The 144,179-nt window shown below is 34.9% G+C and overlaps 1 long non-coding RNA gene across 2 annotated transcripts; it reads left to right on the forward strand.

Annotated features, from left to right (window-relative positions):
• Positions 1–3,402: 3,402 nt before the first annotated feature.
• On the forward strand, positions 3,403–118,749 carry LOC118701959 (uncharacterized). 2 transcript variants are annotated; one of them, XR_008508587.1, is made up of 4 exons: positions 3,403–3,490; positions 13,133–13,250; positions 18,114–18,200; positions 118,572–118,749. It is a non-coding gene; the product is annotated as an uncharacterized LOC118701959 (long non-coding RNA). The 2 variants fall into 2 exon arrangements; XR_004982611.1 differs by lacking the exon at positions 118,572–118,749 and adding an exon at positions 18,961–19,289.
• The last annotated feature ends 25,430 nt before the right edge of the window (positions 118,750–144,179 follow it).

Raw genomic sequence — 144,179 nt, forward strand, 5'->3', positions numbered from 1 at the left:
CTGAGAGGTTTGAATACACTCTTCTCCATTTCAGAATAACCAGGGGACACAGAGGCATGATAGTTACTTATTTTGAACTTGCTACTTCTGTAGGAGTGCAAAGACACCTAAAAATTGCTTTTCACATTATAGGTAAATATTTTCTCTCTAAATTTATCTAATGCATGCCTAGTTTATGATATTTTTGTAATGCAGAGGCTGTAATCTCGTGTATAGTATTTAGCTGGTCTCTTTTTTCTCAAAAAAAAACAAAATAAAAAGTTTATTTTTATTTGAGTATTCATTCTTGCCCATATCATATGACCTGGAACCTTGTTGTAAGTCACGGCAAAGAAGAAACATCCCAGAAAAGATTTTACAAATTTTTACACCTGCTTGGTGTTAATGTATGACTGCAGAACCCTGGAGGTCAATGGAGGCATGATGCTTCTCAGGACATTCCTCACATCTCATCCACTGTGAATTCAGCTGTTTATCTTGGTATAATAGCAGGGCCCCATGTGTTCAGGAAACTGGAAAATTCAATGAGTAGGGTTACAGTCTGCAGCACACCAATGTGTTTATGACATATTTGTATTTCAAATTTTCTTTGATATCGTGAAATTACTCCTGATCCACCTATGAAAGCAGCATGACTTTTAAATAAGAAGGAATTAATTATTTCTTCTGGACATAGTTTCTACACAATTTTTCATTCACTTCCTTGGCTGCTAAGAGCCCAATTGTAGATCAAAGAGCATTTATTTGGGGGGGAAGTCAGACATGTCTTCTCTTTTTCCAGTCATTTGTAATTAACAGGTAAAATTGATAACTTTATTTCTAAGTCTCCCAGTGTCCCCCGCTAACAACATGATTTCAAAACTAAATGTTGTGATTGGTAGATCTTAATTTTTCCAGACCACTTGATTTTCCTTTAAACAACAGTCATATGATGAGAATCTCTTTTTGCATCAAACATTTTTCTTCAGTTTAAAAATCATAAAATAATTTATGCACTAATCTCTGCTTTTTCTGTTTATGTCAGCTTCTAAATCATTCTACTAGCTACAGCACTTTTATTTAATCTCAATGAGTCTATGAATATTTAGAATGCAGGGTGAGCTAAGATTCATTTGAAAAAGATAGGTAACTATTTTCTCTAAGTACAAAACCTGAATTTGCAAGTAAAATATTAGCACTGCACAAAGAACTGAAAGTTTATACTAAAATATAAACGCTGGTTGTGATGTGCTGTGGCTACCCTAACGTAAGGAAGACTTGCAAAAATTGAATGCTTTAAGTTACCAAATAAATGCCTTAGAGGATCTAGAAATGCACTGAGGAAAACTGTTGCAGTGTGATTTTCTGTTTCACCCATCCCAACCCCCCTCTGTGTGCCAACCTTCCCCCTCCCCCTTTTGCCCTCCTGCTGAGAGCTGTCCATCAATCTTAACATTCCAGCAAGGCGTCGTGTGTTTGGCAGAAATTCAAAAGATGCCCCTCAGGTCTGGGTTCATTGGCCCATCCTAGCGTCTATCTCCCTTCACCCTTCCCCTCCTCACACCTGGTTGGCCATTACCTGTTCCGTCCCCTACCCCTGTCCCCGGGGCTTAAAAGGGGATGAGACCATGCAGTCCCATCATCTATCGGTGAGCTGTTACCACATTCAGAGGTCTACCATGCTGCAATAAAATGCTGGATTAAGACTCTACGATAGAACCCGCTCTTTTCTCTTCACCGTCACCTGAACCTTTTCCACCAAAGGTAAACTGAGTTCCTGCTATGCCTGGATTTGTTCTGAGTGCCCAGCTGCAGCATCCAGCCGGCCAAAGGCATCTCTGGGGTGAAAAACGCCACAGCTGTAGCCTTTGGTCCAGCAGTGAGAGCTAGATGAAGCCAGGAACCCCACACCTGGAAACATCAGGATTATTATTCAATAGAAAACACTGAGAAGTTCTGCATGGGCAACAATGCAATGTAGATAGAAGATTTGGCCTTAAATGTCTATAAGGAAAATGTAAACTCTATTTATTATTAAAAAAAGGGAGATTAAAAAAAATAGACCAGAGGAACGGGTTGTGTTGCAGGAGGTTTTTTTTCCATTTTGTTAGATACCAGTATTTGGGTGTGAATTCTATTCTCTGCAAGATAATAGCTGCATTATTATATACTCACCATAATGTTTCATTCCAGTTAGTGACTGTGCTCTTCATGAACTTTATTTTGCTTTCCTAAGGAAGAAAGTCTATTTGCTTAAAGCAGCATATAAGTAATATTTAATTTTATTCTGATAAAGAAATAGAAGATATATAACTATTCAAAATACTGAAAAATTACTTGCCCTAATTTGGATATTAGGAAAGTATTGTGTCAAGGGTCTTTGGAGCAGAATTTCTTAGTCGCTCTAATATCATGAAGTGCCTAGGACTCTTTTACATGCAGGTAGAACAAAGCTTCATCTCACAGTGCTGTCTGAGAAACCATAGAAATTTGATTCTATGTTTAAATTAAACTTCTTCATCAGTTATTGGGCTTGACTGTAGACTCAGCGAAGTGTTAGGTGAAGTCATTACCTTAAAAATGTCTTCTTTCGTTAAGTTCTTTTGGCTGTATTTTTTAAGCTCCTGCCAATGTACTGACATAGATCCTGACTGAACAAGAGTTTAAGTCTTTGCTTAAGTCTGAGCACATAATTTTATCTAATTAAAATTCTACATGGTTGTGGCAGACTTCCAGCCCTCAGTCTTAATACAGTTGGAACTCACAATTGGATCAGAAGGAATTATGCTTTCAGGAAAAAAACATCAGTCCTGAGGGATGGAGGTTTGATGTTATCTTACAAAGGAAAGGAAAGCTTTGTCCACACCATAAAAATACTTTTACTCCTGCAGAAAAGCCTTTATTTGCTATGATAAAGTCCAATCAGTAATGCATTCTGAAATCCCATCTATATTGCATGCAGTAACAATTTGATGACTGGAGTGAAAAAAGGATATCATTCTTTTTGTAATAAGAATTTGTTGCAGAAGGATTTATACTACAAAATACATAACCCCCAAAGTTTCATGAAGGTAGTATAAATGTATGCCTATCATTCCCTCTTACATAAATATTTTCAAAAATCAAAGAGAAATTTCTCAGAAGTTTCTTTGTTTCCTAATGATTTCTATATATAATTTTAACTTTTATTTGTAGAATATAAATGTTATTTTTTATGCTGAATTCTGTTGAATTTATGGTTGACTGAGAGAGATAATGCATATTCTGATCTATTATAATCACCAATAAAAGTGGAAATAATATTTTTAGGTGACTTACTATTTAGGTTACCCCTACATGCTAGATCAGCTGTCCTTAACACACCATCTGAAATGAGATTCTGTCATGATGTCATGAAAAAGTGCTGAATAGCAAAGCAGATTTCAAGACTTTCTCAGTTCTATTCTGCACTGATACTGGCATCCATTTAAGCCTGGATAATATATCTGCACAGTCTTCCTTCCTGTAAAAGGTAAGAGGCAACATCATTAAAAAGGGCTGGGATATGACTTTTTTTTACAAAATACTACAGAAGGAGAAGTGTCTGTTTCAAGTTTAGTACTCCAAAGGATTGTGTATGCAAAACTGTAAATAAGAGTTGAGATGGTGATGTATAGGTTTGTCCTACATTCCTATAAGTATGCCACAACTGGGTACATGTGTTTTAGTTCTGTTATAAGAATTATTAAAAGAGGCTTTTGATCAATACCCAGTAAAGCAGCAGTGCCATCCATCAGATAGAGTTCTTTACAATAAATATATTGCAACTTTCTCTGTCCTTTTAATGACACTCACCTAGTAAAGATAATATCAGGTATTGGTAGTTATTTGGTAAAAGAAATATCCCAGAAAGTATTTACTGGAGGAAGTAAAAGCCTAGTATAAACATCAATGAACTAATGGGACCTGTTTAGAAGGCTGGATCATCATTACAGTTCTAAGAAAATATTGTCTTCTCTGGAATAGTAGCATTTTGGATCCTCAATGTTGGACAGCCAGCAGCTCCTAAATTTAATTTAATTTTTAAAGGTTTTATCAAGTTTCAATGTGATTTTAGGATGAATAATTTCAAGCCTGCATGGCCATAAATATAATATTGTTTTTTAATGTTTGATAGAGGAGAATTTTTTCTTGTGAGCAGAAAAAGTGTTATCATGATGTAAAGTAAATAAACTGTCTGATCTGTTCAAACTAATCTTCGTACAAATAACACCATTTTATCTCAAGTCAGAATATTTACTCTATTTCTGTATCTTTTTTATGAGATTATCTAACACTGACTAAACTGTTTTATTTATAAATTGTTATTGGAATCTGGCATTTAGAGGTGGGCTTTCTTAAATGGTTGTAATTTTAATGCTTTACATTTCAAGTTCTTATTTTTCTTTTAAGTTTTCTTATTTGAATTATTTGAAAAACAATTGATGCCTAGCACCAAATTTAGGTCTACCTAATCAAGTAGAGACATATAGACATATAATCTTAACTAGAAGATAAAAACACTTACCAGCTGAAATTAAAAAAAAAAAAAAAAGGAGTTGAAATGAAATAATGGCCAAAGATTTAAAGTCACTGCCTGGAACTGGAAAGGAACAGAGAATCCCATACGGTGTTGCCAGTCTATAAATAAGCAATTAAATTTATTGTCTATATCAGAAGAACTTACATGTTCACTCATGTGAATACAGGCTGCACAGTCTGGCCTTGAATGAGTACTTCTGAATAAAAAATCCAGGAACATAAAGCAGTATTGATGTGCAAGCTAAAAAGAGGTAAACCTTGAATGAATTTCAGGGCCTTTTTTCCCTCCCAACAGTGCCTATTTTGTACCAGTTATGCATCTAGGAAAAAAATGCAAATATTTTTCGTGATGAAGATCATTAAGGAGAGAAAACTTTTCTTTTATAAAGCATTATTTTTAACAGTTATTTTAAAATCCACCTCCTCCTTGTCCCATGCAATCTCTGACCTTGTCAATTTTAATAGGTTTTAACTTTTATTCAGCTGTCATATTCTTGTTCTCATTTTCCTTACTAAAAAACTTACCATCTGTCTGAACTAGCAATATTTTCATTGTTAAGGCATCTTCTCCCACAACATATGTCTTCAATTTCTAATGTGAATCAGAATACTTGAAGAGTGTTGTCACTGATCATGCCACCAATCTGATTGAATTTGCCTTGACATATTGCCAATTAAACTGTGCACTTTAAAGAGAAGTATAAGTAGCAGTTGCTTTATTGAAAGTTTCAGTATGGCTTACTAGGATAATGAAACATAGTTTCCTATATTTTGGGGGAGAGTAATGAAATTACAGGAATTTCAGTTTTGTGGTCCACTTAATAAATTACATTTGTAGAAATTTACTTACTAGAAGGATTTTTAAATATTAGATTTTTTTTTTAAATATCTAAATTATCAAATGGATTAATCTAATAAAACATGCACTTGCATAATTCTGGAAGCATGACATGGTATAAAAGTTGTCTCTTTCTTGCTCTCCAATGCCTGATTCAAAATATAGTCTTTTATATTATGTATTCACAGATGCATTAATCTGACATCTTTTTCTTGGTAGCAGAATTTCCAAAATATATTTTGCCATTAAAAAACAAAAACTTCTAAGGATATGAAAGGAAGGGCAAGAGAACAGAAAATACAAATGTTGACAGAGAAAGTCTTCAATGTGATTTTCTTTTGAGAGTGTGTGAACAGGAAAACAGGATTCAGCTGGTAGAAATTAGGAGCACTTGGAGATTCCAATATTACTTCCTATAAACAGCATATTCTGCACTGGCTTTTTTTCATAGACCTTTGAACAGCTTAGTCCTGCAAGATGCTGAATATCTTGTCTCCTTCCTAGTCAAAGGTTTCCAATAAGGCTAGTCAAACTTTTTTCAGTGGAGCTACTCTGCATTATAAAATTATGCTTTGACCACACAGATTTCTTCCTAAGTCTTCTTTTCTGAATGTTTATTTGGGACTTTTGTTCTTAAAATCTAGATGGTTGGACTTTGATAAATATCAAATGTGAAAGAAAAGGTAAAATATGATTGCTTAATAATTTTTTATTTAAGTTACCATGTATAGATATGTCTTATGCAACTATACACATATGATGTATGTGTCACATTACATATAAATGCAACACATGTAGATATCATATTGTCTGTATATACGTATAACACAATGTCAGATTCAATGGGGTCACTTCAGTATGCAGAAAGAAATATAAAAAGACCTTACCCACACTAAACCCCTTAATTTCTGCATGTGGAAGTGTTAATTGATGGCAGACACTAATGCAATTTTCTCAGTTCAGAATGGGAAAGAGCCATTGCTCTAGGCAGCTGATAGCTTCTCTGCAAGGCCTTCCACCAGCCAAACAGCAAATCTGGGACAACTGACTTGATGAAGTTTTTTTTCTTCTTTAAAACATAACTCTGTTCTCCTTCTAGTTTTTAATTGGCTCTGTAGAATTCTGTTACCTATCCTCTGTATTTCAAGAAGGAATATGTGGAGCCACTGTTTGCATTTAAGAAAAGCTATTTACCTCCAAAAAGAGCAAATATCTTTGACCGTACAGAAAAGTTCCTATGTACACTACCTGGGAATGAACTTGTATCTTGCAAAATGTGTACATATGCATATTTGCAGTGGGAAAGCCTTGAATAAGGCCATGGGAAAACAACACAAAGTTATTTTATTTGCATTTAAAAAATGCAGTTGTGTTACTGAGTCATAGCTCCTTTCATGAGATGGAGCAGTAGGCCTGACCTACCTATCACACAAAGCCTCGGTTTGTCCCTAAGCTGTAATTTTCTTACATGACTAAAAGGCTTGTACAATGCCCCGGTCATAGATGTGCCATGGTTTTGCTAATAACAGAAGGATGATTGCAGTACTTCTGCATATACAAAAAGAGGTTTTCAATAAATGTAAACAGGTAAAACAAAAAAGAAAAAGCAAAGAAAGTACAGATATGCAGAGAAAAAGAAGTCATAGCTTTCATCATATTTAATGTAGAGCAGACAATGAAAGAGAATATAATTTATTTCCATTTGACTGGGAGAGTTTGGCCTTTGATTTCTGTAGCTGGAACACACAGTATTGGTATGGAGGAGAAAACAAAAGCTTGTGTCCAAGACCAATGTAATGAGTATTTTTTGAAGCTTTAAATTTTCAAAATATGAATCTCATTTATTTTAAGATTTTAAATTTAAGGAAAACTGTCAAGCAAGGACACATGGTTTCACAGAACATTTTTAAAACTGAACAGCAGTTTATGTGAGGAAACCTTTATTTCTTGTGCCAGTATTTGCCCAAATTGAGATTATCACGAATCTTTATTATGTTCTTCCTTGCAATTTAAGACAGATACTAAAAAAGAAAAAAAGTACAGCAGATAAGATACTTTATCCCATGGTGAGAATAACAAACAAGATGAGACTTATGTAGAAGGAAATTTGCATTCCAGTCAGTGTTCGTGTATATAATCAAGTACTGTGTGCAGTTAAATGAGTCTGTTGTCTTGCTATAATGAGTATCTACATCCATCCTAACAGTTAATGAGGAATAAATGACTTATTATCAATGAATGGCAGTATCTAAATAGCCTTGCAACAAAAACAGAATATTAATATGTGTAGCTAAAATAGATCTTAAATGATAATGAACTTGCTCAGACTATTAATTATTTTAAAAGCCTCTAGTAAGGTTTAATGCTTCTGGATGGAATAGGAGCTTCACTGGTTCAAGTGCCTTATATGTTTGCAGACAGTTAATAAATGACCCTTTAAAACTATCTTATAGAACTGAATGGAAAAGCGTTTTTCTGAAATACCAGGGCCACCATAAAAAATCAGACCAAAGATCTCTCTAGTTCAGGATTTTATTCCCACTAGAAATTAGGCCTGCTCACTTCAGTGGAAACAACAAGGATAGTCTCTATAGATGATGGTGCATTAACTGACTCACTTCCTAATCACCAGCTGAGGGTGAGCCTGTGCCCTGAGGCACAAAGGCTATGCCTTTTGCTCTCTCTTTTTCTTTTCTTTAAAAAATAGATTTTCCAGTACAGCGGAAAGATCTCTTTGCCACATGAATGTCAAATTCATTTCTCTAATTTCTAAAATCTTGGTCTCATTCATATCATGTTCAGACCATGAAACTGCAATTATGGCAGAAATTTGGCTTAAGTTTTCCTGGCAGTGAGTAGATAAAGTGACCTCTTATCTAAATAGAGTAACAAATTCTGGATGAAGAATTAATTGTGGCCTTTCTTTTAATTCTTCTTAACTTTAGCCAAGCTCTCAGCTATTATTTTAATAGGATGCTATTTCCAGAGCTTTGTTTGATTCAGAAAAATTGTGTATCTCAGATAGCCTGAAGTAAAACAGTAGAATACCAAGAAAGTTTTGATCACACCACCTGATGCCACAAAGTTCATGAAAAACTGCTTTGATTTCATGATTTCCAGGACACAGAACTAGACATTTTTATTTTCAGATTCTTCCACTAAGCTTAGGAAGATAATATGGCTTAAAGCAAAAAAAAAATGTGGTGAGAGTCATTATTATAGTTATTTTAATGGAATTTCCCTTTTCTCTTAAATATTTCACAGGCAATATGTATTTAAACTGTTCTGGAAGAAAAGAAACTCCACTCTTATGCTCTAAGTGAATTATTTAGAACACAACACACAAAAAAAAATGGTTAACCTTGCTGCAAATTCTTATGATTACACAGGTCAAGAAGTCTAATATAATATATTATATAATAAACATCACTCTTTGCAATCTGATATAAACACACAACAATATATATATTTATACAGGTAATTAATGAGTGCTACACTGGACTTGAAAGAATCTATATTTGAATTTCAGATAATGAATGTTTCCTAACTAGCTAGTTGCTATGAGTGACATTTAGAAATTTCCAGAATAATTTTTTGCTATGCTTCTTTTCCTGATTCAGGGAAATTCTCAAAAAAAAAAGTGAGCATGGTAAAAGAAACACATAGAAAAGAATTAGAAATATATTTCTTCCCACTATTTATTCTTTCATGCTTTCTTTTCAGCTGAAATTCAATAATCTTAGTACTATGTTGTTGTTTGACAGGTCAAAAAGACTGACCTCAAGTCTAAACCAGGTTCATCTAAATCTGTGAATATTAACTAGAGTTTTAACTCAACTCAGTCTTCATTTTGGGGTCTGCTATAACAAAAAATATGTTTCTGATTTTCTATCATTCCTTCAAAGAGATACACCCCAGCCTTCCTGTACCTAAAGAGGGCCTGCAAGGAAAGCTGGAGAGGGACATTTTGCAATTGAATGTAGTGACTGGAAAATGGTTTATGTCTTTAAGCTGAAAGAGGGTAGATTTAGACTAATTATTAGAAAGACTAATTCACTGTGAGGTGTTGAGGCACTGGAATTGGTCATCCAGCGAAGTTAGGAATGTCCCATCCCTGGAAGTGTTCAAGGCCAGGTTGGATGGTGCTTTGAGCAATCTGATCTAGTAGAAGGTGTTCCTGCATGGCTGGAATTAGATGATCTTTATGGTCCCTTCCAGCCCAAAAGATTTTGTGATTCTATGATTCTGAAGTTCTGTTACCCATTTTGGTAGCTAGTTTCCTCCTTAACTGAGCTAAAACAAACTGGTATTTCTACTTCAAAGTACTTGATGACCTAAATACAATTAACAAAACAGTAAGGTGTATTAAGAGACATATAGACATCTGATATCGAGGTATTTGAGCAGTTTTTGTTACACCCAAAATCTCCTTATAATTATACCAGATATAAAGCTGGTAGTCTGTTAGTGTAATTGAAGTATTAAGCGTCTAGTTGAAGATTTATTAATAGAAATAGAAAGATTAAATAACAATTGATTGCCCCAGGATACTTATGCATCAAATATTTTATAGGAAACTTCAGTGACTTATGCTTCATTTTTTTCTTATTCAGCCATTTGTAAAGTTAGAAATTAAACCTGAATTACAGACACAATTGACAAATAATTCGAGTTTATGCAGTAAATCAGTAAAATACTACACAAGTTCTAATTCAAAAGATACAGCCAGTTCAGTAGGAAAGCCATTTCCTTGGATATGTCACTCCTGTGCTGGTACTCTTTCAAGGTTTTCTTTTAAATACCAAGGATTAAAGCATTTGTTGTAATAGAAAATGAGAATCCATTTTCATGAGGAGATCATGCAATCTCAAGGTCTAAAGATTTTCTGAGAGGAAGGCTTAAGCTGTTAAGGAAGTATTCTGTAACCAAGAAAATTTCACCTTAAATAAAGTCTCTATATAAATGTGAGCACTTAGCAAAGTAAAAGCATTATTGTCTTCAACCAAGTATTTGAATTGATCTCTGGAGAGTGTGTGGGAACAAAGAGAATAGGTGAACTGAAATAGTTTAAATCCCAAGTCTTTTCTTAATAAAAGTATTATAAGATACCATCAAAAATGTGCAGTAAAACATTTAAAGTCACAAAGTCAAAGTTTGTTCCATTGCATGCACCAGACATTGAATGCTTTCTGAAAATTATGTGCTACTTTTTAAATAAGAATTTGACAAAATTGCTTCAAACATACCAAAATGGCTTCTATTTTGGCTTGTACAAAGAAAAATACAAGAATTTTCAAGATGCAAAGAGCAGTGGAAGTCTTAATGTTTATGATTTATTCTAAGAAACAAACAACGGGCAGATATGTGTGTGTATATATATATATATATATATATTAGGTCGATATGCTAAGAAATAAATTTTATAAATACTAATAAATAAACAAACAAAAAAGAGGGTAGATACTAAAATAGTGAGAGTAGCCTCTAATATAAGAAGCATTGGCTATGCTACAGTGAATAAGACTCCAATTTTAGAATGTATTGGTTTAATGTTAGGAGTAAACAAACCAAAAATATTTGCTATCAAAGTTTTCCAAATTTCACAGATCATAAATTCTCTTTACACCTGCTGTTTATGAGACTATAAAGGTGTCTTATCATGCTAGCCACAGAAAATATCATGGTCAAAAACCAGCAGTGCTGTTCCTACAACCTGAAAGCAATTTTCAAGAGGAATGTTAAAGAATATTACATTAAAAATTGGTTTAAGAGTAAAGATGTGCTTTTATGTTCATTTAAGTCAGAAAAATAATACGCAGCTGGTTTTGTTACATAAAGTGTTCAAGATTCTGTGTCCATTTTTTAGTTGTAGATAAAATATTATGCTAGATTTTCCTGGATAAAGTCACCTGGATACTGATGAAATATAAGGGAGAAAATGCTTCGTACAATAATAGCTTTGCTCATTCATGTCTTTGCTATGTAAGATTAATAAACTTGTTTTATTTATGACTTATAGTAGCACTAGGGAGTCTAACTGTTTTTCTTAAGTAAAGGTGCAGATCTCTTTTTTTCCCCCTTTTTCTTTTCCTTTTTTTTTTTTTTTGGTTTTTTTTTTGGGGTTTTTTTTTGTTATTTTTATTATTTAATCAGTTTTAATGTTTCATTTTAGTATCTGGTTGGCAGTTACTATCCAGTATTCTTTTATACTTTATTATTAAAAGGTTTTCCCTTGTACACTCTATGTCATAGCTTTTTCAAAGAAATCACATGAAAAGTGTGAAAGCATTCAATGAGCCATACATGGCTACATAAACTTAATATATTTTTATCTCCATTGCATATTTATTTTATGCAGTATGTCACTTGATTTGCCATGAGTTGGAAACTTGAGTGTTGCTTTACATGCAAAGTCACCCATTAAAATTATTATCTGCTAGCTAGAAGTATTCTTCTGTGATTGAAGCTTTCTCCAGGCCCTTTAATTTTTAATGTTTCTACTGTGGCAAGTAGTCTTCATGTATAATGTGTAAATACAGACCAATGGGTTCAGCATCGATACAGTTACTCATACCTTCTGTAGCAAACCAGAACCCATAATTAATTAATTTCTGTTTCATTGATAGAACACATTCATTTTCTAAGTTGTTGCAGGGCTGTGTAATACCAGTAGGACTATCAACTGACGCCTTAATTGTACAAAACTCTGAAGTCATGAAGATGGCTTATGAGCAGGGTTTTGGTGAGCTGGTGTATATTTGTTCACAGAAATGAAGTGAGTTCTGTGGTTTATGGGCAGGTGAATAGGAAACTTGCTCAAATGCTCTCTACCATGATGAAGACAAAAATAGCTCACAATACATGGCTTAAGCCTTACTGAATTATGCTATGTAATTTTGTAGTAGCTTTAGAGAGCATATTGACTTTGCTGGAGGGGAAGGAAATATGAGGGACACATTAACAATGGGAATGGAGAAAACTTTAAAAAACATTTAACTTTAAAAAAACTTTAATAGGTTTCACATTTTAAAGGAAAACAGGAGTTATACTCCTAACGGTAAATTTTTTAGAGGACTTGATTGGAGTAGAATATAAACTAATGATTACCAGTGAAGAAAACTTTGGGGCAAGTCAAATGCTTTCAAAAACTGGATTTACATATATTTGAAAAAATGTTCCTGTGTTTAAATTTTTGGACTCTGACTAATGACAAAAACCCATCTGAAATAAAATAAGTAGTCTGCTTCTGAAATCTGTAAGAAGAAAAAAATATTAGCAGTGTGCATGGAATCCTGCACAATCTTTTTGCCTGTTTTCCTTGTAACTAGGGCACAAAAAGTGAGTAAAATGAGTAATGCTTGTTTCAGAAATCCTTTGATTCTGGCAATCTGGAAAATTATGAAAATCTGATGCATAACCAGGCATTTCAGAATCTATTGTTTCTGACCTATGATTTTTCAAGAGAAACCCAGCCTTAGCAAAATTAAATGAGCTAGTTCCAAGTAGCCACATCCTTATATAAAAGCATGAATACTTCTTACAGCTGAGACACTGAGTTGCAAGTTCAGTAGCCTAAAATCAAAAACTCAGCATTTGGCAGCAGACAGCTGATCAAGCTCAGACAAAAGATCAGTTTTGCTTCATTTTTTTGATATGTGTAAATATAGTCTTGAACACTTTCTTTGAAGTGAATAAAGAAGCAGTTCATTTGGATGAATGTTAAATATTTTGATTTTCAAATTTTCTTCTTTTCAGCAAAGTTTGACACAATGTCAGAGGATCAGTTGCATTTCTACAAAAATAACTATTCCAAACCCTTCCAACTGCATTTTATTTTTATTTAAACTGAGGGAGTTCATCAAAACTTGATGAGGTAAGCCCACATCTATAAAACTCTAAGTCCAGAAAGCATGTCCAAGTGTTTTTTTTTTTTTAAATCTATTTTTGAATTGGAAAAAAAGTGTAAAGTGCACCTCTGATAAGACCTTGAGTCAGCCAGAGCTTCTAGGCAAGTCTGACACTGCTTAAAGCAAGTATAACAGACGCCACATGAAAAGCTTACAAACTAAAGATAAGCTTTAACAAAAGTCAGAATCATAACTAAAGCTTTTTTTAAGTGGAACAGACCTGCTAAGGTGGATGATAAAAATGTATGCAAAAAAGCAACCTCCCAGACCTTTCTGTCATTAAAGGACTGTCTCTCCTCCAGCCTGACTCTTGGTTTAGAATTTAGGGTCTATGACAGATATCTTTCTCACCAACACCCTTGAGTCCTGCCTACGTGTCTGCTTGCTTGTCACCAGAGGGATCATAGGAGTTTTTGTCACTTGTTTGGGTTTCTTACTTTCTTAGTATCCCCCATGCTGTTTATCCAGCAGGAGCTACTCACAACAGACACTATGAATCATCTTTTGGCACTAAATATACAAATATATATTGAAATTGATTTTCTTTTTTAGAATTGATTATTTTAAAAATTAAACTTAACATTGTCTATACTACACAAGGAAGAAAATAAATGATGGTTAAAGTAACCAATGATGTTCAACTTCATCAGCCTCACAGATCTTCCATGACAGAATAATCTGAGTATGTAGTTAAGCTTGATTTATTAACTCCCTATTTACAGTATTACCCTTTATCCATGACACTATTAGATCTATTTCCTACATAAAATGACCTGGTATGACATGGTCCATTGTATTGGCAAACATATACATTTCCACATCTTCTGCTCAGTTACTAGGTAGTAATATGGTAAATACTGATACCTAATTTCACCAGTTGTTGGAGCCATTATAAATGTATAAAATATCCTTTTGGCATCTGCAAGCATTTGTTGACATTTTCATTAAATTCTGTTGACATTTTCATTAAAAAACAAAACACACAGAAAAAACCCCAACCACTAAACAAGTCAACATTAAAATCAAGTTGGTTGTAAGACTTTTTTATAAGTACATCAAAATAAAATAACTTAATATGTAAGACAGATGTAAGCATTACCATTAGAAGACCTGTAATACTGGCTGCTTGTGTTATTTGCCAAGAAATTATAGTTCTTTCTCATAAAAAATACAAGAGCAATGACCTGGATGATTGTAGTCTATGCTATAGATATTTCAAAACTGGCCAGTTATGGAAATATATAATCATTTGGGAATGAAAATCATGTCTAAATAAAGAATTAAAGTGAAGCTAAATTAATCTGAAGGATATTTTAGAGGATGTTCCTCTTATGACCACACGATGCAGAGTGAATCTTCTTTCTCTCTGTTTCACAGAAATTTTTAATTCTCAAAGTTTCCAGGAAAATTTTTGAATATTTTGCATCCTAATTATTGTCTACATAACTCAAAAACTATTAGAAATTAAGTTTAAGTGAAAAATGCATAATGAAGATGCACACAATTTTTTGGGTCTCAGTCATATCTCCTAAATATTCAGGATGTCAGTATTGCTTATCTGCCTTGTTAACTGTTAAAAAGGAACATAAATTGTAAAGAAATACCAGATATTACCTTTGCACATAGAAAGTCAGTCAAGGTGCCTCTGGTCATCAAGTCACATGACTTCTTTCTATGCTCTGCTGGATCAGATTTACAGATGGCAAAAGGTATCTGTCTTCTCACATGTGGTAATCAATCCCTTCTTGTCATAAAATAAAGATTTTGAGGAAAAAGCCTTTTTTTTCCCCAAACTGTTTACAGAAATATTAAATGGCTGGTAAATACACTATTACAAATAATTTAAACTGTTTGTTCAATATGGTAAAACATTATTAATAGTTACATCATATGATTTGGTTTTTTTTCCTTTTTATCACTTAGATACAGTCTATGGCCATGTTATAACCAAAACAGATGAAAAGGATGTCTAAAGGAAAAGTATTTGCAGTGTAAATCTGAACTTACCTTTCATGCTATTGGGAAATTCATGTACATGTTGTGAGCAACTTGGTACAGTTCCATTTATTTAGGCTTGTAGTCTTTATAAATTCTACTGAAGCTCTTTCTGTAAATTCCATCTCATTATTTTATGTTTCAGCATGGTTAATTTTGAGGTACTTTGCCTGAAAGATGCTTTTTAGAAATAAATTGGTTTCACTTTTTCATGTAAGAGTGGCAGAATACTTACTTTTCAACTGACTTGGGTGTGACAGTGTTCACAGGGGTTTTCAGGTGAGGGAAGAGACGAGAATGTTGACTCCATGTTCAGAAGGCTTGATTTATTATTTTATGATATATATTACATTAAGACTATACTAAAAAGAATAGAAGGAAAAGTTTCATCTCAGAAGGCTAGCCAAGCTAAGAATAGAAAGGAATGAATAATAAAGGTTTGTGTCTCGGACAGAGAGTCCAAGCTAACTGGGCTGTGGTTGGCCATTAATTGTAAACATCCAAGATGGGCCAATCACAGATCCACCTGTTGCATTCCACAGCAGCAGATAACCATTGTTTACATTTTGTTCCTGAATCCTCTCAGCTTCTCACGAAGAAAAAATCCTAAGAAAGGATTTTCATGAAAAGATGTCTGCAACACTTGGATTTTTCCCATTAAAGTGTTATCGCAGTGGGTTTTCAATGTTCTGATGTTCCCATGAATATACTGCAAAAAAAAAAAAAAACGGAAACAGAAATTGTAAACAAAATTTATGTTTCTTCCATTGTTTTTTCTTTATTTCTACCCACCATTTTCCAGATGGTATTTGTGCATGAAGTCTATATTTAATGTACATTTGTTGCAAAGGAATTAATAACTAATATTAGAGAAACCTTTTAAGATGGATGGAGTGTTAACCAAACTTGTATACGGTGCACAAGTTCTTTATAATTTTTCAAATTTAAGAGCTGTATATCAAACAATATCTTAAATTTACTGGCTTTGTCTGTCAAGATTCTGTTGTGTTTTTGTGACTTTGAATATTTTTTGGTGGAAAAGGAATGGTTTTGTTGTGCAAGAATCTTGAGCTAATAGTTTTCAGCTATGAATTGTACTTTGGTACCTTCCAGCTAATCATTAATCCTTAAGCAGTGACCTGATATTCATTGCTAAAAAAAGGTCACAAGGAATGTTAATGAAATCTAAAATATCTAGGTTACGCACAGAAATCATAGCTCCTGGAATAAATAGGAAATAGTCTACAGTAATTCATATCTAAAAACGAAAAAGAGTGAAGGAGTCTGCCTTCATGATTCCTGACTGGCAATGCCATCCAAAACCTGTGAGAAAATATTTATTTCTGTACTACCACCTGATTTAAATATTACAAGGGAGAAAAAAGAACACTTTTAAGCAGTATCTGGGTGTGAAAAACTTATTAGAAAAAGGTTCAGATGTGCAAAGGTGAGGCAATCGAATTTGTCACATTGATGTCAGAAATATAGGACTGGGCTAATTCCTTCAGATAGTTAAATATGTTACCGACACCGTAGCACTGAAAAATCTTCTTAGGCCAGTGTTTGCTCCCTGCTGCATGACATCTGCCTCTAAATTTTCAAAGCAGTACACAGAAATGTAGCTTTCTAGCTCTCACTACAGTCAAAATAAATTGCTTGGGATCTGGAACCCAGTATTTCACAAAAAATTATCTAGACACCCTTATACCTTTTGCAAGCGCTATACAGCAGAATTAAGAACAGATTGATAATAAACCAATAATTTTGTGTGACACATATTGTGTATTTTCTTCTATTACACAACAAAATTGAGAGAACAGATATTTTGGCCTGTTTCAGTTACATGTCCAGGCTGTGGCTCACAGGGAGAAATGTTTGCCTTGGATAATAATGAATGTTTCCATTGAGAAGTGACTTCCAGAATAGCAATACAGTGTACACATTACTTTGTATACCACAGAATAGTCACTGCATTTAGCTTTTCTGTTTGGTTGGAAGGTATCCATTGATTTCTGATCTTAGCACCAAACAAAGCAATTCTCTGCAGCCTATTTTAGTGTCAACATTATCAGCTGCTGCAAATTAAAGACAGGAAAGAACTAACATACCTGCTTACACTTCTTACACCTCTGACTTATTGGCACATGGAGATAGAAACAGACAGGAAGGAAAATTTTGCAAGTGACTACAAGCCTCTCTGGAAGAATGGGAGCATCCTGGAGTTGGCATGTACATGCAAGCTTTTTTTCTGGCTGGATAATTTAAACTAGTCTTGAGATAGGTTTGGAAGCGTTTAATTGCCTAAGCATAAGACGGATCCATGCTTAGATCCATTTACTTAACTCTAGACACTTACCTGAGCTCTCCTCTTAATGCTCCAGGAGCAATCACTTCTTGTTGGGAAAAGAACCTTATCCAGGTCATGACTTGGGACAGCTCAATATGCAGGTGCTGCTATTTATTTCCATTATGATACATTCAGTTACCTGACTATTTGAAACTTACTTGCTTCAGCAAGGTGGAATTAATCAGGACTCATCTTTAGACATGTGAAAATAATTGAAAAGCCAGTCTTCCTAACTTAGGCTACAGTCACCTTCCCTAAGTCATTGGTACATACCTATATCTGCAATAAAATTAATGGGCTTTGAATGCCACAGATGGTCATTGCTATCAAACTCTACATTTAAAAATGACTGGAAGTATAAAGCAAAAGCAAGGCTTAGCCACTCTTAATATAATCATCTTTAGGAAGCCTTCTGCAGCATACAAAGTGGTTTTTGATAAATGGCAATGTAATGTCCTATATTTTCCCTTGTTCTTCTTCTGTCCAGCCTCTTTTCTTCAGGGTGACTTGGTTCTGCTGAAAAGGATTTTCCAAATAACACTACCACATTTGTATTTGCCTTTGAAAAAAGAAGGTAAGAGTGATGAAGAGAAGGGGGTGATGAACTTTCAATTAATTTTATTTTCATTCCAAAAGTTCATAATTCTGACTGTAAATAAATAGCATAATTTAAAATTAAGTTGCATTTCTATCACTTTCTGTTATGTTGTTCTGGTCTGAGGCAACATGATGTGATCGAAATAAACATGAATTAATTAGACATGTACATTTGCCTTTTTTAATCTGACAGAGATACTCTAATGATATATTGGGAGAAAAGCTAAAGAGGCACGAAAAATTTAAGCCACTTGATAGATCTTTTAAAATTCTGAATCATTATTTTAAAGTTTTATAAACTGAGTTTGAAATATTATTTTATGAAGTCAAGGCTGTTTCTTGGTCATGCCTGTGCATATTTTCTCAGGAAAAGTAATGGGAAAATGGACTAATTGCATTCACTGTCACATAAATTTTGAAATCAGAAGAGGATTAACAGCAACATTTTCTCCTCTTGATATTCTGCACTTGAAAGAAATAAAAGCAGGATTCATAGACTGAAAGAAAGGCATTTAGTTCTTCAGCAATTAATACTTTAAAATAGTAGCTACATGTTCATTCTTCCAAGAAATGCTCACTTTAAATCACACAATAAGGCAAAGATATATAATGGTAGCTTTTAATATTGTAAAAATTATGTGATTGCTGAGAGAACCTGAGAGTTATGTTTGTCTACTCAAATATAGATTTAGCAACACTAATCACATTTCTGCTTTCTTTTACATTTCTTTCATCAGCAAGAATGTATCCATTGGAAATATTCTTAGCTCATGTTTTATACAAAGAAGAAAGCAGGATACTCTGACAGAGTGAAAGCGAGACAAATCGGTCTGGGGCCATTGCCTCCACAATGAATATGTTGTGCCTTAACTAACAGAGCATGAGCACATATTGCTTTCTCATGCCCTGCACTTCTCAAGATCAAGGAGTCTTGCCTATTGCAATTCAAACTAACATATTTGTTTGAAGGTTAAGATATTATATTGATCTTGTGCCTTTTCTGTTTGTGAAGCACTCTATGACATATGTGTATATATATATGTATGTATGTACAACCATAAATAAAATAAACATGCACACATGTATATGTGTGTTTCTTCTCTGTGCTTTTAAATAAGTGTAAGAACAGCAGCACATTTCAATATGTACTGACTAAAAACAAATCAAAGGATAGAATTGACACATTATTTAAATAAATCACAACATTCCTTTCTTAGTGAGCAAAGCGCCAAAGTACAATGTGGGTCTTGAAACAGCCAATTCCCTTGAACAAAAAATGAGGATCCAATGACAATATAGAGAGGCTGCTGCTTTTATAAGTGAACTGGAATTAATATGGTTGGCTCAGTTATAGACTACATCTGTGGAATAAGCATCTTGCCATTCATATATCTGTGGTTTCAGTATTTCTGTGAGAGTGAATAATTCCAAAACTCCAAGTACTGAACCTAAGTCTTTCTTCTTTTCTCTCTAGAGTATTCATCCATAATTCTGCCAACTTGAACTGCGGGGAGAAACAAGTAATTACAAATTACACTACAATTTAGCTTATATATGGGAAATATAGATCTGAAAGTAAATTTTCTAATCAAAGCATTACATTCTGAGCCAGCAGCAAATTAGTTTGATTAGTTATTGTGCAAACTGTTGGCCTAAGAAGTCATCTGTAAATAAAGACAATTGGAAAAAATATTGGAGATTATAAACAGCCATAATGTTAACTTGTTTTTGCATTTTCTCACCATGTAATGCCAATGTGACATTGTAGAATCTGCACAGTAACAGTGTATTATGAATATGTAAATATGCCAAATATGCTGTAAGCTCCAGTCTGGCATGTTGATAAAACACAAAGTTACTGTATGCTCTGAAACTGAGCATTAGCTCTCCACATTTGCTAACATTAATCCAAGCTACTTCATGTACTGCAGCTTGAAAGATGTTCAATTAAAACTCATTCTGCCTGGTATAAATTACTATTATTATGTTGTGAAAGAAAACCTGGAAATATCTGCTAACTTGTTATATGTGTACTGCCCTTACTCTCACCTCACCTCCCAGACAGCCATTTCAGAAAATTGCCTTTAGTTATTTAAAATTCTGTCATGAGCTGGTTTAAACAAAACAATGAAGAACTGAATACATGCATAATTTTTTGAGAATTTCATACTTTAGGCAACTGGATAATAACTGTTGGCAATGGCTGTATTTTGAAAAATTATTTTTATTTCCAGGGTATTTACTCACACACAGGCAGACACACACATACTTTATTAGACTGATGTTAATTGCTAAACTCCATTGATTTGTCTCAAAGTATTTTAAGAATAATCAAATATGGAGTCACTTTCAGCTCTCAAGTCTCAGAAAAATTATTCATTCATCTATTTCTTTGATGAGAAAAAATATGCAATGTTACAGTAATTCTGTCTCAGTTTTTAACACTCAGTAAGGTGAACTGTGCAGATGAGCTATCCAAATACAAGTTCTGTTATTCTCAGACAAAAATGGACACATGTAAATATCTAAATGATAGTCTCATCAACAGACTGGTTATTTGATTGCTAAAAATGTCATATTAATCATATAGAAGGCTTAGCTTTTATAATAGCAGAGTTAAGGTATGTTTCAAAGCACTAAATCACAAAAATTCTTGTAAATACATATAAAACCAGAGAAATGTCACTATATTTTATGTCCATAAAAATTATTCTAAGCCCCCTGAATTTCCAAATTAGAAAGGTCCTTAAACACATGTCTAACAGATATATAGGTAATTTTACTAGCATCCACTTGTGCTTAATGGCAAGCATATGCCAGCCAACATTTTCTAAATTATGACTGACTCCTGGGAGTTTTGCATAGCTGAAGACTGAGCTGGGGAATGAACACAATTAAAAACTTGGCAGTATTTTCAATGCCTTCACTCTCCAAACTCCCAATGATGGCTATAAAATCAGGCAGATTTTGCAAAAGCATACAAGGACAGCAGTCTTGTATGGTGGATAAGATCTTTCATATATTTGAGTAGTATTTGACAGGGTCTCTAAGGCTTTCAGGGACATCCAGCATCTCTGTCTGTTCCTTGGCTGTACTTGTAGGTTTTCTAGTACAGCTTGAAAAATATCTGCTAATGGAAGCCTGAGAAAAGGCTCTCTAGGCCACAGAAACCTGTGCAACTGCATAAAAAAAATTGGTTGTGGGTTTACTAGGATCTCAAGGGTGTTGCTGCAAGAGAACTGTACCTCAGATCTCATTGTGGTTTTGCTGTGAATCTCCTGATCACTTCTTCGTCAGAAGAGGCAGCCTAGGATCATGGTTCCTGCACTCAGCTTGCTGGAGTGAGGCTGCAGGAGTCCCGTTGATTCATACTTTACCTCATCCCAGTCCTCCCAAGACCTTAAATGCCAACCACTCCACCCTACACATCCACTCATTTTGTGCAACTATACTGTCTCATGCAGGCATAGCCTAAAATTGTCTAATTATTTTAGGGCATTTAAAGTTGTAGGCGGGCATCCTGATAGTTGTTTTTGTATTAATTTGTATGTGTCCTTTTAATTTTTAAAGGTAAGTAATTCTCTATAGTTATTCTCTAATCTCTTTTCAACTTGGCAAAAATTTTTTACACTTTGGTAGACTAACTTCAGACTAATTCAAGTGTGAATCACATAATCCATGAAATTACCAAATGGAAAATTATGTATATAATAATTTTGACGCAGAAGTTGATATATTTGGACTCTATTTGAATGAACTCATGGAGTTTATTTCCCTAAGTGACTTCTATCACCTTGATGTGTTTAGTGCCATCCCTGCTGATCACAAAACTTATTCTGTCCAGAAGAGCTGACTGATAAATGTTCTTAAAAATCACATCTCTAAAGACAATAAACCTCCCACTTACCTTGTAGTCATCTGGTTTTCCCCATAAGAGATAGTACTCTCAATTTACATTTTAATTACTTTTAAGTCATTTAGCAATTTGCAAATATCATACTAGATGACTAAGAGAGAAAAGTAGAAAACATTATATCACATTTTGCAAAATGCCAAGCTAGCAGACAGATCTAACCTTAAAAATCTGGGCCTTGCTGTCAATTGGCATTACCCAAATCACAAGATGTTTGGAACATTAAAGAAAATCTTCACTACAACAATTTTCTTTTCTTCAACAAATGTACTCATTCATCACCTAAGAGTCAGACAGAGGAGATAGGCTGTGAAACATATTAATGACTCGTTCTTTTTCCAGTATGATTCAATCACAAAAGAGGAAAAGATAACAACATAACCAAAATCTTTGCAAATACAAAAAAAAAAAAAATCATTAGGCCATTCATCACAAACTTGCAATATTCTCCAATATTCTCCCCCTTTTAAATGCAGTATCATGTCCATTAATCTTTACCAATTAAAATAGTGTCAGACAAAGGTCCCTTCCAACTCAAAATATTTTGTGATTCTGTGAAATATGCTTAGTATATGACAGATCCCTTCTAATTTAATTACAGTGTGTAACATTTTGAAATATGACTGAGTTGCTTATGAACCATTTGAATCATGCCCTGTACTTTTAAGACATTGGCAAATTTCATCCTTTTATATAAACTCATTTTTTAAATGAAGGACAAAATGTCTGCATTCTTTCACACAAAAAAAATCACTAGCATCTCATGCATTATGATCATCTTTTACTACCAAAGGAGAAAAGAATTGGAAATCAATGGACCAAAACAAATCCATAAAGAAGGAAGCCTAAATGAGGGATAAAATAATGACAAGAGGCAAATACTTAATCTGTTTAGGTTCCTTGAAAGATTGATGCAAAGAAAAAATAAAATATTTGGGATAACTGAAGTGGAAAGGAAAACTGAACCACTCTGACGATTACTTTCTCATCTTCTGCAACATCAGCATCTCATCTGGCAACACTGATTGGTTCATGAAGTGAGAAGACCCAGCCATAGAGGGGAATACAGCTTGTATTGTCACCTTCAGTAGTGGGTTCTATCTGGATGTAATACTTATGCTTTGCTGGCTTTTTCTTGGGTTTATTTTGTATTCTTTTTTATTACAACCTAGTTTGATAAGTAGTTCTCAAAGTGTGCACAAAATTTTACCACGCATGTGTCCATTAATTGAGCAGGATTTTTTTCAGTAACTGTTACCTTAACTGTTAAATCCACCCCTCCTCCTTGTACTTAGCTCACCACACTGCTTTATATAACAAAGATAGCATTTGCAACTTAAATTATAAGTAATTGTCTTGATTATGACAGAATTAAACAGACTGCTCAACAAGAAAGCTTTGTCTTGTCTGGGGCATTGGAGGAGTTAGGCATCATTATTTTATTATCTTGTGCACAGTGGAAGAAAAAGAAGTACTTGCTATTGTTACTGAGCACCAGCATCAGTAAAACAAAATCTCTAAGTTTAGTAGGTGGTAGCTGACAGGAAATCTCACACTTTCTTGGAAAAGGAGGACAAATACATGAAGGTTTTTTCACTGCATATTTGCTTATATAATATATAAATTTATATAAATTTTATACTATCCAATATCTCATTGGATCCTTTGGTTCAAGATATTAGAGCATGAAATACAGAAGAGGAAGAAATGCTAAAGAGAAGAACTAACTAAATCCAATATCCAAAAAGCAGCGCAAAACAAAGAAACTCATGAAAACTGTGTACCCATATCTGAGAGCTTTCTGTAGTGACTTTTCAGAGAAAACCTGTTATTTAAACAAAATCACAAGGCAATTCATTGATTTATTAATAATATTTTTAGCCAGCAGTGAGTGAATTACACATCAGGATCTGGATCAGTAATGCGAGAGATAAACCATCATGTTAACCACTTAGAAAGTTCAAGAAACAGCCAACAGTCTAATCCCTCTCCTCATTCACAGAGAGAGTTATGGGCACAGGTCCCCCAGTGACCAGATGTGTCAGTAGTTGAACCCCTCACACACAAGTGCAGGTACCCTGACTGCATTTTCTGTGGGGGATGAACATACTTCAGCCTCATCTGCAAGCCTCCCACTTCCTACAGTGCACTAACCCTCATACTGCACCTCCCAAGTGCAGCTCCCTCCACCATGAAGTCATTTGTTGTCAGGTCTTTCTTACAGAGATAGAGAAGGAGCACCACACCATCCCCATCTCAATCTAGTGCAAGCCAGCATTTTACCTAGGGAGCATAAAAGTTGAGTTGCATCTTTTTTAAGCTCTTCTTTCGTTCATTTCTTGCACCAGAGATAAAAAATAGGGATGAAAAATATTTTTTAGTCTCCCATAAAAAGTCCTAGAAATATCTCTCCATATTTCTAAACCCATTTCAAGAGCAAGTAGGTTAGGGTTAAATTGTGTAAATAATTGTGGTAGGTTCATCTTGGCTGGCAGCCAAAACCCATCCTGAGTCATGGTCTCTTCCCTCTTCTGTAAAATAGGGAGAAATGAGAAGGAAGAGGAGAAGGGTTGTGGATTGAAAAAAAAAAGGTCAGGGAAAGAAAAAGCTGTTCATGCAAGCAGAGCAAAAATCAGTCACTATAGATATCCAGGCACCTCCTGGGAAGCAGGGCCTCTACCATTGCTTGGGAAGACAAATGCTGTAACTCCAAATGTCCCCCCTTACTCCTTCTTTCCTTGATTTTTATTGTTCAGCTGTATATAACATGGTATGGAATAGGCCTTTGGTCAGATTGGGCCAGCTGTCCTGCTTCCTCCCAGCTGTTCTGTCCCCTCACAAACACTTGCTCATCCCATTCCTACTGTCCAGTAGTAGGGGAAACAGGGAGGAGGCCATGATGGTATGCAAACACTGTTCAGCAATAGCCAAAATTTTGACTGGTGTGTCAAAATTTTTGCAACACTGTTTTAGCCACAAATGTAAATCAAGCACCACATGGGCTGTTATGAAGAAAGTTATCCTCATTCCAGCCTGACCCAGTACAGCAACTGAGTGTGGGATTTTTTCCTGATTTATTGATAAATATCATGTTCACAGTAAAATGCAAGCATTTTTAATACTGAAACTGAAAAAGAATCACACTGAATTATACTCTATTGAAAGAATATTTACTTTCATTAATTTGGTGGAAATTATATATACCAAAGAAACACATGGCTCAAAACTAACCCCACCAGCCAACAAACGAACCAACCCACCAACCAACCAACTAACCAACCAAAAAAACAGATTTAGCACTGATCTATGGTATGATTGCACTGCATAAAACCAGTATTTATCAAGTGAGAATGATCAAGCCAGGCCTGATGGGAGGAATTCAACTAAAAGCAGAGAAAGCTTTATGTCTATGAAAAGTGAAGTGAAAACCAATGTACTTCAGGGATGCTTAGAAAGCAGGAAGACTTTCAAACTGCTTACCATCCAACCAAAATTAGTATGAGGGGGAAAATAACATTATATAAAGTAATCATGCAGTGAGCAAAACTGCAGAGTAGAATGGAAGAGATGGAGTTTCTTTCACATTTTCCTGGCTGCAAGCTTCTTGGGGCCAGTTTGTAGATTTGACCCTGGATAATGTTAGAAAAAAATGACCTGTCTTTAATTCTTTCTGTCACTGATATTGCATGTGATCATGGCAAATTCAAAAAATGGAGCTGCTGGTTGTCTCATTTTGTATTGGGATATCAGCAGAAAAGCAGTGAAGGAAGATGAAGATGCAACAGATACTTCTAGAAGCAATGGCAGTGAAAAGAACTCAAGAAAATGACCTTACTACATAGTCACATAGGTAAGAAATAGAAGGACACTCCAAAGTGTAGTAAAAATATTTTATATTTTGTAGTCTCTGAAAGCAGAGGCAAAAAAAAAAAAAAGATGACTTCCACAAATCAGCAGCATCACTGCTTCCCTTTGTATTTGTTTTTAATGGTTTTCAATATACAAGTGCTAAAATGACTATTCTTTTTTTACAAAGCTGTTATTCAAATGCACCAATAAAGAGTAGACCAAAAAAGGAATCCCATATTATAAAAACACAATTTCATAGAATAATTTAATTACAAGGTAAAATAACATTTTTGGATGCAAACATTCATCTAAGAACTAAACTAAGAAGTAGAGGTAGGAAGGAAGCCATATCCAGATAACAAAATTCCATGACTATAAGGCACAAAAATTCTTCTAGTAGGAGCAGAATACATAATCAGAAAATGATTGAAGCATTTTTATGTCTGCCAGAAAGAGGACTAAGTATGTTGCACTCAACTGGACAAGGCTTAATAAAGATGGAATATGAGCCAAGGAATCAGGAGTCAATACCAGAAGATCAGAAAAAAGAGAATGAGACAGGGAACAATGAAAACACAACTGACAGTAACAAGTATGTTGATAAACACATGTGACAAGGGACAAAGAAGGACAATGTGTCTCAGTTACAGCTTTATAAATTACAAGCTTCTGTAAACCACTTCTGTGATTGCAGAAGCGTAATCAAGATCAGTCCCTAGCCTAGCACAAGCATGGTCAGATTTGAAAATGTCAAAACATTTCATCATATAATAAAATTTAGTTGGATTCCCTCATCACAGAAACAAGTGGCTATGATGAATGAAATTGTGAATTTCCAAAAATTGATAAAATTATATTAGTTACATTATCTTTCTTTAAATAATATGTGGGTCAGTGCAAAGTGATGACAAAAGAAAAGCTGCTGTTCTAAATCTGCACAGAAGAACAATCATTTTTCTGCAAATAAAAGTCAAAGTCAAAGGTCAATTTCCACATTGCCTGCAACCTGTTTTCTTTAGGTAAATTATCACAGATCCTACAAAGTCTTTCTCCCTTCTGATTAAATCCAGGTTAAAAGGGTTTTAACAGGCCCACTTTCCTGTCCAAAGAACAATGAAAATTAATAATTCCTAAAAGGTAATTTACTGTTGATTTTTGTAATAAAATGGCCTACTTGTAATCTATGGCCACTGCAAAACTACCTACATCTGTTGCACATATAACTTTTTTCATTTTTTAATTCCTTTTTTTTATTTAAAAGTCAGGAATACAAAATAGAAAACTTGGAAAAATACTATTAATATTATATCTCTGTCATTTCTTATCCATCTGAAAAAAGATACCATCTTTTACTTTGGTGAAATAAGGGGGATTTTTCCACTTTAAAGTCTCTAGAGAAAAGCAAAATTAAAGAACTCTGTCCAGCGTACCACTAGGGACAGACAAAATAACTGCTAGTAGAACTTATCTTCCTTACAGCTAAAAGTGCTTGTTCTCCCAAAAAAAAAACTTTAAAGGCCTTGTAGAAAAATCTCTTAGGATCAAGGTAGATAAAAAACTGCATTGCAAAACTTATATTCTCACATTATTTCAAACCCATATCAGTGACAGTCAAGAAGCAAGATCAACTAAACAGAAAACTGTTCTGGTATGAATTCATTTCATATGTCTATTTACTTTTTGTAGAATCTAGAACATTCTCTGAGATCTGAATTTTTTTTCATTTACATTTTGTTGCAGTTTCTTGACAAAAATATGACATCCAGATGGCAGGAAATTTTTATAATAAAGTGCAGTTCTTCCTTGCTATTACACATAAAGCAAAATTTAAGTGACAATGTAAATGAAATTTAATAGAATGTATATATTTCATATTTTGTACCTTTTTAATGTTTACGTGTGTAGTGCATTGAATACAGTCTATTATAAATGGTTATATTTCTCCCTTTTCTAGAATTTATTTTATTTTTTCTTTCTCCTAAAAAGACCAGCAGCATTTCTTACACTTGAACAGTTTTTTTAGAGAAACTAATAACTTTCGTGAAGAAAGGGAATGAAAGAAAAAAACAAGTGTCAACAAAAAAAACCCCAAATAAACAAAACCAAAATTTCATCTTCTTGATGAGCCCTAGAGACCACCTTTCTTCACTTTTATCAATGCCTCTTTATGTCCATGATTATAGTTCTTTCTGCTTCTCCTTTCTCCATAGCAGATTAATATTTTACTAATATACTAGTACAGTACTAGCTTTATACTGTACTGGGACGCAAAAAAAGACACTGAGTGATGCAACTTTTATTCTGTTGCATATGTCAGGGTTTTTGCCTCAAAATTCATTTGTCACCTAAAATTTTGTCCATCTCATACTCAAAACAGCCAGCTTTTGGGCAGAACATTGGTCCTACGTGAGACCATTTGGCAGTCACTAGTTAAATGTCATTGTTCAGAAAATCCCAGAACCGCTCTCTGGGACAATGCACCCCTATTATCTGTGGCTGCCTGTTTTTTCCATGTACGAATTCCCTTTTTACTTCCTCAAACAATCTGGGCCTAGTAATTTGCCTTCTCTAACTACACCAAGCACTTTACATCACTTGCTATGGGGAAGGCATATCCTATCGTGATTTTATAGGAGAAATAGTTTGGGAGTACATGGTTCCACCTTTTTCATAAGGATCTAGCAAGTGGAGTGCTTCAAGATGAGGAGGCAGTTTCTTCCATTCAAAGTGTGATGGAAGGAATCCTAAAACAACAGTACCCAGGGAAGTGAGTCTGCATTGGATGTCCTTGGCAGGAATACAGACAAGAATTTAAACTTAATGATAGCAAAATAAAAATAAGCGGAAGGAATATTCCTTTGTGAATTATGAAGGGCAGAGAACTCACTGCAAAGCTATGACACCTTGGTTTCTGATTTCCATTCCCTTGGCATTATTGAGAATTCTGTGAGGAAGTAATGGACTGAAAATAGAAGGAAGGGATAGAAAACTTTCTCTTTACATTTGACATTGTTGAGTGACAGAAAAGAGCAGTCTCTCCATCATGATGCCTGCTGGAAATAAAGTGTTTTCACACTCTGCCTCCAGGTCTCTCCAGGTAATAATATAGTATTTTCCAATGAAAGCCTTTCTGAAGTAATGATTTTTCTTTACTTTATAACTTCAAGTTTGGAAAAGTGGGTTCAAAATTTTTGAGATGCCAGATCTTAAGATTCCTAGGAAATCTCTTAATAACTAGTGTGTCCAGAAAAGAAAATAGTGGACAATTGTGAACTTATAACAAAGCTTCTGTGAAAAACAAACTATTCATAAACTTGACATCTATTTATAATGCGCTGTATTTAATTAATCTAAACATCTCTGTATAACTTTAATTACGATATGAAGATTAACTTTGTTGGCACAATATGTTATAGTAACTCTAGAGACATTTTCTGGAGGGGAAAGTGACTTGCAAATGAGTACAATCCACATGCAACAATTGAAATGCTTTCACATACAGAATTTAAAAGCACACAAAGGCCTATACTTTCATTTGTACTGATGATATTGTCATGCCTTCAGAGAAAAGTGCATCCTATAATCAAGAGGAGTTGTGCACATAAATGATGACATATAGATCTCAATGTTTTTTAAAACTTCCCAATATTATAGCTAATAGTTGCAACAAATTTTATTAGCATATGCGTTTTCATACTCAGTGAGTCATAATTATTGGTGAAAATAAGAGGAGAGGTAGGGAGATGTCCATTTTAGTACAATTTATGATTCCCAAAAATAAATTGAATGTATAATCAAGTTAAATACGCAGTAAAGAACAGAAATTTATGCCAATACATGCCTAATTTTTCTTTTGCTTTTTTTTTGCTTTGTTTTTTCTTCAATATTTAATTATTTTTTTACCTTTTTTTTCTTTCCTTGTCCCATGACTTCTTATGCTAACATTTGACTTTAAAAGATAACACTGAACTGACACTGAATTAAAACTGAATGCTGTCAACAAATTGTCTTTGTCAAGTAGTTGTCAGAATAACTATGTAAAAATCTCAACTACCTCTTTGATGAGTACTGCATGTAAATAATTCAACATAGCCCTAATCCTTGAAACTGTAAAGAGACACAAGAAAGAGAAAACATAGTCTGGTTCAAAAACAAGCTAAGGGCAATATTATTGCATTCCTAAAGGGATACTATGACGTTGATGAACCTTAAACATGCTAGCAAGTGGTGAAAGTCTCTATATAATTTAGAGAGCCCTTATAGGACTGTTTTATTTTCTTTGAAATAAATAAATATGTTTCTGCTATTCTGACACCACGTAGGTATGTCAAGGACATTGAAGAATCATCAAGTATTGCAAATAAAAAAAATTCAGTACAGAAGTGCATTCTGAAATACATCAACACAGGAAAAGTGTTGAGAGATTGCTTTTTTGTCCAACATATACAAAATCATATTGAAAGGATACCCAGGAACTGCCTAATTGAATAAAGACTAAATACACAGGAGGAAGAGGAATCAAATGTTAGTCACATTTATTTTCATGTAATTCATAGAGGTCATTCAGATCACTCCCATAGGACACACCAAATTATATGAAGTCCTAGAATTCGCCTGAAGGAAGAGAGAGAAGTAGATTCTGCTAGTGTCTCTAGTGATAATCATTTCACTTTTTTAGAAAAAAACACTATTTTATTATATAATTAAAAGTGCCTGTTGTTATATTATATTCTTTTAAAATCACAGAAACCACTGATGAAATAAAACAGAAGGGAGAATGGCCCTTTTCCACATGCCTTTAAAAGATAATGATTTGTGAAAACAAATATTTTTTGTTGCTTAGTTCTATCCCTGGCCCTTTTTTATCAGCTTTAACATGCAAAAATGCCTTAATCTATTATCTTTCTCCCGATCTTCATCATGTTTGCAGTGCTCCCCTGTCATCTCACAGGAGGGAAAGTTATACCTTACATGATCTTAATATAATTCTACTTTTGCATTACTGACAGCCAGATGAATTTTCACAGTATGTAGTTCAATAGCCCTGCAGTGCCATTTGAAGATGTTTTGCAAGTTTAATGGACCTGGAACAGAGCTGAAAAGAAGAAGTGTTCAATAAAAGTACCTCAATATCCCTTCTTTGTCTAGAGTTAATACTACATGTTTAAGAGCATAAGAAAAGAGCCACCCTTTTCCTCTTAAATATGCAATCACAGAATCATGGAAATTATCAGGTGGGGAAGAACCTCAGTGGGTCATCTGGTACAAGCTCTCTGCTCAAGCAGGACAGTCCCAGACCACGTGGCACAGGATTGCATCCAGGTGGTTCTTGAGTATCTCCAGTGAGGGAGACTCCACAACCTCTCTGGGTAATCTGCTCCAGGGCGCAGTCACCTCAGTGAAGAAGTTCTTCCTCACATTCAGATGGAACTTCCTGTGCATCAGTTTCTGCACATTGCCTCATGTCTTATTGCTTGTCATCACAAGCAATGGCTTGTCATCTGGCTCCATGCTCCTGGCACTGTTCCTTCAGATACTTATAGACATTAATGAGGTCCCCTGTCATCTCTTCTAAAGGCTGACCAGGCCCAACTTGAACAGGATTTGTGCAGATTAACTAACATTCAGCTAACCTACAGTCTTGCACACACAGACCAATAATGAACCAATGTTGAGCAAACCTGGCTTTACATATAAATATCTCTTCATAAGGTTAATCTTTGTTATGAAGAAGGATGAAGTAAAAAATAAACCCAAACAGTAAACCCAGTTTAACTGTTTAAAAGGTACAACATCATACATATCTCACAGACTCAGAGTAGTCAAGGTTGGAAGAGACCTTCTAGATCACCAAGTTCAACTGTCAACCCAGCACTGACACTGTAACCCCTAAACCACTATAATATATCACCCAGCACCAGATCTAGACACCTCTTAAACACCTCCAGGGATGGTGAGATGGAGACCCCACCACCTCACTGGGCAACCAATTCCAATGCCTGACCAGTCAAATTGAGATTTTTTTTTTTTTTTTTTAATATCTAATCAGAATCTCCTCTGTCTCAGCTTAAGGACAATTCCTCTGGTCCTCTCACTGCAGACAAGGTAGAAGATATCAACACCCACCTCATTTCAACCTTCTTGCAGGTACTTGTGTAGAGTGATGAGATTCCCCTTGAGCCTCCTTTTCTTGAGACTGAACAAACCCACCTCTCAGCTGCTCCTCCTAAGATAAGTTTTACAGAGCTTTCATGAACCTTGTTGCCCTTTGTTGGACACACTCCAATGCCTCAATGTCCTTTGTAGAGTGAAGGAGCCAGGATCAACCACTGTACATGAGATGCAGCCTCACCAATGCCAAGTACAGGGGAATGATCACTTCCCTAGTCCTCCTGACTACGCTATTCTTGATACAGGCCAAGATGCCACTGACCTTTTTTGGCCACCTGGTGTCACGATCAGCTAGGGCAATCAGGTCATAATGGTTCATGTCCAGATCCCAAAAGTGAAAAAGACAAAGAGCAGGGGACTGTCAGTTTAATCACAACAAATGCACCTTTATTGAGGGTCAACAGCAAATGCAATGGAGGGATCAGAAAATAAAACATATGACAGAAAGAAAAAGAGTGGAAAGGGAATATAGCTATCAACGAGACAGAATCCTCATGGTCCAGCCACATAGATTCACCGTTGTCCATGGGGGTTCACCAAAGTTGTCTCAAAAGTTACAGTTTATATAGTCTTAATCCAAAGAGAGTGGCATCTGGCCAAAAGGTGGGGAAGGTTCATGGGCCATAGTGTTGAGACACCTTGGTCTGTGAGGCAGGTGCGAGCATGCAAGGACAAGCCACCGCTTGTCAGAACATGTTCAAAGAAGTGTTCTGTGAAAGTACAGCAAGCACACCTGTAAACAATCACTTGGCATAACATTCAAAAAACATCCACCTCAGCCAAGCCAGAGCTCCTGTCAGGGGTCTTCAAGGTCCTTGTGACAATCATGAGGCAAATGAAGGGAACTTCAGACAGTCTCTTGCACCTGGCCACAGTGCTGGCTTATATTGAGCTTTCAACCAGCATCCCCAAGGCCCTTTCTGCTGAGCAACTCTCAACCCGCTCCTCCCCCAGCCTGTAGCATTTCATGGAGTTGCTGTGGCCCAAGTGTGGGACCCGGCACTTTGCCTTATTGAACCTCCTGTATCTGCCAATTGTCCTTAGCCCATTGATTGAGTTTGACCAAGTCTCTCTGCAGAGCCCTCCTACCCTCAAGCAGACCAACACCCTAACCCAACTTATTGTCTGCAAATTTACTGAGTCTGCTCTTGATCCCCATGTCCAGATCATCAATAGAGACAAAAACATGACCAGCCCCAAAGCAGCCCTGGGGAGCACCGCTAGTGGCCAGTGATCAACTAGATTTAGCTCCATTCTCCACAACTCTCTGGGCCTGGCCATCCAGCCAGTTTTTTCAAGCATCAAAAAGTTCACACATGCAGATTTTCTAATGGGGAGATGATGTCAAATGCTTTACTGAAGCCCAGGTAGACCACCTCCACAACCTTTCCCTCATCTACCAAGTGGATCACCTTGTCATTGTCAGGTTGGTCAAGCAGGACCTGCCCTTCATAAATCCATGTTGGCAGGGCTTGATCCCCTGGTGGTCCTGCATGTGCCGCATAATGGCACTCAGGATGATCTCTTGCCAGGGACCAAGGTTCGGGCTGTAGTTCCCTGGATCATTCTTCCAACTGATCTTCTTGCAGATGGTCATTATATATGCCAGTTTCCAGTCAGCTGGAACTTCTTCAGTTAACCAGGGGTGCTGGTAGATGATCTCTTGCAAATGTCTTTTTATTTACATTGAAGATAGCTCTTTGTTATTTCAAATATCACTAATAACTTATTTCATAGACTCTAAGCCCCATTATACTTATTTCTGTGAACCTGTTAGAGAGAAAAATGGTAAATACAGACATAAAATAAATATACAAATACAAAAGTTGTAGTGATTTTACTCAGATGTGTCACAGAAAATTTTTTGTTTGTTTTTCTGAAATGAAATGAGCTGATATTTTCTTGTAATGACCCTGCATTTTGACTTTTAATTAATATTTGTTATGTTATATGATAAATGTCGTAGAAAAAACATTTGCTTTTCAGTTCAACTTAGTTTTCTGGAAAATTCTGAAATTTTCAAGGTGCGTTCCAAAACAATTAAATGAAAATATCAGATGTCAAACCTAAATCGATCTTGCACTCTACTTTTATATGATAAATTAAAAGGAGCAAAACCAGCAAAGACTGAAGATCTACTAATGAAAATGCAGTGTTCAGTACAATCAAAGAATGCTTTCATCAGGTTTTCTGTGAATAGGTGGTTTTAAATAGCATAGATATTAAATTTTAATTGCACCTGAAAGTCACGAACAACATATTTATTTTAGTGAAGAAAAATGTGTGATCAAATGCATAATTCACTCATTTAATTGCCTATATTTCCATTTAGACATATATTTATTTTAAATATTTCCACTGTCGCAGTGAATATATCACCAAACCTATGCTTATTGCCTTCCAGTATGATATACAGTTTTTGGTATAGTCTCCTGAGGGGACAAGAAAGATGGCTTTGATGTCAGTTTCAGTGATTCCTCAGTATCAAAGGCAAGGAAAATTAATGATAACAGTGAAAGAAACTGCAAAAAACAGTCAAAAGACCTGAATTTCACATTCTCTAAGCATATGCCTTACAGGATTGCCTTTCTGAATATCACTGCTAGTTAAAAAGTAACTTGATAGTTTACTTCTTTTATGTAGCAAGAAATATACCCTTTTATGCTGGCTCTGTTGCTAATGGGTAGCCTTTGAGCAACTGAGAAGATATTCACAGTTTGTGATTTCCAATTTAGCTTGATGAAATGCTTAGAAGAAGAGTGCTAGGAATTAAAGATTTAGGGGAAAAAAATTACCTAGTAAGTTATCATCTTTTTTGAGTTGCAAACTGTTTCAGCTTTTGCCCCAAAGAATTTATGCAAGTGGATGGAGTGAATGGGTTTCAAAGTGAACAAAAAAAACATTACGGAGCTCCTTTCTGGTATAAGCATAGCATGGTTTTACAGCAGACATGAAAAAAACACCCAAAAGACCAAATAAACCAAAACCACAAAAAAACCAAAAAAAAACTAGCAAAGAACAAAAGACCACAAACAAACGAACAAACAAAAAACAAAACCCCACATTAAATTATGTTAACCAAGTGGAAAAAAAAAAAAAACAAAAAAACCAAACCAAAACGTAAAAAACCCCAACAAACCAAAATTAATTTGTTCATAGAAAAGGACAACTGAAGACACTTTCAAACAGATCAAAAGTTCTGGAAAGTTTCAATCAATATCTGTATTCTGGGGAAAAAACAAGAAATATGTCAGATGTTGTTAAAATTGTAGTTGTTAACACAAGAAAAACTAAGTGCTGTGTGTTTTTGTATCTTTTGGAGTTCTCTTATATGAATGAGAGATTTTGTCTTGTGGAAAATAGCCTAGCATGTGATACACTGTTTGGAAGGAAGTTGTTTCACCTGATAGACAGGATGTCATCCAGAGGGATCTGAACAACCTCAATAAACCCAGAAAACCAACTAAATCCTGGGTTGCATCAAAAGCAGTGTGATCAGCACAGGCTGGGGAAAGTGATTATGCCCCTCTGCTCTGCTCTGGTGAGACCCACCTGCAGGGCTACATCCAGCTCTGGGGCCCTCAGCAAAGGAAGGCCATCAACCTTTTGGAGCAAGTCCAGAGAAGGCCACCAACATGGTCAGAGTGATGGAGCACTGCTCCTCCAAAAAGCCTGAGTTGTTCATCCTGTAAAAAACGAAGCACTGGGGTCACCTTCCAGTGCCTGAAAGGAGCCTACAAGAATGATGGAAAGGAATTTTTAAAACGAGCTGGTAGTAACAGAACAAGAGGGAATTGCTTCAAAGTGGAAGAGAGTAGGTTTAGATTAGAAGTTAGGAAAAATTCTTTACTGTGAGGTTGGTCATGCACTGGAACAGTTTGCCCAGAGAAGCTGTGAACACCCCATCCCTGAAGGTGTTCAAGTCCAGGATGGAGCTCTGAATAACTTGGTCTAGTGAAAAATGTCCCTGGACAAGGCAAGGGGAATGGAATTAGATGATCTTTATGGTACCTTCCAACCCAGGTCACTGTATGATTCTGCATGATGCTGTGATTCTGTGAAGTTGCTTACATAGACTGTAGTTTAGAATATTTAGCACATATAAACACAGCTCCAACCAATGGGACAGTTTAAAACACCACCAACATTTGAAAATTAATCATAGTGCTTTGCTGCTTGGCTGGGTTCCTGACTTTCACAGTCAAACAAAATCTGGGTACACTTTTCAGCCCACGCTGACGTCTTATACACCTGTGATGGAGTTCTTCTTGGTCTTTGTTTGCTTCCAGCAGAAACTATTATCAAGAGTTAATTTCAGCTGCTAGCTATCAGCAGTTGGCAGTGCTTTAATTGTTTGACATACAGACACATGGGACAATGACATTGCTAATTTAATGGCTTTTTGCCTGCTCTCTGAAAGAACTCTCCAAGTCTTACTGAACACATTAATATTAAGGCAGCATGTTTGGCATTTATCTTGCTTGATGATGAATAACAGGGAAGAGCACTCTCTGTTTTGTTTTGTTTTTTTATATAAAATCCTACCAAGTGGAATTTGAAAAGTAATTCTGTTGAAGAGGTTTCAAAGAGAAGTAAGCAAAATATGAAGAAAGACTCGGAAACTACCTTTGGAAGTCTTTGAAGATAAGTACTATTATTGTCCTATAAAGTCTAAGAAAGAACATAGAAGCTTTTATAATCTCATTTAATTATAAATTCATCAAGACAGTAATGTAGAATGCTGCCTGTAATCTCTTAATTCATTTAACTCAGAGTCACACCTACTACAAATATATTAAAAAAATAGATATGTTAACAACACTGCGACAGCAAATGGTAGACAATATTATTCTAATCATAGAACTGTAGACACAAGGCTGTTCTTGCATAGCAAAAATGTGGTGTCAGATAGTACACAGAATGTCAGGAACACAGAATAACTCATGCTGGAAAAGACCTCCAGAGGTCAACCAGTCCAATTACTCCCTTGCAAAGTGATAACAAAAATAATCTGATCAGAAGACTCAGAAACAGATCCAGGATTCTTGAACACTTACAAGGACAGAAACTACATTGTTTCTTTTAGCACCTGTTGCAGTGTTTATCCCTCATCATTGCAGAGTGAAACTTTGCTTCTATCTTATCTGGATTTCATGTGTTCAAGTTTGTTATACTTGTTGGGTTCTGTCCACCCACTCTGTGTATTTCAAACTGACTGTGTATCCTCTGACCAGGTATTTACAGACAACAGTAAGATTTCCTGTTCCCCTTCTCTTCCTCTGTTGAGCAGAACATTTGCCTCAGCCATTCTACTTCCATCCTGTGCTCAGACCCCAGCCATTCAAGTAGCTCCAATATATCTTTCTTTCTTTTTTTTTTTTTTTTTGTGGTGGGTAGCCACAACACCCCATATTTAACTGCACAACTGCCAAATAGAGGAGAAGGATAATTTCTCTGGACTTTCTGCACATAAACCCTTGGTAATAATCTCAGGATGTGATTGGCTATATATTTGAAAACCTGTGTAATATGACCTTAAGCAAGTAACAAACAGCATTAATTGAAAAAATATAAAATTCCTAAGAAGGTATGATGGCCATTCTTCCTGTTATTGATGTAAAACTGATTCTCTGGATACTAGAAACATAAATGAGATCTAAGAATTCAATAGAGAAACACTACAGAATTATATGAAAAGTACAGTTAAACGTAAAGGAATAATTTTTGCAGCTTGTCCAGTAGTATTAACAAAATAATAATTTTTGTACCCAGGGAGAAAGAGTGCTCTAAACTTCTTTAAGGTTGAGAATCTTCCTGTGTATTTCAGTGGAAAGAGTTCTGTACACACAACTGGAGCTCAGTTCCCCACTGAAGATGAATCCCACGGACACAGATCAACTATACATTGTGTAGTTTCTAAACAGATGTGATGCACAAAAATGTTAAAATGTTAATCTTTATCACTTCATGCACTGTCTCTTTTACATTAACACAAAAGACATCAGCATTTTATGAGTTCTTTAGGCAGCTATAGTTATTCTCTTTTCAAAACAAACCAAGTACTTACTTAAACTGGTTTACAGTCAATACTGTTAGAAGCCTTTTTGTGTTAAATGGAGAATATTGAAAAAAGATTAGGACTTTTCTCTGAAGCTAAGCTGATCCAGAGAGACAGTATTAATGTAGTAAATAATGACTTTTTTGCAAAGGTATTTGGGCTCCACCATGTGAATGTTTTGATCCAGCCTTTCTAAAAACGTCCTGCTGCTCTGTGTATTTCTAGGGAATAACCATATAGAGTTAACTTGTTGAATAAATAACAGGTTTGTGTGTTCTCTTGGCAAAATTATTGTTTATTCTAAATAAGGGGAAAGAATAAAAATAGGAACAAAATTTTTCACTTCCAAATGTATGGATCATCCATATCTTATCAGAGTGGTTTAACCATGTGTTTTTCTACCTTAAAGTAAAACTGTTACTACTGTATCATAGGCTTTCAGCTGAAAAAAAAAGTAAAGGGAAACATTTTCCTGTAGTCTTAGGTCTTTCTGGTGTTTTATTTGTTTCATCTCATTTTTTTTATATCCTAAGTCACTATGTAAAGTCTTTACAAGGTTTTGAGAGCATCAGCAGTCCCAGCCTAGATATTAAGCAGCATTTTGCTATAGGCTTGGTAACAGAACAAAATTCAGGTTTTTGATTGTGTTCAAAGCCTTTCAACTTAAATGCAGATAAAGAGTGAAAACAAATAAAAAATACATAACTTGTAATCAGTAGACATCAATCTGACAGACTTTAAAAGTAAAGACAGTTTAAGTATGAGGTAAAAGGAACACAGAGCCATTGCAGTAAGTAAACAGAAGTCACTTGATGAAAGAGGTAGGATTGGAAAATTCTTATTTGCTGCAGGACACAAGTAGGAAAAACTTGCATTTGACATGATCAAAGTAAAAGATGTTAAAATGTGACAGAACATTTTTGATAAACTTGTGAAGGGTTAGGAAAGGCTTTGCCTTTGTTACCTTATGAAGAAACACCTCCAAGACTTTGGTGAGGACTAGCATTTCACATGGAGAACAAGCTTGGTTTTCAGGCTTTCTTAACAAACTGTACTGACCTGTTAGAAGAAGTTGTTGGGAAAAAAAGTTGGTAACATGTAAAGCATGGAAAAATAACAGAAGTTTTCCTTCATTCACTTTGAGTATGATCTCTTGGATAGATACTCTGGAGTTGTCACAGAACAGGCTGGAGATGCCCTGCAGAGAGAGGATAGGTTAGGGACAACAGCATAGACCAGCAAAATAACATATGTTCCTTTAGTCTGACTTTTATCTTCTATTTTGCTGTTTACTGATGCTACTCACTTGAACTTGTCACTTGAGGCAAATTTTCATTATACAAGAAGTTCTTTTAAGGTCTTAAAACTTCCCTTGTCTTCCATTTCCCTACTGCAACAAGATTCTATATATTGAAACCACGATACTAGATATCCTTAACATATTGAAGTCGTGAGTAATGTTATTAGAAAGTAAATTACCTACAGTAAAAAGTACGATTCCCAGTATAACTTCTGTTGTGTGCTTCAAGATTTTTCCCCATCCCTAATGTAATATTAATTTAAATACATTTAAAATGTGTTGTGTTATACTGAATTTAAGAAAATAGGGTTTAGATAAGAATGTTTATGGCATGTACTAAGATTTTAAAAAGTCATGTATTTATGACAGAAGGGATAATAACAATGTCAATGCTGAGGACTTCTCATAACAAGTTCTGGCAGCCATCTCTATTATCAAAGGTAAAAGAATCCCAGTCGAGGACTAGTAAGTAATTTATGACTGCAATTCAGCTCTATTCTAAGAAAAAAGAAAGCCCTTGACATGAACTTCTCATTTATATATTATCTAAAAAAAAATTAATATTTCATATAAAATATAAATTTGTTCAACTCAAAAATAAATCTTCCAGTATATAATGTTTTTATTATTTCATGCCTTTATTTATGCATTTGGAATTTTACAATGAAACAAAAAGTCTGCACCTGAAAACTACAATATTTACTCATGTAAGAATGCTACAGGTAACATACTAATACAAAAGAATGTCCTGTCCTTGATAGCAGGCTACAATCTTGTCCAATATTCTTTGTTTGTTCAGTTAGAGAATTTTAAAAATTATTTTTTAGGAGAAGATATACTGAGAAATATCTGGAAAACAAGATGTTTTGCACAAGTTTCTCCACGAGAAATCTTAAGGACAACTAGATGACTATGAATAAAGGGGTAAAAGAGTATACAAAAATTAATGCTTACATTTTGTCTTATTCACAAGAGGTGACAGGAGCATATTATGCTACTAGGTGAAGTTTCATATTTTTATTGTGTAATTTGATTGCGCAGAGATCCACATAAGCAAATTGAAATAATAAGTGACAGAATTTTTTTCTTACTGTTTCTTCTGCATACACAGATCAAAGAAAGCCAGATAGATATTTTTTGTATTTGTCATCTTATTAAAAACTCTGAATATTTACATTATTTAATCAACTTCTGAGTTCTGCTAGTATTTATACCACCAAAATTAGCAATTTATATCTCCAGGTAAATGAAGACTATAACTGAAAATTAAATAGAAAAATATAGACATGGCACAAATAAATAGATGAATATATTAGAGAGCAATGTCAGTTAATTCGCTTCAGTTTATGTTTTGTCAGCATGCCTATTTTCAGAGGCATATGACATAGTAATAAAATTCTATCAGAAAGCTTTCAGACCAGTCAGATAAGGAACACCTGTATTTTGCTTTTCTGGCAATTAAAAGTATTGAACTGTAAAAGGTTTCCATTTATCAAAACAAAGTTATACAGAGAAATATTTCATGTACAGCAGTAAAATTCAGTATTATTCTTTTTAAGAAACCAACTGAAGTCAAAGAAGGATACTTTTGGTGTTTACTTTCAATGTTTTTGTTATGCTAATGTGAAATAATAATATGTTGAGGAAAAGACAGCTCAATAAACAAGAATGCAAAATCACTGTCAGTTTCTTTCTATTTTTCAGAAGCCATAACTTTTCAGAGTTTTCAGACAGAAAAAAAGTTGGGATTCCTGACCAAGAGAATTTTGAATAATTTTTAAACCTTTAAATAGGAATCATTGATCAGAGAAAAGACTGGAAGAAAAAGTTTGATAAAAGTGAAATGTTGAGTTAACCATGATGGCATGGGCACATCTATTCATTATTTTGTGTTTGCTTGTTTTTATTTTATCTTCTATTCCAGAGTGAGTGTTAGGGCAATTGTCATTTTTATTAAGAAAATACCCCTGAGGAAGTTTATTTGAAATTTCTCTCATCAAATATGGGTTTATGCTTTGAAGTTTTTATCACAGTTTTCAGTCTTGTAAAGTTCAGGTCTCTAAGAATTTTAAAAAGATTCATAGGCAGCAACTGGATTCTCTAAGTATTTATGCAGATCTTTGTAGTCCTTCAGGTAGGCAACTAAATATCCCATTGGATTACTTTGCAAACTTAGTGTTGTGGGATGGAAAGTAACAGAAAGAAAACCTTTACTTGAAAATTATTTGGTGAGTTTTTAGGACAAGAGATTATTTTTTTACCAATTATAAAATTTATAAATTCAAACAATAAACATGAACAGAATCTTTGCTCCAATATAATCTCAAAGTAGACTTTTATATCATTTTCTGCCGAATTCATTATTCCTTCACGTGAAGTCAATGCAATTTGCAATTTTATCAACAGTAAAACTTCCTGAGTTTGAATCTGGGGGGCTGGTATCACTAGCATTGGCAGGGGATTTAGCCACAACTCCTTCAGTGATGGACACTGTTGTCTTCTTTACTCACCCTTTGTTCTGTTAATAAAAGGCACCATGTGACATATCGTCAGCTCTTCTCTTTTAGCATGTAATGTCAAATAAACTATTTAACTCAGGTCAGTAATAAACTATTTAACTCAGGAGCTGAAATGTTGGTCTTAGTAAGGGTATCGCTTTTTTCATTTTAAGAAGTTACAGAAATTTAACTTCATTTAAATGCAGATAATATGTGATTCATACTCTTCTAAACAAATGATATTTTCATTAATTGGAAAGACAGAACCAGGGGAGTGCGGAAATTTTCAACAGATTGCACCACTTCTTGAGTGTTTAAGCAGTGCATATTCAATTCTTTGTCAGTCTGGAAGTATTAGAGAGCATAAATGCCTTAGAACAGCAATTTGGCAAAATCTTCTTAGAATTTCTGATTCTATTACTCTAATGCAGTTATTTTTAATTATTAAGTATTAAAATTTCTTAATTTAGACGTGGGATTATAGCCACTGATTGTAGCAGGGGGAAAAGACAAAAAATACTAAGGAACAATCTTTGCCGAGTGAGAAATTTTCCTTTGTGGTCAGCACCTTACCTATTCATTTAAACATCAAATTTTCTGTTTTTTGAAACTGGAAACATTCATACTGATCTGTGATGACTTTGATTAATTCAATAAAGAACAACACACTTAAGTAAATAGACATGAGGAAGCAAAACTTAAAAAAATGCAGGAAATTATATGTGCAATCTTGAAGACGAATGAAAAGCTTCATTCCAGCAGAAAATTCATCAATTAACAAACTAACATAACAATGATAGAATGAGCAAAATAAAAGTGTTGAGGAATAAAAATTATTTATTCCTTTTCTTTCTTTTTTTTTCCCCAGACACTAATGAATTTCTGTCTAGCAAGAAAATACAGTTTCACCTGTGCTTTTCATTTACAGATTAGAGAAGAGATTTGGGGTTAAATCAACTTCTTCATTTTGGTAAAAATCACATTTTCTCTGTGTGCATTTAACATGTGAGGAAGAAAAAACTAATAGTTTTTGTCCCCTCAAGTTCAGTGAAGATTCTCTTCAAGTTATCCTTTGAAATACATTATTTTTGGAATATAATACTGAAGGGTACCACATATTTTTTCTAAGAAGTCTGAGTCTCTGACTGAAGTACTAAATGTTTTACCTTGGGAGGAGTATGGATTGTCTTGACATTTGACTATATTATGTTCTTCTATAGATGAATGAACTATTATAGCATCTTCCACCTAGTAATTGACAAGTTGACATTTTCTTTTAGATAAGTGCAAACATGTATTTTATAATAACTATTTAGGTATGGAACTGTTTGTTTTTCAAGTCTTGTTTTTTTGAAATTACCATGTTAGTTCACTTAGAAAGAATTAACTTTTGCGAATTACTCCTCCTGGAACTAGTAAGAGTAAAGCAAAGTCCAGTAAAGTTTTTGCTCATTTGAGTCCTGATAAAGAAGTAGGCAAGGCAGTAAATAGAAAGAAATTATTTGTTTACTTAACATATTTAGACATATAGTGAGAGGTATTCCTGCACATTCAGAGGAAGCTTAAAAGTCTTCAGTGTTTTTTTCTTTCCCTTTTAAAATATTTCTTGTCTTTTAAATTTCCAGCCAAGGTTTCTGTTAAAGCTTCATCTACATAAAATCAGCTGTCAGCAAGAAACTTGCTTAAATCTTTGATTCTGCCCCTAAATTCCACGCATAAGATGTTTCCAAATGTTGCAGTATGGCAGACACATACTATTATCAGTCACTATTCATAGTTTCTCAGTATCTGGGCACAGCAAACTTAAACAAAGATGAAGATATAACATTAATTCTGACTGGGATACCTCACTGTCTAAAGGTCAAACCTTAGGTCTTTTGAAAAATAGTTGTATTTCAACAGCTTCTATTACTGGGTTTCTGGAGCAGAACATCAAAAATCAATTACCACCAAAAAGTCACATAGATAGCATTGTATCACTGAACTTTATATTTTTTGACATATCCAGTTGCAGGAACAAGACAAATATAATCTGATTGCATCTGGACACTTGAGAGCATCCAAGAATACACTGATACTGATTGCCTATTCTGGTTTGTCTTCCTATGCTCCATGCTTTCTCCATGTTCCTCTCACACCTCCTTTCCCTCAGCCATTGCTGTTATGTCTTTTAGTCATACTCTTATTGATCTCATTTACATGAGAATGTAAATTTACATCATACCAGCCATTTTGTTCTTCCTTGCTGTCCTGTTTCAGGCCAGAACAGGATTAATTTTTGCAGTATCAAGGAAGGGGCACGGCTAGGATGCTGAGGTTATTCCATACCACTTCACATCATTTCCAGGCTGTGGGAGGAAAGGGACTATATCCCAGGGAGAAGGAGCACCTTTGTGTTGAGAAAACATGGTAGAGGGATCTGTCCAGTATTGTCTATAGTCCAGGGGTTCCTGTACCCTCTGTTATTAATATTGTTGCTGTTACTGTTCATTCTCGTATTTCATAGCTGTTTCCAGCAAATTATTCTTGTCTCAACTTGTGATCTTTGCCTTTTGTGCCTCCAGTACTCCTCTTAAGCCCCCAGCATGGGGGATGGAGGGGGATAACAAGGGAGTGAGGGAGCAACTCATGGTTTGGACAAGGTATGTGGGGTACGGAATTGAGGAGTACCATTTCTAAACCACAACACTAGACAAATCACAGAATAGAAACCTTAACACCTTTATAGAAAAAGAGGAAGAGAAGAGCAATACCTGTAAGTTGCAATTCAAGGATTGTCAGCTAGGAAATATATCAAAAACTGAGCAGTTACAATCATCATAAGTATAATACGTAGCCAAAATTATCACTGGTAAACCTAAAGAGGTTCTATGAATTTATCATCTTATTACTGGGAGGTAAATATAGCCCTTGTTCCTTTATTCTTTTACCTCATTATATAGGTTTTTTTATGTCAGAAAATCCTAATAAAGTCTGGGCTTCAATCAATAAAATTCAGTTTCATTTAAAGAAAAGTACATTTCCAAACAAATATGACTTATAGATCCCTGAAAACCCCCATTTACTTTCATTTAGCATGATATTTCATGGTCTTTTCTGTAAATCAAATTGTAATTGTGACACTTTAACCCTGCAAGTATCATGAAGTGAAAGTATTTTCTTGAAAAGAATACAAATTTGCACCATATATATAGATATAATGCTTTTCTTTTGTAAAATTTTAAAAGAAAATGATTTTTAGATTGGTATGTTAATTTATAAGAAGAAAAGTGTTAAAATTCCTCTTTAATTATTAAAAAAATGTAAAAAAAAACACAAAAAGAAGAGAGAAAAACTACTTTATTTGATACATTATTATGCATAGAAATTTACTAAGAAGAGAAAAATTTTAAAGATATAAAACCTGAAAGCTGAGGATGGACATTTTCCTAATGTTACTTCTTTTAATATTTTTGCTTTCCCTCAGATTCTTGGCCATGGGAATAATACATGAGTATTGGAAAGCTGCATTTTACAACATAAGAAGAACACATGTGGAATGTTATATGTCTGAAACTAGTAGACTCAGATAGTTTTTTATATCCTAAATAAATTGTTCATATCTCATAATTCATGTGGAATTGGTACTAGCATTCTGCAGGTGTTTGGTTTGTTGTTCTTTGGGGTGTTTTTTAAATTCATTGTTTGGGTTTGTTTTTTTTTTTTGGTTTCTGTGTTTTGCCTTCCCCTTTTGCTTTGGACTGAAGGATGAGGGAGCCGAAACTATTTTACAAATTCACAGACTCCTCTCTTTAGTGTTCAGCATGAAATTGAAACATATTAAACCAAAGGCCATATTTCCTCCTGTATGAAAATCTTTGGCATTCAAACTATTGAAATCAAATGCAAGCTCATGGTATGTAAAAATTAAGCTCTGGATTTCATATACAAAATCCTTCAGGAGTACAAGACTTTGGGAGAACGGGTGTTTGATATTTTCTCTTTTATCTTTGATTGTAGATACAGTAATTCTGTCCATATGAGGTCTGCTTTTAATTGAGGCTTTGTATGAATTTCTGCATCCTTTGATGCCAGATTTCAAAGACACAATGTAAGGTTTGGAGGTGACCAAAAAGGGTCATAAGAAACCTCTAGAGTAAGATCAATGTCTTGGACAGCAATGTAAGAACATACCTAATTCTCCAGCTGAGAGTCTGGTAAAAAAAAGGCACTGAGACGGCAGAAACATAAAATTGTAGCTGTGATTGAAGGTGGTGACAAAATCCCCTTTGCTTATAATGAGACCAGGGATCAAGCCTGTGATAAAGTAGTTTCGCTTCATGTTATGTTGGAGCCTTTTATTTGGTGATCAAAGTGATTGGTTTCATCAGGTTTTGTGTTTGGGATTTATTTTATTTTATTTTGTTTTGTAATTAATTTCCTCCTCACTTTTGGTACACACTTGGCATTCTACTATATTGCAGAATTTATTTCCTGTACTGATCATGGACTATTTCTTGCTTATAACTCAATCTTATCTCAATATTTCATTCATACCAATCTCATTTCTAGCTCCTAGGCAGGATACTGCAGATAAACCAGGCTTTCAAATTTCTTGCCATAAGGGCTAAAATATAAATAAAAAATTTAATTATTTAAACTGAGACAGTGAAAATTTAGTGGTTTGGGCATCACATAATAAATTAAAGACAAAATGGGACTGTAGGAGACAGTGTATACGAGTTCTCCTACTTTAGTAGAACACAGAAGCCATCTGTTTCTCCACACAAGCACACTGCTCATCAGCTTGTAACATGGGCAAGGAAATCTCACCTCTGCCTGTGCACTGACACTTATCCAGGACAATATTCACTCTATTGTGTTTCATTGTCCTGAATTGCTCAATAGCTTTTCTGTGTTTACAATAAAAAGGTTTCAATCAGCCTCTTTGAAAGCAATGTAAGAGAAGCACAATTATAGAGATTCAAGTATTACTTGCCAAAGTGAGTTACACAAGACTTGTACAGTTCATGGGAACTGAAGAATAAATTTTAACCATCTCTCTGAATCCATGTTTTTCTGATGGTGTACAAGGGGCTTTGAACTGCAATGGCTGACAATTCAGACTTCAGACAGGTTTGAAGGTTCAGAGGTAAACATCACAGAGTCTGCTGCTTCAGCTGAGACCATAAAATAAACCCTTTTTTTCCCTGGAAAAATCACACAAATGTGATTGTACCTCCGTTGGCCTCAGTGGTGGGTCACTTAATGAGAGTGGCCATGTAAGTGACAAATCATGAAAACCAGGCTGTCAAATAAGACTTTGTGGAACCTCTGTGTGTATGCACATACAGAATCATAGTATTGTTCAGATTGGAAAAGACCTTTCAGATCACTGAGTCCAAATGTTACCCCACCCCTGACAGTTCCACCCCTAAACCATGGCACTCTGTGCCATATCTTTACATCTTTCAAATACCTCAGGGATGATGAATCCACCACTGCCCTGGGCAGATGCTTCCAGTGTTTGCAATCCTTTTGCTGAAGTTTTTCCTAATATCCAGTCTAAAATTCTGCTGGTATGCCTTGAGGCCATTTACTCTTGTCTTATCACTTTTCAGTTGAGAGAAGTAACTGACCCCCACCTCACTACAGCCTTCTTTCAGGTAGTTGTAGGGAGCAATAGGGTTCCCCCCTCAGACTGCTTTTCTCTAAGCTAAACAGCCCCAACTCCCTCAGCTGCTCCTCTTGAGCCTTTTATAAAAGTTGTGGTCAATGACTCTGTGTCCAGGCAGAGTCCAGGGACAAGTGATGTCCCTTAGGGTGTCCATCTTGTAACTGGTACTCTATATTATGGCTATCAATGACACAGACAATAGGATGGGGTGCACCCTTGTGAGAGAGTGAGATGATAATGGTTAATTACTCAATTGATCATTTTCAAAAACAGCAAGTGCTTTACTGACAGTGTGCAAGGCAACAGCCCAGGTGCAGAGAGGGTGATCACCAGAAGATAACCATGACAAACCAACCTTTGTTTAGCAACAAAATGGGTTTTGAACCAGACAAGGAAAGAGACCAATAAGAAGCAGTGGAGGAGATCTGTGGATAGTCATTCCATGTCATTCCACTCTAATCCACCCCAAGGAGCCTATTAACAAGAACCTGAGTTGGCCTTGTCTTTAGAGGCAGGTTGTAGCAACCCTCAACAAGTTTGCAGATGACACAAAACTGAGAGGTGCAGTTTACACAACAAGACAGGATGCTCTCCAGAGGAACCTGGACCAGAGCTAGGCCCATGAGATCATAAGGAAGTTCCACAAGTCCAAATGCAAGGTGGGTAAGGGTACTCAAGACATGAGTATAGACTGAGAGAAGGATTAATTGAGAAAAGCCCTGTGAAAAAGAGGTTTTCATGCATAAAAAACTGGATGTGATCTAGCAATGTTTACTTGCAACCCAGAAAATTATCCATGCCCTGGCCTGTTTCAAAAGAACCATGACCAGCAGGTTGAGGGGCTGATTCTGTCCCTCAATTCCACTCTTCTGAGATCCCATTTGGAGTACTGTGTCTTCATCTGGAATCGTCAGTACAGGAAAGACACATTGGACCTGTTGGAGTGGGTACAGAGGAGAGCTACAAAATTAATCAGAGTGGTGGAGCACCTCTCCGTTGAAAGTAATCCTGAAGAGAAGGGTCTGGTGAGACCTTGTTGCAGCCTTTCAGTACTTAAAAAAGTCTTATAAAAAAGAGGGAGAATGAATTTTTACACAGGCAGACAGTGATAGGAGAAGAGGGATGACTTTAGGAGGAGGGATTTAGATTATATGTGAGGAAGAAACTCATTGCTCACAGAGTAGTAAGGTGCTGGAACAGGGTGTGCAAGGAGGTTGTGGATGTCCAATCCCTGGAAGTGTCCACAACCAAGTTGGATAGGGCTCTGAACAACCTAGTCTACTGGAAGGTGTCCCTGCCCATGGCGGGAGGGTTGGAATTAGATGATCTTTAAAGTTTCTTTCAAACTAAGCCATTCTATGCATGATTCTCTGATGATAGTTCTTTACATTCTTCACTAGGTCTACTGTCTTCTGGACACACTCCAGCCACTTCAATGTCTTTCTTGTAGTGAGAGACCAAAAACTGAGCACAATATTTGAGGTGCAGCCTCACCAGTCCTGAACACAGGGGAACAATATATACATACAATGAGGAAACTCTCTCCTTCTGGCCTCCCACAAGGATGTATGGAAGATACACAAGTCTGTCTTTGGCTATTTTTTGAAGATGAACATAAGGTTAGAACAAAAATACAAGGAAGAGGGACCAGAAAAAAACTCAAGCAACAGCAATTATTTTGTATTTTTAGAAATATGTTCACCCTGAAAGATTCTGCAGTATACCAGTCATTTTAAATGGTAGACAATTGATTACTCAGTTTAATGCAACAGCACTTTGTGCAGTAAGAAAAGTCTCATTTTGTTGGTTCATCTGTTTCCATTGTGAAAGAACACATTCACCTGTTATCAAATGCATTGACATTGCATGATGCCATTCTCAGAGCCATGGCTTTCTATAATTCTTGGATATACTTTGATCCATTCATTTTCACCATTCCCTCCAGTAATTGATTTTGAATATTATACTGGGATAGATGCAGACCCTAGAACCAAAGTGCAGTGCAAAGATGACAGAATGAGAAAGCCAGAAAAACCTATCAATATATATATAAACAACTGCAGAATAACATCTTTCTACTGCTTTCACATTAATCATGGCAACATCTGAGTCAGAGAACTACTTAAAATAACTTTTTAAAAAAAGAATTTATGCAGCGTATCTATCTACATGATGGAGCATTAGTTCTAGAGCTGCACATGGCCATACAACGAACATATTAATGATGCTTTAAAACAAATAGGTAAACAAATAAATAAGTAGATGCATAGGCAATTCTAGCATTCTGAAGGGGGGCCCAGTCCCTGTGTGTCCCAGTGAGGGTCAGGGTCAGGACCAGTCCTTCTGAGGACAATGGGCAGGTGAGGTTGTGGTGACTGGGTAGTTGAGGCAGAAGATTGGGGTTCACAAGGCATATGGCCAGGCATAGCTGCCACACAACTTAGGCAGATACCAGGATTATAACCTCAGATCAAATTTAATCCAAGAAATGCATTTGAATTAAATGATAAAGGAAGACTGCAGCTCTACACACTGTAACTTTTATTCTCTTATAAATGAAAGACAGTGCAAAGTCTGTTAGGACAAACTGTTTTCATACTGGCCTACAACACAGCCAGCAAAATCATCTACCTGGCCCTGAATTTCATGTTGGGATTTGTGTCACTCAGAGCATGCCAATTCTTTGTAATAATTGCATAAAGACCTGCTGAAGTGCACAATTATTGCTTATAGGATGCCAACATGTTTCATGATTTTTAACACAGAAGGGGCTGGAGTTCATGACTCTTTTTTATTTTTCTTTTTTTTTTATTCCCTTTGTCCCCCCTTAATAAATCTATAATAGTGTTTTGCCAGTAAGCTGAAAGCACAGCTTTCAATCACTTTTTGTGGCAGAGTGGTCAATGATCCAAAAATGAAAACATAGGCCTATTGCCAGAAAAATGAGTTTATTTCAGCATCCTTCAAAATCCAGTCATGCAAGAACTCAAAGAAAAATTTAAAATTTAGTTCCAGGCTACTGAAAATGCTCAATCAGAAAAGTTCTGAGGTAAGTCTCAGAAGATAAAGATTCAGTTTCCAGATCTGACCAAATCTGCAACGTGGCTTTTGTCAAGATGTGATGGAAAAAACCTACATGGTCACTTGGTCTTCCCCTTCTATCGATAGCTTGCAAACAGATACAAGGCCATTTTTAGAGGTATTACACTCTTCTTAAAATTATTTTGTTTTTTGAGGGAGGAGAAGAACTCTCATTCTGAGGTTTTACAATCATTCGGTAGAAAATAAGTGTCATTGCCTGAATTGTATCAATGTAGATAAAAAGGCTCCACTTTACTGATAGAACTATTGTCTTCTTTAGAAAACCGGATTGTTTTCTTCTGAGAGAAAAGCTTTTACTTCCAGTTCTAAAAAAAACAACCAAACACACAAAAAACACCTCCTAACTTTCTTTGAGGTTTCTCATTTTACAGGTCAGAACTGCAAGGTTTTATTTCTTTCTTTCCAAAAGAAAGGTCATGTAAAGTGATGACCACAGGTATGTTTTATATCTGATGGCCGAAGGTCATGCCAAGTCCCCACTTTATTCTTTTCCCTAAGAGTTTCAGAGCTCAGATTTGGGTGACATCTCAGATGCCTAGGTAAAAAATTGGTAACAGTGTGCAAGTTGACATTTTCTGCTCATAATGTATCTATATGATGGTTAATTTTCAAACAATGTGATGTGATAAATGGTCACACTTTGTACTGCTATTTTACTCCCTCTTCCAAAAATTATATCCCCCAGAGGCTTTCTCAATACTTTTGAGTCATAGCAGGAAAGGGCTGAATGAACAAATTTGTCAACATTGATCAAAGCTGACATTCATGTTACCTTACAGAGGCCTTCTATGTCGGTTTTCTTCACCCTGCTGTTTTAAAGGCTTCTCATGTATTTTCATGATTGGTGATAAGATGTTTTGATGTGCATTTTAGATTTATCATTTAATTCACTAAGTATGGGAATTTCCAGATCTGAACCTTGACAAATTAATTTTTCAGATTAATTTTCAGCAATAGGCAATTTCCAACTCAAGTGCAACATTAATAACTCTGCCTCTGATTATTTTGACAACATTGCCTATATACTACTCCATCTTCAAATTTTTATGCTAATCAATTAATAATGATGAAAATATTTTTCTTTTAGAAAGCTTTAAGATAATTTGCAAATAAATAGAAGGAACTCTTTTTGAAGATCTGTAACTAGACAACAAAGATGTGAATAACATTTGGTAAATTCTTTGGTCTTGACAAATGAGGATCTATATGTCAAATGGCATGACATAGAATTTTTAAAGTTCTTTCAGTCATATTTTTACAGTTTTATATATATTGCATGGAGTAAGCATTTCAAGAAAACACATTAAAATAGAACCTATAATTAAAAAATGCCTGGCCATAACCTTTATATTCATGTTATTAAAGAAGAAAGACATCAAGAAATATTTATGCTTCCGGCATGCAGACATTTCAGATCAGTGACTAAAGCCCATTAACCAAAAAAATTCTATTGGCAACATGTAGCTTAGAACTACTGTAAATAAGATAAAATTAGTGTTGTACAGGCAGAATTAATTTTTTTATTTTACACAATTAAAATAACCATAATGTATGTTTTTATGGGGAGAAATTTCAAAGCAATCTTTCATACAAAGAAATTATTCAAAAAGTTTGTAAGTTAAAAGACCGGAAATATTAAAAACAAATTCCTAACCGTGAAAACTTAAAACTTCCATCAGCTGAATCTCTTAGCATCCACTTACAAGGTTAATTACAGCAATAAATAAATAATTATATCTTTTATATAATTTATATCAGTTATATAAAATATATATTTATATACATTTATATAAATTTATATAAAGTATATCTTCCAATACCTATTCTTACTCTCCTTCATCCAAGATGAGAGGGGATTGTTCTTGCTGCAATAAAATCAGCAAATATACAATAAACACAGTTCATGATCAATTCAAATATTGGAGAGTATTTTTTCTTAAGCAAGAACAATACACATTTTATAATGAAAAAGCAGTTGACAACTAATTGCATATCGTATGTGATTCGTCCTCTGCGAGCAAATAGCCTGGCAATAAGATGACTTCTCTCCTGTTTTCCCTAAAGGTCTGAGCATCAACATCTCCCAGTGCTTTTGTCTTGCATCTTTCTTTATTCAGGACTCCAAAAAATAAAGCCCAGAGATCATTTAATAAAACAGCTGGACAGTTGCTCCACAGCAATTAATTTGTCATGAAAAAGAGCCAAAGAAATGGTCACACCAAATGTAAAAATATGTTAAAAGATTCTTAGGCAATTAAGCAATAAGACTAAACCAAAAGAAAAAAAACCCTTAATCTTAGAAATCTTCTTTACCTTTCCATAAATTTGTGTGAACTGTTGGATTTGAGATACAGAAAAGCTAGAAACCATCTATGCATTCTTTAGGTTAAACATTTATATTGGTACTATCTTTTGTTTCTGAAGACTCTGAAGGTCCTTACTTCTTTCTTAACATCTAATATGAACGCAGCCATATTTGGTTTCTGACCTGGTCTAAAGATGAAAAATTCTAGACCCATAGTGCAACCAGATTAGGGACTGGGGAAAAGCCATTGCTTCCCAGTACTCATGATATTCTGAATTTAAGTGAATTGCTGAGCGTGATCTTGGCTCACTGAAGCTTAATTTGCTCAAGTCATGTTTCTGTACATGTAACATAAAAAAATAGATGGTCTGTGGGACTCAGTGTAGGTATTTAAGAAAATATGCAATGGATTTGCAGGGTAGATGAACACTTCGTAGTGAAATGTCAATGAGGTGGAAAATGTGGTTTTGGGACATGGTAACATAATTACAATGCTAATCAAGGACAATGCAAAACTCTCCAGTAAAGTTGACAAGCTTGAGAGTTAATCCAGGATTAAGAATTTCAAGATTACTGGTGTCCCAGTGAGGAAAAGCCTAAGAATTTAGTAATCTTTATGGCAGCACTTTAGAAAGATGAAGTAAAATATTTATTTTCAGAATGATTTTGGGCTGCTTCACCATAATAATTTGTGTCCAGACACATCTTCATAGGTTCTCTCAAAATTGGTCCAATTTTCACAAAAAACTTTCTTCAGAAGCACCACAATATGCAAAGGAAAATCTACATTGTTTGTACACATGCATATACTGATATATCCTCACTTCTCTCGTACATGATTTTAAAAACCCTCCTCTGTTCAACTGTATGTAAATATAACTATCCATACTTGTTTGAGTCTGTAGACCAATAATCAGACCCTGTAAACAGAGCAACTGCAGAGATTAAGACTCCCTTATCACCTATGTAGTGCTGTCCATTAGATTGGTTATCAGATTTTGAAAATAAAATCACAAGTGATTAGTGTTATCACTCATGCATAACTGCCACAGAAAAGCTAATTACACCTTTTATTCACCATTATCATTCCACTTTTAAAATCCAGCTAAATGATAACAATTATAAATATAAAACATGCTTACAATTAAAATTTTACTCTTCACATAAAAGCCAGTTCAGCATAATTATTTTTCTCCCCACTGAAAAGCATGAATTGATGGCAACATTCCCAGATGAACATAACTTTTTATTGCCTCAAACTTTTTTTGTGATGCATCATTTTATCATTTCATCTTGTCACATGTTACATGGAAATTGAGGTTGAGAATTGCACAAGTCTCAAAAAATGGAAGGCTGTATTTCTGGCCTTTTATGCTAGCCCCCACAATAGATAGCATCTGCATCACATGGAGACTGAAAAGATATTTTATCATTTTCAGCTAGGAAGAGTATAGTTAATTTATACTTCAATGATGAATGTTACTGGGAAATTATATGATTGCATTCTACTGGAAAGGCATAAGTTTTTGCTTTTTTAATGCTATAAAGGCCTAAATTGGCATGACATTTGAGCTTGATGAAAAGTCTGTCAGATCAGACTGATGTATGTATGTATGTCTTTTGCTTACCCAGAACAGACAAACATCAACTACAGTAACTGTTTAGTAGCCATAAAGTAGGTTTTATCATGGGGAAAAAAGGGGAAGAGGAACAAAAAGTGTAAAGTTTACATTTAATTTCCAAAATCCTGGTATAAGTCAAAATAGAAGACAGCACCTCATGATTAGATTAATTTATTTGTTTTCTATTGGAGGTATTTTTTACTAATGTCAAAAAAATGAGTTGAATATTAGTATTGCAGTAAAGATGGGATAGGAGGTGAGGCAGTGGACATGAAAAGGCCTGTGGATAAATAAGAAGAGAAGTGTGGGTAGTTATCACACTTCAGAGTCTGTGGTCAGTATAAACAAATGCCCCTAACTTCTTTAGGCCACCAGCTGCTAACTGAGAGGATACTTTGGATTTTCAGGAAGATAAATGACTTTAATATGTAACTCATACTCTGAGAAAGAATTTATCCATGTCAGTAACCTATTTTTTGTCAGAAAATTCTGTCAAAGTCTCTAGAATGATATATTATTATTTATTAATCCAGCACCAGAATCCAAGTACTCATTCTGGTATTAGACACTACGATGCATTTCAGGATACTTTAAATTTTCAAAAGCCAGACATACTAGAATCTCAACATTCTAAAAAGAAGAAAGGGGAAAAAGTGTGTTTAACTGGTTCTGATGAAAACTATCCCTTTAGCAATCAAGTACAGAGAATGAGCTGTACTACGAAAACCAGCACAGCTATGTACTACTATATTAGTAGATGAAGTAGAATTATGGATATCCAGGATGGGGGGAATTATGCAAGGAGTACACCTGAGTCACAACAACTCATTTACCTACCCATTATTGGCTTTAAAGCTAAAAATAGGTATATAAGGGACTTGAAGAAATATAATGTCATCATTTTGAAGATATGAGAGGTCAGAATGAAAAGAATATACTGCCCATTTCCACAAGATGGTTTGGAAAAGGGGGGAACTTCTTTGTTGACAGGCAGTTAAATATCACCAAATACACTTACAGGTACAACATGCAAATCTGTAGGTGGGGGTCAATGTCTTGCTGTCACAGGAGAGATGAAAGGTTGGGCAGAGATAGGTCATAGGGACTTAAAATATGAAAGCAAATCATTTATGCTTGGTGCAGCAGGGAACGGAAAGACGGTGGAGAGAAGTAAAAAGAGGATTAAGAAGAGCTAATCCTAGATATGAAGGTTTGTATGGTTTATGTAGATTATCGCCTCTGCAGTGGAAATGGATTTGTTGCAGAGTGGCACCCAAATGTGTATATTTCCTGAAAATTGTGAATTTAGACCTGTCAAGCTGTTTTTTGAGTTACAGATCATCAGAAATACTTTGATAAGAGCAGCTGCACAGTGAAGGTTACAAACAGACTTCTGTTATATGCTAAAATGTTTTTTGCTCTCTTTACTTTGCATAGCAAAATATTTTTAAATTATAATCAAGCAACAATAAAAAATTTGCACATGCTCTGCCCACAGTGACCAGGCTGTGGAATACCACATATTTGAAAATAATCCCTTGTTAAAACCATTCTTTAATTCATCTAGCATCTTTTGAAGTCACTTCATTTAAAAAAAATAGATAAAGTTTCAAGCAAAGAAACCTTGACGTTAGATTTATGCTTTCCCTCACAAGAGTGAAAACTAGAAAAGGGTCAATGTGCATGCACTATCTATCTATCTATCTATCTATCTATCTATCTATCTATCTATCTATCTATCTATCTATCTATCCATCCATCCATCTATCTATACTCAGTGAATCCTATTTTGAATATTATAACAGCCACAAGAAAAAGATGTGTTCAGAGAGAAGCTGGGAGATTACAGAGATGTTCATATTTATAGGGAATAAGTAAAAGTCCATTTTCTTTTGAATAAAAGGATTTTGCTTGCCAGCTGGGAGAGCAGGGATGGACAGGGCCCTGATTCCCTTCCTACAGGGAGTAGTTGGTCAGTCTGACACATTGTGTTTTAAACTTCTAAAGTAAGAAAAATTCAAAAATTTATTTGGAAACTTATGTTGTCCCCAATATAGATGTTTGTAGGAAAGCTTTTGACCCTGGAGAGTTTTTAGCAGAGTATGGTTTAGAGTTATTGCAGTCTATAAAAATGAACATGTCTTTTGCCTTTAAAGGTCAAGAAAATCAAAACAGTATTATCTCAATGTTCATCCTCTGTGAATACTCTTTCATACACACATACCCTTCCTTTTACAAAAGCAGACTAATTTTCTGAGTAGAATGGCAATTTACTAGGATGTCTGAGACTCCTAATAAACTTCAAAAAATTAATGACTGCCTGATAAGATTTTTTCTTTCATTGTGTAACAACGTTTTTACTCAGTTTCAAGGGTAACTGTCTGTAATCTAATCCTGCTTTTTAAAATATCCTCCCTGTAGAGATTATGTCAATTAACTACAGAAATACTCTTGAGCTTCAAGAGTTTCTGAACTTACGTGCTCAAGTGAGCTGATCATTTATTGTATAGTACGTCTCAAATGTGTGCTGTTCTTGTGAAGTTTAATGTTTACTGAATATCACAGATTTTTTGTACTGGGGAACTGTTCAGTAAATTATTAATTGCATAGCTGGAGCATCCCAGTGGTTTTAAGAGCTGTTTTCCCAATAATATTTATGTAATTTATGCTGGGTTTAGAAATATTGCTATTTTTCTGTCAGTTGCATATTCTGATTCATGTCAACATGTACCAATCTAAAAACACCACAGATGGAGATGCCGGGTTTTTCTTGTTTTCCTCTTAAGGTCTCACCCAAGAAAAAATGAATTTCTGAAACTTTAATTTGTAGAAGGCACTTGAAGGGTTCACAAGGGCAACTCTTGACTACCAGTAAAATAGTATGATTGTATTTATAACTTGGATTCACAGGGAGTGGATAATTTATCTGTACTTAGTGATACGGTGGTCAGCTGCTGTTATGTTATACAATATTAAGGATGGGTTACTTCAATGCTTGAGAGCTACTGCCTTATAGAGCTGGACTTCAGTGATCCTTGTTGGTCCCTTCTAAGTCAGGATAGTCTATGATTCTATGATTCTGTAATGGGCAGGGTCTCAAGTCTGCAATAGGAAGGTCTGGAGAAATGTAAAATTTAGTGAAAGACCAGGACTTTAGACTGAGATATCTGTGGCATTGTTCTGAGATTTAACTTTTCAAAGATAGAAATTTTCTAACAATGCACATACTAAATAACACTTATTAAAGTAAAAACAGATTAATTTATTTCAGAAAATTGTGTTATGCAAATAGTTCTTGCTTTACTCTTTGCCTGTAAGTTGATATTCTGAAATAATAATAAGACAAAACCTATTTTGTTCATTGGGTGTTCAAAAGTGTATGGAATCGTAGAATTACAGAATATGCTGGGTTGGAAGGAACCCATCAGGATCATGAAGTCCAACTTCTGAGCCTGCACAGAACACCCCAAGAGTGATATCATGTTCCTGAGAGAGTTGTCCAAACACTACTTGAACTCTGTCAGGCTTGGTGCTCTGACCACTTCTCTGAGGAACTTGTTCCAGGATGCCACCACCCTCTAAAGGAAGAACTGATATCCAAGATGAACCACCCCTAACTCAGCTTCACAGGATTTCTTCAAGTTCTGTCACTGTTCACAAGAGTTAAGAGATCGGTATCTACCCCTCCACTTGCTCTTGTGAGGATTTTGAAGACTGCAATGAGGTCTCCGCTCAGATTCCTCTTCTCCAGGCTGAACAGTCCAAGTGACCTCAGCCACTCATTCAGCTTCCCCTCAAGGCCCTTCATCATCCTTATGGCTCTCCTATGGATGCTCTCTAAGAGCTTAATGTCTTTCTTATATTGTGGCACCCAAAACTGACCCCAGCACTCGAGGTGAGGCTTTCCTAACTCAGAGCAGAGCAGGACAATCCCCTCCCTTGCCCGGCTCGTGATGCTGTGCCTGATGCCCCAGGACAGGGTTGGCCCTCCTGGCTGCCTCAGATGCAGCTTGTCATAAACCTGCAGTTAAAGGCAACCCAAAAGTACTCTCTTTTGTTTGGTCACATTTTTCTTTGTTCTCTTCTGGACCAATATTTGTGTTCTTGATGCTATACATCCACCCACACAGACAAATAGTTTTTATTTAATTTAAATTTGCTTACTGCTTCTTGACAACTGCTTAGAACTGAGGCAATATGATTAAGTGTATTCTTTAAAATCAGTTCTTGCATATAATTTCCAATAGTCTTGGAGTTTACATTAGAATTTTTATAATTTGTATAAAATAGAGCAAAATTTGCAAATATCCTGCTTTATCGAGGTAATACAATTTAAACTACTAACCTGAAGTAGCAAGCTATTGTCCAGTTAGTTTTCCATCAACTTAATATTGTTTTGTCTACAGAAAAGAGGTATGTAGTTATCAAGTAACTGCGTAATCTTGTCCTTATAGATGATCTTTTTTTGCCACATCAAAGCTGTACCTGTCACCTGTATTTGGTTTGAGTAAGCCATCATCTTATTCTTTCGGCTTTTTCCTTTGACAATACAAATATTTACAATAGTCCTCGTAGCATTTTCTAGTAAAATCATTATTTCTTCAGTGTTTGAGCACCTTATCCAGTGTCCGCCTATTTCTTTTTATTCCTCTTTTTATCCTTTTATCTGCCCAGATGCCTGCATTAGAAAGGAATTTATGAAAACTATAATCTTAAATTTTCTTATAGAGTAGTAGCATTATTAAAATCTGAAACGGTGCAACAATTGTTTTTGCGCTGTCAATCTCTTAGTATCACATAATTTTTTTTAGTCAAAATAATGTCTAACAAGCTGAAATCTCACTGCATTCAACATATAGAGTTGATAGCATTACAAAAATGGTTTCTGTCTGCATAATATTGTGCATGAAATGCTTTTATAATAGATTTTCACCATATTTACATAATGATGCCTTCAGATGTAATGTTGGCCATATTAATGTAATGTTTATAATTCGGGGAAGGAAGGAAGATTGGAGTAGACAATACTGATGATTTTATTTTTCAGTATTGAACATGATGATGATGATGATAATGATGCTTTCTCAGCGAGGTTTTCTTCATCAGATTCCTTTGCAAATGAAAAAGAAAAGTGAAAAATATGAAAAATTCAGTGCAAGATGTGTGATTGCACTGAGTACTTCTTGAAGTCAAAGCTCTGCATACAAACCGATTGCTTTATCAAATTGCTTTCTATTAAGAAGAGTGAAAAATAGACTATTAAAATATCATCTGAAAGAGACAAATAGTGAATCCAAATACACTTATGAATCATTACAGCTTTATTGTAAGTGGAAATAGAGTTGAAATACTCTATGAAAAAATTGTTCTCTGACATTTCTTAGTGAACTAGATTAACAACAAAATTAGAAATTGCATCTATTTCTACCGAGCTTTAGAATCACCTACAGACTGGTCACAGATATTGGTCTTCATTCCTGTTCATTACTTTCAAATTTTTTTATTAAAGTAGAGGCCTTGAAATCAGAAGATTCCAAGGCAAGTATTAAGGATCTAATTTCACAGAATTTTTCATCAAAGTCAGCTGGGCTAGGATTCTTGTATATTTTTTGGTATTTTCAAAATTGTTCATTTAGCTTTCCACTACAGATGGTACTAGTAAAGGACAGAAGGGATTATAGGATACACTTTTTGTGCCTTCTTCTCAGGGATAGTTGTACTTAGACCAGGCTTAATCAGAATGTGATAATGAGATGAATTATTTCACACCTCTTGCCCAATGTAAAACTAAAACTATAAAATGTTCATTTAAAAATGATCTCATACTTCCATCTAGCTTTACAAGTACATTTGTGCTGAACACAGGGTTGATAATACAGAGTTGTTTTTGTGTGAGCAGGGATCACACAAAGCCAGGGCCTTTTCTGCTTTTTGCCTTGTTCTGCTGGTGTGGAGACTCGTACATGGGAGGCTGGGACAAGACATTTCAGGACAGGTGACCCAAACTGTCCAAAAGAATATTCCAGACTATATGCTCTGTATATAAAGTGGGGAGAATAAGGAGGAAAGGGGGGGACATTCAGAATGGTGACATTTGTCTTCCAAAAACACTGTTGTGTGTGATGCGGCCCTGCACTTCTGGGGATGGCCTATCCATGGGAAAGAGTGAATTAATTCTTTGTTTTGTTCTGCTTGTGTGTGTGACTTTTGCTTTCCCTATTAAATTCTCTTTATCAACCAACAAGTTTACCTTTCACCTTTCCAATTCTCTCCCTGATACCGCCTGAGGAGGAGTGAGCAAGTAGCTGCAATGGGCTTGGCTGCTGACTGGCGCTAAAGCATGAGATGAGTGCATCACATTTGTTTTTCAGAATCAAACTGTGTTTTCTTACATTTAACATATTCTCCTGAAAAATCTTATGTTTGCATTATATTATAATATAATGTGCATAAATACTATGTACAGCCTTATTGAGAAGCACTGTTCGCTGTAGCTTTGAAAATAATCATAAGAAAGAGAAACAGCACTCACATTAGCCTTGCATGATCCAAAGTTCTGCAGTACTTTCTTGTCCAGCATGAAAAAATTACTTTAATAGCTTGGATTCTATTATGGTGAATTGATAAATGTGGATTTGAACTCTCCACATTGATATCTAGAACTACTGTTCCTCTGTACAGAGTTAACAATGTTCAACAGTTTATTTATTTATTTACATAGTTGGGGTTAATTGCAATTTCAGCTAATTGTTTAGTTTCATTTGAATTTGAAATATGGTAAATTAAAAGCTCTGTACTCCAGAGTTTTCAGTCAGTAAAACAAGCTAACTCCTTCAATATGATTCCCATTTTTGGTGCACCAGGGAGAGACTCTACGTGATGGGCAGCAATCCAAGCTAGGTAACAAAACAAATCTAGTTCTATCAAGGCACTTAAAGCAACATAAACTGATATTTTGTGAAATAGTGGAGAAAAAAATACACTAGCACATGAGGATTAATTTTTGCCTTTGGAGAAACAGATGGATCAACTACATTATGAAAGAATATAAAGCATAAATATAATGATTAAAGCTATATTATCAAGTAAGTTCTTTGTTTCTAAAGCTCTAAGCCTGTTTCCTCATCTTAGAAAAAAATCAATAAATAAAAGGAGTAATAGGTTGTATGTCATAAAACATGAAAGGGAAAGTATTCTTATGATGTACACCACCATTATTAAGAGTGTTCAGATTACCTTAAGTGTTTATATTAGAATAATTTTTAAGGAATTCTGAATTCTCCAGAAAAGTATCTGTTGCCCTCTTAACTCTTCTCTATTGTTATATTTTATACTATTATTTGTAGCTATCTGGCTGGTTTTGTTTTTGTTTTTTTTTTTTTTTTAATATTTCTGTTACAAGTTTCTTTTTAGTTGTATCTTTCAAAGAAGTAGTATTAAAGATTTCTGTGTGGTAAATTTAATAGCAGCTGCATCAGATCCTCAGATTCTTCCAGTTAGCAGATTTCTTCTGTGTTGGATCCTGTGCAAGAATTACTCTTTCCACTACAGTAATGAAGAGCATTCATTCATCTTTAAGTTACATGCATCATTCAGTTATATCTCTGCCAGGTTGTCTGAACTTATACTTCACAAACAGGAGGAAAAAAAAGGACTGAAAATTATTCTCTTAATAAGTATGGCAAACATAGGCAGTAAGTGAATTTTAATGTAGTGTTGCCTTGTGTTTGATTTTTTTTGTTTGATTTTTTTACCATCAAAGCATGATTAACTTATAGCTGATGTAAAAAGCATCTATTAGGTGACACAAAGCTATAGAAAACGTGCAAATCTTTAATGATAGAAATGTGAGCCATCCAGTTGGCACTTCTTGTCATTTTCTGTTTTTTAGAAGTACTCTTTCTCCATGGGGAGTGGGAAAGGTGATAAAGCGTTTTTCTAAAAACTGTATTTTCTCATCATCAGTCTTGAACACAGAGATATTTGTGTGTTTGATAGTGGAGCCCTGGAAAATGTTAAAGATAGACTTTGAAAATGCTAGGCTTTGTGTTTTCTCAGATCACTGCATCTGCGTAAGCAGTATGATAAAAGATATAATAGTTAGATGTTATGATTGTTTAGTAACTAAATATAATTATTGTATAATCATAAGAAGAATCATGAGAAACTATGTTAGAAATTTAAGGGGGAACCATGAGAAGCCATGCTTGGCTGAAATCTATGTATACAATAGAACAATATAAGTTTAAAAATTAACATGAAAGTTATATAACGATAGAATATAAAAACATAAACATCTCGAATGTATGGTCAGAGTCAGATTTGAGTTGAATATTCCTGACACCCAGAGCTCTTAATAAAAGCACCTGCATATAATCGCTTATGTGATTATGTGTTTCTGAATGCTAACATGTTGACCCTCCAGTGTGTGTATAGTTATATGTATATGTATTTATCCAGGAACATACAAATGAACATATACAAATCTGAGAGATCCTATAATTTCCTTTGGAAGTGATGTGAGTGTTCTAGGGCTGAGAAAAGTATCTCATGCTACTACTAGACCCACATTTGAAACGCTATATTATTGGGATATCTGCGATGCCCATTTGTCTTTCCCATAGTCTATTCCTCATAACACTCTAAACTGTTAAGTGTACTGGCCATTTTCACAGGAACTAAAAAAAAGTCTCATACTTCTTGAAAATGAGCCTCAGCTGGTTTCTTCCCTGCAGTTTTTCATAAGAAGAGCTTGCTTATAAACTTTTCTGCTGGAATACATCAGGTAAAGCTTCAGGGAAAAGGAGTGGATCTGGAAGAAGTCTTCATTAGTTCCACTGTCACAAACACCTGGTCACATTTGACTTTCCTACTTTGAAAAACTTTCTGTAGGTGAACTTCTGTAACCAGTGAAGAATAGATTGTGCTAAAATCATACTTCACTTTGTTTTAAATTATGGTGCTATTTTCCTCAGATCAAACTCCAAAACCCTTTGTTTTCATTGATCTTATAGGTCATGGCATAGCATGGTTGTAGTATACGTAGGGTCAAGGACAGTATACCAGCATTGCACATAAAAATATTCCTTTCACCCTTGGATATAAAACGTAAGAAGGCAGTAAGTATTTTTAAGTTTAATTCAAAGACTATCTCTCTATGAACAAATAAGCTATTTTGTAACAAAGGACTGCTGTATGAACCAGCTTAGCCCTTGACAGCTTATAAAGCCCTATGTACAGAAAGCAGTAGCCAACAGCAAAGAGGCAATAAAAACCTCAAGTTACAGAGCCTTCTGCTATGAACTGAAGATAAGAATACCAATATAACAAAATGTGCTGGACCAGGCACTGATGAAAGTGTCTGAAAACTTGGAAAAATTTCCACTACTTTTCAGGTCAGTCATTGGTTTTCTTTCTTTTGTTCTCAGATGGATACGTATCCGTTCTTAACACAGATAGGTTAACAAAGTAATCTACCAAACAGCAAAGAGCCTGTCACTTGTCAGATGTAAAATCCTAAGAGATACAAAACCCAGGCTGTAAGTGGTTGCAGGCCTTTCTTCTACAATCTTAATTCCAGGCTCCCTTAAACTCTTTTTTCCTGTTGTTACCTTCCCTCCTTACTTATCAAATCTCTAAATTGGCTTGTACATTTAATAAAGCGGCGTACGTACCTCTTTCTGCTAACCTGAACTTGATTAAATAAGCTGTCTGGTCTATAATGCAGAAGATTCCTTTCTCTTTTCAAACACTTCTGTATGCTCAGAATAGAAGGCGTTATCTTAAAACAAACAAAAAAACACAAAGAAACAAGCCAGTGCCAAGGGTTCTATTAATAGCTTATCTTTCTTTAAATCCTTTCTTCTCTGACACATATTTTATCATAATTTTTTTTTTTGGGGGGTGGGGGTTTGTAGATGACATGATTTAGTCCTTTTATTATTTATAAATCAATGTATTTACTAAATTTGTATTAGGTGGATCTGAAATCTATTTCTCTTACTATAGCAAATAATTTTGTGGCATGGGCCTGTATCTAACACAGAAATTAAAAACATTCAGAGTTCAGAAGAATTACCACAGACCCAGGGACATAAATACCTTTTTAAATACCCTGTGTGCCTCATTATTTTGTTGTATATTCAGCTATGACAGTATGCCATAACACAATCATTAAGGGAAGATGGAAGAAATTAATTTTTTACTATTATTAAATAAAAATATTGAGGTAAAAATATATAATTATTCTAAGGACAAGAGAAATATTCCATTTATCCATTAATTTTAAAAGATATTTTTATCACTTCAGGGCACTTTATTTCCTAAGGGAGTAGAATATTGAGAGAAGGATATTCTACAAAAATGGCTTTACACATGCCTACTTTTGGAGTAAAGCAAACTATTCTTCTTGTGTCTGATTGGTTGTAAAAGCATGAGAGAGAAGATTTTAGGACACTGAGATTTTAGGACATTTCTGTTCTGGAAATCCTTGACCTTATGAGCATGCTTGGGTTTCTCTGCAGGTGAAGAACAAATTGTGAAGCACCCAGGCAAGCAGCGTACTTGCTCTACTACTTTGAGCATTTTTATTGTTGAAGAAACACTAGAACTGCAGGAAAACTACAAAGCACCATGACCAAAAAGTATTTATTCTGAGTATTAAATTGCCTGAATTCAGACATACTTACAAACTATTCCCATATAAACCTTAATACAACAAAAATCTTATCATTTAAGAATTAATAAAGTCACAGGTAATATTAGGATGCCTATTTAAAATAATTTTCTGAACCTGGCAAAGCAGAATTTGAAACACTGAAACACTTAAATTGTAGTTAAATAAAAAAATATTAGATATTAAGGTAAAAGTCATTAGAAAAAAGCTGGTCCAAATATTTGTTACTGCTTTCTGTCTAGGTTCTGGCAGCCTTGGTTAGGGATATTTCAGAGAGAAACTACTGGATGTCTTTAAGAACACATCTCAAGTTCTATATCACATTTCAGTTTCTACCAGTCTGGTTTTACTCAATCACTCCAAAAGTGAACACATAGTAAACAGCATCTTGTTATTTGTCTGTCTGTTCTTCATGACACCAACAAATCTGCAGGCTGGGAAAGAAAAAATCATCTCATGGCAGTCCTGTTATATGCATGTTCTTTGATTGAAATATAATTCTGAGCTTTAGCTTATGGGTGCAAAGAAGGCTGGAAGATTGCCTAAGTAGTTTAAAGTTCATGAGGCAAGGAGTTCAGTTGTAAAATATATATTTTTTTCTGTTAAATAACCCAAAATTTGTCAATATTTAGGTGGAAGAGTATGGTTAAGGACTGCCTACATTTACACTTAATTTAATATTAGCTTACAAATGGTGTTGAACAGCTGCCAGTGGATTCTCCCACTGAGAAATATCACAATGCAACTGACTGTGTTGTTTTGTTTCTAAAACCTCTTCTATCTTTTGTGTCTTACAATAAATATATCCAGTTGTACTCTTGCTTGCAAATCATTTATCACTGCAAAAATAATTTCTTTGTGCAGCCTTGAAACTGAAACAATCACACTACTTTTTTTTTTTTTTACCTATAATTTGAAATACCGATATGAACAAGCTGTATTTTATCTGCATCTCCACTGTGGTCAAGGTCTAGGTTGTCAGATTTTAGGAAATAATCTACGGTCTCCAGCTGATTTCCTTTATTAATAAAACCAAACTGGGAACTCTTTAAAAATATAACCCAACTCTTAACAATGAAATTGTTTTTTCCTAGGAAATAACATATGAGAGAAGATAAGAATTGTCATGCTGGGATGAGTCAGTCCACCCATTACAGCACTAGCCTACAACCAAGAATATCTATCCTCGTATGTTTTACATGAACATGGAAAAATATTATGATTGAAGAAATGTCATGAGAAAGGAAATACACTCTGAAGGGTAAAGAGACCTAATGAAAATCTCTGTGATTGTTTTACATATTTTATAGGTTGAAAGGGGATCGCTGTTTCTGAAGGTTACAAAGTTGTATTCAAGTCAGCAGCACTCCAGCTGAGAACAAAGCATGCGCTAATGAACTGCATAGGTTGTAAACCAACATTTGTTGGATTAGCACCCCATTAACAGAGATATTTCATAATCACTTTCACTTCATTTTAGAAGAAATTGGTGAAAAAATTGACTTTGTTAGTACATGTCTCAATTACTTTTATAAGAGAAAGGATCATTAGCTGTTACACACATTTTCAAGGCCTATTAGGTGCCTTTCCTTAGTTGTCTAATCCTCTGAAAAATGTAACGTTCCTATATTCCTTACTTCCTTACTTTGTGTTGCAGGCAAAAAAAAAATCTTCATTGTTAGGTTAGTGAGAAACACTGGCTGTATTCTTTAGAAATCTGAGTATATGCATATCCAAACACAGATGCAAACACAGATACATATATATATCCATATAGATATATATATCCATATACAGTGAAATTTAATTATATTTTTGATTCACTTGGGACTCACAGAAATGTGGAACAGAAAGAGATCAAGAGAGGCTGTGATGTATGTATGATCCTGATTTCAGCTGAAATAATTTTTGTCTTAGTAGTGGGTACAGTGCTGTGTTTTGGATTTACTATGAGAATAATGTTGATAACACAGTGATGTTTTTTGTTGTTGAGAAGTAGTGCTTACTAGAACCTAAAATGCCTTTTCATGTTGCACCAGTGAGGAGTTGCACAAAAAGCTGGGAGGAAGCATGGCAAGGTCAGCTGACCGGAACTGGCTAAAGAGATATTCCACACCATAGAATGCCATCATCCATTTATAAATTGGGGTTGAATTAATCAGGAGCTTCTTGGAGAGAGGCTGAGCACTGGTCAGTGGGTGGTGGTGATGGTATTGTGCATCACTTCCTTCTCTCAAGTGTTATTCCATAGAATTTTAGAATAATTTGGTTGGGAAGGAACCTTAAAGATCATCTAGTTCCAACACCCCTGCCATGGGCAGGGGCAGCTTCCACCAGACCAGGTTGTTAAAGTCCACTCCAGCCTTGAATACTTTCAGGGATAGGCCATTCAAAACTTCTCTGAGCAACCTGTTCCAGTGTCTCACCACACCCACAGTAAAGAATGCCTTCCTAATATCTAACCTAAACCCACTCTCTTTCAATTTAAAGCCTTCACCCCTTGTCCTATCACTACACACCCATGCAAAAAGTCCTTCTCCAGACTTTTTGTAAATTCCCTTTGGCTACTGGAAGGCTCCTATAAGATGTCCCCAGACTTCTTGTCTCTAGTCTGGTAAACCCCAACTCTTTCAACCTGTGCTCATGGGAGAGAAGGCTGCTATCAATCCCTTCATCTCCCAGCCTTTACTTCTCCTTGGGAGTACCCCAACACAGGCACAGCACTTTGCACTTGCCCCTGCTGAACTGCACCAGATTCATACAGCCCCACCTCTTAAGCCTGACAAGGTCCCTCTGGATGGCATCCCTTTCCTCCAGCACACTGACTGCACCACACAGCTTGGTGGTGGCAGACTTGCTGAGGGTACACTGTCTGTGAAAAATATGCTAACCAGCGCTGGTCCCAAAACCAACCCCTGAGGAGCACCACTCATCAGTGGTCTCCACTTGGACATCGAGCCACATGACCACAACTTGTTGAGTGGAACCATCCAGCCAAATCCTTAACCACCGAGTAGTCAACCCATCAAATCCATGTCTCTACATTTTAGAGAAAAGTATGGCATGCAGGGCAGTGTCAAATATTTTGCACAAGTTCTGGTAGATAACATCTGTTGCTCTTGTCTCATTCATCATTGCTATAACCTTGTCATAGGTGGAAAAGAAATTTGTCAGGCACAATTTGCTGTTAGAGAAGACATAATGGCTGTCACCAATCATCTCATTTTCTGTGTGTCCTAACATACTTTCCAGAAGCATCTTCTCCATGATTTTGTTGGCACCAAGGCTGACAGGCCTGTAATTCCCTGGATCTTCCCAATTTCGCTTTTTAAAAATAGGCATTATATTTCCCTTTTTTCAGTCACTGGGGAACTTCCCCAGACTGCCATGTCTTCTCAAATATGGTGAATGGTGGCTTAGTCATTTCCTCAGCCAACTCCCTCAGGACCTTTGGATGTACCTCATCAAGTCCTATAGACCTGTGTACTTTCAGGTTCCTGAGGTAGTTTTGTACCTGATCTCCCACTGCAGCAGATGATTCTTCATTCTCCCACTTTCTCTTTTTTATTACAATTATCAATACTTTTATAAAGTAGTAATAATAGTATTAATAGTAGTAAAAGTATTAATACTAGTAATAGTATTAATAGTAGTATCATATGTATTTTATTTCAGTTATTAAACTCTTTTCATCTCAACCCATGAGGTTTACTTTTTTTTCTTTCTCTCATTCTCCTTCCCACCAGGGGGAAGATGGGCAGTGGAGTGAATGACAGACTGACTAGTACAGAGTTGCAGGCTGGGGTTGAGCCATGACAATTATCAACTTCCATAACATATTTTTCTTACTTGTTTCAAAATTTCCTCTGATGGGGATATTATAATCTTTCAAGGCATTTCATTACAGTGTATAATTACATTTACCATTAGTCTTTTTTCCTCCTGATTAGGACATTAACCTGCATTATTCCCTTTCAAATCCATTATGGTCATTCTATTGGCAGTGAACGTGGAGAACAGATTATACGCTTTTGCTTTACAGCTGTCTTTTATGTATTTAGAGATTTTACATTTCTCTTCCAACTTCTCCTCTAGATAGACTACATCAGTTCTCATTCAGAATATCTGATCAATCCCATTGTTTTCTTCAAATTCCTTACAACTCATCTACATATTTAAAATATACATCGACAAATTGAAAATATTTATGGTCTGACATTTTACCACAGTCACATAAGTGGAAATCCATACAGACATGATTTTCTCTGGAATTGTGTTTCTGTTTCAGGAAGAAAACCTAACTATAATTTTTCCAGAAGTATAAATTGAGCAGTTTTGTTCATACCTCCTGTCAGAGACTGAAATGTTATGGTTTATTGCTTAAACATTATTTAGGACTTTGCCTACTATGGCAAAGTTGTTTAACAAAATTTGCATTGAAGACCACTGCACACTGAATGTATCCTCTGGGCTGAGGCCCTGAACTGTGAGTTAAAACACCTAAGGCTATTCCAGATAAGAAACTATGACACTACTATTTTAAGCATATCCACTCTGCAAAGTAATTGATAAGGCTGGGAGGACACTTCCACAGGAGAATCAAGCCCAGCAGCTTCAGGGTGGCAGCCATAACTCCAGGCTTTTCTGCTGCCAGGCTTGCACAGACACCCAGACCAAAGTGGGGAGGAGGACAGCCTTCGGTTTGTGGAGCAACCTCTGGTCAGAGGCAGTGAACACCCATCCTCCATTACATGAACTGGCTCAGCTGTGAAATTGCCCCCATCCTGGGAAAGCCACATCTACATGGCATACAAATGAAGGGGCAGCAGAGGAGGTATCACAATCCACAAAAGACCCCTGAAGTTCCCCCAGACTCATTCCTGAGGCCTTGCACCAGAACACTGCACATGATGTAACTGATCCACAGTCAGAGGGAGACAGCGACAAACTTGCCCTCCCTAGGAGAGGCACCAGGATGCTCCCACCTGGCCCAAATGTATATTAATCCTTTGGATCCTACACTTTTCTGTGGGGGAAAAAGAAAGCCAGGTGGAGGGGATGGACAAGACATTGTTGGGACTCATGGAGTAGTGATATGTTTATGTTTTCTCTTAATATCTCTTTGTCAATCTTTCTGTCCATCTGCCCCCTGCTCCCCTTTTCTTTCTCTTTCTTTCTATTTCTTTCTCTTTGCCTTTTTTGCCGTTAAATAAAATGTATACTTTAAAATAAATTATATCAATTTCTTGGTATCAACATTTAACCTCGTTTGGTTTTAATTATGTTTTGGGGAATATTTTCAACCTTTGAATTTTTGTAATCCACAGAGATCTCCCTTGCTCCTCTGTGATTACAGTGGATACAGTGGATCATAACACCTCCTTAATTCTTGATTTCCTTTTTTTTCCCCCCATCATTTCCCAGTTCTGGAATTTTCAACATTCACAATGAGTTCCTCTTCTTGTTACCAAAAAAACAACACAAAGTGACTTGAAGCTTCTGGATGAAAGATGGATTCTTGTAATATGTCACTCAATAAGTTCCTCTTCTTGTTACCAAAAAAACAACACAAAGTGACTTGAAGCTTCTGGATGAAAGATGGATTCTTGTAATATGTCACTCAATAAGCAAGTAAAAGTACAACATTAAGTGGCTGAAGGATGGATGGGTAGAAAGAATATCAGGGATATGAATTTGTTTTCCTTTGTTGCCAGGATCATTATAAGAATGGAGCTGGAGCTGACTCCCTCCCTGTGGAGCACTAATTTCATGTTCATCCCTTAGCTGGTGATACCTCACCCTTACTTAAGGCAGAGTAGATTAGATACAGGTGAAAGTTCTTTACTATAACATGTAAACTTAGTGAAGAACAAGTTTCCCTGTCCATGGGTGGGGGTTTGGAGCTAGCTTCCATCCAACCCTAACCATTCTATGATTCTTTGATTCTACTTCTGCTTCATTTGTAAACCTCACTGCTGTCTAACTTAGCCATCAGGTTCTTACTTGTATGATTTTTTGTGAAGCCTTTCAAGTTTGTCTCAGCTCTTCACTTGTCTGCTTGTGTGGTTCTCTTGTGTCATGCCACTGAGAACACCCTTAAGGGAGCTGATCCTTTGCTTAAATTACTTTGGAGGGAAATCAACGGGGTAAATCAGCATATCCAACTCTTTAATAAGTGAAAATAGCTGTTCATTCCCTTCTTTCCATTCTTACATCAAGTAGATCTCAAATTATTTTTGCAATGTTTATTTCTTTTGTTGAGTTTACTCCTGGTGAGGGCAGCATAGAGGAAGAAAGAGGAGAGGGGTCTAGACTGTAATCATGGTTTTGCTGTAGTAACAGTATTCTGTGTGCCATTTTGTGTAACTTAGCTAGAAAAGCTTAGAAACATGCCAAAGCGCTTCATCTGCTAACTAGACAAACTGAATAGCTGCTGATAAAGCTGTATTGGGTGACTTATTTCATTTTAAAGCAAGCCATCTAACAGGATTTACATATTCCCCTTCTGGTAGCTGAGATAATCTGACTTCTGAATGAGGGTGAGAAGCTTATGTATATGAATAAGAAACATTTGTTTATTTAAAGAGTGACTGACAGAGGGTCAAAAGATAGATCTGATGTGATTTAGATCATCTGTTCTTTTCCAACATCATCTAAAGAAACCTCTCATATTGTCCCAAGATTTGTAATACTAAAACTGTAAGGACATCAGATTTGATAATAAAAAGATTGCAATAGCATGAAATTGTAACATTTCCTTGCATCTTTAGAAGCCCAGAAACACTTAATAATTCTTATGACTATTTTTCATAGAACTTTTCTAACCAAAGTTATGAAGGGATGTGCTTGTAAGTGCACATGTAGACAGCATAGACGTACAAACATCTCAGAAAAAACTTTTGGTGTAATATCATGGAGAGTAAAAGAGAATGGGAGCTTTTACAAAAAACAGAAGTTTTGCAGCCTCAATAATTTTTTCTTTTAAGTTACTCAGAAAGATCCCCAGAACTGGCTCAAGATCTCTTTCACCAACACAGAAAAAATTAAACTTTGTGGCTCTATAGGTGAGAATCAGAGAATGGCTGGAGCAGGAATACAAAGCCACAGGGAAGCTGTGGTGAGCTCAGATGCTTACTCTTGCTCCTGCTGCCTGGCAGATGGGAAAATGTGAGGAACAACTGCTCCCACACCAGCAGCTGCCACCGTTGCCTGCTCACTTTCCAGAACTCTGGCATAGATAAATCTTGTATTGGGGTCATGGACATTATTAATATATCCATTTTGCCTATGCCAACAGCCACTTTTTTCCCCTACACATTTGCACTACGTATCTATTTTCTGCAAAGAATTCTAACTCTGATGTGTGCACACTCTTAAAAAGAACCACATCGGATCATGCCACCATGAAGTACTGTTTTGTTCTTTAAGATTTTTAATATAAGACTTTTTATGCAAATTGTTATTAACTCTAATAGCTTTCTATTAGTCTTTTCAGTTTGTATCAGCTGTGTATTCTGTTTTTGAAGCTGAATGAAAAAGAAATGAACAAAGGTTTTAGTTCCATTTGTTCCCTGAAAAAAAAATTTAGAATGAATAAAGGAACACTTTGTGTTTTGCTTCAGTAAGCTGATAAATTTAAATACAGTTCTTCTCTACCAAGACCTATTCAAGTCTGCAAGCACTGAATATTTCTGTGCACTGAGGGTATGTTCTTGAAGAAATTCTAATTTGAGTTTGAGTTTCTTCCACAAAATGAATTTCTTATATTTTAGATCCTTTTCAGTCACATTTTACATTTACCATTTACTCAAATGCCTTTTATCAGTGTCATGTCCATTGCATTTTAGAACACTTTAGTCAGTGCAAATGGTACTGCTGATATTAAACATTCTCAAAGACTTTTCCAATATGTAGGTACATTTCCATGATAGAGTTTTTATGAATTGTAGTAGTTTTTGGAATCTTCCACTGAATTTGACCTATCAGTCATTGCTTTTCTATCTTCTTCTCTGACCACGTTTAACTGAGCTGAGAACCATATTTGAATATGGCTTTTTTCTAGCAAAAATCTGTTCTTCCTTGAATCTGGTTTTCATAATTAAGGTTTCAGAACAGTCACCAGGAGGTGTGTTTGATCAAAACCCCAGAACTTTCTGGCTCTTAATTGCACGTATTGTTAGAAAGCTATTTCATATTAATAGATTGCTTTTGCTACTTGCAGGGAAGAGGAACACCTGCTGTTAAAATTCTGGTTAACTGTTTCTGAACCCATCATTGTCAGTTTAATATCCATTTTTTTCTGCACATTCCCTTCCATTTTTAAGAAATTGTACATTTATATCTACAGATGTATAAATATATGTATATTTTTTTAAAATATATCGTGTATATATATGATTTACCTTGTAGACCTGTTTTTTTTCCAGCAATTTAACTTGAAATGGAGAATAGAAAAATAGAAAAAAAAAAATATATATATATATATGTAATGCATTTCTAGAACTTATTCACTTTTTCAAATCTTTTAAGCTGGGCATGACATTAAAAGTATTATGGAATTATTCAAACAAAAACATATTTCTCCCATGTTTTAATCAAGTACAACTACTAATCAAATAATTTAAAATTTCTATTGGCTTTCAAAGAACTACTTAGTAAAAATAATGTGGGCAGTCAAAATAGAATGTTAGTAATCTTGAAATTATGCCATCTCATCCAGCAGTACTGGGTGATATCAGTTTATTTCTGAATGTTTATTTTCATAAGAAGTTAGATATTTAAGAATGCTGGACAATGAATTTGTGGACATTTGAGTATACTGGAAAGAAGAAATTCTAAGAGTTTATGAGTTAGACAAAACAGAAAAATAGAAATAAATATTTCAAAATATATTTTACATAGAGAAACATAGAAACATTTGGAGAAAACATTTTTTGAGGTTTACCTGTCTCTAAATTTACTGTTTCTTTTCCTCCTTTTGTTTTCCAATAGCTTTTTGTAGGCAACTCTGCGCCTTCCTCCACCCAAGCAACTGCATCTTGAATTTTTTTTTTTTTTTTTTTTGCTGGGGATTAATTGTGTTAGTATTCTCCAGCTGGGAGAGGTCTTCATTTTCTGTCATTTGCTTGAGCCGATAATTTCCTCTGTTTACTGTGACCTCATTATAAACCGTAACTAACCATGACATCTTTATGCTGTGGCAAGAAGAGTAGAATAGGTCCCTCTGAAACTAATATTGATTTTGTTCTTTATTTTCTTTCTTCAGTATAGAGAGAGTATCAATGTCATAATCATTGTTTGGGGACATGGTAAAATGAAAGTTAATAAAGCTTTGCTTTGATTTTCTAGGAAGAAAAATGACAAAAATCATTTGGCCTTTATATATTTTCCTCTCTTGTCACATGCAGATTTGTTTTTAGATACTCAGAGATTCAGATGTAGAGTTCCTACATCAAAGTGCAGTAAGCCTCAACTATGAGCAGAATTAATCAAAATTTTGCAGAAAATAATATTAATTTATCATTAAATGCATATAATATTTCCAAGATAAAAAAAAATCAGAAAAACTAGAGGATGAACCACTGGTTATCCAGGAACAGTGTGAAAAGTGTGAAAAAAAAAAAAAGTGTGAAAAAACATCTTTCAATCCAAATGACTACTGTTAAACTGAAAACAAGTTAGAGTAATTTTATAAGACAAAAGAGGAAGAATTAACTCCCAAACAGTCATAAAACAAATCCCCAAACAACTAAAAATAGATCAAACAAATAAAAAAATACCCCAAAGCCGAATATCTGGTATGTGCAGTTTCTGTATTTTTTCCTTTACTTTTGTCTAATATATAGCCAAAATATTCGGCCTCTCTCACTATAAAAACAGTTTATAATGTATTACTTTCAGCAGAGGACATTTCAGCTGGAAAGCTAGGTGCAAATAAGGAAAAACAGAAACAGAATATGCAACTTCTTTTTTTTGTGTGTGTGTTCTCCTTGTGCAAAATTATTTTATTTTTTTAAGGACAACAATATTAAAGTCCATCATAAGCATGAACAGAAATTGTTTGGCTTTCTCCAGAGAAGACACTTAAAATTTCCTTTCTGCTGTCTAAGATTAGACATATGCTAATATGTCTCATTTAAATGTGTCTATGGGATTAAATGGAAAGATGATGCAAGAAAACTTGTGTTAAAAGTCTAAATTACTCAAGTTTCAACTTACTTCACTTGAAAGGTAAGTTTTCTTACCTTTCTCTGAAAACCCAATAAAAGATTATAGTTGAAGTAAACCACTATTAACCTAAAATGAACAAGCAAAAAGACTTACAATTTAGCTGTAAGCAACAGTGAATTTATCAGCAACTATTTTAAAATATTGCCCAAGAACTTTACTCTATTGTCTGCTTCACTATTCTGAAAATTAAATATTCACACATAAAAATGTAATTTTAGTAGTGAGATCATTTATATAGACAAGAGATAAACATTTGGAGTATTTTCTTCAGATGAATTCTTCATTATTTTGAAGCCAATGTTTTCTCTCTTATGAGGAAAGAAAACTCACTGCAGCTTTCTAAGTTTTCCAAGGTCCACAGTTCTGAGTGGTCAGCAGGCCACTTCACCCTTGTGCCACAGTTGGTCTCTGACTGTGTAAGTCCAGCATTTGCCAAAGTGTGTTACTGAGCAGCACTCCCATTGCATTCCCATTGCCATAGTGCTGTTTATCATTGATAAGTAGAATGATAAAACTGTGTCTATTTAAGTAAAACTCTTTGTAACCACTGTAGTGCTTTAGGCTCAACTGTGTCTGTTCACCAACAGTATGAGTAAACAAACACAAAAGCTTTGCTAGATTGCAGCAGGAACAGTGATATAGACCACCTTTGCCAAAGAAAGCAATGAAAAATTTCCTGGGACCAGCTTGCAAATCCTATGACATGCTAGTGACAAAGTATATAAATCACAGAGTCTATTTAATGGCAGTGGTGGAAATCATGCAGATGAGATCTTTCCTTTAAAAAAGACATCCAGAAAACTATCAAAAAAAACCCCTGATTCAAAAACTGCTGTCCTAGTGATAAGATGATGAATGTCTGACAAATGCAGAAATGTAGAACACACTGTAACAAAAAACCACCATCAACATAAGTGTTAAAAACACTCTTTGCCAATCCTTTCCCATTTAATTCTCAAAAATACTAAGCACACAAAAGTCCTGAAAATAGATGCAAGTATGGTTAACCAAACAGAATTAATTGCAGATCATCAGTGGCCCAAGATCTTTTTTTGGGGAGACCATTTGCTGGGCAGCCATCAGTACAGGCTAAAATATTCAGGAGTTGATTTATTATGTGATTACAATAACTTTAAACTCTGTTCAGCAATGACAGTCAACTTATATTTTACACAAACACAAGTTGAGACCAGTGTTTTTATTATCAAGCAATTTGCAGGTATAAAACTATTAGATAAAGGAACTGCTTCAGTTCATGTGGTTTATTCAGTTACTTTTATGCTCTTCATTTTGACATCAGTTAGAAGTACTGAAAGCAGCATGTCACAGTTCAGATGACAGTTAACAATGGTAAAACAGTTAAGCTGCCTCAAGCTGACTCTTTTGAGATACAGACTGTCCTTGATGTTCATGTCTAGTGGTTTGCTACCCCTGAAAAAGCTGATGGATGATTTGTGGTAGCTGGCATTACAGTGCATTGAATTATTTTCTCTTGCTGTGGGTGACTCTGAAGAGTTTTATGCTCTTGAAGTGCTACACTGAAATGAAGGGAAACATTATTAATCATTAAAAATGCCTTGCATTTTAAGATACTTACAGAGTAGAAAGCCACTGTGATAGATCAAATAATTTACACTCAATCAACCAGTAAAAAATCTGGTGTTTTGGTTTTTTTCTTTCTTTCTTGTGATGTGTCCATAAGCTGCAAATTCTTTGAAGGCATTTGTGAGAATCACGGATAAATATTTGCTCAAATCTGCCATAGGATAAGTCACACTATTTTGAAAGTGTTCGGTGTACACTGCTAAATAAAAATTATGCTAGGATCTCAGTAAATGATCACAAGCCAGGTTCTTTTTCTGCTCTTCAGCTGAAGGAATGTGCTGCTCTTAAGGGAATAGGAAACTTGGAGATACTGAGATTTTCAGTCACTGCTTCCAGGTAATTTGTTATTTCTTTTATAATATTTGCTGCTGAGATTGCTATCTCGGAATCTGAGATGAATTTAAGTTTTGTCTGGTTTTGAAAAAAAAAAACCCAAAACTAGACAAGAAACATGAAAGCAGAGATTTTTGAAGTTTTAAAAGAAGAATTAACACACTCATAATAATTACAGTTTAAAGATTAATCTCTTCCATTCTGAAGCACACTTATATTCAAAATTAGGAGACTGTTCTATCTGAGCAGATGGAATCATAGTGTTAAGGAAGTCTAGGACTTTTTCAGAAACAGAAGGTCTTTTTATTCTCCACTGCACTTGATGCTGTGTGGAGTATCTCTTTTAAACACTTGATCTTTTGAGTAGAAGTTTAAATTTGCCACTTTTCAGTTAGAAAAAAATGGGCCACAACTGAAATATATCACCAAATCCAGTTGTGATTCATCTTTGTTCAAGAGCAGTATTATATTTGTAACAAGATATTACACTCACTAGCTACATTCACTGTTTTGCTCTATGGAAAGAAGAACAGAGAGTGACCTAGATCTATGGGTTGATACAATGGACAAAACATTGTTCCATATCAGTAGGGCCCAATAAATCAGAAGCTCTAAGTCCATTGAACTACAACACCAAGTCTGAAAATGTTCATATGTCTCTTTCTATTCCCCTGAGAAAAACAAAAATTGTCTTAAGTGGGCCAAACTTAAACTAGTTCTATTAACATTTCAAACAAGGGATCACTAATTAAATCAGTGAGAGCTTATAGGCTTCCCATAGTCTTGTAACACAGGAAGAGGCATAAAGAAGAAAAACCAGAATATTACAGGATACTTGTCTGCCTCTTTTAGAGTCTTATCTAATTCCAAGAAAAGTCACAAAGGATCCATTCTTTTCAATGTATACTGGTCTTTCCAGTTGGAAGGTAGACCTAGACAGTGGATAAAAATCTCTGTACAGAACATAATACCACATGTATTCTTGCAGAAAGTGCTAACAGCAACCTGTGCTCATGGCACTATCCAGGCAGAACAAATGCGTTAGTGTGTTAATGATTTACACAAAGCATAATAAATACAGAAGAAGCTGCAAACAAAAAAATCCTTTTATGATCCTATTCCCTGACAATGTATGGCAGGCATGGCAGGCAGTCGTCTTGTACTTGATTTGCTGGATTAAGCCATTGGTAGTTCTCAATGCCTCAAATGCAGATGTATCTGTGTGTACATTTGCATTATCAGTCCCAAATGACATTTGTAGTTTTTGTAAGGGCATATGACTGATTTTATCCTACAAATGCACTTATTATTAGCTGACATAAAAGGACTGAAAAAGTTACCAAAGCCGAAGTACATCTTGCACAAATTAAAAACAAAGAACTATACTATTCATTTCAAATCAGTATTTGAGTATGCATTTTTCCAGTTTTATATAACCACCTAGAAAACATTTTGTGTAGTCTTAACAAAATAGGATACCAAATGCCAAGACAAAATTCAATTATTGGTTTTAAAATATTATTAAAATCCAGTTCTTGAACATTGTGGTTACACAGTGGCAGAGACAGGTGGATGGCAAATACAGAAATTTATAGCTCAATGTACCTTGCCATGTAATTGTAAAGTCACAGGAGAAGAAAGAATATTTTTTAACCAATTATACCAGATGTTGCTTCAATTTAGGATTTCTCTGCATACTGAATTAGAGTATGCTTTGGGATATTTGTTAAGGTCATTGGTCAATTCCTAAAGCATGGATTTGAAGAATGGTGGGAGGATTAGGAGTACTTTTCCTAAGAAATACAAAATCTTTTTTCTGAATTCATTTGTGCTTTTGTTTTGTTTTGTTCTGTTTTTCAGTCTTAAGCGCTGAATTTGAGCTTCTTAAGATGTTTTTTAGCCTAACACTTATTCTACTATATAGGACTCTCTGTTCTTTTATGTCATTCAATATCAAAACTAATCATAGGGGAAAGGAATCTGGAGAAGGACAAGAGAAGTTTTTATTTATTTGGCAGGCTCATTATGTAGTCAGTATTTTCCACTGAAGGAAGAAAAAACTAGAGGAGCCAATGCTTCTGAGAGAAACACCAGATGCCTCCTCAAATTCTTTCATATGTATTGACTGAGCCGACAGCACTCACTGAGTAGTCTACAAGCTGGATGTAGATTTCTCACACAGGGACTGCCCTTTTTTCTCCCTATACTTTCAGTAAGTTGAATTAATGTACTTAAAATCTTCAGCAATATTTACCACTGTCAACATGGAAGGCACCAAAATGCACCAGATTTACCCAAGATACCTCGCCTGGATTTTAAATAAATGTTCCAGTTTCCACTAAGCTTTCCCAACAGAATAAAATAAAAAAAAATTAAAAAATAGTGCTAAACAATAGAATACTACTCTATTGGAACACATTTCTTTTGTGTCTGTTATAGACTACAAAAAAAAAGTATTTATTTCTGGGATACATATATATTTTTAGCATAATAAGATACTTTTACATGACTTGACTATATACAAACTTCTAAGAGAACATTGCCTCTTTCAGAAATCACTATTCACTCAATTTCACAGATGTGAATCAATATATCTCCTGAATATATTTGTACGAAAAAATATTCATCTATAGTGATAAAAATAGCATTTAGGTTGTAGATGTTAATAAATCATATACTTTTAATGATAAAATCAAGGATTAGTAGTGCTTATTTCCTCTTTTGTGGATATAAGGTGGTTTAAAACATTTAATATATAAGGTGGTTTAAAACTTTGAAGTGGATATGTAGGGTTTAATTATATGGGGAATCTTCTAAATAAAAATAAATTCACTTTTAAAGTATTAAGTTTTTACAATCCAATTAATTTTGATAGAAATCAGCTGTGCTAGGGACATCTGAAAACTTGGATTTGTTTTTTCTTTTTATTCAATTATTTTTTAAATAAATAGACATTAAAAATAATCCACAATATTTTTTCCAGTGTTCATAAACAAGTCACCTTCTTCTCACCTATTCTTGTTTAGTGACAAAATTGCTATAGTGTGTGCATCAACACAATAAAGGAGTACCAGAGGAAGAAATTGGTCTGTAAATCTCATTAAGTCAGTGATTAGCACAAAGAGAAATTATCCACATGCTGAAGCACAACATTATTCTCTTACAGAAGGACAGGAAGGGTGAGCTGCTGCTTGGTATGCAGTATGTTAAATCTATTTCAGTAAACCAAGTGTGCAACATTACTCAAAATTTCTTTTGTGGGAAAGAGCTACAGTATACTGACATTAATCAGCTTTTATCTTGTTCACCTCACAGACATGGACACATAAAGAATCCCATCTTCCATCTCTTTCTTATTTAAAAATAATAATAAAAGTTATTATTCCAGCGATAAGCTCAAGTTCTTTAATGGAAAATATAATTTGAAATGGGCATATATTTATGGTGTCAGAAAAATATCAGTAAGTCCAGTAGTCACAAACCTCCTTTATACTGTTTCTAGAGCATTTATTAGAAAAGAGTACAAGTGTTAGAGGCAAGAATCCTTGAAAATATAACTTAAATCAAAATTTTTAATTGCCAGTATTTTGATACTGGTTTTAAAATATCCTTAAAGGGTTTTTGTCTTATGTTTTGTTTATTTAAACTTCTGTGATTTCAAAGACCCTTGAGCCAATGTTCCAAGGAATACATAAACCTCAGCAAAATGTTTCCTGTAGTACTGTACAGCTAATCGTCTGGTGGTCAAGGAAAAGTATTTGGTTGGTCTATGCACAAGATGTCAACAGAGCTGCTCTTAAACCTATTATTTTTGTAACTGAGTAAGAGGGTGAGAATGTATTAAGAAAATAAGAAGGCTTATGGGCAAAAGCAAAAAATAGCAATTGCCAAATTTTTCCTAGTTGCTATACCAGCAGAAGTGGGCCACACCTTCAGCCCAAGTACTGGACAGAACTCAATACAAACTTCTTCTCAGGGGCAGTGAGGCAGAGCAGCCTGGCGTCTATATCTTCCAATAGCAACTCATCAGGCATTCTAGGAGCAGACAACTCCACTGGGAATGACTGCTACAGTTGTTAAAGCCAAAACTCCCAGATGGCCACAGAGGTCTGGCAGTGGTATTTTGATTGGTGATGGCAATGCCCTCGTCCAAGTTGCAGTGGCTGCAGCCATGGGGTTACCTGTAGGGAAGTGCTATGGAAACACACGTGTCAGCCAAGGAAACAGCTGCACCAACACGGTAGCAGGATACAAGGTGGAGCTCTGTCAGCTACCAAAGTTTTGACATGTACGATGTTCAGGGAATGGAGTGCTCAGTACGCGGAAAATTCAGTTATGCTTCACTTCTTAGCACCCACTACAGTGGCAATGGCAGCAGCTTGACTGTGGATCTGACAACGTTGCAAAACTTGCTCACTGTTATATGGTTTTTAAAAGATAACTGTCCACTTACTAATGATAAAGGGTGTTTGAGTGTTGGGGTTAATATAAAGCGGATCCAATGTGAATGAGCTGTGGCCATCACTAAGCATTTGAGGAAAAGAAGTGTGTCTGATGAAGAATTTCTACATATTTCAGACTGTATGTGGAGAAGTACTTATAGTATTCTTCTGTAAGAAACCTGAATCAAACAGGAAGGTGGAAGTGTTTGAGACTGCAAATTAATTACAGCAATACACAAATAAGAAGCTGAGAATCTTCCCTCTAATGCTGATACCTAAAGAATGAATACCTGAAGAAAAATTCTTATGCGAAAGCTTTTTGTCTTCCCTTTCTTCCCGCTTTCTCCACACTAAGCATGTCTGTGGTTTTGCTTGCAAGCTACAACATTAAATCTGCATTCATATGTTATTTGGGAAATGCTTTTATTTTAATATAGAAGACTTTAATTCCCACAGAGAGAAATTCTTTAACAAGAATTAGGGCAATGTGCTATGCCAGCATAGGCCATGACCCTGATAGCAAAGTTGTCCTGGACTTACTATGCTTTGAATTCTTCTTCGCTCCAGAATAGAAGATTGACAAAGTGAAATGACCTCTTACTTAGGAATGGAAATAACATATGGGGAAGTGATGAAAAATCCTTTTAAGAGAAGGAGGAAGTTAAGGTTTTACAGTGAAATATACATATATAGAAGTCAAGCTTTCTAAGAAACTGTATGGGACTTTGATCTTAGAAACTGAAGTGGAGGGATAACAGTGGAGGGATAACATTCCCAGTGGGGAGCAGGGCACCAGGGGCAATCAGACACACATGCAAGAAGATTAGGAGCTGTGGAATAAATTTCAAAACAGATACTCAGAATTTTTGCAAAAAGTAAGAAGTTAAAAGTTACAGAAATTATCCATAGGTACTTATGAACCTGAACTTGATGAAGAGTGCAAATTCCTTGGGAAAAATAGGTATTTGCATTAATTCACTTGCTACTGGTATTATATATAATACATGGGCAACAGGCAGGAAAATAACAAAGAGAATCTCACCAAATTGTAAGTTAGTGAAGATATTCAAGTCTCACACTTTGTGCTGTAGTGTTGTGTATGTACAACACTAGACTGGCAGACCAGACAATGAATCTGGATTTCATAAAGAGTGCTTCAAGAAACTCGATTCCCCATGGAACACAAATTTTTTAAGGACAGAATTGAAACACTTCTTATGTCTAGGACAAATAATTTGTTCTTAGTCCTGTATGGATTTTGTCAATCTGAGAGATTAAACTGTCTAATTACTACTGAAAAAGCTTAATTACCCATACAACTAATTTTGGTTGGTTGGTTAGTTGGTTGGTTGGTTGGTTGGTTTCGGTTTTGGTTTTTGCCAGACTACACATCCCATCACCAATGATTTCAAGGCAATGTTCACATGGATATGGAACTTTAAATGACACAAATGTTAATTAGGATGGAGGTATGATTTGCATGGAATATCTTCTCTCTCAAAAGTGTACCTGAAAGCTTGAGAACAGCCAGGGCTGTGATTCAGATGAAACCCTTTTCTAACAGCAGAAAAATAAGGTGTAGAAAAAGGGACAGAAGTCAGTACAAGTAAGATGACGATCTTCTAGTTTTGGATGTTTCTTTCAATTTCCAGGTCCCCATTGGATAACACCATTACCCATAGCATAAGGAAGCTGACACAGGTGCCAATCTCATGGAATTCCCCTGAATTACTGAGGTTTTACTGGTACATACAACTTCAGAACAGACACAGTATTTTAATCAGTGTTTCTAACAATTTTGACTACAAAATGTTGGTCTTCATCAATAGCAGGTGATGAGGACAAGATAAAAGGCATTGTTTTGCCATTGTATACAATCTTAATGTGCCCATATCTTGAGTTTTTGTCTCTGTATCTCAGGATTCTGCATTTACTTATGAAAATCAGCAACAGTAATAGTGGTCAACATAGAGTGTACTGTGTTTAAGAATGAATGTTAAATATTGCCAGTACCTGTATTGCTGCTATTTGAGCTCAGTATAGGAGAACAGAACTTTTACTTGTACTAATTTTAGGTGCAAAGTTAAATGGCAAATTGTTTCCTACTTAAGACAATTGTTGAAAGATTGTTAATTAATTTTACCAGAAACAGAAATTCAGGCATCTCTTTAGCTGCAAGTTAAAATGAAAAAAAAAATTTAAAAAATTAAATAATCAATAAAAGTGCTTTTTAAAATGTATAAACCACAACCTGTTTTTGACAACTGATTTATTAAAAAACTGTTAATTTTTAGTGATATTTAATGAAATCTTACAACTTGGTGTTTTCACCTACTTATCTCTTCCTAGAGTTTTATACCTCCTCAGCTATAGCCTGAGCACATGAAGATTTCAACTGGAATTTGGTATACATGAGAGGGGAGAGCTTGAGAGAGAAAATTGCAAGTATAGCAGAAATAAAAACTGCTCAGGTCAATCATATGCAGCAAACTTCCAAACATGGTGGAATAAAAAACTTTTTTAGATAAAATTTCAGCAGTCTTATTATTGTGTCTGATCAGTTGAATAGAAAACCAGCATCGATCTCCAGTGCAGGAATATGGGCCCTCTTTGGAAAAAAAGAGACATCTAATAAATTTTACCTATCCATCAGCTGCTCAGCTGAATGTCAGAGAATCTCCAGTAAGTCCATATCTGTCTTGTACTGGGAAGCCCAGGCCCAGTATTCCAGATGTGTATCACCAGGGATGAGCAGAGGGGAAGGAACACATCCCTTGGCCGACTGACAACACTCCTCCCTGTGCAGACTGGGATGTGGTTGGTTTTCTTTGCCAGGAGCATGCATTGCTTGTTAATGCTAGTTTGGAATCTAATAGGACACCCAGGTCCCTCTCTGCCCAGGTGATTTCCAGATAGCTGTCCCTCGTGCTTACCGGTGCCTAGGTTATTCTTTCTCAGATGAGGAGGATGTTGAAATGGACATACTCATGCATGTACTCACGGAAAGACTACATTGATTAAATTCTTGCACACTATCTGACAAAAATCCTGTGTACAGTAAAATGTGGTGATACATTAAAAGATATATTTCATCCTGTAAGGAAACATATAAATAATCCCTCTACTTTTGTGATTAAAAAAAATAAAAAACCCAAAAAAACCAAAAAACAAAGAAAGCAAAACAAAGACTCTGATTACTATTCATTTAATCTGGAGTTTTTTGTGAAATTTGTTTATTTTTCAACCAAACCCAGTAATTCCTGGAGTGATTATAAGATCACTAAATGCCCTGCCACTAATGGGTTGACTTCAATTAATGAGTTAGGATAGCAGTATTAAATCCTTTGGGGAACCCAGCAATTAAGCCAGTATATGCAATTTACTAGACCAAAGTGCTTCATCCAAATCCTATCAGTAAAAGCATTTCCTCTTTTTCACTTAAGACTTCTAGACGATCCTCTTGAATTCTAAAAGGTTCCCAACATCTCATTTTTCCCTGCAAATCTGGGTCACCTAACCCACAGTGCTTTATTGAAGTGTAGGATGTAGAGTGCTGTCTAGACTTCCCCAAGTAACTTTTCCAGCAGTAAGTTTTATAACATGCCTTAGAGCATTAGCTTAAAAAAATATGACTATAATTCAGCTTCTTTTTTTTTCTTCCATGTGCAGATTTTACACTAAAACTCATATAACTAAATCATTCCACTGCCATAGTTGTTAAATTTGCCTTTATCAGTCTAATAGGATGATTTTTTTTTTCACTCTAGATGACATGTGGACATACAGATGTCTTGAACTGGTAGGAGATAGAATTCTTTGAAGACTATGTAAGTGTTATTAATTAAATAACAGGAAAATCAGTAGGTTTCTAATTAATTTTTGTGTTTGTTTTCGGGGCTTTTTAATCATTATTGGTTGGTTTGGCCCATATTGTCTATCTAGAAATTGGTCACAATAAAACATGGTGCAGAGAATGGTAAGAACAGTGATACTTCAAAACATATCAATTTCTGATTGGAGTGCCTCTGTCAAATCTGTCAAAAATTCTGTTAACATGGAATTCTAATTCTGTTAAAATATCAGCAAGTTTAAATATAATGTTAATGCATGTGCTTCACCTCATATAATGTTGGAATGAATTTCCTCTTATTTTTCTGCTATGGTGTAAAAAATGATACTTAGGATGTTGTACAATGTGCTAATGTTGGGAATCCAGATTGTATTTTTTAATTATTTAAAAAGCAGCAATGGATTTAGGCCAGAACTCAGCATCTCTTGGAATTTAGCAAAACCTGGAATAAGCCAAATCAAGTGGATATAATGTTTACAAGTGGTGACAATTCATACCACATTTAACTTTTTTTTCCTAGTTATTTTAATGTGACAGATAGCAAAGGAGTCTTAACTATGGTTTTTATAACAGCTTTCCTATTATTCAGGCTTTCTGGGCTTGGATAACAGTTTATTCCAGACCAGTCCAGCTTCCTTTGCTTGATCATGCAGCAAAGTCGCAATAATCCTATTGGTAACATTACAGGCTGTTGCTATGGAAATTAATGTATTATCTCAGAAAAATGACAGATGGGTTGAAGAGGGAACAAGCCCATACTTAAACACTGATCCTTACATGACTAACTAATCCCTAAACGGATGTCACTTAGAGAACAGCTAATTTCAAAGACTTTACTGAAACCATGTGACTAAGAGAAATGGCAGAGGACAGAGGCTATGCTAAGCATTTTGCTTTAAAATAGTTGCATTATCTCTCTTTCATTTCTATTTGTTTGCATTGTTTTTCTCTTAACATGTTCCAGACAACCTGTAGTAGATCAGGAACCATCAAGAGAAGCAGGAAATAGCAGCATGGTGTGTGCAGCTTAATAATAATAGCTTCTCCTCATCTTCCCCTCTGTGAGTAAATTATGTCATTAAAAAAAGTAGACAAGGCAGCATCAGTGCAGTAGTTATCATTTGCTGATACAATTCAGATTAAAAAAACCACAGAAATTTAAAAAAGGCAATGTGCCATTATTCTGCCATCACACAAAGGGACATTGTTTTAAGTCTTTAATCATTGAAGCTTATTCTTCCTCTTATTTTAAACCAAAACATTTGGGCTTTTTGCCCATAGCAGTGCAAATCGGGCTAAATTATGGAGAGTGCAGCATATAGCAAGTCGAATTTGCAGAAGAAGGCCAAAGCAAGAGTGTAGGTTACAAAATCCTCTGGGACACATATGCTAACAGGAAACTGGATCAGGGTAGTAGAATGAAAAATACATGGACTTTTAAAGGAGGAAAGGATGACTGGGTATGAAAAATTTGTTTATGACTGACAAGTGATTGCTGCTTTTTATTTAATATAGAAAATATTTTCTATCTGAGAAAATGAAAGAAAAAATACAGCACTAGGATTTTTTTTCCTCTTAAACAATACTAAATGTCACCATTTTGATGTTTTCTTCAGAATAATTTCAGTGCTGCTTATGAATCACATAACAATACATTTTTCTTTGGTGGTGATATTTTTATGTTTCTGGCTATGAATAATGATGTTGCAACAACTGTCAAAAATATACTATTGTTAAATACTTAAAGAATAGGAAGACCTGGCTGTGCTGCTGGCAAAATACTGAGTATTAAAATTATCTTCTCATAATGCTCTGAGTAGCAGCAAGAATAACTAGATATGAAAATGTATAAATCTGAGTCATATCAGGAGATAACACATCATTTCAGAATTATAACAAAATATGTATCAAAACAGGGATTTAATTTAAAATCTCCAGGACTCAAAGCCAAGATCTCAAATATGTCATAATTTTGTTCACAAAAATATATAGTAATTCCTTAAGGAAAAGTTATAATTTGAATTACTCAGAGAAAAAAAATTACTACAGCTATGCAAGTTAGATGTATATTTAATAGATTATATTCTTTCATATAGTAGCACTTGCAATGATCCTCTCTTTGACTTAAAATTCAATAAAAGAAGGCAAGCAAAACCCCCCATAAACCATACTTCAGAGAAAAGCTGAGTATTAATAACAAACAGGATTGGAAAACTTGGGTTGATGTGCCAGACATTTGTTGTGCAACCACACATATCATGTTCTTTGGTACCTTCAGAGATTTGGTTGGTTGGTTGGTTGCTTGGTTGGTTTGTTTGGGGGGGTGTAGGTTTTTTTGCTTGGAGTTTTTTTCTTTGCCTGTTTGTTTGTTTTTTTTTTTCATTTTTATTTTCATGTCAGGTTAATCAGGTAAATATAGGAGATATTAAATTCTGCAGTTAATTTAAACATTGACTAGGGCCACAGGGGAATATTATAGAATGAGTCCCAATGGACCAGCGTTGTTTCTGCTGGGTGAAAGTCACTGACAGTTCAGAGCCATTAGAAACACAAAATAATGTTGCAAATGAGTAAACAGCAAAGCTGAAATCCAAAGAATGTAGTGGGAAAGGCAGCCCAAAGTGGACCTGGATCGTCTTTGTTGCTCCTTCTAAAAAGAAAGAATTTATCTATTTTTTTTCTTATATAAAGGTTGAAGGGTTGTTATGTGGGTCAAGAATGGCATTAGTAATAGTACTTTGATCAGATTTGTAATTTCTGTTTCAAAAGGAATGGCAACACTTGGTCCTGTCAAGGCAGATATAGCAATCAAATATTTGTGACACCATTAGTTGTTGATGATATACTTTTCTTGAAGGGAGCTAGTATGCAGGTCATTTAAATATGAAATAACATTCTTGATAAGTTAACCTCTAAGAAGCAGAGCATCAACAGATGTGTTGACAGAAGGAAACAAAGAGAGGCAGAGGAATTTAGTGTCACAAGTATTTATTATGCAAGAGGTAGAGTGGAGACTTCTGCAAATCATACGCTAAAGCTGCCCTGTATTTATGAACAGCATTGCCTGGATAACTTTCAAACTTTTACAGGAATGCAAAAGAGATCTCATGCCTCAGCCATACTACCAGGATACCAAAGGAGCCCTGCAAATTTTCTAACCTGAAGTTATATTTTACAAGCAAATAGCAAACAAAAGGTACTAATATATTTAATTCAAACTTTTGTTGTTGTTGTTGATTTTAAATGCATTGTCAGTGAATTTGTACTTTTAAAGTTTAACTTTAAAGCCAAATATTTTATAATTGTATCTGCAGTGTGATATTCTGAAATTGTGGGATGATTCATATCAATTCCTGGAGGTTAAAGTCAGAAAAGCTACATGATTTTTTTAATACTAGGATTCATGGCAGAAGAGCTTAGGCTCTTCGTTACTTATCCTATTTTACAAGGCAGAATTTTGATCGAATACCTTATACGGAAGTATTAGTAGAATGATTTGAGAAAAAAAACAGTGAAATAAACAGAACTGTAATAGAAAAAAAGGCCACAAACCAAAAACTAACCAAAAATACCATCCCAAAACAATTAGAAATAAATAGTACTAATCCATAAAGTCTAAAAAACTCAAATAAAGAACTCTCAGATTACAGTTTGCCATGAATAAACCATTATTTGAAGAGGACTAGATTACATATGATAATAAAAAGGTCTATTGACCAAAACCATTGATTCCTGTACCGAACAAGCTGGTAAAAGACATGTAAGAATAGAACTATGTTCCTTGATATGGAACATTCTGAGGAAAATTCAGCAGTGACTTCACTGCAGAAAGTCTTGAATCAAAATCTGTTGAAGTTCTGTGACATCTTTTGGATAAGATTTATTGGGATGATGCTTAGGTTTTCAATAAACTTTTATAAGTTATCTTAAAAGAAGTTCTTAAAGAGAGTAGATCATCATTGCCAGAGGATGGTAGCTGTCTCAGATTTGTAACACAAGTTCTTCAGGAAGAAGGAGAGAAAAATAGAAAATCAAACATACAAAGAAATATAAGTATTTTACAGTAGAGATTTCCCACAGAGCTCTTCAGGTACTTGTGCTGTACACAAGTACTACCCAAACTAATAATAAATAATGTAGAAAAGGGGAAATAAGGAGGTAAAACAGCATATTTAGAGTACAAAATTAGAACTGACTACAGAGATGCTCAGAGGAATCAACGTGAATGACTGGATGATAAAAATAACAGCCAAGACCCAGCACTGATAAATGCAAAGTAATGCTCATAAAGGGAAGAACAGTCACAATTACACATATGCAGTGATAAGCTTGAAATAATTATTAACATGTCATTCATTCAGGAAAGAGGTCTTTGTGTCATTATGGATGGATCTATGAAAATATCAGCTCATTATTCAGAAGTAGTCAAAAATTCAAGTAAGATATTTTGCAGTAGTTGGAAATAAAGCCAAAAAAGTAAGCAAAAAAATTATTTTGTTATGCTGCAATTTCAATCTTTGTTGGATTTGAATCATCAGTATTGGCTATAGCCTTAGCCATCTTCCTTTCAAAATCATGTAGAAGACCCAGAAGTGGTGCAAACTAAGAGGAAGATCAGATACATGGGGAGTTTTTACTTAAACTACAAAAATTAAATATTCCCTGGTCTTTAGTTTAGATAAGTTATGAAGAATGTAACATATAAACAACATATAGGAAGCTGGATGTCTTGCAAAAAATGAATAAACAACATTTATTCTCAACTTTTCATCAGAGTTGATTGTACAGTAACTGTAGAATCAGGAAAAAGCTCTTATGTGAAACTGTTTTGCGCATATGTATAACCAGTCTTTGGAATTCATTGTTACAGGAAGTAAATATGGAGAGTTCAAAAATCATTAAGCAAATTCATTGAAGAAATGCTGATGTTTTAAACATGGTGCTGTGGCTGCAACCTCAGGACTACTGAACTGAACTCCCACTCAGGATTGGGAAGTCTCCATCACCATGTACCTAAGCTGGGAGAGAAGAATTCACTGCTTCCCATACTCCTAATAATTTATCTCAAGTGGCAGAAAGAAGCAGAAAACCTTTACCCTGGCCTAGTATGGTGGTTTTTACATAAGGGGCAAGCTGTGGGAGAGTTTTGCTAGTGTGGTATAAAAGTCCTGATCTCAAATACACAGCAGTCAATAGCAGGAATCCCATCAGTGCCAGAGGCTTTGACCCAGACCTGCACCTTCCTCTCCACCTTTGAACTCCCATCACCAGTCTGGAGGCATGGGAGGAGCGGCAGCCCAGCACATCATTAAGTTTTGCTGAAGACTTTGGAAAAGGCTTCCACAAGGTTGTTCTTGCTGGCTGAATTCCACCCAATAGGATGAGTCTCCTTGCCAGCACTGCTCAGCACACATGGGATGTAACATCAAGGGGAGCGACCTCCTGGAGACACCTCTCCTCTATGCACTCTCTAAGCACAGCACCTGTGCACTCTGTTTTCAGCACCTGTGAAGAGAGGATAAGTTAAAGCAGGCTTCAGAATTTAAAGCTTAGCATCATGGAACAGATATTTTTTTCTGTCAGATAATTTTCTAGCTGGCTTTCTGACTTTCATCAGTTTTGTTCTTTGTGCGTGCTTCATCTAAGGTGTTTACATTAGAAGAGTAGCACACAGACATTATGTGTATTTGATTCCATCAGGTTGAGGAACAGATTTGTAAGCCTTTACTCCTGTACTTAGTCATAAGAGTAAAGACATCATAGGAAAAAATATACTATATTTTAAAAGGGAAACTGTTAGTTTAATTTTGCTCCATCTGCTTTAAGTATCTCTAATAAACCTCTTGCTATAAGATCTGAGCGCTAGTAAGTACAAATTAAGTTTCACTTAGAGAGATAAACTCCTTCACTACAAAGTCCAGTGTAAAGAGCTCTCCTTCTTTTAAACATTTTGTGCAAAAGATTTTTTTAGTCTTACTCATTGATCATAACTTTAAACTCTAATCATCAAACTGAAAGCTCAAGCTTCTTTCTATTGCAAAGCTTAAGATGACTGGGATTTGCTAAAATAGAAGTGCAATAGCTTCAAGATAAACATAAATTGTTTCATAATTTAGAAAAAAAAATCAAAGTTTTCCCCCTACACACTCTGTAAGCACCTCTCAGCTTCTAAACCCATCAGAACATCAATCTTCTTTTATGGGGCAGAGCATTGCTGAGCACTGTGTAGCTATGCCTTGAAGCAAAGGCAGTGTCCTACATTGTTAGCTGTGCCACCAAAGCAATCTCTTCTCTACAAATGAGTAGGTAAGGACTGAAAGCTACTTTTGAAAATAGGTGAAGACTCTACAAAGACTTTTGCAAAATGCCCTGAGATATAAAATTATTTTTCTTCTTGGAGGGTCAAAAACTAGATTATACCTGGTCTGGAATTTAGACTTCCATATACTAAAGCTTTTTAAGCTGATATTTGCTTGGGGAACGCTTTTTGTCATTTGAACTCTTGCCCAGGACTTGGGGGTTTTTAGGCAAACATGTTCCACCTGCATGCTTTGAGCATTACATCTCCTCCAGCCATACACAGAGAGAACTAGAAAGCATAGGAGTATAGAAATATCAGGGTTTGCAGTCAGCAAACTGTAGAGCTGAGTATGGATGCCACAGCCCCAGTAGCTCATTCTCCTCTCCCTCTCACATCACTGTGTCTGCTCATGCATGGCCAAGGCGTGGTCCCCAGCCACAGATGTCTTGAGCTTTCCATTGCTCACTCATAAGCAGCCGCACTGCTCTGCATCCCCCTTTTCTCCTCCCCTCACCCCCTCTGTATGTTGTGACATCTGCTTTCTTTTTGATCATCAGGAATATGGTAACCTTGGCAGAAATCACTTTAATCATAATTTTCCTTAAAAAAATGCTTCACTGAAACTTCAAACAGACATTTTATGAGACATTTCTGACAAAGTCAATACAGACATCTTTTCAAAATTTCTTTTCTTTAGAAAAAAAAATTAAAAAGCATCAAAAAAAGTATAAAAGCATTCATGTTTATCTGGGTGGTTTGCATAACCAAACTCACTTCAGAAAAAATGTTATCATTCTTTAATTTACTTTAAATCTGGAAAGATTTGAGTTTGAATTCTTTTAAGACAGCAAGACAAGTACAAAATATAAAAGGTGCAATCTTATTTAGCGAACAATTTAACAATCATAATGATTAACAAATACTGGTTATGTTTTGTGGAATTTATTGTTAGGTTTTTTTTTTATTTTTCAGGCATGTGTTTGCACTCTTTGAAAAGAAAAAACATTTTTGGTTTTAAATCAGTCATCTGAGAATAGGAGAGCTGTTTAATTTTTTTTAATGCTTGTTTACATCAGAATAGTTGTGTCAATGCTCACACCCTGAATTAAAATATATCAAAGATTTTCAGTTTCATTTCTTTGGCATGCAGGGTCAGTTTCCAATGGTGTATTTTTTACTCTCCCCATATTTTCTTTGCCCTTGATTTTCATTGTTACTTATCTGCAGAATTAGCCTTGGTAGGTTTTGGGACTGTTTCCATGTTGCTAAGAAAGTTCAGGAATATTTAAAAGTATCACCAGTCTCTTCAGAACAGTCTCACACACACAAAAAAATTAATTTTTTGGTTGCCACATTTTCAATCTATACTTTCATAGAGTAAAATGCAGTTGAGTATTCCTCATTCTACCTTTGTGTCATTCAGAAACATGGAAATACTTTGATTGATTTCTAAAGAGATATTGTACCAAAAAGTGAAGTCATTCAGACAACACAATAAAATATGGACCAATAATTTTCTATTATCCATCTGAACAGCCTATAATCACAGTGAAAATGCCTTATTTCCTAATAATGAAGTTATCTCCTAAGACAACAGTTTATAGAAGTCCTATGAATCACAAACTGTGAGGACTCCCTCCTTAAAATATCCCATTTACATACATGTAGTATGATAGTGTTAAAAACATCCCGGGGAAAAGGAAACAGCAAGTATTTACAAGCAAAGTTTCAGAACTGAAATTGTAAAATTCTGGGTGCAGCAGATAACTTTTAAGCCTAGAATCAGTTACCTCCATGTGTGGATTCAAACAGCCTATACCTGCATGATGTGAGAAAGGCAGTTTGAAATGCTTCCCACTGTGGAAAATGTGTGTATATCTTCAGGCACTATGGTCACAGTTAATTTAATCTTTGTTCAGGTCCAATAACTACAAAAAAGTGCTCCTCTGGCAACACAGTATTTTTGCATTTATTAACTAATAGGGATGCTTATAACAGAATAATTGATTCCTTTTTCCAATAGAACATACATTATATCTTCACTCAGAAATTCAGTTTAATTAACCTAGAGGTATAATTTTTGTGACCTTCCAACTTTTTTTTAATGTTTTTTCCTCTAGTTATGAGTTGGAAATTAATATTATACATTTGGCCTTATACATTTCTTCAAAAGCTACTTCCTCACTTGTTTTGGTGAAATTGTTACACAATCAAACAACAAAACCTGAAGTTGTTTGCTACATGAAAATAAAGGGTGGGTAGGGACAACACATCTGAGGAATTGATGAGATGTGGATTAATGAGCATACATTTCTTTTTCCCATCTTGGAAATAGCAGACCAATAAAAATGTTGCACTAATTTTTATTCAAATGATAAGCTGTCACAATAATACTAATATTCTTGATTTGGTAAGGCCAATTATGATGACAGTACCACTGATTTGGCCAGAAAATATTTTGAAAACCTGAAGCTATATCATTAAAAGAGTTATTTATACAGAAAGAGAAAATTATTATTTCAGTCAAGTCAGACTTGATTGTAGCACTGAACTCCTGGACTTTTGTTGTTATGATATTGCATTACATCTCTGACATAAATACCAATTCTGCTCTTTTCTAACATATTTTGTCATTCATGCATTTAAAATACCATCCACCATATAATCTTTCTTTCATTTTTTGTTTTGAGGATTTAGTCTTGCCACTCAATGTCTCTGAAATCTATATTAGACTTTTTTGGTACAGTTTCATTTAATATGAAAGTCTTATGAACAAAAGCATAAACTTCCTGGAAGTTTATGCTTTTGGATTTTTTTGGAGTAAAGGTAATTTGATCTTTGCTGTAGAGATACATCATTCCAGTTTTATTTGAGACACTTCAGAACACAAAAATGTAAGAGAAGATCTTATGAACTGTCATTTGCTGTCAAGTCCTTTAAGCACATGAAATGCTTGACTTGAAAAGAGCCCTTTTTCTCATGAAGTTAAATGGAATGAGTTTCATTGACCGTTGCTGAGAGACACTCAGGAATTTTCAAAGTCAACGCCCATTTTCCTTAAATTCAAACTGTGGATATTTAGCACTGTCAGTCACCAAATAGAGGTCAGTCATAGTTGCTGTCCCATTATTGCACACTTAAGGTAATACATCTAGGAACAAAACTAAAATCCACTGATTTCTATGTTTTTATATAGCTATTGCCTCTAACTAAATCTAGTAGACATATTTATAAAAACAAGTAGGTGTCAATTTTCTACTCATCATTTATGCTCTAAACAAAAATAGAAGTAAACCCCTGTTAGCTTTTTTAATAGACAAAATATATAGAAAAAAAATTAAAGAAGACAATCAGTCATTGCTTGTATGAAGCCACTCCCCTACTGCACTAAGGAATAAGAGATTTTGTGGTAACTGACACAAACACTTTTATGTGTTCTTATGACAATACTGTAGAGCAAGTCTGAGCACTAAATAAGAAAGGACAACTTCATTAACAAGTAGGAGGATCCTATACAACCTGTAAAAATTGTTAATTCTGCCCCCCATGAGGACTGAATTTCAGTGTATTTGAAATCCCAATCTAAGAACATGACAAAACTGCCTGCTACTGAAACCAACAGGCCTTTTCCTTGACTTCTTGTAATTCCCTTTAGTGCTACAGCAGTGGGAAAAAGACTTTATCTTGCCTTAAGGCAATAGCTGTCATAAAGGAATCCTCAGAGAATGTATGGCTGCCTTACCCAATAGCACAAAGGACAGATAGGTCAATAGGATTTACCTGTAAGCACCTGACATAGAATCCTCTTTCTCCCATCACTAATGCTACCGTATTCTTGCCCCTCTGCCGCTTTGAGGTTGCTGGATGGGAAAGGAGACAGTAGAAAGGGTTTTTTTCTAGACACTTAGGTGTTAGGTCTCCCTAAATTATTATTGCTGGTCAAGATGCTAATTTCACATCTTAGCTCTGATTTGCACCTGTACATGACACTTCCCAGAACAGGGTTGGAGTTTTAAGATTTCCTGTCAAATTTTGATACTGTTCAGGACCTCTTTCCTTCTTTGTCACTTCTCAGTTAAAATAGCATTATTCCCTCTACCTAATAGTTTCTTTTCACTTCGTTTTAGCCATTTTGTCTTTACCTGCTGTCAAATCTATTCTCATTTACTTCAGGCACTGATAGTAATAACTTTATAATTTGCTTATTTCTTAAAGGTGAAAAATGTAGCATTGTTTAAGTAAAGATATAGGCACTTGGACACATTATTGCTTCCATGAAATGTAGCATCAAAATATGATCCTATTTTGATAGGCCTATTTTGATACTGTTTTGATAAGACTTTTTTGATAAGACTATTATGATACTGTTTTGAACACTTCATAGAAGCAATTCACCAAGTCCTTAACACCAGAAATGAGTGAATTTATTCAAGTAGAGAAAGAAAACCCTTGTCACTTCAGGAAACTTTTCAGCAAACAACAAGGCAATAAAATTCTTGATAGCAGTCAATTTTCATAAAGACTTCCTTTGCAAATGGGAGAGGGAAACAATAAAGAAAGCTACTGAGTAAAAGGAAGAAGACTCTTTGTACCCAGGCACAGAAGAGGGAAAAGTTGTGTAAACTAGGATACAATTAGATGAGTCTGGTGTTACTTTTCCAAATTAATCATGGAGATTAAAGGAATAACTGGCAAAATTTCCTCATGTAATAGAGGAGGATCTTTATTTTTCAAAGACAGTTTTGTGCCTCCATGGAAGACTCAAACAATTTCTTATGACAGAAAGAATGTGTGCCAAGAGCATACAGGCCAAGAAGCTGAATATTGCTGTAATAAGTACATGACTTCATTTAGGAATAGTAGCCAACTGCCTCAGTTACTCTACTGAATATAAATCTCTAGTGATATAAAGGTTTGGGAGTAGTAGCAGTAAGAACAAGGAACAAGTTAAAAAGTACTCATGTTGACTACCTTGAAAAAAATAGAATATATAGATATATGCATAAATGCTTATATATATTCAAGTATAGATATTTCTGGCTGATCTTGGATATAGGTATTTTTAGATGCTTGAGTTATCATAACATTTATTTGGAAGTATGTTTACAAAACAACAGGTGCATTTATTTGGAAGTATGTTGACAAAACAACAGGTGAATTTACACAATAAAAGGAAACACATAACTTCCTAAATGGTGTGCACCCAGTTTGGATTTTTTGTTGTGCTTTTGTTTTTTTTTTTTTTTTTTTCAGATGGTAGAAAAGGATCAGAATGTACAGAGATAAATCTGCCAATTTTACTGGTGATGTACAGCGTTGCATCCTGGCAATCCAGACTAAAAGTCCACACACAAGATAGTGTGGAGTTATCTTGACCTCTGTAAGCCTCGTCTTCTCTAGAAAATTATTCAAAAAATGGCTACAATTAAAATAAATGTTCCTATTAACAGTCACTATTTTTAAGAAGAGTTGTTCTTAATTCTGTTCCATGTCTGTTGTGTTTCTATAGAACTTCACAAGTTCACAAGAGGTGCTTATTAAGCTCATCCACTGTTATTTCTATGATTATGATCTGGCAAACATCGTTCTCAGATCAAACTCAGGACTATCACTTCAGTAATACCAGTATGATACTCGAATAAATTATTTTAAGGGGAAATATTATACACAGAAAGTGGATTCTAAATCGAACAATGCACCTACAATCTAGTGCCTAAAATAGGAAAATAAAAGCATTGATGTCAGCTGTCTCTATTTCACAGTCCCAAAACACTGCATAGGAAGATCATTGTTCAGGATAAAAGAAATGTTCATTTTTCTCAGTATTAGTGTCTTTAGAATGACTCCTTTCAAGAGCTGTCCAGGTTAATTGCTAATTGATACAAATAATCTGGTATTTTATATCAGCTGAGGACTATGAATATCATTGCAAATCCTCTTATGGTAACTCCAAAGACCAAAGTAGGTTTCTTATCTTGTCCCCTTATGACTTTTATGTATCTTTTATTGTATGCCTGTGTCCTTTGAATGAGGAAGCTTAGTGCAGTGACTTGTGCTGCCAGGATTTTGTCAGAACTTTGTTATTTCAAGCCTTCCAGCCATCCTTCTAACATAGTACATAATGAGAACTCTTCTAAAATAAAGTGTCATCAGAAAGGTAGGTCACATGTGAAGTGTGTGTTTGCATAGGTTCATGTACTTTATGGTTATTTTACTCTGACACAGGGACAGAAAGAAGGTCTATTAATATAATTTCTGAACAAACATTATCTTGAACACATTGGCCCTAGAAAAAAAAAATTCACACATTTCTCAACAAGTTAAAAAAAATGAAAAAACTCTACAAAGGAAAAAATGTTCAATATACAAGCAAGAAAAATGCAAGGAAAGGTGAACCACTGAACAAAATTTCAGCTGTTGACAGTAATCCAATTGTTGTAGTTTATAACATTGATATGAAAAGAACAGTGTGTATACAGTCAGATCAATGACCATCAACCATAACATGGAAGAATTTAAAAATGAAATAGCCCTGTAAAAACAGTCAGCATGTCCTCTGCCCACACAGGCTCTCTGAAAAATATATTCTAATTTGCTTTATAGCATATAGAATATGGCTTTACTAACATGAACTCCGCTACTTCAGCTTTTACAGTAAAAATCTGTACCTATGTACTTTTTGTCTGTAACTTTTGTGACCTTTCCTTAAACTAATATCTCTCCACAAGATGGTGGCAATTGCTGTGTTAGCTGTTTTTTAAAAACTTGTTTAATTTATTTGCTTTAACTGATATGATATAGGAAAAAAAATAACATCCCAGGCTTTCACTAATTTTTCATTTTACAGTATTCTTTCAGAAATTATGGGTTGTTTTCCCTTTCAGTTACACCTATTTCTACTTTAATTTTTGCTTAAGATTTTGACCTTTTTTTGTATTTATCAATATAAAATAATAATAAAAAAAAAGACCTATAACCACAGAATCACAAAATGATTAAGGTTTGAAGGGGCCTCTGGAGAGCAGTTAGTTCAACTCCTCTGCCAAGGCAGGGTCACCTGGAACAGGAACTTGGGGTTTTGAATCTCTCCAGGAAGGGAGACTCCATGACCTCCCTGAACAGATCATTCCAGTGCTCTATCACCTGCAATTAAAGAAACTCTTCCTGATGTTGAGGTGAAACTTCTTGTGTTTTTCTTTATGGCCATTGCTCCTTGACCTTGTCTGGGCACCACTGAAAAGAGTCTGGCACACCCCTCTTAACAAATGTCTTTGGGATATTTAGATGTATTCATGAGGTGCCCTCTCAGTCTGCTCTTCTCTAGACTAAACAGACCCAGCTCCCTCAGTCTCTCCTCACAAGAGAGATGCTCCAGACCCTGGATCATCCACATTCTACAGTTACTCCTTCTCTTTCTTGAACTGTGGGGGCTGGAATTGAACACAATACTCTAGATGTGGCATTTACTAGGGCTGAGTAGAGGAGCAGAATCACCTCCCTTGACCTGCTGGCCACACTCTTTCCGATGCACCCCAGGATACCATTGGTCCTCCTGGGCACAAGGCACAGTGCTGGTCAACCTGCCATCCACCAACACCCTGGGTCCTTCTTTACATAAAATGTGTGTCGAGTGTAATAGTGTGAGGAGGCAATCTCCTTTTAACAGTCTAATTTGCTAAGTTTTTAACTCACTTCTACATTGATTCATGAATTCAATATCTCACAAATTCACTAACTCTAGCATTTATGAGCAAGATCATTACCCACCATGGGTGACAGTGCATAGGCACAACTGTACTAATTATGGGTCATAGAGTATATGTCTAGATGATATATTTTTGGAATATGTAAAGTCCATTTGAATATGTTTTGAGACTTTGCTACTGAAAGATTAGGTATAGAATTTCACCTCATTGCTGTATTATTATGGAAGCATAGCTTCTGGTCACTTCAGAGCATTGTAAATTTGCATACTTCTGCTCACAAGAGTTATGAAGAGATATTCACATAAAGCACAGTAAATTGCCTACAGTTTCTAGATATTTTGAAGTTAGTATTTAAAAGTATTATCTTTCTAACAACAAGTAAAATCCCACCTTTATTTACCTAGAAAGTAATATGAAACCTTGTGCCACATCTGACTTATTTACAACAAAGCACAGGAAAAAAATGTTCCCCATGGTAGATGAAGGAATGAAAAAACCCACAAAAAATCCTTAAGAACAGCTGTACTGGATCAACAGGTTCATCAGCCTGCAGTAAAAACTACAGCAGATAAGTGGGGAAAGCATTGCCTGGATTTACTCCTATCCTTCAACAAGTTGCATATTAGGGCCAGGTGTAAGTTTTGTAACCTTTGATGGATGATTGTTCAGTGAAACTTATCAGCCTCCTCTTCAGTCTCTGTAAGTTGTCTTAGTCAACAATATGCCATAGCAAACAGTTGCACAAGCTAACGTCATAGAGGAATGCCCTTTTGTTTCTAGCCTGCCTCCTACTACTGTAGTTAGAATTTTCCATGTTGTAATGTGGAAGAGATACTAGGTTCACACATATTCACCCTTTCCTGATGCTCATGTGTCATGATTGGAGCTCAGCTAGGATCTGGTCTCACTCCCTTCACATTGGAATGGGGGAGAGAATAGGAAAAGTGAGAAAACTCATGAGTTGAGATAAAGAGAGTTTATTAGGGAAACCGAAAGCTGTGTACAAAAAAAAGCAAACTAGGAATTCATTCATCATTTTCCATGGACGGCATGTGTTCAGATATAGACAGGAAAGCACGACAGGGCTCCATCACACATAACAGTGACTTAAAAGGACAAATGACATTACTTCAAACATCCCCCCTTCCTTCTTCTTTCCTCAGCTTTCTGTGATGAGCATGATGCATACATTTGCTCAGCTGGGGTCAGCTGTCCTGACTGTGTCTCCTACCCACTTGTGCAACCCCAGCCTACTCACGGAAGGTGCTGTGAGGAGCAGAAAAGGCCTCGACACTGCAAGCACTGCTCAGCAATAAATAAAACACCCCTGCGCTATAAACACAGTTTCCATCACAAACCCAAGACACAGCCTCCTATTATCTACTGTAAAGAAAATTACCTCTACCCAAGCCAAAGCCAGAATATTGTGACACTTGTAATTCTTTAGATGTTTATGAATATTTATTTATTAAAACAGTGGGATAACAATGTATTCTGGTTTGGTGTTTTTTCTCTTTCATGATTAGCACTTAGCACTTCATTTGTACTCTGCCCGCTACTGAGCGCAGAGGTAGCATTTTTGTGGAACAATCTGTTATAACATAAAGATTTCATTCCTGAGGACAAAGGTCAGGTCAGTGCCCATTTTCTTTATGTGAAGTTTTCCCAACTGTATCATTTCGCAGTAAATCTGATCTGGATTTTATACAACACATGATTATGCAGTAACTTCTGTAATCCTTCACAGTGGGATTTCCTTCTTACTGTATCGAACTACTAACAAATTTTATCACCTCATTATTCACACCAATTTTAAGATTACTTCCAAATCTGTTGAAAATTGTGTGTCCAAGCAAAGACCTTCTTTCATTTTGAAAACTATGTTTTCACTCCTCACCTCTGAGTAGAAGCTTCTAGCCAATTATTGATCTACTCAAGTAATTATGTTTTTGTCTCCATATAATAATATCATGTTGTATGAAATCATATATTCCTGCAAAATTTCCTGAAGAAGTTTTCATCGACACACCTTGCAGATGCCCTGCCAACAAGTTTAAATTTATCCGCGTTTACTGATGTTTTCAAAGAAACCCAAAAATAAGTAAGGCATGACTCTTTTTAATAATCATGTTGTGGAGCCTTGTGCCATTTATCATGTTACTACATGTCCACTATCAACATTCATTATTTTAGCTTTTCATTAATTTGACATGTACATTTGTGAGGTTTACTGAGTAATGCTGTTCTACAAATCCATGCAATCCTTTCTTTAAAGCAGGTATGATATTTGTCATACTTCAGTCCTTAGGACTGATGTCCTGTTTGTTGTAGCTTTGTTGTTTGGGTTTTTTACAATGAAATTTCATAGCACAACTAGCATTTAATATAGATTCCCTTTAAAGTTCTTGGATGACCATAGTGCATATGGGCAACATTTTGCAGTTGGTCAACTTGTCTCATTATCTCTTTGTAAAATACTTTGGTTTTGTAAAATATTTGAATACCTCCTTAAGAAAGAAAGAGGGAAAGGGGAAGGGGAAGGGGAAGGGGAAGGGGAAGGGGAAGGGGAAGGGGAAGGGGAAGGGGAAGGGGAAGGGGAAGGGGAAGGGGAAGGGGAAGGGGAAGGGAGGAGAGGAGAGGAAAGGGAAGGAAAGGAAAGGAAAGGAAAGGAAAGGAAAGGAAAGGAAAGGAAAGGAAAGGAAAGGAAAGGAAAGGAAAGGAAAGGAAAGGAAAGGAAAGGAAAGGAAAGGAAAGGAAAGGAAAGGAAAGGAAAGGAAAGGAAAGGAAAGGAAAGGAAAGGAAAGGAAAGGAAAGGAAAGGAAAGGAAAGGAAAGGAAAGGAAAGGAAAGGAAAGGAAAGGAAAGGAAAGGAAAAACATTTGGCTTCTGTTTCCTCAATTCCTCTAAGTACATATTTTGTTCTTTGCTGTCTTAATTGTCTTCTGAGACTAGAACCTCTCTGGCTCATTTCTTGGTCCTGAAATGGTAATAATAGTTTTCATGCATTTTGTAAAACTGTGTGTCATCATCAATTTGATTATTTTTATTATATTTATTATTTAAGACCAAAGATCCCATGATGCTTTTTTCTTCACTTAGAAATGCCTTTTTCTTTTTGAAGAATGTCTTTTTATTTTTAAATAACTCCCTTACTGTATTCTTACAAAATTATTATTTATTTTGACCTTTGTTAAGTGTTTTTGAGAGGTAGCACTCATTTTCTGTAGTCTTCTACTATGGAATGATTCAAATAAAACTTTGTTTAACATACATCACAACTCTGTCATTGGAATAACTCAGCCTGTATTTCCTGGTCACTTTGTGTCCTGCTTATTTAACAGTTAACTTATGTTACAATTGGTCTTTCTACCAACTTCCTAATACGTCTCTATCAATTCATTCATTATAGTAATTTTATTCTAAACTATGAACCCTTTGCAATACAGTATGATGTCCAGTTCATCAAGATAAAATAAATAGCACAAGCCTATAACAAAAATTAGGATCTTTTATGTATAGATAGAGTTTCTGGTTTTGTTTTTCAAACAGCTTGCCACTTTGGTTCAAGTAAAATTATGAGAAAGTTTCCCACCTGTTTACTATTTTCTAAAAGTCTGTTACTGTTCCCTCTTGCCCAAAACTTCTGTAGATTTCAGCATATTAGAGCATTTGACCAGAACTTTCTCTCCTACATCTAAGCACTGTCCTTGATAGATGTATCCTGAGAGCTCTTTTAATGAATTTCAATGCCACTGAGAATTGACTAAGCCATAAATACAACCTTATGAAGGCTATCTCATTATGCAACATCCAAAGTCACAAACCTTCATCTTCACCCCAATTTCAGTGTTGTATATATTATTTGAACAACATATATGTTAGAACTACTATTCTTAAACTTTAAAATATCCTTCTGCATTATTTTACACATATATTACCACAGTATGCAATGATACAGGAACACACTAATTATCTAATTAACCAGGACAGACAATTCAATTATAAATCCTATCTTCACTCAAAGTGTATAATTATTTTTTTAGGACATGAAGTTGGTTTACACCTTTGACCCCAATTTGAAGGCACTAAACTAATTTTTTTTTTTTTTTTGCTAATGAGTCATTGTGGGGTGATTTTGTCCTTTATTAATGGCTTAAATTCTTGTATCAACTAGTGCTTGATTATTGAAAGAGGGAAGGAAATATTTAACATATAGGTTATATGAACTTTGCAGAGGTAACTTGGACTTGTTTATGAGAGTTGCCTTGACTGCAGCTGCAACTGACATGGTAAAACCTTTGGCTTAGCTGTAAAAAACACAAGTGGTGCAAAAATCACTACCGACAAACAGATGCCCCACAAGTCTCCAAGCAATGGCTTCTTTCTAAGAACTTCTTCCTGTTATGTTGTTGAACATGATGTGGTGTAGCATAGAGTACCTCTTTAGTCAGTTCAGATCATCTGTCCCAGTTCTATCTCTCCAAATCTCTTGCCCATCTGCAAGTAACTGAGGATACAGGGAGAAACAGAAAAGGTGTAGATGCTGTGCAGGTCCTATTCAGCAATAGCCACGATATTGGTGTGTTATCAGCATTCTTTTGTTCACCTACCTAAACAACAGCAGAATATAGGCGGCTGCAAAGAAAATTAACTCCTCAGGTGTGCTCAGTACAAATACCTGTGTTTGCTATAGCAGTGAATTGCATAAACATGTAGAAAACAGCTCTTGTCAGCCAAGAAGAAAGCACCTAGATTGTACTATGAGTCCTCAAAACTCTCAGCATTAAACATGAATGTACACCTCATTTATTTTGTAGTATATAAAGGTCCAATTCAATAGCACTTCATTTATTTGGAAAAGCAATATTTTTCTCAGTACAAAAACTGATTTGTGCTACCGTCTTCCAAAATTACTTTCTTTTTTTCAAACATCATAATCTATTTTATGGATTTTTTTTCTCACAGTTTACTTCCTTTTTTGTCTTCATGAGAAGTGCAAACAGCTCTGTGAAGTAATATTTTGCAAGAGAACAGTTTAAACTAGAAGAATGGATCCCAGGGATCTACTTTATTTTAGAAGAAGACCTTTAAACTATAAGGTAACCATCAAAATATATTATTTCTTATACCCAAAAATAGACTTAAAATACATATTCCAGAAAAAGGTATCATAAATATACTAAATATACATTATTCCTAATGATAATATTCTCATTTATATTTATAACTTTAAAAAATGAACCATCTGTCTCACTAGCTGTAGAAGACCAGATTACTGTAGCCATAATATGATTCATTTTCCATACAAATCACTACTGCTTAATTATAATGTAAAGTCTCTACTGGAAATGGAGCAATTATTTCAATGGTACTTATAATGCTAGCAAGCCTGACTATTTTTTTTTTTTTTTTGTTAGTGAACTGTAGACTTAAAACTAACTCTTCTCTTCTCATTAAAATTTGGGGAAAAAACAAACTCACAATTCCTCATCAATTCTGCTTCTCATAAACTAACATGCTTTTTTATGCTAGTTGCATAATGGCATAAAAAGATAATGTCCTCCAAAGATAGTTCAGACCATCTACTTAAACAAAAATCTTTACAGATAAATCCCAAAACTCCCAGAAATCCACTGTGATTTCTGCACCAAATTTCTGCTTATTAATAAATGTTAACATAGGTGACCTACTGACACAATAAACCCTGCTTTCTAATAATGCAATTTCAGAATTTTGTTCCTAGTTCCTCTTATCTGTCACTACTGTTTTTTCCCACTTCTCAGATTTTTGACAGTTGGAAACTCAAATTATGTGCCTGGCCCATATCTAAGACACAAAATTAAGCCTTGTCTGCATTTGACTTCTCTGGATGTGAAAGAAGAGGTGCAGCTTCAAACCAGATGAGTTCAATGGGTTCAGAACACAACAGTGCTCTTAATTCAATTTTAACCTGGCTCAAAACAGCATAATATGTATGAACCACAGCCAGGATGATTTAAATAAAGTGTGAACTAAACAGTGTCTGCTCTGATTGAAAATACAGGTAGTGACCACATCTCTAGTCTGTTTTCAAGAATCATATTAATAAAAAGAACAAAATGATACAATAAAGAAACTGAGAGGATAGTTGTGCATCTTTTAATGTGTTTATTGTAGTTTGAAAGAAAAGGAGGAGAATGGTGAAGAAAGCAAGCAAGTAAGCAAGAAACAAACAGGAAGGAAGGAAGGAAGGAAGGAAGGAAGGAAGGAAGGAAGGAAGGAAGGAAGGAAGGAAGGAAGGAAGGAAGGAAGGAAGGAAGGAAGGAAGGAAGGAAGGAAGGAAGGAAGGAAGGAAGGAAGGAAGGAAGGAAGGAAGGAAGGAAGGAAGGAAGGAAGGAAGGAAGGAAGGAAGGAAGGAAGGAAGGAAGGAAGGAAAAGAAAGAAGGAAAGAAAAAGAAATTTGAGAGAAAATTGTTCTAGTGGTGGCATTAGTAGCAAAACGAATGGAATCTATGAGCATTTAGAGAACCCTGAGTGTGTAGTTCATACTACAAGAGCACTAGTTGCAAGGATCAGGAAAATTAAAATGTCAGCTTAGTGGAGAATACAGAGGATGTTCTGTGTTCATTAATTTCAAGTCCAGTGAACTGCCACTGTTTTCTGAAACTAAGACTTTTTTTGAAAAGTATATAAAGCTTCCCTCATTTATACAAAAGATACATGACATCTTCTCAAGAACTCTCCTCCCTCACCAAGAAAAGGTTCTTCTACATTGGGGCACAAAACATCTTGAAAAGGCCTGGGATTTTCACTGGTTCATCACTATTTAGTACTTTTTAATATAGCTAGCTGCAAAACAGAGACAGAATTCTTATTTAAATTCCTTTATTTGTGTGAAAATTGTTCAGATATGTCTTTCAATGCATAAGTTGACTGCTTACCTCTTGACGTCAATTGACGTTTTATTTCAGTTGCAGTTCAGGGTTTCCCGTCTTAGAGTATGAACCAAGAATATGATGGGGTTTTCTTACGCTAACTTCACTTTTACTTTAATAATGAGGGAAAGACCATGGATGTTTTCTATCTGGACCTTGTCAAAATCTTTGACATTGTCACCCACAGTGATTCCTTGGAGATATTATTGGTTTGGAGAGGTGAACTATTCACCTGAGCTGCCTTTTCTCCAGGCTGAACAACACGAGCTCCTTCAGCCACTCCTCATAGAAATTGTTCTCTAGAGGTTTGTTGCCCTTCTCTGGGCACAAACAATGATCCAGCAGCTCAGTGAATTTCTTATAGTGAGAAATTCACTATAAAAAAGAACATACACACACTTGATTGAGGCTCATTGATCCAGTCTGTCCATAATTCTCTGCAGAGCCTTCCTACCCTCTAACGGATCAGCACTCCCGCCCAGCTTGGTGCACTCTGCAAGCTGACTGGAGGTACACCCCATCCCCTTGGACCAGATCACTGATAAAGATATTAAACAGAACAGCCCCAGCACCGAGCCCTGATGAATACCACTTATGACCAGCTGCCAACTGGATTTCCTTCTCTCACCACAACTCTTTTGGCCTGGCCATCCAACCAATTTTTTATGCAGAAAACTCTCTTTTTTCCCTGAGTTCCAGGGAAAGATCTCCATTTAACCACACCAGTCATTCCCATCAACTTGTCTTTTGGCACGTGGGGATGCTGTGCTCCTACACCTTTAAGATTTCCTTCTTGGAGAATGTCCAGCCTTCCTGGAGTCCTTTGCCCTTCAGGACTGCCTCCCAAGAGAGTCTCTCAACTAAACTCCTAAACAGTCCAAAGACTGCCATCTGGAAGTCCATTGTAGCAGTTCTGCTGATCCCCACCTGAGTTCTATGAGAATGAAAACCTTTATACATGCTTGTTATGGTCAGGATGGCCACCAAGTATGATCCACCACTCCTTCCCGTTCACAAACAACAGGTCCAACAGTGTGCCCTTTTTAGCTGTCTCACTCATCATCTGTGTTAGGAGCTTATTTTCCACACACTCCAGAACCATCTTAGACAGTTTTATCTCTGATTTATTGTACTTCAATATTGTATTGGGAAGGAATGTACCTTTTGGGAAAAACATGTTACGTATATGTATGGTTAATGTCTATATAAAAACGTGTGTGAATTTATCTACAGACCCTGTTTCAAATGCCTTTTTGGATGCATTATACAAGAAACTCAAAAGACATTCATGAAATGCCAGGTGATAATACAGGAGTTTCATTCACTTAAAGATGTCTGGATCTTTACTACCTTTAAACCTCTGCAGTAATGTTCAGCAGATATGTAAAGACAGGACGGACTAGCAGATGAAATAGTTCATCACCCAAAATGCTGCTTTCTTTCTGAAAATCATCTGTTCCTGAGCTCTCCCCACAGACATGAGAATGTTTGTTTAATTTGCCTTGTATAAGGCCTGACAATACAGGAAACATCTAGGGCAATGTTTCGCCATTGCTTCTTCTTTAAATGCCCAAATGAAAAGAGATTGAAAAGAGCATTTATTGTTGTATTTTTTTAAATGGTTGAATCAGTTCTCTCATTCTAATTAAGCCACTGAATTTCTGGACAAAGCATACTCTGTCCTGCTTCATTTGTTCCCTACTGGCATTCCAACTCAGCAAAACATTTTTCTCGTGGAATTATATCCACTGAAAACTATCATGCCTTTCTGGATCAAAGGTACTAAATCTTGTTTGAAATTTATTGAATCGATTTGTACTCTGAAAGAGGTTTGGCTTTCAAAAATATTCTACACCATATCAGAACCACTTTTTTGATTTTCTCTTTACTATGTTCTTTCTAATCTTACTCTTTTTATGCCTCATAAGTTTCCTGACCTCCACTGCTTCATTTAACAACAGGCAGTGTAGTGTTCAGTGCACACAGCACAAGCTAGGCTTTTTTATTTGTATTTACAAAAGAGTTAAAGGGAAAGCTTTGTGAGGACATAACAATTTATTTTCCCTCTTATCATTTTGCCCTCCTCTGCTCATGCTTTAAAAAAACGTTGGTTGGGGTTTTTTTGTGCTTTTTTCCCTCCTGAAGGAGGACACTTATTAACCAAAATGCTTTGAAAGCTTTGTGAAATTTGTGTGATCGCTAAATTAGTCATTATTATGTCTTCAGATTATTATTGCTGTGGGACTATGTTTCACATCAAAGTCCTATTATTTCAATGATGTGTTTGTTTACCACAGCAAAACCACTCATACTGATACATTTTCACATTCTTTTCCAGCTTTAATACAATCAGTAAAAATCTTAGACTGAGAAATCTAAAACATTTGATGTCAGCTTTCACACCTGAACATCTGTGATGCTAATGGTGACAAGTCAAATGGCAAAAAAAAAGATCACAGCATCTAGCCTAGTTTATAATGCCAAATAAATCAGCATCATAAAGCAGATAATAACATTTTTATCCTTAAAACTGCCTGTTCTTATTGTCTCAGAATCCTGACAACAACCATAGAGGGGAAGCTAAGCTGAGCTCTGGGGTGCTGTTCAGAGTTCTGTGATTCTGTGCAAGTGAACACCAAAAATACACTCTAGACTTGATGTATTTTCCAGTTGTATGGCTCCTGTTCTCTATGATATGAATTTGAAATCTAAGCAGTCATGAGTCCTTAGCAGATATTGCTGTTAATATGAGATGTTCATATATATGTGTATATAAGAGTAACACAGATGTTTTCATGTTTCCACAATAAAAAGTTCATGTTCACAAGCACAGCAACATGCGTAAGTCAATACAATGTTTTTCATTAGTTTGGTGAAAGGAATACTGTCCACCAGCTAAACATGAAAAGGAGAAGCCGATGTTTAAGTGCAGTATATGTTACCTGTTACCTGTACAACTCATCTAAAGGTGTTTCAGATGTCTCATATGCATCTAGAAGGAAATTGTTAAATTGCCCTGTTACTCAAACACAAAAATCTCCCCCTAAAACTCTGCAACTGCCAGGACCCTATGTTAAAGGTAAAATCAACTCAAAAGAACATTTGTAGGGAACTTTGCAAAACCCTGGTAAGCTATTTTTACATAGTAAAGTTTTCTTTCATTGTAATGCTTGTTTACAACTGTGTAGCTTTCTGCATAAAAATCCACTTGCATTAGAAATATGTAATGAGACTACCAGGTATTTCACTGCTTTCATCACTGTACACACCAAAATTTATATTGGCATGTGGGAAAAATAATAATTAGGATTTATACCAAAGTGCAGCAGGCACAATTTAAAAAGTGCATACTTACTGACTGTATTAAAAATTATGTCATAGGGTTAATTCACTCACTTCTACTATTTAGCATTAAAAGTACATTTGCTAAAAAGAAGGATAAAATGTTACAATTTAGGCAAGTCAAAACTCAGGGACAAAATATTAAACAGTTTAAATTCTAGTGATACTACAGCATATTAAACTAATTGCAGTGAGCTAAAATATGAGCAAAAAATTAGAGTCAGTCTCAGTGAGGGGAGGAATAAAAAATTAATAGCAATAACAACAACAAAAAAAACATTAATCCCTAGCTGAATAATTTCTTTCAAAAGCTTAGCAAAAAGACAGCAAAAACTTAGACCTGATTTGTATATTTTAGCAGTAATCTGCAAGCTGATGGAGATGTCACAAGGCTGTTATATTTATTTCCTCAAATGACTGTAGTCATAAAAAACTAGTAGACTGAAGACCAAAACATTAAAAAGTCTTGTTGCCTTCTAACCACGTGCACACAAATGCTGGATACTACTAGGGCTCCATGGAGACATCTAAAAAAAATGTAAAAATAGGTGCCTAAATATTGATTGTTATTTTCAAATAATACAAAGTTGGTATTTCAGAAATCTTGATTTTCATTTGGATGTTGACCAATTTTTTGCCTTTCAAATTACTGAGAATATATACTGGAAATATTTTAGATATCTGAGGAATAGAACATATTTGGCAGAGCAGGTATGCAATCCAGCAAATAAAGAACTATTGAACGGTACGACAGAAAGAATTATTTGTCTAATTAACTCAGGTCAAGAAAATATATAGCATTTAACAATCTGAACAATCTTTTAGGAATAAGGTAGATTTAGGTTCACAGTAGGTGAAAATGAACCTCATAAACTAGTGGTAAAAACTTAAATAACCACATTAGTTTTTTAAGAAAGTTTTGGTCTTACATAAAGCTAAAGGAATAGGTTTTATATTGTCTTTTTGATACATTGAAACCTCTGAATTATTTATTTTATCATTTGAGCTTCATGAAAGGGAAATATTTGTCTCATCGAACATACATGGCATTAATAATTTTTATATAACAGAGCGATCACTGCAATCTTTATTGTCATTTCAGATTTCTAAAATAGAAATTACTAGCCAAAGCACCAATCAAATTCAACAAAAATGCAGAATCATCTATTATCTAATCCTATACAAATTAGGACTGTATTCTGTGCCTTTCACTCTGCAAATCCTTGAAGTCTCAGCTGTGTTACAGCTTGGAAATCATGTCTAATGAGTGTAACAGATTTCACAGCTATTAGAGTAACTGCATCTTCAGATGTTTCCTGGTAAACTATCATGAAAACGCTCCTGTTTAATAATAGGTATATCATTTTATAGATATTATTATTCTATATGAGATTTGAAACTAGTCCAGATTCCTTCAGAAAAATAGTCTGTAATTAGAATTAACTGGACAGAATCATGACAATATGGGGAGTTTTATCAAATTCTACCCTTAGTTACCTCCATGTAAAGGTACAATAATTTTGTCAAAGTGAATTTATTTTAAATTTACACTTACAGAACACAAACTACTCTTGGTATAATGACAGAAGGTTTTTTCCAACAGGAAGAACTGAACAGGAGAGACAGTACCTTCTAAATCCAGTCCAGACTATTCCACTCTTGGATACCCATGCTATAGCTAATGGGTAGCCAATATTTTTTCCCATACATAAATTTAACTCTTAAGAATTTCAGCTTCCATCAAATTGCTGAACTGAATTAAATTACTGTGCATGCTTCTAAACACTCTTGATTTAGCAGATCCCATGTACAGTGAACCTGTACTGAATTTTGAGCTCTATTCAAGACTGGACCTGAACTGTAGCACTAAAAAAAATAATGAGATAGATTTTCTGAATATTAATTTGATTTACAGCACCAAAAGACATGCCTTCAACTTATCCTCAAAGAAAATAATTTTTTCAACTATCTCATTTTCGGCCATGCACAAATGACTTGGTTATTAAGCAAGTTTCACTTATCAATATGCAATATATAATACAAGAGGGGACACTTTTAAGAGAAGAAAAAGAGCATAATATGTTGGTATCTTCTCAAATCTTGATTTTTTTTATGTCTCATATATTTTAAAAAAATTTTCATCACTAGTTAACAAGATTGCTGCCTCACAAAGGTCTTGCTCTGCCTCAATATTGTCAGTGTTTTATTTTACTTTAATCATGCTGGGAAAACTGTAACTACTGTAAAAGCACAATTAACATCAATATAAAAAACTCATCATCTTATAGAGACTGAAACAATGCTTTTGGCAGCAGTAAACACACATAATAGCCCCTTTCAAGGCATATAACTATACTGGTAGCAAGGTATGATTTGGTTCATCCAAAAGCATATTTTCAATTGATATTAACAGTGTTCATTAAGTTTTGAGGGGATACACACCTAGAACACTAAGAAGGATTTTAGTGTATTTTTAATAGAAATTTTGACTTGAAAGTGTCACACAATCCAGTTAAATATACAAACTTTGAGGTACACTTTGGACAAATTCATAAGGAATCATTAGTTTCCATGCTTTGTTCCTCATCTAGCAGATATATACGGTATGTGTTTATGCAGCTGTGGAATCCTAAACTCATTTCAAAATCAAAAAATGCTTATACAGATCTAGGTCAAATTTAGCCAAATCTCAAGAGTATTGAAAGGGAGGGTGTGATTACATTATCCAGTCCTGACTAATTTATAGAGAAATTACTATGCTATTAATGTAATTTAGAAACATATTGATAATCTTTATGAAACAGTTTTCAGAAAGCCCTCAGAAGTCAATGCAGTAATCATGAACAAAAAAAAAAATCTTACAGTGTAATTTGCAAACTGCTATTTCCCTCTTGTATCTTCTGTCTTTGGATATATCAATATACATCTCAATACCAACTTTTAGCAAAGTATTAGTAACTGCTGAGATAGGTAAGACACAGTGTTCTGGGACTGATCAGGGATTTTTCTTTTTACCATATGGAGGTCAATGAACCTCTCATCAAAAGTAGATTCTCTCTAACTTCTTACTCCTTTTGTCATTATGTACCAGTATGCCTTTTATTTTATTTTTTTTTTTTTTGAGGAAAATCTCTTGAGCCATAGTTCTACTGATAAGCAAGTCAGCTTTTAAAATACTATATTAGTAGCAAAACACAACTTTTCTGAAAGTTTCATACTTAAAGGATTAAAGTGGCAGATTCTTTTCTCATAGTCGAACTCATCGTCCTGGTTAGGAGAGAGATGAAGTTTAATAAAACATGGCAGCAACAAATTCATATAGAAATACTAGCTTGACATTTGTTCTCAGAAAAAAAGAAAGATGTTATGTTTCTCAAAAGAAAGGCAAAATACAACACACTTCAATACATAAATACATTTGTGAATAATAACAGTATCTATCACAGTACCCATCATGTTAAGCAACTGAGAAGAAATATCAGGCGGTGTGTATTACATGGACACTGAAACTCTTCTTGCTTCTGCACCAAAGGAAGTCTGACACCATTAGGATTTTTAAAGCAATGTTTTTGAGCCCCAGTCAATGCCAATTTTATCTCCATGATGGCTTATGCAGAAAAGCATTAAAATAAACTCTCTTTTCCAATTTTCAAACACTTTTGGCTTTTATCACATTCCTCTCATTTCTCTTTCCCTTTTTTTTTGCCTTGAGATAGATTTTGATTATTTCTTCAAAGATTAAAAACATGCTGACAGAAAGTTTTATGCCCAAACAGTGTATTCTCCATTAAGCTATCAACCTTGACAATACTTGCAAACACTGAAAATAACATCGAATGAGAATACTGTCCTTTTTCAGAAAAGTAAAAATATGGATTTCTTGGAAATTTGGTCACAAGCATGGTAAGATGTCTAAGGTATCTTGCTTCTCAAGAAACAACCCCCTTGCTTCGACACTGGCATCCCACAGCATCCCTATAGGCACTGCAGTGCCAAATCCTGGTTGTTGTCAGGATATCCAACGCACTGAGTTCCTTGTGCCACATCTAATAAAAAGAAATGAAAGCAGAAAAAGCAATGTTCTGAGCTTTCTGATCAGATCAGATAGCGGCTTTAGCCACTTTAATCTCCCAATTTCATTTGAAACACCCTGAATAAACACTATAGGAATGGTCACGAAGTAGACAAAACAGCTATCTTCCCTAGTTTTAACCTTAATTTTTATTTTTGCTTCTTCTCCTGTTGAGTGAACTTCTGTGGTGTTATTCATCTGGATAATATACATCAGGCCTTCAGAAAGTAGTAAGATTTTATATTCTAGGATATAAAATAATCTGACATTTTAGATAAATTTAAATAAAAACTATTTTCAATTTTCAGGGTAGGAAAATTCTAGAAACTTATACATCTTGTTTTTTTGTTTCATTATTTATATTGGATTATCTCACAGTTATGCAAAATTAAGCAGAATTCTCAGATTCATAAGCTATTCACTTCTGGGCAGTGTAAACAGTGACTTGGGTGTTTTTATTTTCAGTTCTTACTGCATTATTGATGAGTAACTCACATTGTTTGACTGTTTCTTAGTGCACAGTCATTTCCTAGCACTGAGACACAGCAAAATGGTGTTTAAAGCTTTTTTAGCCAGAATGTTCACTAATAAATGCTCTAAAACTTAGAAATAATTTTCAATTTAAAAACTGTATAATTCCATAAAGCAATGGCATTTGGCTGGCTGAAGCACACAATATATAACTCCCTTGTGGATGTTTATGTGCGTTGGCCCTGATGGTCTCAGAATTCGATCGGTGACATGGGAGCCTTTTATTTCTACATGTATGACTGTCAGCCAAATGCTGTAGATGCATTAAGCTGATAGATAAAGAAGAATTGTGTCATTCTATCTGTTTAGGAAACATCAAAAAATATGGGATTAGACATTTCTCAATGGTGAAGTGCATTCTGTGTTTGCTAACCCTTGAAAAACAAGGCAAGTGATATCTTAGACCTGGAAAGGAAAAGGGAAAAATGTTCTCTATGGATTTTCAAAGGCATGTTTGTCCTTCAAAAACAACAGATAGGTGAGGGATCAGACTCATTAGGTTGGGCAGTGCCCTCCATGCTTTGGGAAACTGAGGAGCTGTACACGTGCCTTATTGGGAGGTCATAAGAACCACTGAAGAAGTATGTTCCAGTTTTTAAAAACCGAAAAAGCAGGAAGATGGCAGCTCCTGAAATCTTATTTGAGGTGCAAGGAATAGCAATCTGTGTACTGTTTTTCAGTGAAACCCAACCATACCCTAAGAGATAAGTAACTTCTGCTCTGAAACCCAAAGGGTTCAATGGGACTCAAAGGTATTTTATTTTATTGTAGATTATCAGAAAGGGATTGTAACATTAGAAATTGTATTTCTTTTATAAAAAAATTGTCCAAAATTTAAAAAGGACATATTTTATACCAAATGCTGAACTAGAATACAGTCTATAAATTTGTGGTAAATATTTTGTATACATTAAATTATCTTTATTATTGAAAATATCTTATATGTCTGTATTGTTTGCAAAGAGTTTCTTCAAGTACTTATGGTTTTCTAATGGACTTTTTTTCCATAATGTATATAATTCAACTAATTATAACATTTATGTTATGTTTATCCATTAAAACAATTATACCTTAAAAAATGCCAAAGATATTTTCCTGTTGCCAAAAAATATTAAACTACTAGTGAATGTGAGGACTCTTTACTCTGGCATATTTTCAACAGGCTTTCTCTGATGTTATTTTATGTCTCAAGGACCGGATATTACCAGCCTTATAGTCTGTCCTTTATATTATTTTACTGTGGGTTTTCTACTCCCTGTTGTTTCATCATTAGCTGCTAACACAGAAGGCATTCCCCACCTGTAATATACTTGGCATAATGATTTAATATTCTTTGTGAGATGCCAAATGTTCTTATACTTCCTTGGAATTTTGACAGTAACCATATTGCTCTCATGTGACCAAAAAAATCAATAAATAAAAATGACCTTTTCTGCTCATCTAAAGTGTAATGAAAGCAAAGAGTTCAGCCTACAAACACTCAGGAAAAAATCTTATGATCCGCAGTATGCCTTGTACTTATAATTTTCATGGCAGAACTGATTTGTTATGAGACTTCTTATATCTGTAAAATGGAAACTTATTTCTCTCAAGGCATCTATTCCTCTATCTCATTTGTTAAAATATGCTAAGCTTCCAATAAATCAGACAGACAACTGATTTCATGGGTTAGTGAGGGTGAAAATGGCAATTTTAACACTTTAGTGTAAATTAATGATGAAAATCTTTTAACACAAAAAAACCTTTATATACTAAATGCTCCTCAAAGTCTACTGAAAGCAAATTTATAATGAATATTAGGAAGAGTAATGAAATTCTGCCAAAGAACAATATTGACATTTCTGTTTTCAAATGTAATGGCAATTCAAGATAACCTTAAAGCAATATTTTTATAAACTGGAAATACATGCATGAAGAGGTCTGCCTCTGTATTTGATGTAAGAGCATTACCATATTAAATCAGATACTATTGCCTCAGGAAAGAGCATGTTAGTATTATCCATGACTTTTTAAACTAAGTGACAACCTGATTTACATGGTACATAGCTTTATAGTAATTCCAGTTTAGTTAGGACCTTATCCCATTTCCATTAAAGGCAACTTAATCTCTTATGGGAAGCTTAAAGGAATCTGGATGAAATGGCAAGTACTAGGATAAAGCTCCAAGGTAGTAAATATCTTCATTCAGAACAAAGCTCAAACACATGCTTAGCTCTCTGATGAAGTGCATACTCAATATAGCGTGTATTTATTTGCGATAAGGTATGAGGATTAATTTTTATATGTCCTTTAAGGATTAAATTATAAAAATACTAACTAAGAAGGAAATCTGTAACAATTTAAAATATGAGATTACATAGAAATTAAGAAGAAAGAAAAAAGAGAGACATTTTCAGAACTTAGTAGCTACCTTGGTTTTTTCCATTCTCCTTAACAGATCTTGCAGTACATAGTTCCACTCTGACTTCCTTCAACATATCATTCTTCCTAAATATTCAAAGCTGACCATGGAGAAAACACTGAAGAGGAAGTCACTTCTCCATCATATCAGTGATATCACTGGTCCTGTTTGTCCTTAATTTTGCTGTAATAAAAAATTTCCTGCTTCACCAATATAAGTTCTTCAAAAAGGTTGAACTTAAAATATGTAACATGAAAGTGGCAGTCAGGAATGGTCTACCATATTGGAAAAGACAATACTTTAATAATATATTAACTAGTCCAGGGGAAGAAAGTATTTTTATCACAAGTTTTTCAAGGAAAAGGAAAACAAACAAACATTAAAAATATATAAATATATCTTTTAAGCAAAACACTAGAAATTTCCTTAATTCTATTTGGTGTTAGCACTCTTCAGTCAGTTTTGCTTCTGTTTGATGCCTCATGAATTAGCAGTCTCTGTCAAGATTGTCAGAGAGAACAGTGAGATATGCTCAGAAGATGCCTAAGAGGAATAATTCATAACTCAGTTAAACCAGTGGAGCTATTGACTTATGTCTTCGAGTATTTCTCTGTTCAGGGATGAAGAGAATTTTTTATGTTGTGAAAACCTTGTAATTAAGTTATTTATGTTAATTACTGCAATGAAGAACAGTACAGAACTATTAAAGGTATAATACATATGTCTTAAATATTCATATTTTAATTTTTTCTTCTTTATTATCCTATTATATTTTATTTTCATTAAATGAATAATAACTATCCAACCCTTTATACAGTTACACATCAAAAGCCAAACATTTTCGTAACATTACATTTTGGAACCAGTTTTCATGGTTAAATAAAGCCATTTATATAGAAAATATGAAAAAACAACAATAACAACAACAAAGTTTAAACAAAAGGAAGATTGTGACAGACTCAAAACTCACGCAATTTCTATAGACTTCACTCAATCATTAAAATAGTTTTAAAGGCCAGTAAGCATTCTCCCACATAAAAGCACATTTAGAAGCTATAGTATCAGGATCAGTAGTAATGCAAAATCTGTTTAAAGTTTTCATCATATAATATCAGTCTTAAAGTTATACTGCTGTAATTCTTTCACACAGTTTCCCAAATCGGTCCTTAAAATCCTTGTTTATTTTCCATTTGTATTTTCTTAAATGCATTTTAGTTAATCTGAAAAAAACCCATATCTATAAAACCATACTTGTGGATTTAATATCACAACCTCTGCATTCTCCCTGCAAAGCTTCTACTTTTTCATGAGAAAGAAACAATTTCTTATATTTGTTTGGGTGCACTTGTAACTTGGGGAAGCCTGCTGAAAGAAATCAAAGTTTTTTCAGAAATTTTTTTCCCTGTACACTAAGCCTTCCTTAAACTTAAATTTTGGTTTCATTTACTCTTCTCTACCTGTGTACTATTTCAGGTAAACACTGGAAATCTTGGGTGAAGTATCTGCTTGATATAAAGGAAATCTAAAGGAAAGAGCGAAGACTGTGGTATGAGATGCAGGTTGAGCTCTGCAGATGGAAATTAATATGGCACAGAAGTACCATGACTTCCCTTGGAAAGAAAAAGGCTGAACTTTTGCTGGGCATTTTTATTTAGTCCTACAGCCTCATGGAGAGAGGCACATATTCAGACTAATGTTTTCAGTTTTCAGAACTTTTGCTGGGCATTTTTATTTAGTCCTACAGCCTCATGGAGAGAGGCACACATTCAGACTAATGTTTTCAGTGATGCAGTGAATTCTTTCCCATCTTACATATAAACAGTGTCATAAGAATGCTGATGTGCCACGGCCTAAGCTTTGAGAAGAATCAAAAATGCAGGCAGTGAGTAGTTTCAGCTTCAGCTAGGATTCTGCACACTTTCAGACAGTCCAGGCTTCAGCCCCTTAATGAAAGGTCTTCTCCACACCTAGAGTAAAATAAATAAGCATAACTTTGGTTGCTATCCTCCTGCTACAGATTACCCACTTTTATATAGGTAAAATTAATTTAATCTTTTCTGTGTGTGAGTAATTCATTCAATTATTATACTGCTTTTTTTAACCTAGAATTCTGGGGTTTCCCCTGCTCTTTCAGATATTTTCTTCCACTTTTACATCTCCCATCCCAATAGTTTTCTGTATCTGGTTGACACAGAATTCCTTTCACAAAGCTGGCAAGAATAGTCAACAGCTTCTAAAGAACTGTCACTTCTGATATAAATCTCTGAAACACCTTCCATTTATCTTAGTCAGTGTAAACTGAACCACAGCAACTGACTGTTTTCCCTGTGTTTCAATGATCTCCTGGCCATTTCAGATAACTTAGAATACAGAAGTCTAACATCAATGTTGAATTGTACAAAGATTTTAATTTTTTTGCCATTTAATTGTAATTTTAATAATTAAAATGTAGGCAATAAATTCACACATTAGAATACAAAATGACTACTTATTTGTAAGGAAGGAATTTGCTCCCTATTGTACATGCCTTTTACAACACTTATTCAATTTGCTAGATTGGTTGACAAGCATTTCAGGGTGGCTACTTTATGTGAAAGCACAATTCAAAACAATATGCTGGTCTTGGGCTTCAGTTCTGCTGTAATTTTCTGCAGTTTAAACATGCAAATGGCCAAAATACATGCAATAAATGTTCCTGTACTTAAGATAAATGCCCAAGGAATAGAAGATCTGCAATTGCATAAGGAACAGAAGAAGTTGTTTTCCTATCCAAAACATTTACAGTCACATTATAATACACATGAATTTAATGACCCTTTGTGGATGTCTAACAAAAAGCTGTCAAGTCTCCTCTAGAGCCCAGCATAAGCTAAAATTTTTACATCTGCAAGCAGGAGCAAATTTCACCATCAGTAAATTTCAACATCAACAAATATCAGAGGTGTAGTATTCAGTCCTGAAAAAATATTTGCATTTATTTATTTGGATACAGCTCATTTCCAGCTTTTTTTCATATTGTCCAATGTATAAATAAAAAAAAAAAAAAAAAAACAACTAGTCATGAGTTTGTCCATGTCACTCCTGGTAAGAGACTGCTATCATAACTCCCTCAGGTATTTTTGTTTTCAGGAACAAATAATAGACCGACCTCCCTCTTCCCTCAGGTGAAAAATAATTCCTCATGTAAAAATAATGATAAACATGATAGTCCTTATTGTCCGCACCCAAAATTTTTACAGTTTTACTATGTGCTTGTGAGAGAATGGGAGGGGAAGCAAGAGAGTAAAAAACCGCGTACTGTAATCAAGATATTGAGAGAAAATATACATAGAAGTATGATCTCTGTTTCAGGATATTTTTCCCCTGCTTACTGTTAATAATTTGGTTTTTTTGACTCAACAGTGTCAAATTTTCCTGTAAAATTAGTGTTACTCAAAGCCTTATATCATAATGGAAAAGATTACCACATTTTGTATGTAAGTTGGGATTTGTTTTTTCCATATATTATGTTAAGTCCACTAGTATTGAATTTCATCGGACATTTTATTGCCCTGTCACTCAGACTCAAAGAAGTTTTGCTGTTGCCATCAAGTGACCGTCATCTCTACAGCCAAAATACTTTCCTGTAGAAGCAAACTTTCTAAGTCCACAAGTGAGATTTAACTCTTACACTTTGGTTAATCAGTGTTGTTGTATGATTCTGTGACAATTTCACTGAAATTCTTTAAGTTCAACTTAACGAAACCACTTGATCTTTACTTTCTCAAAACTCCAAATTTTTTGGTGAAGCTTTATAAAAGAATAAATTGGTTTTATGTAAACAAATCACATTTAGCTGAGTGTCATTAACTGTGTCATTAGCTATAGTTTTACTTATTTTCTAAGTACAAATGTTGCCATGCCTTCCCAGTATCTTTTCTTAAACCAGTGACGCCAAATTTGCTACTCTTCACTTGCATTAAGGAACTTTTAAGAAAGCAATGATGCTCAGCTGCTGTGACTCAGTTTGGAAGCCTTGAACAAATACAGTTTGGTTCTGATTTGGGTAGTGTTCACTCTGTTTGAACTACAATCTCTTCTGTAACTTCATTTCAGTCAGTTCCCTTGAGGAGTTTCCCATCAGGAAAAATTAGACCATGAGAATCTTCTCAGTTTCTTCGTGAATGCTAAGGAAAAGGGTTTATTTTTCTTCTGTGTTTTGTCTTCTCTAAATGCTTTGGATTTGTTTCATAGCTTAGTTGTAAGTCCTACAGACTACTGGAAGGCTTCCTGCTACTGACTTGTTTAACCAAGATTTGTTAACATGAGTTTTTTTGTTCATTTATCTTTTCCTCCAACCCTTTTTGGCTTTCTTTAATGTATTGGTTTCTATATTTAATCTGGCAGTGTTTCTTAGTGTCTTATTTTGTGTTTAATTTTTATTTGGACTTGAGCTCAGCTTTCTGAAGGAAGAGTTCTTATATGTAATAACATCCCTTTTCCTTCTATTTCCTCTCTCCTGTCTGAAAATTTTCTGTACAGGCAGTGTTGTTTGCCTTTTATTTCAAATATGGCATTCTACAGCAGCCTCCATGCTATAAAGACTTGAATTTTCCCATTTTCTTCTTAACAAGCTGTCTTATTGTTTTATAGCCTCCATTGTAGCCTAGTAAATATCCAGACAGCATCAGCATCCTAGGTGTATAATCAGTAGTAGACATCAAACATTATATTTTTTTTTTCTATTTAAGCCCTATAATTTCATTATGTACAGAATTTGATACTAGTTTAGATATGTAGTTTATTAGTGTGATTTGATTTTAGGATCTCTTGACATCTAATAAATATTCTTCCATCACAGCTATGGCCAAATCTGTCACCCTGATGTTCCAGTATGACATCAACTGACAGCATTCCACCAAGTTTCCAATATGCCTACTCTATCAATTTCTGCATTTGGGAGCAAATATCCAAAATTTCCTTACCTAATTATTTAAAAATCTGGCATTCATGAAGAAGCATACATAACGTAGTGTTGGTTCTTCTTTTGCAAACTTCACCAACAGAGCTGTCTTTTTATCTATTTAATTATTTTCATTCTTAAAAGACATGTATGTCTTCTAAGCATAGCAAATTTCCATGTCTTCCTCAATAATAAAAGCACCATCCTAAAGCATTTGTCTCTATCTACTTGTTGTTCCCCCATCTTTATGTAATATACATGGAAGATAGGAAGAAAGTCTTTGCAAAACCTTTTCTTCACATGTATGCAAATGAACCAAAATAGACAAGATCACAGAGTCTTCAGTGTTTAAGAAAATAAGGAAATTCACAGATGTCTTTGAAGACTCTATTTAATTTTTAAGTATTTGCAAAACTATTAGAAGTATCTGTATGTGCATGGTTTATCAGTATTTCTATAGCTTTACAATCATTACTCTTTTATCAAATCACACATCGATTATTAAGAAGCAGTAGCTCAAAATAAGAAAATTGATTTTCCAGTAATGCTGTCTATCTCTTCAAAAAGGAATGAAGGCCTTAAAGGTAAGTTTTGCAAATTTCAACTTTCCTCTGTTCTACTTGTGAATACTGAAGCCAATTTTACTGAAAATTTAAGAAGAATTAATTTCTCTAGGTCTTTTCCAAAGTAAAATAAAAATTGGAAATTTTTTAAATGGAAAATACCTACTTTACTTCAATAAAAAAATAAAGGAAAACATTATGAAACCTCTTTCAAAATTATATTGATTGTTTGGTCTTAAATGACAAGCAAGTGACTAGACTAATGACCTTGAACCACTGTTTTAATTTATAGTTTATAATACTATGGCAGTATAGGTCACACTGGAACACTGCCGGTATTCTGTCTCTTATTTTCTAATTCACTTTTATAATAAAGCTAATATGTGACAACCCACAGATGCTATAACAATTTTAACAAATGCTCATGTATTTATACTGGAAATTTCATATAGGCTGTCAATTATATATTCAATATGATTCTTTTTAATAAAATGTCTATCTGTATTATATATGCATTAAAATTAACAGAGGTAAAAAATGATGCTCACTAAGAAATTAGGCTGATTTAAGTGTGTAACAAGGCTCTAGATAAGGTATTAGCTACTCAGCATGGTATTGCATATATTTATTATAACAAATATATGCATATACATACTAAAATGCATTAGAGAAGCAACTACATTTACTGAAAGAAACAGTTTTATTTCACATAAGTTCATATCCTTCAGCTGATATCCTTAAGAAGTGACATATTGGCCTATGTTAAGTTCAGCTATGACACTTGCTACATATCTTGCTATAACATGATTCTTTAAATATTCGTACTGTCTTTACAAAGGCAATTATTCTACAGTATAATAGACCAAAATGAACTTGTAAAATATTACTGCAGTAGTTATAATGATGCAACTGTCAGTACTGTGCTGCTAATTATGTCCAGATAGTAATGATTATTTTACCTGAGCAATGTGAGTGTTTCTGGTATGCTAATTCATTAAGCTGTTAGTTATAAAAAACGAGATATATAATACGGTCATGAAGTATTAACACATTAACACACACTTTAACTATATCCTAGAATTTCCTTGGCTTTTAAAACATGTTGTACATCAGCAAAATGGTAGATTCCCCTTCTGTTGGGTCACTAACTGCACCACTGCTTTAGGTTATACCAAGAAAAGTGAGCTAATGCAAAGTACTTGCAAGAGAATGATTTTGCTAATACACTAATATTGATTATAAGCTTTTACACATGGGGCACTTCTGCGTCATTCAATAAATGGTTTCAAATTTTTTCAAGACATGATTGTATTATTTATAGAATATTTTTATGTTGCCTTGTCCACTCTGTTTTTGAAATGCTCATTAAATATTTTGTATTTGTTTATAAAGAAAAATAGATTTTCAGATTTAAGGTTCTCTGCTGCCTGTAGCTGAGATCAACATAAGATATTAATTTTCTTCAATTTTTTATACAGCTTGTAATGGTTTAACCACAGCCAGAAAGCACCACAGAGGCTGTCTCACATCCTCCACACTGGATGGTGTGGAGAAAATCACAAGACTGAAAATGAGAAAGCTTATGGTTTGAGAAAAAGACAATTTAATAAGTAAAGAAAAGAAAAGCAAGGAATACATTTACCAATTTCCAGGGACTGGCAGGTGTTCAGCCATCTCCAGGAAATCAGAGGTCATGTAGCTTGGGAAGGCAATCACCATCACTCTGGATGTCCCCTGTGGTTTCCTTTTTCTTCTTTAGCTTTTTATTTCTGGGTACCAAGAAACTGCTTTTTACCATTTTTTTATCATCTGTTTATGAAATATTATATGAATGGGCTATGATTCATTATAATATCTGAAGTTAATTTTATTTCCATTGCTGGCATAGGATTGGACCATGCAAACACATGGAGATAGGGTCAGACATAGCCACATCATTAGTTCCACTTCCCAAGTTCTGTAGATTTTTGTTCATTAATTTTATAAATCAAAGGACTTGAAGAAGTATGTCTGTGGCAAAGCCTGACAGAAAATCTTGGGTTAAAAAATAAAGGCTATTAGTGTATTGCATTAAAGCGTTAAGCTTTACTTAGTCTAAAAAAGATAGGGCATAATTAATATTTATTGAATTTATTCTACAGGTAAAGAAATTTTCCATCCTTAATAGGCTCATGTAACACAAAATCTTGTTATGAACTTAAAAAGAAAAAGGTTTCTCCCCAGCATCCTTGAATGTGGCAAATATTACATAGGGATTTAAATTCTCCTCCCTGCAGGCAGTTTGTCCAAGACCTTCTGTAATATTCTTTAGAGGATTATAAAAACTTGCTCAAACACAGCACACGGGTGCTTGCCCAATCAAACACTTGGATGAAAAGCTTCATTCTGTTCTTTATGTGACTCTGTGAGAATATTAATGTAGCTTCACCTTTTGATTGGAGCAAACTAATCAGAGGAAGAGTTTTATGCAGCTTTTCTTTGCCTAGCTCAGGCAAGTCTACACGATATTCAGTTTATTAAGGGTTATTAGTTAATCTGCCCCTGATGTTTATGAAAAGCCTTCCACCATCTCACACTGTTGTTCCAATGACTCCATTAATGAATCCTTATTATCAGGTGAGGCTTAAATTGCATAGAAACCCTTTTCAGATCCCTTGCTTTTGTGTGTGTTTCACTCCTATTTTTTTGCATAAAATAAGACAATGCACCAAGTTCCATTCTAGAACTGGTACAATAATTTAACCCAAGAATTTCTATTATCTGAGGATAATCTTTTGCTTTTCTTTTGTCAATTGCATAAGAAGATGAATCTGTACAAATTCTCATTGTTACTATCAATCATTTGCAAAACTTTTTTTTTCTCTCTGTCATTTCACAGGTCTTAAGTTGTCTAATAGTTTCTGTATTTTCACATAAACATTGTTAGGATGTACTGAGTTTTTTTTAAAGCCAACAGTGTAATAGATCAGCATAACTGAGTGGTTTTATTTATGGTATTCATTGGTTTAGCATGAAACACAGCACATATTTAAATTGTATTCATTAAAGAGTTTGCACATAAAATATTTAAAGTGAGAATAGAAAGCCCTCAACAAGAGGTTAAATGGCCCTAGGGGAGAAGAACTATTGCTTGGAATTATGCAACCTATCAATCTTAAAAATAACTACTCTCTAGAAGAAGACAGTGTGTCTATCAAACAATTTTCTATAAGGTGAACTAAAAAGCAAAACAGTTCCTCTTCTACATATATTATTTATTGGACACTGATAGATTGTTTAGAAAAAAACCCATAAAAATATTTGTATTTCTTTCCTTTCTTGCCCTACTTTACTGCATTCACGCATGTAATTTTTTACTTTTACTCCACAATTTCCACCCTGTTTCCCATCTTTACAATCCTAGTAGATATTTTTTCAATTTTAAAATTTGTAATGAATGCTGAACAACATACATACACAAGATAGTAATTTCTTGAATTAATCTTTTTGGTATTTCCCATTAATAAACTACTTGGATAGAATTGATAGTTGACTTGTTCTTTTTACTCTTACCTGTCCCTAAAGCGTGGAGATTCCAGAAGAATTCAGAACTTTGAAAGATCTGTAAACATAAGTTACTGTAAATTCTCATTAAAAAGAAAAAAATATAATTTGATTTACTGAAAGAAAATCTATGTATATCAATAACAAATGAAATTATTATAATTTCTCATTTTGTTTGTTATCAATTGCCCATTTTTTTTCACTTGATGAACAATATCTGTCAGAAAATTTGAGATAAATTATTCTATAAGGGTGTTGCTGACTAATTGTAAACATTTGTGAAATGCTTTGCTAATAGGATGATATAGCTGTTTTATTATTCTGTAATAATCTTTAATAATCTGTAATATAAATGGAAGGTAATTTGTTGAGAGCAGAATTTTAATACAAATGAAACAAAGTGGGGTTAATCTTGTAGCAGAAATTGCAAAAAATCTGCTATATACTAAAAAACTCCATTGTCAAACATATTTGCTATGTCAGAATATAAATTTTTAACAATAATATTTTGCTTTACAGAGTAGGGGAGAGATGCAGATTTGAAAGAAATGGAGGAAAGAGTAAGGGTAAGATTTCACATTTACTGGCACACATTGTAAGTAATTTAATTGAACTTCAAAACACTAAGAGAGAAGTCAGAATTCAGGAAGACGACTACAAACAGACAAAATATTAAAAGAAAATTGGAAAAAATTAAGAGCTTTTTTTATCCCATTTTTAAGTTGGTAGATATGTTTAGCTATTTCCTGAGGGAAAAACCAAAACCAGGGCATGTCAATCCAAAATCTGTGGTTTCCAAGCATCAATGATTCAGGCTCTTAGAAATAAAATGGATGACCTGACTTTTGAATACAGTATTTTCAGAAGTTCTCCCAATTGTTCTTTACTTTTATTGTGAAATGAAACTACTAAATCCTTCACCAGGGTTTGATTTATAAAGTCTGAAGAGGTCTGCTAACTGTCTCCAGTGGGCCTTGCAAAGCTGAAGGTATTCATCTCCAGTTGTCCCCAACATTTTTCCTGCCAGTATTTCTCATGCTAACAGAGGGCGTATTTTCTTAACATCAGACTAAGCAAAGGAAAGGACAAGCATATTTTCTGAAAATACTCTAAGAAAGTTATTACAGATTGATGACAGCTGGTTATAAAAGTATATTTTTGACAGAATCTACCAAATTCCACTCTTAAGTGGCTGAAACCTAGTGTTGCCTTAAGGATATATAGATATCTCTAGTTATGTGAGCACAGACAACATATGTGAATACTCCATGAGAAAAACTTGAGTACTTTTTTTGAAAGACTAAATGTTTTCACAGAGGACTAAATGATTGCTATCCGAATGTGCAATGTGACAGCATCACTGTTTAACTCATGTGGATGTCTTATACTGTAAGAAATATTTTATATTTTTTCCCTGGGTGCTGAAATTTGTGTTTTTGACTTTATTTCTGTGTGTTTCATTGTCTTGCATGTTCACAGAAATTCTTATCCAAAGGAGTATCCTTAAAGAAGTCCTATCTCTGCCTTTGCTTCCAAGACCACAATCTAGGTGTCTTCAGCATTCATATTATTCTCATAGCAATACTACTTACTGTTCATACAATTTCTCTGAATATAATTTTTCTGTGTAATCTATTTTATGCTTTACTATGCTGCTTCAATAAACATTCTCAGATGAAGTCTCCTCATGCTGCAGCAGAAACAAGTGTCGCCTCTTTTTTCCTCCTGTGTAAGAAGAAAGATGACAACTTCCGCATTCATCTCAGGTGATAAACTTAGTGTTGCTTTTAATGTCTGTGTAGATACAACCTCATCTCACATTCCATCTGGGCAATCCCTACATATATTAAGCACCAAAATACAATCAGTCTTTCTTCACAATTCTCTTTGACTAGCACAACAAAACAAGGTGCATATTATAGTATGATCTTGTGTAGAGTTCTTCTACTTTTGACACAAATAGTTTTCTAGAATGAATGTATTCTACTTATTTAAGAAACTGGTTCTTTACATTTTAAATTAATCAGAAAAGTAATTGTCTTTTTGGCCTGTAACATCACAGTATGACTTTAAACACGTTCTTTATGACTTTTGCATCTTAAAAGTATGATTTTTATATGCTTATTGATAACTATTTAAACTCCTTTTAGTATTCACTATCCCTTTGTTGAATTGAATTTTATGACATGCAAGTCAGAAGTAAGAGTGTAAGTATGGTGTTACCAAATATATATCAAATAATAGCACATACAGCTAATGACATATGAATGTGATCTCAGACATGTACAATAGATCAGTCCCCAAATACAATCATCAATTGAAGATGTAAAAAAGCATGTTCAGCAGAATGCCTGTAAACTTTAGTTCTGGTGAGTCTGTATTAGGTTTCCCTTTGCTGCTGTTTTCCCCATTTTTCCAGCTAAATGGAATCTGAAATAACAGCAGATTTTTTGAATTTCATTACAGTTTATAAAGCTTTCATTGTGTATCAAACTTGTGGTTATTTTTTTTAATTAGATAATGATTGTCTTCTAAAATTGCCATGGATAAAAATCTTTGATGCATCAAAGAATGCTTAAAAACCAATACGTTCCATTTAGAGAAGTGATTAACAATTAACATTATATAAATACTTGCTATGATATTTGTTTGGTATTCTGTTGAGACAATGTGGCCTGTTTGTTAAGTCATACATGATAAAATGAAACTATTTCTAATATGTTCTTTGCAAAATATTGTGTTTCCCAATGTTGGGAAGAAAAGCTACATAATTTTAAAATAAGAAGTAGGCAATGATGTGCACAATATGGAGAAAAAAATATGGGCATTAAAGCATTAGAATGCCAGTAAACATAAAGGTGGTCTTTGTGCTAATATATTAGATATTTCTGTAGATTATCCCTGAAAGACAATGTCTTTCTAATGTCCTGGGAGAAACTTTATGTCATCAGGTTTTTTGCAACTAAAATTGTCCTAATGCATTCCTCTGACTTCTTATCTGTCATTAGCCCCAGGCTCACAAAGCTTTCCAGCCACGCAATCCTTTGTATTACTTTAATCTTCTTTTCTATCTCACATTTCACCACCATTTGTTAGATCTTGTATTTTTTTTTCTTCCATATCCCCGTAAGCTGCTTGTTTGTCCACTCCAGAATCAAAAGCTCCATCCAAGCACATTTTAGCTTTTTTGTCATGATTGTTTTAGTCTCCTTTTAGCTGAACTCCCTTTTTTCAGTCTGTTAAAAATGCCACTGTAAAAAATTACTCTTTGACTACTGTTTTGATCAGATTTGGCTTTTCTGCAAACTCTCACCAGCATTTCCACACACAGAGTATGTCATGTTCAGACTCTTAAATTTGTAGTTTTCAGTCTTTGAGTAATTTATGGTTTTGGGCTATTTCTTCAGCATTACTTGTCTTCTCTTGTTACTTCTTCTATAACTACAATTACCACCTGCATCTCTTTACTTTTAGAGTTAATCCTTTGCCTTCTCCTTTGCTGCTGTATTCTGTCTTTTTCTTTTAAGTGTAAATTGCTCCTTCAAATAAAATGTACACACATACACATCTTTTTAAAGAGAAATTCTGGAATTACTAACTAATCAAATATAACAAAAGATGACCAACCTGACACCTATCTAAGATAAGGTGACTCTAGGATGAGGAGACAGGGGTGGATGTTGTTTATCTTGACTTCAGTAAGGCTGTTGACACTATCTTCCATAACTACCTGATAGAAAAATAATTAAATTAGTTCTAGATAAACAGAAAGAGAGCCTGAAAACAGGCTCAGCTGCCAGGCTCAGAGGGCTCTTGTCATGACAAAATGTCTCTCTAGAGGCGAATCTCTGGTGGAATGCTTCAGAGGCCAACACTGAAGCCCATACTGTTTAACATCTTACTAATGACCAGGACAATGGGACAGAGCAAAGCTTCACCAAGAGTGCAGATCCCACAAAACTGAGAGGAATGGATGATAGATGGATGTGCTACTATTCAGAAGGATCTGGACAAGTTGAAGGAATAGACTGAAGAGAAGTCATTCTGTTTAACAAAGGGGAACACCAAGTCCTGCATCTCAGAAGGAGTAACCCAGACATTGGTATATGCTGGGGAATGACCATCTGGAAAGCTGCTTGCCAAATAAGGATCTGTGGATCCTGATACTATTGCAATGAAGGTCAATGATTAGATTATGCAGATGTGGTTGATCTTTTCTGCCTGCCAGGTACCTACCAAGATGCTCTGTTACTCTCCTTGGAGTGGGAGAGGAAATACAGGGGTGAAATTATAAAGCATATGGGTTGAGATAATGACAGGGAAATCATTCACTAATTTTTGTCACAGACAAAGCACACTCAAATTGGGGAAATAGGTGAAATAAAACAAAGTTAAAACATCATTCCCCCACTCCTCCCTTCTCTCCAGGCTCAACTTTACTCCTAATTCTTCTACCTCCTTGCCCTCAGTGGTGTAAGGGGATGAGAAACAGGGACTGCTGCCTCTTTCCTGCTTTAGTGCAGATGCCTCCTATAGGAAACAGTCCTTAGAGAGCTTCTCCATTGTCAGTCCTTCCTGTCAGCTGTAGTTCCTCAAGAACTGCTGAAACATGGGTCCTTTGTGTGGGTTGCGGTCCTGCAGGGATCGACAGCTGCAGCATGAGCAAATTGTAGACGGCCATGGTCTTTCAAATGCTAGATATTTCCAAGGATAGAGACTTCAGGACCTCTCTGGACAACCTCTTCCAGTGTTTGATTAATATTTTTTTTTTCTTATATCAAAATAGAATGTCTTATCTTTCCTTTTGGTCATATTGCCACTTTTCTAAACATGTAGTACCACTGAGAAGATTCTGATTCCACCTCCTAACCCTTTCTCATCTGGTATACAAACACAAGAAGATTCTTTTGGTGCCTTCTCTTATGTAGGCTAAATAGTCCCATCTCGCTCAGTCTTTCCTCACAAGATTCTCCTTCTGCTGTCTCTTTCCAACTTCAACCATTCTGTGTGCTTCTGCATGAAATTTACTCCCATATTTGTTCCCACACCTTCTTTATTCTGTTTTTTTATTTAGTGTTCTATTCTTTCTCTCTCTCCTCTCTAACTATCTAGAGTTTAAATGTTATTTTGTAAGTAGGAAGAATAGGAACTAGATTCCTAGGTAGCTGATTCGGAAATAATTGTTTCAAATCTTTAAAATCTAAATTCTCCATGTCTTGTGATTGCTATATCAGTTAATAATAACAGTAATTCTTCCTGGCAAGAGCAAACAAGCCATGGTGTTGGCTTCAGTTTCTTCCCTGGGCTTTTCTGGCACAACAGTCGTTTCTAACATTCAAGCAATCAGGCATTAATAACAGTGTCAGGCATTTGTTAAACTGTAGGCTCCTTGCCATTATGTTTGCAAATCTGTAAATCTTTGGTGTTTTTGCCAATAAGAGCTGATAAGTTATTGCAGTTTTAAATGAACATGTCTCAGATCTAATTCTGCTTTTAACTTAAACAACCGAATAACCTAGGGCTAGCCTGAGCTGCCTGGTGCTATGACCTACAGGGAAGAGAATAACACCTCGAAAATTCATTTTCATGACCTACTAGATTCGATAGCAGAACCTCCTCTACACATTTTTAAAATCTCCTCTACATATTTTCTAAAAATAGCATAAAATAATTATAATTTTCACATAGGCTTTAAAAATATCAGGGCTTTATGGAACTCCCCTACAGTTCTTCATCCAGTCTTGATGTGATAAGAAAAAAACAAGAAGGTAAAAGAACAGTTCTCTCTTACCTCCTGGACCTTTAGGCTAACTGCAATTTGTAGTTCTGACTGCAGCAGAACAGTTCCTGATATACTCACCCCAGCATACCTGACAGCTATTAGCGACTCTAATTTTTCATACTAGGAAATTAAGCACTAAAATTGAATGCAGTAATATATTTCAAATTTAGTTGAATTCTACAGCACCATAGCAGTAAAGAGAAGGTGTTTACTAAGATAGTACTGCAACAAAGCAGTAGATAATAATAAATTTCATATATAGGCAATCAGGAAAAAATATATGCAGGTTTACTGCTCACTTCATAATATCTTAATTCCAACTTGGACTTGGTCCTGTTTGGACTCTTTCCCTTATCCAGCTGATTATTACTCTGCCAGAAATGAAACCACAGAGACAGATCTTCCTTGTAAACTAATATTACAACTATTTCACATTAAATTATCCACTTTTGTCTGTCTGTAACATCTAATTTTGTGTATTCCTCAAGAAGCATGAGATTACCCATACTACAATAGGTGTGGTGATTTTTTTCACAATAAGCTATATAATTTCCAAGTGAAAATTTGATCAGGCTTCCTAGCATGCTCTTTTCACTCCAGTTTCATCAGATTAGAGTCATAAATATGAAGACGTATTTTAATTATGTAAAAAAATGTGTGTCTCAAATGTATGCCTAAGTCTCTTAACTGTAAAACATAGAACTTTATTTTTTATAGATATCAGTCTTCCAAAAATGGTGTAATTTTTCCCCCAGTGCAAATAAAGAGCAAAATAAAATGGCCATAGTTCCTCAAAATCAGTGGGCCTTATGTAGAATAAAACAGCTACATTTATATTACAGTGTAACCTTTGTCTTCTTATGACATTTATGAAAAAATTATAAAAGTTACTTCAACTTCCAGGCTAATCCTAACTTTTTAATCTTTTATTTGTTATGAAAAACTAGAGATAATTAAAGGATGTGTTGTGTTTTCTCTTACACACACACACACACACACACAAAGCCCCAACACCCTTATCAAACTGGAAAGTATAAAACTATTTTGCTTATGACACTAATTTTTATTTTATTTTTAAATGTTACTCAATAAATAAATTGGAAACAAAATGCAGACTTTTTTCCAAATGTAAGTATATGTTTGATGGACAGGTATTGGTATATTTTGTTCTCATGACAATATATGCAGATAAGAAAAACAACAGCCTTAAAGCTCAGAGACAATCTCTCTGACAATTACTTCCTGGATTAATACTTTTCTTTACTCACATAATGGAGAGAAGGTCTGCACATACAGAATTGTGCTGTACAAAGGCAGGGCTTTATAAAAGCAAGCAAACAATCCCCACCATGTAGGGCAGGTGTAAAGGCAGTGGTTTTATTTGGACAGGTCCTGAGCATTTGGCTTCTTTCTCTGAAATGAGCCAGAGCCACCATTCACAGAAGTCTTACTTGTCAGTGCCTAATTTTAGGCACATACATGAGACCATTATCTTTTATAGTTTTCAAGTAACAAAATTCAGGCTGAACTTCTAACCTCTCTTGCTCTGGCAGCTGTGAGCATGCAAATGACCCTGTGACACTTGAGCACAGATACAGGCATGAACATCCAACTATATGTCAGAGTTAGGCAGCAAGACAAAGAAAGTCGAAATAGAATTGTGTGTTGATCTAGTGATTATGTTAAACCTGATATTTATTCCTCTTTTAGATCAAAGCAATGTTGCAAAACAAGACAAAGGCCTGAAATATTTTCAGGAATACAGTGTGTGTTTTTCAAAAGGAGGACTGTTAATGTAGAAAAGAATAGTAACATCTTCCACATCTTTAGATTTATTTGGGATATTTTTAGGCATTAAGATAAAAATCAATCCTTTCAGAAGAGAAATATTTTATAGGAATGATACTTCAATTAAGAACTACTATTACTGTAAAGAAAAAAAGTGCTCAGGTAAAGAGCATATAATGAGGAGGGGATACTCATGCCCTAAGTGAGGTTTAGTATCATAAGGAGCACAAAGTTTAAATTTTGCAGTCTAAAGTAATTTTGCACAAAAGATGTCTCTGGATATCACTCAAAAATCAATTCTCAGTAGCGTAGTACACGCTTATACATGTGACTCAAATAAATGAGGATATGATTTTTTTTTTCCTGTTTTCCAACTTTTCTTTCTCAAATTCTATATTACATCATCTTTCTGAATAGTTTGGTGTTTTTAATTTGTTTTTAACTTGGTACCTCTTACAAAATATATTGATGTTAATCTGTTTTGATCAGACATTTATTACTTGTGATATATTTCTATGCCCCAGGTAGATTAGAATTATATTCATCATGCAGTTTCAGAATTGTGATGTTTGCAATTATGAGAAAGGTCTTAATTTTACTCTATGCTAGGAGTTGTGCTTTCAGCATTCATGAGACTAATCTTCACAAGGGTGTACATGGAAAATTCCTGTGCAGAAACTTTTTAATCAGATTTGCTAACATACTCATATAAAAAAAGAATTGTGGAAAGATCAAATGTTCTGATGGTTATTTTTAGCTCACCTATTTAACTGAAAATGAGCTGTAGACATTTTAACATAACATTTTATGCCAAACGAATATTTCAAAAGACATCACACAGAGACCACTTACTATAATAATAATAACAATAATAAAAAAGTTTTGTATTCACTTGGGCTCACACTGGCATCTTTTTAAAACTCTATGAAATTGAAACTGAGTGAAATCAGAATTGTTGGCTACAAAAAGTCTCTATGTTGAAGCTACTTGTGTTGTTTATTCCTGCACAGGGAATTAAACCTTCGTTTATCAAAATCAATTCAGACAAAACCAATGTCTGTGGGAAAAGAAGGTATCCTACACAGACATAGTATCACTTGGAGCTGCTGGGTATTATGGGAATAAAAAATGCTTAGACAATGTTAATTTTTTAGGGCATCAAGATTTTTCAGCTTGCCTCAGGCAGGAAAAAGCCATTCCATAATAATAGATTTTTAAATTTCTCTCTTAGAGGGGTAAAACCAGCTTTCCACTGCATTTAAATTTACTCTCCCTAGTGCAGAGGTGACTATTTAATTTTGATAACTGTTCTGAAAATCTCCATGAGAATATTAAAAATCTTACCATGTACCTAAGTTCTCTTAATAAGAATACTTACAAGAATATGTTCCTACAGAGAATCAGACAGTATCTGCATATATAATATGATTTCAGAAAATATAATAAATTATGTTTAAGATAATATTTTAGTAAATTTTTATTACAGTGAAATGCATTAAAAAGTAAGCCTGTAATATTGTTAATCTGTGGAGATAGAACAGTCCTACGTCACAATATGTGCTTCTTGGTAATAATGAATAGAATAAATTTTCATGTTTATAACCTGCCACTGCATGAATTGTCAACCTATCAGACAAAATGCAGGGGCTTTCAGGAAACATTGAAGAAGTGGTGTTAGTTCCTTTCTAGGTGTTATTGCTGGCTCTATCCCCCTCATCAATAACTAGATGTTAAACCACTTATTAAGCTGAACAGTAGCTGTGGTGAGTGCTGTGAAATCTAATATGCAGGTGTAATCACCTTGTTCAAAAATATAATACCTATATGAAGAGAGTTGTATATAGGTGTACATAAGGTAAGAATGTCCTGTTTGCAAATTTTTAATGCAAATTATTTCCTGTAATATCCATCATTTAGATTTAGATCTACATTCAAATAGTGCATTTGTGCATATGTATACATGTCCTGCAAATGAGGTATTGGAGCTGTTCAACATTAGGAAAAAAAATAGCAGGACTGACTTAGCAAATTTGAAATAAATAAATACAAGTTTACTTTATAACTTTGAGACCAAATTCTAAGTGTACAATTTTATGGCTTCTTCTCTTCTCCAGTTTCCGCATTTGTCATGTCCTCAGCCTTTGCATTGTTGAATAAAATGTACCTTTTTCTACTTTAGCAATGTTATGCCAAGTAAAAACATAACAGTAAAACTCTGCATCAAAAAGGTTTTGGTGGACTTTTCTGGTTTTTTGCTTTTATTTCTTTTTTGCTTTTATTTCTAAGTTTTTCTTAGCTTCTACCACCTTAATGTGAGATATTTCTAGTTCTTCTATGCTCAGCCTGTATAAAAATAATGTTGGAAATATCTTGGCATTTATACATTTCCTTTTGACATTATCAGGGTTAATTAAATTATAACCTCCCCATTTGTGGAATATGTGAGAGGCAATAATGTCACCTGGGATCATAACCACAGAAGCTGCAAGAGGCAATGTTTACTGCTATGTGAAATGCTCCAGTAGCTATTAGGCATGAAATTTAGAAAGAGAAAGAAAACCAGAAAATCGGTTTTAAATTGTGTCATAGAAATCTATGGAATGAGAGGGATGTCTTCAGTAGCAGCATAACTCCAGACAGTACGGTTCAGCAGCTTGGGTCAAAGGTGACGTTTAGCACTGCCAGCCTCAAGAGAGGCAAATCTCATGTGAGCAATCCTTTTTTTAATGGACAAGACAATATCACAGATTCCTCTTTCAGAATGCTTTATACTCAAGAATGAAAATGCTTCAAGTACAAAGCTTCATAGTTATTAATTCAGCGCTAATGCAAGGTATGGGAGTTAATTTAAGTAGCTGAATATTGAGGAATGATTCTTTATAGGAACAGTTACTCTGCACGGTATCACATGATGTGATGACAGGAACAAAAATTCCCCAGGAATTTGCATCTCCAAACTATTTGTATATTGCCTTGTATTTTTTTAAGGGGAAAAAGAAAAAAAAAACAAAAAACAAAAACAAAAACAACAACAAAAAAACCCCCAACAACAATACCAAACTGTGCTGCAGTACGATTTGAGTGTGTTATCACAGATAAGTGATGGGTTGTAATTGCAATATTCAAAATAGATTGGAGAAGGAGGCAAAATGACATCCTGAGGAATACTGTAGAGAGGAGACAAAATAAAAATACAGGATATTATATTACATTCAGATTTTGGAAAGAAATGTTCAATAAAAATGAACATGAATTCATGGATGAGCATGAATTTTCAATAAAAATGAACATGGAAAAATATGGCTGTAAATTAGGAATATTTTGTGAGGTAATGGCAGCTGAAACAAAAGGAGAAAAATAAAGTCACTCTATCACAAATTTAGATGGGCTCTAAAATTGTTGGGAAGCAGTTACCATGGGCAGTTGGAGGAGTGACTGAAGATATTCAGTCTAAGAACACACAGAGAAAATGTGATAAAATGAGACCCATCTTTTTATACAGAAAATATTACAATTGTGTCAAGAATGCTTAAGGAACTTAAGCATGTTTCAAAATACCCAGATGGTTAGGAATTTATACCCTTGTGCCCCAACTCCCTCTTGTGACATTGAGTACTGTGAGCTTTCTGTTCAGACATTATTAAAAGTCTACAGAGAAGTAAAGCTTTCTGTATTCAAGGATTAAAAACATAGGTGAGAACACAATTCCTTAGAGGACTCCCAAGACACAGATGAATTTCATGTCACTCTAGATACCCACTTAATTTGCTTAATCATCAGGGTGGGACCAGACTACTCTGAGAGATCTCCATCCATAAGAAGACTGGTGAGGATTCCACATGTGAAGGAAGTTGCATGTGAAGTAGGGGCTACTCATAAGCATTTTGATGCAATAAATATCACCTAAGATGTACCTGGATAATTTTGGATTATATATATTTATAATGGAAATATATACTAAGAAATGGTTTTTCTTGGTTTTGTTTTGTCTTTTTTTCCCCCTTCATCAGTTTTATTCTGGCTTTTTTTTACCAGGGGAAAAAAAGTTTATTGCTATCAGGGATCAATTTAAAAATCCTTGATTTACTTTAAGAAAGAAAATCTTTAAAAGTATTTTAACATTTCTTTTAGGACACGAGAAAACAAATTAAAATTTCATATTTTCTCATTATGCAGAAAAATGGTGGACAACATCAACAGATCTTAAGGCTTGCTTTGCTTTATTATACTGAAATCTGATAGCTCTTCTAAATCTTATTTTTACTATGGTACATGATATTGTAAATGAGATATCTCTATTTTCTCTCTAAATATATAAAATCATAAATGCTGCTTTGGATTATTCAGATAATATGTCAGTGTGTGACATGGGCTTTGCATATGCTTGTACACGTATAATTGAAGCTTGTCAATACTTCTATGAATCTTTCAGGGCCTGAGCTCTTTGTGAAGATTTCATATGTGCATGGAATTCCATATAGTGCTTGCTTTCCATAACTATGTATGTCACCACATATAATGAGCAAGTCATAATGGCAGCATACCTGATATGTCTCATTTTATGTTAAATATATAAAACATCTTCTTTAAAAAACAAGTACATATGTAGGTTACGTAACTTGCACTATTTTTTTGCAAACAATACACCTGAGTTATTGGCTTTCAAATTTTCTGACCACCTTTTCTATCTCAGCTGATCACATCCCACAAAACAGTACAGAAATTTGTGCCTTTCAGATCAATTTCCACTTACCTCCCTAGCCCAAATACTGTATGCAATTTTTTTTAAGAGCAAAAAAAAAAAATAAGTGTAAAAAGTCATCCATGTCTGTCTAATAAGAAATTAAAGAATTAAATCCTGACTTTTTTATCTGCACTTTTTTATCTGAAAGAATGTGTCCCTCAAATCCTCAAGTTTTGTTGATCTGGAGAGCTATCAGCCTAGCTGTACTATGCAGACTAACAGCTGAAGATAAGAGCTCAGAGAACTAGGAAATGGAGAACAGTTGTTTCTGTTTCAAATTTTTTAAATTTTTTTTACCAGTTTTTTCAGTGGTTATCCTTGAGATGTCTCCAGATTTTATCTTTTGTTTGTAAGTTTGTCATGTGATCCTAGTTAGAATGATGTCATGCAAACTAAGCACATTCTATTCAGGTTTTTTAAAAGGAAGAGGAGTGGGAAGAAATCAGACTAAGTTGTGGGAAGAAATACAGGCAAAGTTGTAATCATGGTGGAGCAAGCATGGCATGTGTCTGTCAGCTGTGCTTCACAAAAGGATGGTCCAAATATGTTCTCTGCTTCTTCAGTAATCTAATAAAATTTTAATGTTCAACTATTTGGAAAATACAACTTAGGTTTATACTTTTTGACTTATTTTTTTCTTATGATTCTTCTTCTTCCTCCTTCTATGTAATTACTTAATAATTTCCTGCAGAAATATTTAATTCATAGCTTGCTCCTTCCTTCTACACATTTCAAAACTGCTTGCCTGACCTTTCACTTTCTCATGACACACTACAGTGCAGTTCCAAATCTCTTCTCCAATTAATCTGCACGAGGGCACAAGTGAAATACAAAGTTGGGAATTGGATTGCAATTTCTGTGTTATTATTACTGAGCAAAGGCCAGCAAACTCATGTTTCTTGCATTAGCTGGCCCCTGCTGTTTCACTTAAAATCCATTTGTTTGAAATAAACAGGTTATAGAAATTAGACTCAGAATTTTAAATGTTTAGCTAAAATATATACAGTGATGAACTACTCTGTTAAAAAGTATCCCTCCACAAAAAAAAAAAAAAAAACAAAACAAAAAAAACAAAAACCTCACCCAAAATGTCATATTTGGTATCTTCCTTCAAATCTAAAAAAAATATAGTTGCAAAGATTCAGAGTGACAATTCGGAGTAAGATAGTATATGTATTTTTCTTAAAATTTGTCAGTGGAAGCAGATGGGGCAACAAATAAGTAGTATTCATTGGACTTCCTGCAGGCAAAACCTTTAAAATATACAGGAAATAATATTAATTCCTTTACTGAAAAAAAATCTTTATAGAAATTCCTTTTACATTGATTTCAGAGAAAAATATTTTAAAAAAACTAAAAATGAGATAACATTAAAAAACATCTTCTGACACTAGTAGTTATGTGTCTTTATTGGGTTGTTTTGTGAACTGGAGGCATTACCCAGGAAGAAAATTCTACTGACCTCTTCACTGTTCTAGGACCTAGTAAAAACATTTCACACAATATTCTTCACACTGGAGAAGGATGTTGATGGTTTTCACAAAAAAATAAGATAATGGAAATTTTATTTTGCATAGCTAGGTTTTCCAAGTACTGTACATCAAATGAACATTTTAGAAAATAATGAGGTCAAATCTTATATTAGAAACGAAGTGGTAAATCAGTTCTAAATTATATTCATTTATTTCAGTTGCATTTTCAGGGAAAACCCAGGATAACCAGAGCAGTATTTGGCTCACAGTAACCATCTCAGCTTCAAAGTCTCTTTCTGGTACCCTGGTTCTTCCAATTAATTTTTTAAAATTATTATTCTTTTTTTTATTTAGCTGAGAAGTGTGCACTGGTCAGGAATATACTCTACCCCATTCCCCAAAATCTGGTCTGGAGTCACAGACCTTAAAGGTTCCACTATTTTTCAAATCAAGATAAAGATTTTGAAGATCTCTGTGACTCCAGTTCAATGTGTCATCAGCAGGACCCCTCTGTGCTTATAACAAAACTACATTAATTTTACTATTATAACACCCAGTAATTGAATTTAATGGTATATTAAGATCATGACATAGGAACTACTAGTTTTGCACTAACCAGAGGTCTGATTATAAAAATCCTTGGGGAAAACTGATCTATCTGGGGGAAGAGCTACTTATGATAGCAACTATCTCATGAGGAACAAAGGATTGTTTCAAGTCACTTAAACTCATAAAATCATTGCATGGCTCTAGAAAGTTCCAGATGGTACCTTTGCAGACACTAAGAAGATAATCAGAGCATGGTTGAGGTTGGAAGGAACTTCTGAAGGACATCCTGTCTAACCTTCCTGCGCAAGGAGGCTCTTTCAGAGGAGGCCGTGCAGAACCGCATGAAATGGGAAAACACACCATACAAGAACAGGGGCATTAAGATTCCCAACTACTTCATGCCGGATTGACAGCACAGAGAGAACTACACTGGAGAATAACTTCTTGGGGTGAAAACAGGAATGATACCCTGTATGTATATACTTGGAAAGGATTATTTACAGACATACCAATGTTATGGAACACAGTTTTAAGTTGCCCCTATCACTGTATTTATATTAAATTGCCTTTTGGGAACAAATGAAATAAAACCAGTAACAAACAATGATTAGTCCTTTTCTTTTTTCCTTTTTTAATAAAAATCTCAAAATGTACTTAAATAAAAAGTATTTAGAAACTTTCATTCATTTGCCTTATTTCGAGAATAAAACAGAAACAAAGATTTATTCCTCCACAATTGTTTATGCAAAACCAATTCTAAAACTATTATCAAATACTTCCATGCTAAAAAACCTGTTTCTTTAGCTCTCCAGTCAAACTGCTCAGGCACCAATATTCAGAAAATACCCACTTTTATAGAACATTTGAAACAACTGTGTTTTCCTTTGTTAATTTGCAAATTATTGAATTGCAAATGATAGAGAGCTAGTGAAAGAACTACTAAGAAATAGAACTAATGCCTTTCCATATTTTGTAAGAAATGATGGAGAGAGAATGACATTTTAAAATCATCCCTCACGCAACAACAAACTAATGAATCATAATTAGACTAAGTTCTTCAAAGCTCTACCAGTTTAGTTTTTTCTTAGGCTTTCTTTAGACTGACTACATCTAAGGACAATACAGAGTTACTTTTTTCGTTTTGGTTTATTATTCTGAATAATAGACACCTCATTCCGACAGTAAAGAATCAGTGTTGACAATCCCTTAATTATCAGAGCCTTCAAGGGATTTACAAAGCCCTATTGGCTGCCTTTCACAGCTAATTGCAGCTCTATTTTCCTGCCTTCTGTTTTGTTTTCAACATGGTGAAAGAAAACAGTCACAAAGTTATCCAGGACTCTAGTCAAGGACCTGCATCCTTGAAAAGCACCAGAATTTGGAGAAGTGAATTAAAAGACAAAATTAGCTGTGCCTAGTTCCTAATTGCATCTACCAATTACTCATCTCATGGTTTTGGCTGAGCTTTTTTCACCCTTCTGCCTGAAGTTTTTATTGCTGTAAAATATGCATAACATTTCCTCATTGCTGTTTCTGGGACAGAGAATGCTTAAGTCGTGATGCCTACACAGGGCTTTGAATATGCAGAATGCCATGTAAATTATATATATTTTCAAAGACTCAAAGAACTTCTGTATTTAGAAAATTTTGAACTCTGAATAAAAAGAGCTTCCCAGTGGCAGGCTTATCAGGTGAATTTGTCACTTACAAAACTGCCCTACTGTAAATTTAGGAAATGAAGGAAACTATTAGGGATCCCACAGTACTCAAAGTCAATGTCTGGGAATTCATCTACTAATTTCAAATGGGGAAAGGGCTTAAGGATAACTGAACTCCTGCATATTTCAAAGCCATTGTTTTAAATATGGATTTCTTATCAAGAAATGATGCTTATACAGCACTTTCCTAATCAAACTGGCTAAATAAAAAAAATTTCTGGGTAGGGAAAGGTTTAATAAATCATTTATTAATGAGGTTTGCATCAACATTGATATAAATAGGAAAACAAAGCCTTTCCAAGACATAAGTATTTGTCTCAAAGGGATAGTGATTTATGTTAAAGATAATAAGCTCAATATCAGGCTCAAATTAAACTTATCTGAACATTAAAAATTGTGTTTGACAATGATGTGTTATTACTATGTTCAATCAAACTAAATACAGCAGGCAAGTGGATAAAGATTAGAATTAGAAAAAATATAATTTGTTAGATTTGCCATGGGCTGGTTAGGGAATCCTTATTTCCCTACTTTATGGTATATTTTTCTGTCACCGGTATAGTGGGAACGATGTTACTTATATCCATCAAACAAAAAAAAAAAACCCAAAAATCTATTTATTATATAAAAAGACTTACAGGAAGTAATTTACACAGCCCAGTTTAAACACTATACCTGTGGTTAAAACAAAGGGTACTCGTATTTCTGTTTACTCTTTGGCCTCCAGTAGAGCCCAGAAAAAGAAAAATGTAAAAAGAATGTGACTGTGTTCACAGGGGTTCTTGGATGAGGGAAGAGACAAGAATGTTGACTCTATGCTCAGAAGGCTTGATTTATTATTTTATGATATATGTATATTACATTATAACTATACTAAAAAGAAATAGAAAGGACAGGTTTTCTCAGAAGCTAACTGAGCTAAGAATAGAAAAGAAAAGAATGATAACAAAGGCAGCTCTCCCGGACTCTGTCCGAGATAGCTCGGTCCTTGATTGGCCATTAATTATAAACATCCAAGATGGGCCAATCACAGGTGGACCCGTTGCATTCCACAGCAGCAGATCAGCATTGTTTACATTCTGTCTCTGAGGCCTCTTAGCTTCTCAGAAGGAAAAATCCTAAAGAAAGGATTTTCATGAAAAGATGTCTGCGACAAAAGAATTCATTGTCATAAGCAATTAATAGCAAAATTTCTCATTTGTTATGAAAATTTGTGTCACAAAAGGAAGAAGAGGGAGAAGAGACAAAGGGAAAAGGAGACACCTATTGAATAAATTCTAAATATCAACACTAAACTACAGCTGCAGGCAAAGTACAAGAGTACTCTGCAATGTGATGCTGTGCAGCGCAATTATTGGGGAAAAGAAAACTGGAGGAATGTGAAGGACCAGGAATAATCATGTAAGCAGGTTTTGTCTCAAACATTCTGACTGTTGTAACAGAAAGGCTGGGACTGGAAGAGAGGGTCCTGTGGAGATGAGGCAACGTTGTTCTGAGCCAGCTTCCCTTTTCAGTTCCTGGACTTGCCAGTCTGCCTTGAGAATCATGCTCAGTGTGCTTGTGCCTCGAGAAGAATTGAGTCCTCACTAAAGAATTGAGTCCTCACTGGGCTACAGGGGCTCACGGGCCCTCCACACCGCTCAACTAATTTCCTGGAGAGCTCCAAAAGGCTGGCTGCATGCAAGAACGATATGGTGCAAGTGGCATGAAACATTTATTTTATATAAGAGGTATGTACCAGGTAAACCAGAAAAGGAAGGTGGTAGGTCCCATGTGCTCTCCTTCTTTTGTTTATCCCAAATCCAGACCATCCATGGTGGCAGGAAAGATCCAAGTGCTGGTGATTTTTTCCTCTCTCTTTCTCTCTTCTTCATATTTATTGTCTCCCCTTCTGTTTATCCTGGCAAGTGAGGTTATTCTCCCCCTTATTCCATGCTTGAACTTTGTTGTGAGAGTTGGAAGCTTGTCAAAGTTTGCTTT

The sequence above is a fragment of the Molothrus ater genome, chromosome 1 (assembly GCF_012460135.2).
Source record: "Molothrus ater isolate BHLD 08-10-18 breed brown headed cowbird chromosome 1, BPBGC_Mater_1.1, whole genome shotgun sequence".
Taxonomy (NCBI): Eukaryota; Metazoa; Chordata; class Aves; order Passeriformes; family Icteridae; genus Molothrus; species Molothrus ater.